At 40.6% G+C, this 144,179-nt stretch overlaps 2 protein-coding genes, 1 non-coding gene and 1 pseudogene across 3 annotated transcripts; 1 reads left to right on the top strand and 3 right to left on the bottom strand.

Moving 5' to 3' along the window:
* The first annotated feature begins 339 nt into the window (after positions 1-339).
* On the top strand, positions 340-77,631 carry GIPC2 (GIPC PDZ domain containing family member 2). The gene is made up of 6 exons (XM_046645747.1): positions 340-1,266; positions 32,690-32,875; positions 44,924-45,104; positions 62,327-62,433; positions 67,611-67,692; positions 73,842-77,631. The coding sequence occupies exons 1-6, from the start codon at positions 1,030-1,032 to the stop codon at positions 73,985-73,987; spliced, it is 939 nt and encodes a 312-aa protein (XP_046501703.1). The 5' UTR covers positions 340-1,029; the 3' UTR covers positions 73,988-77,631.
* On the bottom strand, positions 37,666-37,769 carry LOC124230146 (U6 spliceosomal RNA). Its single transcript, XR_006886086.1, has one exon. It is a non-coding gene; the product is annotated as a U6 spliceosomal RNA (small nuclear RNA).
* Positions 77,632-84,025: 6,394 nt separating the features above from the next.
* LOC124229945 (alpha-(1,6)-fucosyltransferase-like) lies at positions 84,026-86,427 on the bottom strand. The gene has a single exon (XM_046645514.1). It carries the CDS (start codon positions 86,048-86,050, stop codon positions 84,323-84,325), a length of 1,728 nt encoding a protein of 575 aa, XP_046501470.1. The 5' UTR covers positions 86,051-86,427; the 3' UTR covers positions 84,026-84,322.
* Positions 86,428-103,640: 17,213 nt separating this feature from the next.
* LOC124230083 (E3 ubiquitin-protein ligase RNFT1-like) lies at positions 103,641-106,045 on the bottom strand (annotated as a pseudogene).
* Between the last annotated feature and the right edge of the window lie 38,134 nt (positions 106,046-144,179).

The raw sequence follows: 144,179 nt of genomic DNA on the forward strand, positions 1-144,179 counted from the left end.
CTGAGGATCGCGGAGCAATTTCAGTGGAGTGCAGGGGCAAAGGCCGACCACAGCAGTCTAAGAGCAAAGGTGGAAGTGAGGCAGTGCAGCTAATAATTCAAGACTTTGGCTTTGTTGTGAAAATGTAGGCACAGGCGACTGCAGGGCTGGAGGAAAACAATGTAAGAGATCAGTGAGTGGCACCAGGTGGGAGAGGGAGGCCAAGGGTCAACTGGTAGCTTAAAAAATAGAGATCCTTGAGGAGCGAAGAGATCAGAGCAATCAAAAGAAAGATTTCTTCGGAGTTTGGGATCGGGAGGTGGGTGGGGTTATTGGCAGGGGGTGGGGAATAGAGGGAATTCGCACGTCACACCTAATGGCCTCAATTTTCTCCGTAGAATAAAAGGATTCTCTGCAGAGACCGAGAAAGGCGGAGGTCGGGCAAATGACTCGAGGACAATACTGAGTGGGAGAGAAAGCTGCCCAGGAGAAAGCAAAAAGGATTACTGAGGGGTGCTGACGGTGTTTAACTATGAATTTAAGGTGGCACCTTGAGATTGATGTAAAGCACAGAGAAGGCAGATGAAGGCTGACTGCCGCTTAAATCCCTACCCTCGACGGCCCAGACGTGCGGGCACCAAGGCTTGTGGCCCAATAGTGTCTGAGAGCCTACTGCGCCTTCTTGAAAAGCACCAGAACGGCCAGAGTGTCTGTTTTCCGTAGCTTTAGCATCCCAAGGCTTTTACGGAAATCGAGCCATTTTTAAAAGGACGAAGGAGACGCCGGGAGATGAGATGAGGGGCTGTGCCCAGTTTTCCTCCCTCGAGCCATCCAGGGGGAGGACAGGCGGCCGCTCCAGGTCCAAGCACTGCTCCTCCGGGGGGAGGAGGGAGCCCTGACCCGGCGTGGCCAGGCGGAAGCGCCTCTGCCATTGGCCCAGCGGCGCCCTTTACCTGCGCCGAGCCCGGGGGCCGGGGCGCAAAGTCCGCGGCGCCGGGCCAAGGAAGCGGCCGTCGCAGCGCAGGTGAGCCCCGCCATCGGCCAGGCAAGATGCCTCTGGGGCTGCGGCGAAACAAGAAAGCCAAGTCCAGGGAGAGCGCCCGGCTGGTGGAGGGCGAGCCGGCGGGCGCGCGCGGAGGCTTCCCGGACCCCCCGGGTCCCACGCGCAGGTTTGTCTTCCACGCGCAGCTGGCGCACGGCAGCGCCACGGGCCGAGTGGAGGATTTCGCCAGCATCCAGGAGCTCTACGCCAAGATCGCGGGCGTGTTCGAGATCTCGCCGTCCGAGGTAAGGGCCGGGGGCCGGGCTCAGCCCCTCGCTCCCTCCCACGCGCCGCGCCGGCTGAAATTGCTCCCGCTGGTGAGCAGCGCTTCTCTGAGCCCGACGTCGTGTGCAGGGTGGAGCCCGCCCGCAGCGCCCCAGGGAAGGCGAGAAGGCCCTGCAGGGAAGGGAAAGGTGGGTCCCGGGACCGGAGGAAGTCGCATTCCCTGTGCTCGGAGATGGGCTTCTCGGAAACGCGGGATGACCTTGCTTCCTCGCGCGAACAAGTGTGCTTGAGTAGTCCTGGATCCAGCCGTTAGGGCGGGAGCGCCTTCCCAGAGTCCAGATCTGTCTGGGCAAATGAACACCCTCCACTTTGTCGGGAATTTAGTCTCCTGCTTCCTCTGCGGGGGTGAGACGGCCGCGCTGAGCATCTCCCAGATCAAAAGAGGAGGGGGGCCGGGAAAGGAACTGCCTTCCAGGTAGCACCAAACCGAGGCCCACTTTGCTCCTCATATGTCACGTCCAGCATCAACACTTTGGTGTTGCCCAGAAGCTTATTATTGCACGAGTGGATAACTTAGTTATACTTAACTACGTAGGACTAGTTAAAATTTTCGGAGGGGAAATCAGCACTAAATTTTACACCATATCGTTGAAAAGGGACTGAAATTTGCTCTAATTAGATTGCGTATGTTCCTGGAAGTGGAGTTCCGTAGAGGCTCGATTTCGAAAGCACTCGTCTATGCGGATGTTTACGTGATGACTTTATTTATGCTTACCCAAGCGAACTGCAAATATAGGTGCGAGAAGTTAGCCCAAGAAAATATTTTGTCCATACTTCTAGGAAAATCACAACATCTTGTTGCTCTGGAGTCTCGGGAGTGCAAGGAGCTGCCTTTGAGTGACTCCGAGCAGCATGGATTTCTGCTCTTTAAGGTTGCTTATCAGGTCTGTGGAAGGGAAATGGAGGTCAAGGCATAATTCCAAGAGGAGATGAAAGAGAGCTTGAAGCGTAACCTTTTGTTCTTTCAGGGTTCCCAGGCAGTGAGGGGCAAATTACGAACCTATTTGTGAATTATTTATATTGATATAGAATAGTAACGATAATATCTCACGTTTGTCTAGGATGTTTTAATTTAAAGAGCACTTTCACGGCGCGGGGGGCCAGCCCGTGGCCCCGTGGTTAAGTTCGCGCGCTCTGCTTAGGCTGCCTAGGTTTCGCCCATTGGGATCCTGGGCGCTGAAATGGCACCGCTCGTTAGGCCATGATGAGGCAGCGTCCCACACGCCACAACTAGAGTGTACAACTGTGTAGGGGGGGTGGGTTGGGGAGAAGAAGAAAAAAAAGATTGGCAACATGTTAGCTCAGGTGCCAATCCTTGAAAAAAAAAACGCACCTTCATGGGAGTAATGTCCTTTGATTTTTCTCTAGGAGAGGTAGGTGGCAGGTAGTTCGATGGGTAGCTAAGGACAGGATTTGGAGACCGACAAACCTGGGTGTGTATCCAGCTTCTGCCACTTACTAACTGTGTGGGCTTGAGCAAGTTTAACATCCCTCAGTTTTAGCTGTGTATGAAATAGAGACACGAACATCTACATTGAAGGGTTGTTGTACAGACTGGAATTTGTATATAAACCTGTCAGATTGAATGGTATATGGTCTGCGTAGCAAATTGTAACTAATGTTATTAATCCCTAACAGTTAAATGAGGGGGCTGAGGTACAAAATCATTGGGCCTTGGCCAAGGGCACATAGCTGGCAAGAAGAAAGCTGGACTGGTATTTAAACTTGGATCTTCTGGTTTCTAAACTTAGTGAGCTCGTTATCATACTTAACTGACAACTTTAAATGTCTCTCCTGTAACCGGGGACTCCAGATTTAGTTCCTTTGCATTAACAGTCTTCCTCCTCATAATATATGACGTTATTCTGAGCTCCAGATGCATGACTTTCTTTAATCCACTTAATCCCTGAGAAGTGTTATTGTTAGTATCCCTGCTTCACAGAGAGGAAACTGAGGCTTTGAGGTTCAGGAATTTTTCAGAATTACACATAGTAAGTGGCAGAGCCTGGATTTAAACCCAGGGTTTTTTTCTGACTCCAGATTCCACGAAGCTATATTGCTGTGTTGCTTCCCAAGTTTTTCCAGGGTTTCTCAGCAGTAGCTTGGCAGCCGTGTTCAACATTTTCAGTTTCTAACACACTGACTTGCAAGATAAAATTCCAAGATAATATAAACATAAGGTGTTTAGATGTGCTATATCAAAGTTCATAAATTTTTATAACCCAAAATATATATATTAGTATGTTTATGCATACAACTAACGTTAATGCAAGTTTTCCATGTGGATTAAAAAGAGTTAAGTATAAAGTATTTAAGCATTGAAAAGAGTTAAGGATAAGGTATTGGTCATCATAGTACAGTATGTTGTAAGTATCGCAGTAGTTAATTTTGAAACAGAAGTAATTTATTAAAATAAAATGCACTCCAGTGAGATCCCATTTCCCATCCCATTCCCCCAGCAAGAGCAATAGTGGTGTAAACTTTTAGGATGTCAATGGGGACAAAACATTTCTCCCCTTAATAGGTTGAATATGGTTAACTCAGAAGTCTTGCCATTTCTCCAGAGAGGTGGCTATAAGGACATAAACGGCACTGTATGAGGAGCTGTAGTCTCTTGACTGAGGCAGAAAGGGAAGGACTGAGCCTCACCTGACGTCAGGTACGGCAGGTGCAGGCACATTTACTGGGAGTCCATAATGTGCACATGGCTGTGCTAGGCCTGTAAGCCTACAGTCTGGTCCTTCCGTCCTCCCCAGAGCCCTGGGGCAAGGATCCCTCTCATTTTACAGCTGAGCTAAGTGAGGCTCCCAGAGGTCAAGCAGCCTGCCCAGAGTTGCTGGGCTGGTATGAGGCGGAGCCAGGATTTGAATCCAGGTTTCCTGGTTCCACGTCCCGTACGCAGCAACTCGGAGATTCTTGGTAACTGCATTGAAATTCTGAACACAAACCCAGAAAAACTTCCTTTTTAAACAAATGGTCTTTTCTATTAAAGCCTCAGACTCAACCACAACAGTACTTACTGCCTCAAAAAGATGCTGTTGTGAAACTAACAGTTGTGGATTTCACCTATTTCATGATCCCTAGAGGAGGAAGCTAAGGAAACCTATGACTCTCTTGCAGTGTGCAGTCTGTGATCATTACCTTGAAACAGATGGCCAATTATGCAAAAATCCCTTACAGCTGATAGTGTTTTTCTAAACGAAATGAGCAATTCTGTAAAGAGAAGAAAAAGTAAATTAATCCTGAGTAAAAGAACAGTTAACTCATAAATGCAGGGACACTTTTACAATAAATGGAAATCCATCTTTTAAAATATTCAGATTATAAATGAGTTGATCATTAAACTCTTGAGCTGTAGGCATAAAATTTGTCGAAGGGGCATTTTGAATATTTGACCACTGTAATGTTTGGCGAGGAGTTTATAACATGACATGTTTTCTTAATTCTCTGTGTGGAAAGATTGTAGGAAAAGAGAATGAATTTGAAAGAGCTTTTTAAGAAATAAATCAATGTTGTGGGTTAGATACTTTACATGTCCAGAAACTGAAAACTGTTTCTTTATAGATTTCAGAAATTATTTCCTTTCACTTGGTTATGTTAGCTTATGTAAGATATAATACTAACTAGTTGACTGAATGAATGGACCAAGCAAATATAGCCACTTCTCTCTCAATATATAAAGCAGTCAAATAAAGCAGTGTACTGGGGAAGCAGAAAAGGCGAGAATTGTGATTTTAATTTCAACTCTATATTCAGCATACAATCATTCTATTATTTCTCTTAACAAAACAAACCTTCCCTTGTCACCTGCCCCCATTGCTTATGCTGTTACCCCATTTCTCCTTTACAGCAAAACTCAGAGGTTGCCGTCTCCAGTGAGATGCATTCTGTATCTCATCTCTCTGCTCAGAACTCTCAGATAGCTCCTCATCTCACTTAGAGCAAAAGCCAAATCCTGTGGTGGGCTACTGGCCTGTTACCTCTCTAACTTCATTGTTCCTCCTGCTCTAGCCTGTCTGACCTCCTGGCCATTCCTGGAACTCTGGAGCTTAGGTCATTGTCTCTTCCAGAACCTCTTCCTGCAGAATGCTCTTCCTTCTTGAAGTCTGCTCAAATGTTACCTTCTCGGTGAGGCTGGCACTGATCAGCCCATTTAGAATTACCCCTCTTCCCTTCCTCACTTAATTTTCCTCCCTACCATGCTAACCCCCTATGGATATTTAACTTATTTATTGTGTTTATTGTGTTTTTCCTCCCCATGTACTAGAATATTAGTGTCACAAAGGCAAGGATTTGTCTATTTTCTTTATGGATGTAGCGCCAAAGGCCTAGAACTATACTTGAAATGTAATTAGAGCTCAAAAAATATTTGTTGAATAAAACAATTCTCACAACTACAGTACGTAAAATCCTGTAGCTTTGGCATAAAGCTTTAGTACTGGTGACAATACTGAGATCTCAGGTAGGTGTTAATTTTTCTGTGTTGTTATGTAAGGAGAGAGACTAGCCTTTGGCGGGGGGTAGGAGTGAGGAGCATCACTCACGTCTTGACGGGGGAGGGTGAAGCATGGAGACTGGGAATTTCGTAAGAGTTGTTTCTATCAAATGCTTGCATCTCTATAAATTCATAAGAAGTTATGAAGTTGGAGGCTCTGTTTGCAAAAAATCGCTTCCTAGATGAGCTAGAGCATATGAGGAGATGCTGGTGAAGCTTCCCAGAAACTGCTTCCTCTTCTCTATTTGCTGGCACCGGCACTGAGCTCTTGTGAACGTCAATATTCTGTATTTATGCGGCACTTCTGGAGAACATGAACCGTCCTGTAGGCTTTATCATTTCCTGGCAATGCAGATAACTGGCAAGGGGAACTGTGTTTTTTTCTGCTTCAAAAATGGAAAATCCAGGAAGAATAGAGCAAAATGGGGTTCACTGACTTGCATGCAGCCCCCCCCCCCCCCCCGCCTAGGAAAAACAAACAAAAACACAAAAAAAACAAAGGAGCTGGGAGCCGTTGAGCTCTGAGGACTATGAAACAAGCTCAGTGAAATCGAATAGAAAGAGTACGTGAGAGAGAAAAGCAGCCCCTGACCTCTGGAAGCTGGCCTGACCCTCGTAGCTGGGTCTTGGCGTTCTCCTGTTGGACATCAGTGGTTTCAGAGAACATCAACATCAGATAAGACCACTCTGTGACCGTGATGGATCAAGACAACAATAAGACTACTCTGTAATCATGCCTGAGCAGAGACAAAAACATGAGCATTGTCCAAACCACAAAGATGAGCGGGCGTCCCCCTGCCTGACTGATGGAAATGACTGCTGCTCCTTTCCCAATCACAGCTTTAGCTTTGATCTTCCCTCCCACCTATAGGTAGGTTGCTAAGATACTCAGTCACAGAATTGCCCCCACTTCCTGGTGGCACCCAATGCAGAGCAAACCCAAGCTTCCTTGGACCTGCCCCCAAATCACGTAACACCAGCCCAGATCCTTTCTAACACCCTCTTACTCAGCCCTCCCACGGTTCCCCATGGGTGCTGTCTCCTTTGATCCAAAGAACAATAAACTTGAGGTGAGAGTTCCTAGTGCTGCTTGAGTGGACATTGACAGTTGTCCTGCTGGATTATTACAGTGCAGATTCTAAAGAGGCACCCTGAATATGGTATCCCTGATCCCACGCATTCTCTATTTTAGTATTTTGATTCTCTGTTCATACCTATCTCAAAAACCTTCAGGGCTCCCCGTTACTTACTGTCTTATTCCTTATTCCTTTTCCAACTGGGTAGCTTATAAACAACAAGAATTTATTGCTCACAGTTCTGGTGGCTGGGAAATCCAAGATCAAGGTGCCAGCATGGTCACCTTCCGGTGAGGGCCCACTTCCTGGTTCTTAGCTTGCACCTTCTTGCTGTGTCCTCACATAGTGGAGGGGGCTGGTGGTCTCTCTGGAGCCTCTCTGTAAGGCACGAATCCCGTTCACGAGGGCTCTACCCTCAAGATTTAAGCAATTCCCCAAAGCCCTACCTTCTAATAGTATCCCCTTTAGGGATTAGGATTTCAACATTTGAATCTGAGGGGAGGGGACACAAACATTGAGACCATAACACTTAGAAATAACCCACCCCCCCAGCCTCACAGTGTCTCCTATTCCTGCCTGCCTCTTGAATTCTGTGCCTACTGTTCCAATCTCATCTCCTGACAATCCCCTTTTTACATCCCGGAGTGTTTAGCTATTTCATTCCTCTATGCCTTTGCCCATGCTGTTCTCCATTCTTTGTTCTGAAAGCTTCTACTCACCTCTCCAGTCTCAACTGTCACCTCCTCCAAGAAGCCTTCCTTGTGAACCTGCCAGCCTAGATTAGGTATAATCCCCACTATTGCATGATTTTAACATAGCTTTAGCACACTGAACATTGAATTTAGTTACTCTATCTCTTCCTGAGGGCTGGGACTTTTTTCAGATTTTTTCCCCAGAATAGCTGGATGGTTTAGCTGAACCATAAAAGTTTGATAAATAAAAGTAGATGATGGCTACAGTAGGAGATGAAGCTGAAGATGTAGACAGTGAGACTACAAATGTCCTTGAAGCTGTAGGGATTTTATTCTGTAGGTAATGAGCATAACTCAGATGTTTTTCAGCAGAGAAATGATCCCTGACTTGTATTTTCTAAAGTAGAAACACAATCAATCATTGATTGATTGTGTTTTCTTTATACATGTTTGGTTTAAGTAGAATATAATGGTATTTTCTGGAATTGCACAGTACCATCTGAGAAGTTCTAAATATATCGAAATCATTATGTATGCTTACTATCCCTCATGAGCACGAGCCTTGTCTTCATATGAAAAACTCAAGCAAAAAACCCCCAAAAAACAAAAAAAAAAACCCCAACCATGACTCATGTTGAGAAGTGGGAGGATAATCTAGGTTAGCAGCTGCCTTATAGACCTCATTGCTGTTTGGAAGATAAGAAATGGATGACTGTTGCTTTTTATGCGCGAAGTCTCCTGCAGGAGGTGGGTGAACAATCCCGGAATAAAGTTCGGACTCCTGGGCAGGGGCCCACCGCTCCCTGCTTCCTCACAGCCCGATGGCTGGCCCTCCTCCTTCCCCCACCTGCTCCCTCCACTCCAGCATTCCGGGCGGATGTGGAAAGCTCTGGCAGGTTGTGAGAGATGGAGGCACTCTGGCTACCTCGAGCAATTTGTAGATGTGTATTTGTTTATGTCATTAGGATATACAGGGAGGTAAGGAAGCTCAGGATGGCCTCTGCAGCTGTGCAGTCAGGTTCCGTGGACAACTGGAGCATCGTTCATGCTGTCCACGTGAAAGCAGTAGTTCTGGACTTTGGCGAACCAGGAGCAAATCTAGGTGTCCTTCACCGGCCGTCTCAGCCTCTCTCTCTACTTCTTCTTCTGTTCTTGACTGATTCTCTCCTCTCGTCCTTTTAACTTTTCTCCTTTAAGATCCATCTTATCTCATCTCTCTGTGTCTTTCTGTTTCTTTGCCTCTCTACTTTTCTATGCCTGACTCTGTCTCAAATTTAAACTCCCAGGGGCCAGCCCGGTGGCACAGTGGTTAAGTGTGCACGTTCTGCTTCGGCAGCCCAGGGTTCGCCGGCTCAGATCCCAGGTGCGGACATGGCACTGCTTGGCAAGCCATGCTGTGGTAGGTGTCCCCCATATAAAGTGGAGGAGGATGGGCACGTATGTTAGCTCAGGGCCAGTCTTCCTCAGCAAAAAAAAGAGGCGGATTGGCAGCAGATGTTAGCTCAGGGCTAATCTTCCTTAAAAAAAAAAAAAGTAAACTCCCTAAGAGAGAGTCCCTGTGTTGGTGAGTCAGGGTACAGTTAGAGTGGGACAGCACCGTTGGACCTGTGGGGCTCATCTCTGGTCCAGCCTGGGGGGGGAGTGTGGTACAAAGGCAGGTGAACAGTGGATAAGGAGTCCAAGTGGAGAGGGTCCTGGGCATGGCAGGTATTCCGAAGACTGTTTTTCTTTTGGTGAGGAAGATTAGCTCTGAGCTAACATCTGTGCCAATCTTCCTCTGTTTTGTATGTGGGACTCTGCTACTGCTTGGCTTGACGAGCAGTGTGTAGGTCTGCGCCCAGGATCTGAACCTGTGAACCCCTGGCTGCCGAAGCAGAGCATGCAAATTTAACCACTACACCACCGGGCCAGCCCCTCTGAAGATTTCTTAAATTAGGGGAATGGTAGGTATCTCCCATGACCTGTCCAGAATATGAAACTATTTTTAGTTCTCTGTGATTTTTATACGTTGTTCTTCCCTTTACCTGGAGCTCTTTCCCTGTTAACTCTGTTAAAAGATAAACAGGGATATTAAAAATTTCAGGAGTTTATTTGAGCAAAAACCAATTCAGATTGGACAGACCCAAGCCAGAAGTGGTTGGGAGTGCTCCACAGACAGGAGCTGTGGGCAAGGGTTTTACAGAGAGGGCACAAAGCAAAGCAAGGAGATTATTTCGTTGGCGGTAGTTAAGCAGTTGCCTTATTTGGGAAAGCCTAGTTGCTGTTTGTGAGTGGTTGTCCTTAGGTTTTGATTTCTTAACCTTGAGGCATTTCAGGCTTAGGTTTTGGTTTGGTTTGTAGGCTGCTGAGGCATTAGAACCACCTCAGCCTAAAGGCCTCCTTGCTTAATTAATTTAAGAACTTGTACTTGTGCTCAGGAGTCTCTACCCAAAGTCTTCCCCCCACTTCAGGGTTCCATGCCTCTCCTCTGAGCTTCCATAACTCTTCCAGACTGGATGGTAGTTATTGACTTACTGTCTATCTCTTCCATAAGATTGAGAGCTGCTCTGGGCAGGAACTGGCAGTTAATAGACAGTGACTTTTTTTCATTTTAAACGTTTTATTATGGAATATTTAAATACATGCAAAAGCAAAGAGAATAGTATCATTTAACTGCCATGTGCCAGCTTCAACAATTATCAACACTTGCCAACATTTCTTCTTTTCATTCCCTGTTTAAAAACCAGAAAAGTTTTAAGGCCAGCCCCATGGCATAGTGGTTAGGTTTGGTGCACTCTGCTTTGGTGACCCAGGTTCACAGGTTTGGGTCATGGCATGGACCTACACCGCTTGTCAGCCATGCTGTGGTGGTGACCCACATATAAAATAGAGGAAGATTGGCACAGATGTTAACTCAGGGCTAATCTTCCTCAAGCAAAAAAAGAGGAAGATTGGCAACAGATGTTAGCTCAGGGCAAATCTTCCTCAGCAAAAAAAAAAAAAAAAAGAAAAAAAATTTATTAAATATAGCACAACTAGAGGAAAACACATAAAACAAAGATACAACTTAATGGATAAGTTAAACATCCATGTAGCCACATCCATGTCAGAAGACAGTCCTTGCCAGAACCTTCCATATACTCCCATCCTACCTGCCCCCCAAGAGTAACCACTGTCCTGACTTTATGGCAATTAGTACTTTTTAAAAATAGTTTTATAACCTAAGTGTGTTTTCGTAAACAGAATAATTTAGACTACTTTTAAATCTGTAGGTTCCCTTCCATCCTGTTTTTTCCCTTTCTAATGTATTGTTGAAGACGCCGGATCATTTATCCTGTATAGTTTTTCAGTTTGTATTTTGCTGACTGCATTCCTGTAGTGTAGTTTAGTGTCCCCTGTCATTGTATTATCTTGTAAGTTGACAGTTATACCTTAAGGCTTAATCAGATGAGGTTTAATCTATTTTTTTCTACCTGATGAGACAATATAAAAAATCGAGTTAAAGTTTTTACTGATGGAATGAATGAATAAAATCCACAGGGAAAATGGGGTAAGTCTTACCTTTTATAATGGTGTCAATATTCCTGCTGGAATAGATCTAGCTCATTTTGAAAAATCTCTTCTCTGTCCTGTTCCTGTTGCCTGTACAATGAAGCAGCTGTGCCTTTCCACAACCTTTTGAACCTAAGGCTAGAACTCTTTGGGAGCCCTTCACCCCGAATAAACCCTGCCTCCGTACCCTTGACAGAGCCAGGTGGATTCCTTCCTACATCAGGATGCTGGCAGAATTCTAATTCTTCAAAGGAGATCGCTGGAAAGATATTTCTTCCTGCCATGTGTATAAAGAACCAAGTACTGGGGAAAAAAGTGGATGCCCTCTAGTAAGGGGTGTTTATCGTACAGAAATGTGCACTTTTATCGTTTGTACATGTTAGGAATTTGCAACAGGAGAGAGTCATTCTGATTTTTAAATAGAAGGGATTCCTGTTAGGCCTGTTCAATCCTATCCCTCATTAGAAAATTTCTTGATTATTGACTTTGTGCCAGTCACTGCTCTAAATCTCAGGCTCCATCAGTTAGCAAAACCAGACACGGTCCCTGCCCGTGGGGAGCTTGTGTTCTAGACTTCCTGCCCATGAGGCGGATACTTCTGGAGTCATGACCGATATCAGCCAGACTGAGTGCGTTGGGCATTTGTTGGCCTATTCTCTCAGCTCTTACAATGTAGGGCTCCTTTTTACATCCATTTTTCTTGTATTTTAGGAAAAAGGGACCTAGAAGCTTTGCCAGGCAGGAGGAGAACATAAGCGTGTCTATACCTTTTGCTGGACAACCCTCCGTCATTTATATGGTCGCTCTTACCTCCTCTGTGCTATATGCTCTTAAACCTCCCCACTGTCTGGAAGTACTGAATTACAGCAGAGCTCAGTGGTTGAGAGTGCCACTTACTGTCTGTGAGACCTTGGGCAAGTTCCTGGCTGCTCTGTTTCTGTTCCTCATCTGTAAAATGGCATTAATGATAGTAGCCACCATAGAAGATTATTGTGAGGGTTAAATGAAATAATGTATGTAAGCACATAGGTCACTGCTTGGCATAGCGTTGGTATTCATCAAATGTTAGTTGTTATAATTCTGGAGTCAAAAGGGCCTATATTGAATTCCAACCTTTTTTTTTTTTTTTTTTTAAAGATTGGTACCTGAGCCAACAACTGTTGCCAATCTTCCAATATTTTTTTTTTCTGCTTTTTCTCCCCAAATCCCCCAGTACATAGTTGCATATATTTTTAGTTGTGGGTCCCTCTATTTGTGGCATGTGGGATGCTACCTCGACGTGGCCTGATGAGCGCTGCCATGTCCGTGCCCAGGATCTGAACCGGCGAAACCCTGGGCCCCCGAAGAGGAGCACACAAACTTAACCACTCAGCCACGAGGCTGGCCCTGAATTCCAGCCTTTTAACCTGTTTACCTACCAAGTAAACAAGCCAGGCCTGATTACTTTTAACTAATTTTTGCTGAAGGAATCCACTCATCTGAGTGCTTACTATGAGTCCAGAATTGTGCTTGATGTTGGAAACATAAAGGTGACAAATACATAGCTCCTTCCTCTAGTTGCGTTCAGTTCAAAGAGAAGAAACTTAACTAGTTTCTAGTTCAGCTAGAAGAGTTTCCCAAAATGTGTTCCAAGGAATACTAGTCTCTTGAAATATTATAGAGAAATGCCTTCAGTTGTCAAATAACTTTGAAAAATGTATCTTGTAAATTCGTAGTACATATTAAAGGCTCTAAGAAGTCCAGTAAAAATTTCAAAAGCTTGGTGTTTCTCATTTCCCACGTTTATTTGACTATGGAACTCGTCCTTTTTTTCCTCTGCATAACACTCCTTGGACCAGCATTCCAAGGGACATACTTAAAAAAAATGCTTATATATTATTAAAAAAGCTATTCCTTGCCTCTTTTTGGAGAGCTTCCTGGTTGGTGAACACATGGAGGTGCTGGCGCAGGGTGGCGCACGGCGAGAGGGCCAGGAAGCTCTGTGTCCCTTCCCTCATACCTTGTCGCATGCATCTTTTCCATGTAGATGTTCATCTGTATCCTTTATCATATCCTTTAATAAACTGGTAAATGAGGAAGACATTTAAAAGGCAAGACAGCACAGTGTTTTTCCAGGAGGCAGTAATTAGAAATGAATTAGAGCTTCCGACAGAGTGAAAACCAGAAGGCCATGTTTACATCTTATGTTTACTACAGCCCAGGCTTATGACCCTTCATTATCTGAGTCATCTCGCAACCATCTTCTGCAGATGGATGTGATTTGTAACTTTAGCTCAACTGGGATTTGAGATATGTGAGTGAGTTGTTTTGCTTTTTTTGTCTTAAGGACAGTTTTGTTATATCTAAACCAATTTCAGCATCAAAAGAGCAGCAGCTACACACCATGTTCTTCTGCTATCTCTTTTAAAGATGTTTCAGCATTATTCTGAGAACTCAAGCAGACTCACTGAGACTCCAACATAAACCTCTAATTTTGAACAGAACTCACTCCTAGTAGCTTTTTACTCTGGGCCTTTCAGTTCATCATTCATCCAAATGGGAAAAGCGAGTTACAGAAATAAACATGTATATTAAAAGGCTGAGAGAATAAGAGCTCAACCCTCTGGGAGGTCGTCTTCCCTTGCTCATACCTTGAGGGCTTTGGTTTCCACTCCCTCCAATACTTTGGTTTCCACTCCCTCCAAAACATGTATTCGTTTGTAACCAGCTGTCCAGCCAGCCTCAACCACCCGATCCCAAGGGAGCAGCATGAAAAGAGATGGAGAGAGTAAAAGACTAGGAGATATCATAAGCCAACTTGGCTGACCTATAGAAGAAAATGAAAGCCAAGCTCTGGTGGCCCCAATGCTGAAAACTCCAGCAGTGGCAGGAGAAATGAAGGCCATGTGCTGGAGAGAAGAAAAAGAAAGTCAGCCACGTGAAAGAAACAGGGCACAGAAATGGCAGCTTGAGCTGAAGAGAATGATGGTCAGAGAAGAGGGTCAGAGTGTGCGGGGAAGGTAGGGAGATCCATGAGGGAGAAGGGAAACACAAACTGCACCAGCAAGGCAGTTGGGGGACATCCCGAAAGGGCGTATTGCCCACCAAATGTTCCCAGTGGCGCTCATAATTATCATTATTACTTACTAGGGTGTCAGCTCTTTAGCTTATGGTGTGATATGTGTATTTTACTGTTTTTTTCTAAGGTGTAATACATTGTAGAAAGCTTTCCTTCAACAGTTTGGAATAATTTTAAGTGTTCAGTTATCTAGAAAATTCACTTTTGCATCATCTATTATTCCTCAATTAATCTCAATAAGTAATTTTATAATTTCAAAAAAAAAAAGCTATTCCTCAATTGTCGCATTCTGTGATAAAATGATTCCCTGTAAGGGGCCGGCCCGGTGGCACACCGCTGAAGTGCGTGCGTTCTGCTTCTTGGCGGCCCTGGGTTTGCGAGTTCGGATCCCGGGTGTGGACATGGCACCGCTTGGCAAAAGCTATGCTGTAGTGGACGTCCCACATATAAAGTAGAGGAAGATGGGCATGGATGTTAGCTCAGGGCCAGTCTTCCTCAGCAAAAAGAGGAGGATTGGCAGCAGTTAGCTCAGGGCTAATCTTCCTCAAAAAAAAAAAAAATTCCCTGTCTATGATGATAATATTCTATTTACTTAATGCTTATATTTTATTTCATTCTGATGAACTCTGCCAGATAGTTTCCATTTTACCCTTGTCTTCTACTGGTCTTTTTGCTGTTCTCTTCTCTTCACTGTCCAGCTTTGGGTGAGTCTTCCATCTCGTTGGCCTTCAGTTTCTTCATATGTGATATGGGGTGGGTCGTCTAGATCAGTGGTTCCCAAGTGAGTGGTTGTATCTCAGAATCACCTGGTGACCTTTTGAAAAAAACATAGATTTCTGGGCTCCACCTCTACAGATTTGGGCTTGGGCCTGAGAATGTTGTAATTTTTGAAAGTTTCCCTGATCCGCAGGCTGTCAGCCTGTCATCCATCAGTAGAGAGGTGTTCAGGAACCACTAATTAGATGAGGAGAGCCAAGGTACTTTTCAGCTCGAAGATTCCTGCAGGGCTTGTGCACTCAATAATATTTGAGTGTCATCTTTGTGTACAAAGTATTGAAACAGTACGTACAAAAGGTTAGCACCAAGTGCCTGGAGCTTACAATATATAGGAGTGGTGGTGGTAAGAGTAAAACTAAAACTATGCATAATGCTGATATGTATATGGAATATGGAGGATGCTGCCGGAGGTACCAGATATGCTGGTGGGGATATGGTAGGCAGAGATCAAAGAAGGGTGAGATGGAGCCTGGCTGGAAAAATTATGGCAGAGCCCCAAAAGTCTTGAGCCATGTGTACATTTACTTCTCAGTGTATATACGCAACATGTAATTTTGATTCCACAATTGTGAAACTCTAACTATACGGGAAAGTGTGGCAACGAAACTGAGGAAATAAAAAGACTTCAAATCAGAGGCTGTTTTTGACATTACTAAAATGCTAAACAAAACATAGCAAAAGCTCTGTCTGCTTTGCAAGTGGCTGGACTATGGAAATCCTTGAAACTGTAGAGAGCCTGGTGTGTTTGAATGGTCATTTACAGGTCGCTTCTTGTTAGTCAGGTGCAGGACAGAGAGCTTCAGACTGAAGCACCAGTAGTCCTCCCTGTCCAACAGAGATAAATAAAACATGAAGTGTTTTGAGCTCAATAAACATTTTAGAAAATAGAATTCCATTTGTATGATTCAGTAAGGCCCAGTGATATAAACTTGAAATAAAATTTTAGAAGCTAGGGCATATTTTCTGCTTTTCTGACTTCAAATGTATTGCTTGGCAATTTGGGATGGTGATGTCACACAAGTTCTTTTGTAGTTGCCTCAAAACTTTCTGGATATAAGCAGGATAGCTATAATCAATTTGTAAAATCTATTCCTAATCCAGCCTGTCCCGTCTCTTGACCTCCTCCAGCGTTCTTAATTGTACCCTGCCTCTCAGGTCTGCCCCTTCCCATCCACCTGTTGGCTCTTAGGTAATGAGGGTGTCCATAATGTGTCGCCAAAAACCAACAAAGGAAAGTGGTCTCTGTGCTTTTGTGTTTTGTTCATTCCCTGAATCTACTAGAAGAAATTACTCTCTGTGAAGCGGAAGTTCACAGTGGAGGTGCACAGTAACTGATGTTATTTAAAACCAGTTTTTATTTTAATTGAAAAGATGACATATGCACATAATAAAAATTCAAAGAAAGTGGGTCACCCAGAACCACAGTTCCCTAGTCCTCTTCCCCAGAAGCATCTGCTGTGGCCACATTTTTGGCCATCCTTCCAGAAAAATACTCTATGAATTTATAAGTGTGTGTGTACGTGTGAAAGTATGTGCACATCTGTGTAAGTATAGACACCCCTGCCTCCACTTTTCTTTTAATGCAACTAGGAGCGCACTATATACCTATGCTATACAGTTGGTAGTGGCAGAAGGAAAGAGTGGACCTAAGAAAGAGCCCCTGAGGTGTGGGAATGGCAGAGTCGCTAGGGTCCTTGCAGTGTCCCAGGGGGCCACAGAGCATCCTTCATGCCAGGAGAGCTGATATTGTGTCTTTAATGATGATGAGCCACTTGTCAATAATTCCTAAGAAGTCTGCATGTCTTCTGAAAAGCTTCTTGTGTTTCTGTGTGTCTCCTTATGATAAAATCCCCATCACCTGAGGTAACCAAAGGTGTTCCTTGAAACTATTCAGACACAAGGAACTAATTAACAAATACCTTTGGGCTAAATATTTGGGATAGACAAAGGAAAGAGGAAGCCAATTAGGGATGGATGGCTGTCACTGGATTGGGTTCTAAAAAAACTGGCAGTCCTCACTCATCTGAGAAACTCTAGCCCTGCTATTTGCTGTGCTGAGTTCTTGGAGATTCAAATATCGAGTAGGAAGTTGAAGCTTAGACATGACTAATACCAGGGAGGTCCTGTGGCTTCTGTGGATAAGTGAAAGGCAAGAAGGTACTTTAGACCTCGTCAGTGATAGTATATTAGCTTTTCAGAAACATATCTGACCCTTAGTAAGTAGTGGCTAAGAGGCTCAAGAACTAGAGTATTTAGAAAGTATATATGCTATTATATAAAAAGTCTCCCTGGAGATAAAGCACATGTAGAGAAATGGGCTCAGCTTTTTTTTTTTAATGGCTAAAATCCAGGGTCTACATCTCGGTCTGTGAACGTCACAGGTTCTTAAGTTACAGCGTTAGTTATAAGTGACCTTAGAGGGATACACAGTAACAAGGTGGAAGATGTGATAATTCTGTATCCATTCTTGGAACAATTTACATATCTGTATGTTGCATTAATGTAGTAGTGGTTGTGTGATTGGCATTAACACTATGTCCTTCGTGATCCAGGGCCAGAACCTTAATTTAACCTCCTGAACCTTCTTACATTTGATACCAGCAGTGTGTTCTGGGTTTCGTTAGGTATTAGGTGCTGGTCATCACTCCTCTTACTCCCTTTCTCCTTCTGTATTCTTTATACTGCCCCCTTCCTATCTTAATTTTCTGGCTTTTATGGAAAGGTGAGTGGGGGAAGGGAAGCACATCATGAGTGTTAAGGAGGAAGGAATTATTGTTGACTACCTGCTATCACCATTTAACCCATGCTATCTTACCTGAAATAATTCTTCTTACCAGAACCCCTGGAAATTACTGTCAGCAACTTTTCTGAAATGATGAACAATTCTTGGTAAGGTTCTGCACAAAGAAATCAGTCTTCCCTTGATTCACACGGTAATTGCAGTCCAGGAAAATTCATAACAAAACATACTTTATCTGTAACACAGGGTCTGAGCTTAAGTAACTATATATTTTCTCTTCCCACCATGAGTAACTAGTAAGACATCTGAAAATCATGCAGAATGTCACCCAGCTCTTCACTGAGCTGGGCCTCTCTGAACCTTAGAGTTCATATAGTATTCCTACCTCATCCCTGTCTCTCCTGAGTGCCAGTGGTGTGACAATCATTGTAACAACCAAAAAAGCTCTACAAAATTTCAGTCTTTTTCCTTAGAGGCCAACATCACCACCCTCCCCCTGCAACACTGCGGTTATGCTGGGTTGCTTGACGTTCAGTACTTGCTCTACACTGTGAAATTAGGAGACAAGGGGGACAAAATGGGAAAGCAACAAGAAGGGAAAACCAGTGGGAAGACCTCCTGTGGGTTTTATACTTTTAGGGTCAGTCTTTTAGGATTGTAATTATACAGAGTGGAACAGGTGGTGGGTTTGTTAAATTTGGGGTTTCAGGCTTTTGTAGACTCTCAAAGCTCCACATGTTGCTTGGCTATTTTGCAGGCTTATGGGGTCCTAGGAAAGATGGAGAGTCAGGCGGCTGATAGGAAAGCTCTGGGGTCAGTCTGATGGGGAGGTGAATTTCAGTGTAGGGTGGCATGCCTTGGGTTTGATGCCTGGAGATGCCATCTTTTGGCCTCAGTTTTCTCACTGGGAAAATGTACAAATAATATCTACCTTATAGGATTGTTTGAGAATGGAATGAAATAGCTTATTGGGTATCTAGAGCAATTGTTTAATAAATGTTAGTTCTCTTTCCCTCAAAAAAGATGCTTTCTCTGGCCATTTTTTGATACTTTTTTTTTTTTTTGCAAATTTTCCTCGTGATTTGTCTATTCTAGACCTGTAAAATTTTCATTCTCCTACACTTTGCCTAATCTGAGAAAATAAGGAAAACAAATTTAAAAGTATATCTGTATACATGACCCTCAAACTAAGTTATCTCAGCGTAGAAATCTACATTGTAGTGACTAATCTGGACTCTTCTGATGAGAACTTCCTCAATAAAGTTTAGTATAAACCTAATAAACTATTTCAGTCCACAAAGTCGAAGATCTCAGAGTAGTAAATATACCAGTTTATTCAGAATTGTTTTGCATTGTCTTTGTCAATGCTTGTTTCTCCTGAGCCAAAAATAACTCTTTAGTAATGCTGATGTTTCTTTGTGTCATATTTCTAGGCATAGAGAATATCTGTGACAAAATGTGTCTCAGCGTATAATTCTATTCTTCTCCCTTCCACCACTGAACATTTAGAGTCATTCTCAATTCTCCTCACACTCATTGAGTCTCCTAGAATCTTAATTATGCTCAAGTCATGGACACTGATATTTGTTCCCAAGAAGCTTCTGGGGAAGATTGCTTAGATGCTAAGGGGTAAAGGAAGAACTCTATCACTGCCTTTCCTCAAAATCCAAATCACATGTTTTTCCTTTTGTCCTGTACTATCTTAGTCTTACCATCCTGAAATGGGAACATACTTATTTGGTCAACTTAACAGAAGATGCATTATAAATAGGTGGCCATATAATTTATATTCTAAACCCAGACACTTGAGAGAATGAAAGGGATGGTATTAATAATTACTTTGGGACAACAGGGGTAAGCTGGGACCTGGGGTCATCCCAGTTATAACCAAATTGCCTACGAGAAGAGGAAAAAGAAGAATATGATGTGAGAAAGTTTATCAAACATTTGCTAATTAAGCACCAACAGTATACAAGCCAGTTTGCTGGGCAGTAAGGAAGGTTTTGAATTAGAGGCATTTGGGGAGAGGATGGGAGAGAAGAGTGTGGGCATAAAAATAGAAGCAGGTAGTGAGGGCGCAGTGTCAGCACGAAGCCTGGAGCCAGGAGACTCTGGTACTCCTCGTCCTGGCCCTGGCTTGGTGACACATTCCTGGGAGTTGAGGGTGGAACCCCGTGATAGCCGCCAGCTTCTTCGGGAAGCCTCCTGACCCTGCTGGGTCCTCCTCCCCTCTTCTGACTGCTCGCCTGCCCCAGTCCCAGGAGCAGGACAGGCAGGAATGGCAGTAATGTTGGCAAGCAGGGGGAGGGAAGAAGCTGCTTGTGAGAGTGGGGAGCAGGAGCTGGTAATAAACAGCTCGAGCAGAGGCAAGAGTCTTTCAGCCAGGGCTGTGTCTAAGTGTCTCCGTTCTGTGACAGAATTCTCTTCTTGGCAGCTGCTCTCCACCTCTTCCCAGCCTCTGTTCTTGGGGCTCTCTATCCCTGGGGTGGGAAATGATTCAAAATGGCGCAAGCCCAAGCCTAGGAGAATCTTCACACACGCTCCCCAGATTCAGGGCTAACCTCACTTGTGTCACACCAGCTCTTCCCATAGGTGAATTTTTGTATGCTTCTCAAACTTTCTAATGAATAATTTAAGTGTCTAAGGCGATCAATGAGTTTGTCTCCACCCCCTCCCCCCAACCCTTTGTCACCCTCATCTAGGGAACCCTGTAGTACATTTTCCTTTGTCACCTCTAACCCAGTCACTCTGTAGTACATTTTCCTGATGTCTTTCAGGTGTCCTAGTTTAGAATAAAAATCAATTTCAGTCTTTCTCTCTCTCTCAAGATGTTTCTCGCATGGCCCCTTTTTTTCATAAAGTGCTCATCTCTGTCAGAATTTCTGTTCTAGGGAGTAGTAAGGAATAGACCAGCCTCCCCCATCTTGACACCTGACGGGCTCACCATGCTTGCTTTCCAATTTTCCATGATTCATTTGGGTGGTTTTTAAATATCACGTCCTTTGTACACATTTCGTCATAAGTCTGTGTCCTGGGCTAATAATGCTGTGGAAACACAAATCTTAAAATTTTGATTAAGGACCCTTTTGTGATCTAATAGCCATCTTTTATAAACTGTATTTGTATATTCATTTGGCGAACTGCAAAGTTTAACCATACATCTCTACTAATAATTCTAGTTTATAATATTAATTATGTTTCACAAGCCGCACTTCTTCACTGGTCTCAGATGTAAATTGTCCCCTTTGTTATAGACTCTCTTTGCCCTCTTAGGCTGTCTTCCATCTTAAATGTCAAACGAGAGGACAGATTTAAGAAGATAAGTGGTTTAGAAAGCTGGAAAATTTGAGACAGTACTTGACAAGGGGAATGACAGTGATTTATGATCTTTAAAATTGGCATGTAACTCGCAGTGTTATGAGACTAGGATAAAGCTCAGGTCTCTCCTCTGACTGGAGGAATATTGTGGAACAGGATGATATATATAGCTACACACATTTGATTTCTTTTCCTCGTTGGTTTAGTGTCTGTGTAACGTTCACAAAGGCAAGACTAAAACCTGTCCCTATCCTTTTAGCCTTTTGTGTTTCAAGGATTTCTTTGAGATTTTGATTTTCTTTGATACATAGTTGCTTTGATTAGCTTTCATTTTAGCAAAAGACAATGTTCTTTTGGTTGCTCTGGGAAGTCATTCGGTAGACTAACAAATATAAATTTGATTTTCTTTCCTTTTTTTGGATAAAATTATTTTTGTCATATTATTTTACTTACTAAAAACGCTGGAAAAAAGTAGTTGTACCGAAGAAGGAAGAGTACAAAGGATGATTCACCTTTTATTTAAGACTCTGCTGCTGACCCAGGGCGGCTAATTTAGAAGTGAATCATTTATAGAAAGTTCTACCCAGTTCGAGGCAGGGCTTTGAACAATATCCTTATGAAGGTCTAAATAGAGCTGACAGTATCAGGTTTCTAAATATCTGTCTTGTTGCCAATTTTGTCTTTTCCAAACTGTGAAACTTGTTTCTTGATGACTGTGGCCATTGACAAGGTGAGGGCAAAGGCACTGTGTATATAACATAATGTATATTTAAAAAAAAACTTAGAAATTTACTACACATATTATACTGGGAAAATAGTAGGCTTGAGGTTTTAAGCGACTGTGTTTATAATACAAAGAAATGAGTGTAACTAGTCAGTTTTAAAATCATTTAACTGGAAGAAATAATTTAAAAGTTAAAGTAAATCAAATTAAACAATAATGTCATTAATTTTTTGATATTTATTAATCATCTAATATGTCTGACTTTTAAAGTCCAATTACAAATAGTTCCTTTTTGTAAGCTGTTTTAAATCCTTTTAGGAAGTGAGTGGTTTATTGGATAAACATAGTGTATTTGGCTCCATATAGAGCAAAAACTGTGCTGTCTCGGCCTTCTAGTTTTAAATTCAAAGCTGAGTTTATATTTACATCATGGCTACAGTATCATGGCTTAGAAAAAGCCCAAAGTCTGAATTCCAGTTTTGACTCTGTCATTCACTAGCTGTGTGACCTTAGACAAATCGCTTCATGGGTCTGAGCTGGTTTTCTCCTCTGCACGGGGCCCAGTGATGCCTGCCTTCATGACCTGCTTGCAAGGATTAGCTGAGCTGATGCTTTAGGAAGTGGTCAGTAGCTTAGACCTCCCTGTGTAGATATTAGGTGCCAGAGAGGCAACATTGCAGGGAGAAGAGCTGGGGTTGGACAATCGGAGATGGAGTCCCATTTGCACCAATTATGGCCTGTGTGACCCTGCGCACACCTTTCTGTCTCTCTAAGCCATTGTTCCTTCTATGGTTTTATTTTTTTATTGAAGTATAATTGACATAGAACATTACGTCACTTTTTGGTGTGCAATATAATGATTCAAGATTTCTATGTGTTGTGAAATGATCACCACAAGTCTAGTTAACATCCATCACTACATGTAGTTACAATATTTTTTTCTTGTGCCAAGAACTTTTAAGATCTACTCTCCTAGCAACTTGCAAATATACAGTACAGTGTTATTAACTACAGTCACCATGCTGTACATTACATCCCCAGGACTTATTTATTTTATAACTGGAATTTTGTTTCTTTTGACCCCTTCACGCATTTTGCCCACCCACCACCCCTGCCCCTGGCAACCACCAGTCTGTTCTCTGTATCTATGAGCTTGTTTGTTTTCAATTCCACATGTAAGTGAGATCACGTGGTATTTGTCTTTCTCTGTCTGACGTATTTCACTTAGCATAATGCCTGCAAGGTCCGTCCACGTTGTCACAAATGGCAAGATTTCTAAACCTTTATTTTCTAATCTGTAAAAAATGGGTATATAATAATACCTCTCATATAGAATTGTTGTGAGGATTAAATGAGGTAATATGTGAAAGTACCTGGTGCTCTTGGGTAATCAAGTAATGTTTTTTTGGACCCTAAAGTTTGACTTTATTTTTCTATTCTTCCAGGCCTCTGTCTCCCCGGTTCCTTCACTTTCAAGTACTTTACTGGAAGTGGGAGCAGTATCCAAACCGGGTACAGCTAAGAGGGATGAGCAGTCTGTGACTAACTGAAGAATTGTTTGAGTTCTAGAAGTTCCTTGGTACAACACATTTACCAAATATTTTGAGGGAACTATGTAGCATAAGACATCCAGCTTTTTGGAAAGGTTTTGAGTAACATAATTCTGTCCCTGGCTTGGCTAGAGCAAGCCCCTGCTGTTCAAGCACTCAGGGTAAATAGGTAGTGTTTTTCCCCTCCAATAATTATTCTGTTCTTAGTTTCAGGTGATTTTTAATTCCTGTTACCATAAGGGCAATTAACCAGATGTAGGTTAAATCATCTTTTCTTTTCCTCTTTTTGAGAAAAAGTCTTTGAGACTTAGACAATAAGAAAAAAACCAGGGGCTGGCCCTGTGGCCGAGTGGTTAAGTTCACGTGCTCCGCGTTGGTGGCTCAGGGTTTTGCCAGTTCGGATCCTGGGCGCAGACATGGTGCCGTTCGTCAGGCCATGCTGAGGCGGCGTCCCACATGGCACAACCAGAAGGACCCACAACTAAAATATACAACTATGTACTGCGGGGATTTGGGGAGAAAAAGCGAAAAAAAAAAAAAAAAAGATTGGCAACAGATGTTAGCTCAGGTGCCAATCTTTAAAAAAAAAAAGAAAAAAACCAGATAAACCTTAGTCATTAAGAAACATAATCCAAGTGGTTTTCTAGTTTATTAACTCCTGATGAAAGTGTGGTTTAGTTAATTACTAGGTTTATTATTGTATACTTTCTGTATTTTCTATAATGACATTGACTGTAATTTCTATAATGCTTCTTTTAGAAAACATGTAAAAAGTTAGCAAGATTCTTGGGATAGATTGAAATGGAGGAAAGTAATTGTGTTAAAATATTTAATAATAGAGTAATGTGTTGCTTAACGAAGGACAAAGGTTGTACAAGTTCTTCCAGAGGAACGAGGAATGGGGCAAAACGAAGGCCACACTCTGCCTCAGGAGTCACAAATCCTTCATGAGAATGACAGGACGGAAGTATTAGGGGTTGCTACTATTGTGTAATAAAAGCACGTGTGTTCCCCACTCTTGCCAGCTCATGGAGTACCGTCCTCTGAATCAGCAGAGTGACTGATCCTGTGTCCAAGAGTTAAGAGAAAACTGATCTCACGTACCCCAGCATGTCTCCATATTATCAGAAAAACAAAAAAAAATTGTGAAAGATTAACCTGGGAAGTTTGGGCATTTTTAATTTTTAAATTACTATACAGTCATGAATCGCTTAACAATGGGGACACATTTTGAGAAATGTGTCTTTGGGTGATTTCATCATTGTGTGAACATCATAGAGTGTACTTGCACAAACCTGGATGGTATAGCCTCCGACATACCTAGGTCATGTGATACAAATCTCATGGGACCACTGTCATATATGTGGTCCATCATTGACCAAAACTTCCTTACACAGTATGTGACTGGACTGCTACTTTAGATAAGCACAAAAGGTCACTGTTCCAGTTGAGTATATTTAAAATCACATCCATGAATAATGGAATGCCAGCTACACAAGCCCATAACTTCTTCCAGGGACCTTTGGAACATGTGGAATCTTTGGCCAACTGAGTTCCTGTGTAAGAAAAGCATTAAATAAAAGAAAGTTGGAAATGGACTTACTGGGGTTTTAAAAATGAATTTGTGTTTTTGGACAGATTTGTAACCTGTTTGTGGGCCAGAATATCTTTTGAAGCACTAATGACAAATGATTTATTTAACCCTATTCACAAAGCACATTTGTGGAATCTATAATGGAGAGAAAAAGCAGTATTGATTTACATTAATGGCTCTGTACAGTGGTTCAGACTTTTATCATCCTAGCCACATTGAGTTTCAAGGGTGAGTAATTATAACTATGTGATAAGAATTGGAAAATAGCAATTGAAATATAAATTCATGGTAATACTGTCCACGAGTTATCCTTCAACAATAAAAAAGTTGAAGGATAATGTAATTTATGGGGAAAAATGAAATCCATTCTGGTTATGACATTAAAAAGGAGCAAAATCTGATTTCTTCAGGAAAAGTCTTGCAATTTAAGAAGCTAACAAGCATGGGTGTAAATATTATTGTACAAGAAGTACCTGTATTCCAGGAATAATAATAACCTTTATAAAGAATTTTTACTTAAAAAATACTTTTATATATACTCTCTTATGGACTTTTTGTGACAACCCTGTGATACAGACCAAGCTTTACTAACGCCATGATGTCCATGAGGACCCTTGACTGAGCTCACTGGGAGGACAGAATTGGAACTAGAGCCAAGTCTCTTACCTTTGAATCTCTCGTTTTCTTCTCTTTCCTCTCCTTTTATCTTTTCTTTTTTTTCTTTTTAACAACCCTTACAAGGATGATATAGCTCCTCTTAGAGGTCTATTTATTTTGCTGATATTGGAAGTAAGGGGAAGGCACTTATTTGTGCCTGATGTTTTCGATAGAGAATAGGATATGAAATTAGGATATAGATGCATAATACATCAGTGCTTAAAAGAAACAAAATTCACCATGTACCTCACTGAGTTGTTTTTTAAGGATAAAATGAGATAGTAGGTAGAAAGAGAGGCAGAGAGGGAGATCCACCTTTCCAGTAGCTTCTGTGGAAAAGAGAAGAGGATTCTTTCCCCAGAAACCCCAACAAATTCTTTCTTGGATCTTGTTGGCCTAAAGTGGATTATGTATGAATTAGTTATTAACTGATTTAAGCCTAATTATGATTCATTCCTCGTGGAACTGAGGATGGGGTCATTCCTACTCAAGTTACCATATGGCTTAAAATGGAGAAGGAGAAGTTTCCAAAGGAAAATCAGGGGGAGGGGAATGGATACCACAGATATTGATGTCTGGCACAATAACAACGCAAGGCCTTCCGTCATCCGGCTCCTTGAATTAATCCATGTCTCCCTTTAGATAAGGCACAGTGATAGACACATGATAAGACAAATAAGACGATAAAATAAATCCCTACCTACTAAAAGTTTACAAAGAAGCATATGGTGAGCCCTACAAAGGATGTATAAAATTTAATTGGTATATAGAAAATGAAGAAATAACGTTAGTCTAGTGTGATAATAGAAAATGTAGTAGTTTGGTTAGGCTTTGTCGGGTGGGGAAGATTTTGACAGGGTCTAAAGACTGGGTTTAGAAGTTGGGTTTAAGCTATGGCATTTCTGGCCAAGGGAATGACGTGCAGTATATGGAGGTGGGAAAAATACAAAGTATAAAACTGATAAAGACATGAGATTCTACGCCTGAGCTGCCCAACATGGTAGCTGCAAGCCAAGTATAGATACTGAGCACTTTAAAAATGGCTGGTCCAAACTGAGTAAGATCTTAAAAACTTAATAAAAAATGTAAACTATCTCAATTTTATACTGATTATATGTTGAAATGATAATCTTCTAGATATATGGGATTGTATAATTGAGTAAATTAAACTAATTTCGCCTGTTTCTTTTTATGTTTTTTAATGTGACTATTAGAAAATTTTATCCCACAACTAGAAGGACCTGCGACTAAGATATACAACTGTGTACAGGGGGGTTTGGGGAGATAAAGCAGAAAGAAAAAAAAAAAGATTGGCAACAGTTGTTAGCCCAGGTGCCAATCTTTAAAAAAAAAAAAAAAAGACATTTAAAAAAAAGAAAATTTTCTGTGGCTTGTGTTACATTTCTGTTGGAGAGTGCTGCTCTAGAAAATGGAGTAGCCGTGAGTACTCCATCTCTCTGATGAAAATGGGCAATGATGGTGGTAAAGCACCAAATATGGATGCCCCAGAAGATGCTAAGGATTTTGTTTTACAATGACACACATCAGAAATATTGTATCTAATGGATGGATCGTTTTCCTTGTACTTGCCATGAGTTTATTTATTTTTGTTTGTGAGGAAGATTGGCCCTGGGCTAACATCTCTTGCTAATCTTCCTCTTTTTGCTTGAAGAAGATTGTTGCTGAGCGAACATCTATGCCAATCTTCCTCTACTCTATGTGAGATGCCGTCACGGCATGGCTTGATGATCGGTGCTAGGTCCACACCCAGGGTCTGAATCCTCGAACCCCAGGGAGCCAAAGCAGAGCTCGTGAACTTAACCACTACACCACCGGGCTGGCCCCAAGTTTATTTCCTTTTGATTTAGTTTAGTTTGTTCACCAGAGTACAGAAAAGCCCAGTGTTAAATACTATATCTTACTACCCTTCATCCAGTGTACTTAACTCCGGAAGCAAATATTTCTTGGAGGAACGTTGATAACATGACCACTTCACTGTTTCTTTTCTTGTTTTTGTCTGTCATGTTTTCTTTTAACATTAAACATTTATTAGCTGTGTTATTTGGATAAAGACATAATTTTCTCATCTACAAAATGAGGATAATAAAACCTAGTAGACAGGAATGTTGTGTTAAATGAGGTAAGCGCATGTAAATGCCATTCTGATGTAAACTGGGCAGGGCACAGTGTTAGACATTGTAGCAGAGAGAAAGATGACTAAGATCTCGTCTCTCTGAGAGGGACAAATATGTATGTTAAACCAATTGGACTTCCAGGCAGGGTGACTCACACGCTCGAATGAGGTATTAGATTTAATGATGTGAGCAAAGAAAGAGTGATTGATTCCACCTGGGAGGTCATATCTGAGCAGAGTCTCAATAGACAAGGACAGAGGGGCGGAGTGGCTGGGCAGGCGTTTCAGATTTTGAGTTGAAGGAAATGTATGAATGAAGGTAGGAAAGTTCGTGATGCATTTGAGGTTCCTTTTGGTTTGAATACTAATGATTTTTAGTATAGTACAGTTGGTTCTGTGCTGCCTCACTGTACCTCAGCGGAGTGGCTACCAGCCGGGGACTTCCTTGTGTATGGGGACTGTCGTATTTATCTCTGTACATCCAGCGTGCTGCACAGAACCTGCAAAGAGCAGGTGTCCAGTCAATAATTGATGAGTGGGCGAATGAGCACGAACTCTGTAGCATTTAGAAAGTGGTGTATATGGGGACGGCCCTGTGGCCGAGCGGTTAAGTTCGTGCGCTCTGCTTCGGTGGCCCAGGGTTTCGCTGGTTCGGATCCTGGGCACGAACATGGCACCACTCGTCAAGCCATGCTAAGGAGGCATCCCACATGCCACAACTAGAAGGACCCACAACTAAAAATATACGACTATGTACCGGGGAGCTTTGGGGAGAAAAAGCAAAAATAAAATCTTTAAAAAAACCCAAACAAACAAACAAAAAAGAAAGTGGTGTATCACTTTCTTGTTTTTCAGTTCGAAATACAGTATCTATGAGGATGTGTTTGCATTTCTAGCCCTTTATTGTGTACTTACAGATATATTTGCTGGTAGTTGTGCATTGCGATTGTGTGTTAGGTTTTTATTCTCGCATGAAGAGCTGACCTGAAGTGGCGGAGCTTTAGTGACCTGCTGCTGCAGAGGGCTCTTCCTCCGCCTCCCAGTGACCATTACATCCCTGAAGGTTTTCACCACAACTTCCTGTGCAGCTCCATCCGTGAAGGATATAGCTGGCTCCACTACCTTCAGAAAAAAAAGTGCAGTATCTTGCCTGCCAACATTTGGCTGCCTGGCTTGGAACGTTATTCTCTAGGGGAGGGAGCACAATGGAAGGGGTTATACTTACAGGAAGTCTCGTATTTGCTCTGCAGCGAGCATGTGAAAAATTGAAAGAAAGGAAGTGGCTTAGTGACTAGAAGTTCACTTTGTGTGGGATTTCCTTTTCTGGGCTTTTTCCGTACCTTGTTATATCACCGTTATATTTCAATGTTTTATTTCCTATCTAATTGGTAAGTTGCTTTTATATTAGTGGTGGTTGGGATCCCCTCTGAATACCATGAACAGATTCACTGAAAAAAGAACAAGGAGAAAACTGCTTATTTATTTATTTATTTTAAAGATTTTATTTTTCCTTTTTCTCCCCAAAGCCCCCTGGTACATAGTTGTATATTTTAGTTGTGGGTCCTTCTGGTTGTGGCATGTGGGATGCCGCCTCAGCATGGCTTGATGAGCGGTGCCATGTCCACGCCCAGGATTCGAACCGACGCAACCCTGGGCCGCCTTAAGCACAGCATGCGAACTTAATCACTTGGCCAGGGGCCTTCCCCTGAACTGTTTATTTCTTCTACTCACTTGCCATCATTTTGAGAAGGGAGTCAGAGAGTCAGGGGTGTACGCATACTCCTTTCCCTCCTCTAAACTTTATTCATGATTTTTGTTAGTGGACTAATTATACCATTGATCTCACAATTAGAATACGAAATAGGAGCCATTCTTGGTTTAAATGTGTTTTTTTTCCCCCTCTGTGAATAATACATTTTTTACCCTGGAGAATATTTGCAAAAACTTACTAACTGCAAAGCCAAATATATGATGTCCTCCCGGGGAACACGAGGGTTAAATTAAAGGCCCACCAGTTAACACAGGTCCCCACAGACCTGGTGGGAAGAAGGAAGGGCAGGGGCAGTAGTTTCTCCCTGGAGACATTCATTCTTTTGTATCCTGTGGCCTCTCCCTTGTCCTTGTCACTAGCTGCTTTCCTCCACCTTTGGGATTGGTCAGAGTTTGCTGCACCTTTAACTGCGTAACAGGGAGAGCTCTTCCAATTCGCGTTTTGATGTGGCTTAAAAAGCCGTTTAATAAGTAGTAATTGCACCGCATCTGAGGGTGAGACTTAAGGATGTGTTAAGGCTCAAGGTTCCAGTGGGAATCCGGAATGCTGTGAAACTTGGGGACACAGGGAAAGGGCTGAAAGTGGGGGCTGAAGCAAGGCTCAGGGATGGAGGAAGGGTTAATATCTGTGGCAAACATTACTTGATAATCAAATTAAAAAATTTTTCATTTAGCTGTTTCGCTATAAAACAGCTGTGTTAAAATATCCTTCTTTGGTTTGATACACAGAAGATACTCAATAAATGTTTGTTGAACATAATTTTTAAACCAATGACATGTTCTCAGTCCTTCTTCTCCTCTTCCATAATTTTGTATTTGGGCCCCACAAATTACCCAAATTATGGTTCACAAACTTAAGAGTAGCACAGCAGAGTTTAGCAAAATGAATCATATTTTTGAAGGAAGATGAGGTCAAATAAAGACTTGGTAAACATAAGAAGTCCCTTTAAAATCTCCACATGACTTTCCACAGTTCCAGTTTTTTGTTCTGTTTCTACCAGGATGTGAATTTGACCAAGTTGCATTAACCTCTCCAGACCTCAGTTCCCTCTTTTTGAAAATTAGGGGATTGCCTATCAAAGTTCCAACAACAGTTTTCACAGAAATAGAACAAAGAATCCTAAAATTTATATGCAACAACAAAAGACCCTGAATAGCCAAAGGAACCCTGAGGAAAAAGAACAAAGCTGGAGATATCACACTCCCTGGTTTCAAAATGTACTACAAAGCCATAGTAACCAAAACAGCAGGGTACTGACACAAAAAGAGACACACAGATCAAGGGAACAGAATCGAGAGCCTAGAAATAAGCCCACACATCTGTGGACAGCTAATTTTCGACAAGGGAGCCAAGAACATACAATGGAGAAGGGAAAGTCTCTTCAATAAATGGTGTTGGGAAAACTGGACAGCCATGTGGAAAAGAATGAAAGTAGACCATTATCTTACACCATACACAAAAATTAACTCAAAATGGATTAAAGACTTGAATGTAAGACCTGGAACCATTAAACTTCTATAAGAACACATAGGCAGTACACTCTTTAATATCAGTCTTAGCATATTTTCAAGTACCATGTCTGACCCAGCGAGAAACAACAGAAAAAATAAACCAATGGGACTACATCAAACTAAAAAGCTTCTGCACAGCAAAGGAAACCATCAACAAAACGAAAAGACAACCTAACAATTGGGAGAAGATATTTGCAAACCATGTATCAGATAAGGGGTTAATATCCAAAATATATAAAGAACTCATACATCTCAACAACAGAAAACTAACAACCCAATTAAAAATTTGTGCAAAAGATCTAGACAGACATTTCTCCAAAGAAGATTTACAGATGGCCAACAGGCAAAGGAAAAGATGTTCAACATCATTAACTATCAGGGAAATGCAAATCAAAAGTACAATGAGATATCACCTCACTCCCATCAGAATGGCTATAATTAACAAGACAGGAAACAACAGTGTTGGAGAGGATGTGGAGAGAAGGGAACTCTCATACACTGCTAGTGGGACGCAAACTGGTACAGCCACTTTGGAAAATAGTACGGAGATTCCTCAAAAAATTAGGAATAGAACTACCATACAATCCAGCTATTCCACTGCTGGGTATTTATCCAAAGAACATGAAAACACAAATGTGTGAAGATACATGCACCCCTATGTTTATTGCAGCATTATTCACGATAGCCAAGACTTGGAAGCAACATAGGTGCCCATCAATGGATGAATGGATAAAGAAGACGTGGTATATATACACAATGGAATACTACTCAGCCATAAGAAATGATGAAATCCGGCCATTTGTGACAACGTGGATGGACCTTGAGGGTATTATGCTGAGTGAAATAAGTCAGAGGGAGAGTCAAATACTGTATGATCTCACTCATAAATAGAAGATGAAAACAACAACAAACAATCACATAGAGAGAGATTAGATTGGTGGTTACCTAAGGGGAAGCGGGGGAGGACAAGGGGTTATTAGGCACATGTGTGTATGGTGATGGATTATAATTAGTCTTGGGTGGTGAACGTGATGTAATCTACACAGGAATTGAAATGTAATGGTATACACCTGAAATTTATATGATGCTATAAACCAATGTTTCTGCAGTTAAAAAAATTAAAAATTCCAAAAAAAAAAATTAAGGGATTGGCTTAATTAGTCTTTAAGTTCCATTTTAGCCAGGTTTTAGACCTTTTTATTTTTAGCACCTCATTCACTAATTAAATTACTCTTCTCAAGCATTATAATGCAAGATAAAGTTTGCCTTATTTAAAAAAAAAATTCGCCACTTTTCGAAAGTAGTCTTACCTATATTTTCATGGTAGCATACAGATCACAACCTTCCCTTTGGGAACACAGCCTTCGATTTCGGCATTCTAAATGGCGGGTAACATAGGAGTTTAAACCACTTGGAAGTTGGTAAGCCCTAAACTTGAATCTTGGCTCTGACAAGTGCTGGGTTTGTGATCTTAGGCAAGTTACTTACTCTCACTCAGCCTCGATTTCCTCATCTGTAATATGGAGATGGTAATGTATTTATAAAGTGATTGTGGGGATTAAATGAGATAATGGATGTAAATTGCTTAGCACAGAGCCTGCCCTATGGGAAACACTCAATACGTATGACCTAAAAGTAATGATGTAACCTTCTGCATCATAAGTTCTGGACTATTTCACTCAAATATTTATTAAACTAATGACTAGAACGGTATCCTGATGGAAACTGACCTAAAATATTTCTTTCTTCTTGCAGATCTTGTATTGCACTTTAAACACCCCTAAAGTTGACATGGAAAAACTCTTAGGAGGACAGCTAGGTCTTGAAGATTTCATATTTGCCCACGTGAAAGGGATCAGAAAAGAAGTGGATGTCTATAAGTCTGAGGATTCCCTTGGTCTCACCATTACGGATAATGGTGTTGGCTATGCTTTTATAAAGGTAAGTCTGAAAAAATAACTGTGTGACCAACCTAACTGAGGGTAACATTTAAGAGAATTTACCAGGTCAAAGAAACTTGAAAATGATCTTCAGAGTGAGAGCTGGCTCAGCAGAGATGGATGGATTGGTAATGTTTCCTTTAAAAAAGTTTCAAAGGCATCATTTTTTGTTTACCCTTTTCTTGAATTTCTTTCCCTTTAAACTTCCTCTGGAATTTAGAACTTCCTGGAAAGGAAAGCCTGGCCCTGGTGTCTACTCATTATCCAGATGAGCTCTTGTGGATCTGTAGTCCATTAACATCTGATGGCTTCCATGCTGATTTCCATTGATGTAGTGTTATTTCCAAGTGCCTGTATTTTTCTTTTCTTTTTTTTTTTTTTGAGGAAGACTAGCCCTGAGCTAACTGCTGTCAATCCTCTTCTTTTTGCTGAGGAAGACTGGCCCTGAGCTAACATTGTGCCCATCCTCCTCCACTTTATATGTGGGACGCCTACCACAGCATGGCATGCCAACTGGTGCCATGTCCGTACCTGGGATCCAAACCAGTGAACCCCCAGCCGCTGAAGTGGAACGTGTGCGCTTAACTGCTGTGCCACCGAGCCGTCCCCTTTCTTTTGTTTTTTCAGGAAGATTAGCCCTGAGCTAGCATCTGCTGCCAATCCTCTTCTTTTTGCTGAGGAAGACTGGCCATGGGCTAACATCCATGCCCATCTTCTGCTACTTTATATGTGGGATGCCTGCCACAGCGTGGCTTGACAAGCAGTGCGTAGGTCCGCACCCAGGAACCAAACTGGAGTACCCTGGGCCACGGAAGTGGAACGTGTGAACTTAACCACTGTGCTGCTGGGCTGGCCCCCAAGTGCCTGTATTTTTGGCTACCTTATTTACTTTTTAAAAAAATGTTCTTCAAAATGTTCTAAACTATATAATTGCTTTATTTAAATACAAGGAGAACAATATAAAGCTGCAAAAGCAAGAGAAGGAAGTTTGAAATGGTATGAAAAACTGTAAGAACAGAGGGGTGGTAAAAAGAAAAGTAGACTCATCTCAAAAATAATAATTCTATTATTAAGCACGTGTAATAACAGCTGACTTTATATAGAATGCTTATCATGTACTGGGCACTGTGCGTACATTTTCTCATTTAATCCTCACAACAATTCTATTTGGTTGCTACTGTGGTTTTTTTCTTTTTCTTTACATTTTTGTTGAGATGTAACACATTTTTTTTTTTTTAAAGATTTTATTTTTTTCCTTTTTCTCCCCGAAGGCCCCCGGTACATAGTTGTATATTCTTAGTTGTGGGTCCTTCTAGTTGTGGCATGTGGGATGCCGCCTCAGCGTGTCTCGATGAGCAGTGCCATGTCCGTGCCCAGGGCTCGAACTGACGAAACACTGGGCCGCCTGCAGTGGAGCGCGCAAACTTAACCGCTGGGCCACAGGGCTAGGCCCCAAGATGTAACAAATTTTTAATGTATAGCTTAATGGATGTTTACATATACCTGTGTAACCACCCCCCAGCTCAAGGGAAACGTTTCCACCTCCTGGAAGGCTCCCGTGTGCCCCTTCCCAGTCAGTACTCTTCCATCACAAAGGTGGCCACTATTCTGACCTCTGTTCCATAGTTTTGCTTGTTCTTGCACTTCACCTAAGTGGAGGGGTATATTACGTACTCTGTTTTTTCTGGCTTCTCTGTTCAACATGATGGCTGTGAGATCTGTCCGTGGGTAGGCACTATTATCAACCTCTATTTGAAAGCCATGGAAACAGGATCAGGAAAGTTAAGGAGCTTGCCCAGAGTTATGCATCTGGACAAATTCAGGATTTGAATCCAAGAGCTCTGACTCCAGAGCTGGCATTCCTATCCACTGAGCTAAGAATTAGTGATAAACTTCATGCAACAGAGCACTTTTCGTGCCTTTATTTTGTCCAGAACCTTGATTTGCTGATACGTTGTCATCATTAAAAAAATAGTCTTAGGGAAGTTATCTTCTTCACTGTAAATAGTACTTTATTTAACTTCCCACTTGATAGAATGGCTATTTTTAGCTCTGCAAGAGATATGACTGTGCTGAAGGTTGAGTGGGTGACCAAATGGAAAATCCGTGAGTTGGGAAAGTCATGTGGGATTATCCGGGGGAAGCTCAGGACATGAGACACATGCAGCAATGCCTTTCTAATGTCAGCAGGGGAGGACTTGGAAGTTTTGCAAACATGTGTGGACTTTTTAGATCTTAGCATCTGATGTTCAGAGCTTGTGTTCCTATTTTTTTTAACGCCTCATTGAATACGTGCCTGCCTCAGAGTACTAGTCACTAGTCCTCTGGAGGCAGAGAACATAGTGGCAAAGAGAAAGTGGAGTGTAAGCCAAACTGCCAACTCACAGGTCCACGTAGAAGAGAGATGAATGTCATACTGTGTACATGGTTAATATGATTTTAAAAAAAATTGTGCGTGCGGGGTAATTTCAAACTTACTGAAAGATTGTAATAATAATACGGAGAACTTCCATAATACCCTTTACCCAAATCTCCAATTTTTTCCATTTGCCACATTTGCTGTATTGTTATACCCATAAATAAAAATATATGTAATCCTTCCTGAGCCATTTGAAAAATTGGATTGCATCTATCATGCCCCTTTACCCATTGATACTTCAGAATGTAGTTACTAAGAACAAGGATATTGTCTTATATATAACTGCAGTGCAATTAGGAAATTCAGAAAATCTAACATTGATCCAATACTTTCAGTCTAATGTCCATATTGCAGTTTCATCAGTTGTCCTAATGTTCTCTGTAGCATTTTTTTGCTCTAGTATAGGTCCAATCCAGGACCATGCATTTCATTTAGTTGTCATGTCTTTTTAGTTGTCTTTATTCTACAACAATTCCTCAGATTTTTAGAGGATGTCCCTCAATTTCGGCTTTTCTGATGTTTCTTCATGTTGAGAAACAGTGTATGTATTTTTGGCAGGAAAAGTAGGTAAGTGATGTCATGTCTTTCTCAGTGCACCACATCAGAAAGTGCATTATGTTAGTTTGTCTGTTTATGACGTTAATTTTTGTCGCTTCTCTAAGATAGTGTCTGCCAGTCTTATTCACTGCCAAGTTATCGTATTTTCCTTTGTAATTAAGAATTGGTGGGGAGGTATTTTGAGATTATGAAAATACCCTGTTCTCTTGCACCCCACAGATTTAGCATCTGTTGATGAGTTTTGCCTGAATCAGTTTTTACTATAATGGTTTCAAAATGGTGATTTTTCTAATTCCATCATTTCTCATATATTTCTTTAAAACATTCTATTGTAAAAAGGCATTCCACTTATTTATTTACTTATCTATTTATCAGTACGGACACATGATTTCTTGTTTTTTTTTTTTTAAAGATTTTATTTTTTTTCCTTTTTCTCCCCAAAGCCCCCCGGTACATAGTTGTATATTCTTCGTTGTGGGTCCTTCTAGTTGTGGCATGTGGGACGCTGCCTCAGCGTGGTCTGATGAGCAGTGCCATGTCCGCGCCCAGGATTCGAACCAACAAAACACTGGGCCGCCTACAGCGGAGCGCACGAACTTAACCGCTCGGCCACGGGGCCAGCCCTGATTTCTTGTTTTATTCAGTGGGTTATAGTCCATTATCATCACTTATTTCGATGCTCAAATTTTTTAAGATTTGACCTGCAGGAGTCCCCTTCAGCTGGCTCCTGAGTCTTTTTGACATGGCCCCCAGCATCTTATTGTGAAGTTCCTTCCTTTTTGGCACAAGATATTCTACGTTCCTCTTTTATCTTTTCCCCGGGCCTGGAATCAACCATTTCTTCAAGGAGCTTTGGTTTTTTTAGTCAGGACTAGTATTTCGAAATAAAGCTTTGGATGCTGGTTGCACTCATTTATTGCTGCTGGAGTGTCATTGTTACTACGACCTTTCAGTGCCAGGGCTGGAAAAATGTATTTTAGAAGTTATGAATTTATAATTATGCCTCCATTTTTAATCCCGCCTCACAGTGTTCTTCCTTGGCTTCCACATTAAAATATTTACTTTTTAAAATCGTTATAATATTTACTCATTTGCTTAGACATACAATATATGCAAAATAGTTTCAGAATTGCTATATCCATATTACTATGAAGAATAAACCTATTAAGAAGAGTTCAAGATTTATATGCATTTTTTGTCTTTAAATATATGTATAAAATCAAAGTATTCTATTCAGAAGTTACTTGGAATAGGGTTGTTTTTTTTTTTTAGGAAGATTAGCCCTGAGCTAACTACTGCCAGTCCTCCTCTTTTTGCTGAGGAAGACTGGCCCTGAGCTAACATCCATGCCCATCTTCCTCTACTTTATATGTGGGATGCCTGCCACAGCATGGCGTGCCAAGTGGTGCCATGTCCGCACCCGGGATCCGATCCGGCGAACCCCAGGTCATCGAGAAGCAGGATGTGTGAGCTTAACCGTTGTGCCACTGGGCCGGCCCCCTGGAATAGCTTCTTTCCTGCCCCTTTCCTCCTGGTGATTATGCTATTCATTTGAAATACTGTTGAATCTAATTGCTTCTCTTTGAATTGAGTTTGTATTTCTCCCCTCATCCTTGTTTTGATTTTATTTTCTGACTACATAAAATACTAACGTGATTCAAAAGCCAAAACTGTATGAAAAGATATATTCAGAGATGGGTCACTCTTCCCCATCCCTTCTATCCCGTTACTCATTTCTCCCTCTCCTGGGAAGTAATCAATTTCATTAATTTCTGGCTTACCCTTCCAGAGTTTCTTTTCATCAAGATAAGCAGAAAAAGATGGAATGTTCCAGTTTGCGTGTCATCCTTGTGCAGGGAGCCTGCTCATCTTTTCTGTGTGTTTCCAATTTTTGTGTATATGCCGCTGAAGTGAGTACTTGATATGCTTCCAGCAGTGGCTGAAAGTCAGAGTAGGACAGTGTAGTATGGATTCAGGTAAGGGTAAGGAGGAAGGATTCTGTGCTTAGGGAGGCGGTGCAGTGTGATGCATAGGAGCATGGGCTTTAGAAGCCCTCAGGCCTGCTTTTAGTCTTGGCCCAACCATTATTTACTTGCTGTGTGATCTTGGACAAGTTGTTAAACTTCTCTGAGCCTTCTTTCGAAGGGAGTACTAGCACATACTGTGTAGGGTTATTTGAGTATAAAGTAATGACACACATAAAATGTTTGACAATACTCATAATTGATAATTTAATAATAGCAATAGTAATGCATTACATAATTATGAGATAAGATCAATGGCAGAGAAATGCATTTAATATGTTGCATGGTTCTGCATTTAGGGGATGCAACAAAAACAGTTCTAAGAGGAAGTTCACGGTGATATAGGCTTACCTCAAGAAATAAGAAAAGTTGCAAACACCCTAACTTTATGCTTCAAGGAACTAGAAAAAGAACAAATGAAGCCCAAAATTAGTAGAGGGAAGGAAATAAAGATAAGAGCAGAAATAAAGGAAAGAGAGACTAAAAAGACAATAGAAAAGATCCATGAGGGGCTGGCCCGGTGGCACAGTGGTTAAGTTCGCATGTTCTGCTTCTCAGTGGCCTGGGGTTTGCCGGTTCAGATCCCGAGTGCGGACATGGCACCACTTGGCACGCCATGCTGTGGCAGGCATCCCACATATAAAGTAGAGGAAGATGGGCATGGATGTTAGCTCAGGGCCAGGCTTCCTCAGCAAAGAAAAGGAGGACTGGCAGTAGTTAACTCAGGGCTAATCTTCCTCAAAAAAAAAAAAAAAAGAAAAGATCAGTGAAACTAAGACCTGGTTCTTTGAAAAGGTAAACAAAACTGACAAACCTTTAGCTAGACTCACCAAGAAAAAAGACTCAAATAAAATTAGAAATGAAAGAAGAGAGTTACAACTGATATGACAGAATACAAAGGATTATAAGAGACTACTATGAACAATTATATGCTAACAAGTTGGACAACCTAGAAGAAATAGATAAATTCCTAGAAACATACAACCTACCAAGACTGAATCATGTTGAAATAGAAAATCTGAACAGACTGATTACTAGTAAGGAGATTGAATCAGTAAGCAAAAACCTCTCAACAAAAAAAGTCTAGGACCAGATGGATTCACTGGTAAATTCTACCAAACATTCAACGAAGAATTAATACCTATCCTCCTCAAATTCTTCCAAAAAAATAGAAGTGAAGGGAACTCTTTGAAACTCATTTTACGAGGCCAGCATTACCCTGATACCAAAACCAGATAAGGATGCCACAAGAAAAGAAAATTGCAGGCCAATATCCCTGATGAACATAGATGCAAAAATCTTCCATAAAATATTAGCAAATCAAATACAACAATACATTAAAAAGATGATCAATTGGGAATTATTCCAGGGATGCAAGGTTGGTTCAGTATCCACAAATCAATGAATGTGATAAACCACATTAACAAAATGAAGGATAAATGATCATCTGAATAGATGCAGAAAAAGCATCTGACAAAATTCAACATCCGCTTATGATAAAAACTCTCAACCAAGTGGGTATAGAGGGACTATACCTCAATATAATAAAGGCCATATATGACAAGCCCACAGCTAATATTATACTCGATGAAAAGCTGAAAGCTTTTCCTCTAAAATCAGGTACAGACAAGGATGCCCGTTCTTGCCACTTTTATTCAACATAGTATTGGAAGTCTTGGGCAGAGCAATTAGGCAAGAAAAAGAAAGAAAAGGCACCCAAATTGGAAAAGAAGAAGTAAGACTTTCACTATTTGCATATGACATGATATTATATGTAGAAAACCCTAAAGGCTTCATCAGAAAACTGTTAGAACTAATAAATGAATTCAGTAAAGTTGCAGGATACAAAATCAATACGCAAAAGTTGGCTGTGTTTCTATACACTAATAATGACTATCAGAAAGAGAAATTAAGAAAATAATCCCATTTACAATTGCATCAAAAAGAATGAAATACCCAGGAATAAACTTAACCAAGGAGGTGAAAGACCTATATATTGCAAAATATAAGACACTGATGAAAGAAATTTAAGAAGAAACAAATAAATGGAAAGATATCTCATGCTTGTGGATGGGAAGAATTAATATTGTTAAAATGTCCATACTACCCAAAACAATCTTCAGATTCAATGCAATCCCTATCAAAATTCCAACGGCGTTTTTCACAGAAATAGAACAAACAGTCCTAAAATTTGTGTGGAACCATAAAAGACCCTAAATAGCCAAAGCAATCCTGAGAAAGAAGAACAAAGCTGGAGGCATCACTCTCCCTGATTTCAAATTATATTACAAAGCTATAGTAATTAAAGCTATAGTATTCCCTATTGGCATAAAAACAGACACTAGGTCAATGGAACAGAATAGAGAGCCCAGAAATAAACCCACACAAAAGTGGTCAATTAATTTATGACAAGGGAGCCAAGGATATACAATGGGGAAAGGACAGTCTCTATATAAGGATGGCCTCAATAAAAGGTGTTGGGAAAATTGGACAGCGAGTTGCAAAAGAATGAAACTGGCCACTATCTTACATCATACACAACAATTAACTCAGAATGGATTTAAAGACTTGAGTGTAAGACCTGAAGCTAAAAGACTCCTAGAAGCAAACGTAGGTGGTAAGCTTCTTGACATAGGTCTTAGTGATGATTTTTGAATTTAACGCCAAAAGCAAAGGCAACAGAAGCAAAAATAAACAAGTGGGACTATATCAAACTAAAAAGCTGCACAGCAAAGGAAATCATCAACAGAATAAAAAGGCAACCTACTGAATGGGAGAAAATATTTGCAAATCATATATCTGATAAGGGGTTAATATCCAAAGTATGTAAAGACTCATACAACTCCATAGCCAAAAAACCCCAATTTGATTAAAAAATGGGCAGAAGATCTGAACAGTTATTTTTCCAAAGAAGACATACAAGTGACTGCCAGGTACATGAAAATGTGCTCAACATCACTAATCATCAAGGAGATGCAAATCAAAACCACAATGAGATATTACCTCTCACACCTGTTAGAATGGCTGTTATCAAAAACAGTAGAAATAAAAAGTGTTGGCGAGGATATGCAGAAAAGGGAATCCTTGTGTACTGTTGGTAGGAATGTAAATTTGTGTAGCCACTCTGGGAAAAAGTATGGAGATTCCTTAAAAGATTAAAGAGAGAACCACCATATGATCAATTCCACTTCTGAGTATTTATCTGAAGAAAATGAAAACACTAATTTGGAAAGATATATGCACCCCTATGTTCATTGCAGCATTATTTACAATATCCAAGATATAGAAACAACTTAAATGTCCACTGATGGATTAATGGATAAAGAAATTGTGGTTTATATATAAATAATGGTGTATTTTTCAGCCATAAAAAAGAATGAAATCTTGCCGTTTGTGACAACATGGATGAACCTTGAGGGCATTATGCTAAATTAAATAAGTCAGACAGGGAAAGACACATAGTGTACGATCTGTCGCATGTGTGGAATTAAAATAAAAATGTCTAAAAGCAGCTAAGCTCAAGGATACAGGGAACAGATTGGTGGTTGCCAGAGGTGGGATGTGGAGGGTGAGAGGAATGAGTGAATTATTTTTGTTTTTGTTTTTAGTTTAAATAAATTAAATAAAAATAGTACATGATGAAATATTTCAGGTGAAAAGATAACAGATTAAACATTCATGATTTTAGTACCTAAGTCTCTAAGTTTCTCAGAACAAGACTATGTAGGTAATTTAATCAGAAAATTCAGAGTGTACTTATAACAAAACCCATACATTCCTAGAACAGTTCAAGACTGGAGTTGGCAAACATCTTTGTAAAGGGCTAGATGGTAAATATTTTGGGCTTCTTCATAATTTAGGGTCCTAGAGTCTGCGGTGGTACCACCTTTGTTTGAAACCCAGTTCTGTTGTCTGTTGTGTTATTTTGGTCAAGCCATGTAATCATTGTACCTTGTTTTGCCCATTCATTACTGGAATGAAGCTTGTTGTGAGGACTAAATGAAATAACTGTTCACATTGTTATATGAATGTTAGTTTATCATTATGAAACAAGGTTTGAGGACAGTGTTGAGAGGTTCAGCAGCACAGATCTCAAAGGTTCAGCCAGCAGAGCTGACTGTGGCAGGAGGGCATGCAGCTCAGACAACCTTGAATCTGACAAACAACCTTGGATCTGATGCCTCAGACTTTGAAGAGGGTGGGATGCTGCCCTAGAGGCCTGCTGATCTCTGTGCTGAGAAGACAGAGTTCTGTAAATATAGGGGATGGAATGATGGACGATACTATAATAATGGTCTGAAATGGTTAGGAACCTCGAAGTTTAGTCATGTTGTAAATCCTATCTCCAAAAAATATTTGTCTTCTCTGCTTTTTGCAGCATTAAGCTCCAAAGCCAGATGGGACAAAGTTCCAAGTGTTATAGAGAATGATATTGTGACTCAGTAAATATAAGTATAGAATTAATGCCTCTCCTTTTTTCTTCCTAGTCCTTTGTTCCCAAGTAGCACTTTTAGCAATGTTATCAATCTCTATCAAGTTATGATGTGATTATCAAAGTATATTAGATTTCGGAATCTTGTCTCAATTGCTACCTTTAGTCTATGCACAGGGAGGCCAAGGCTCGGGTACCACAACATATATAATCAGTGTCTCCCACTTTGCTTCTACGTCTGGTCCACCTTAGGGTTCTCTTCTCCAGATTCTTATGTTGGTTTTCCTGTCTCTTCATCCTAGATCCTTATCCGCTGCCCCTGATGATTACATATGCTCTGACTCTTCTCTTGCCCACCTGGATTCTCGCCTTGCTGCCTGCTCTGACTTCCGGTAACTGCTTTTCCTCCCACCATCTGGGCATTCTGCTGGTGACCTCTGTGGCCATTCATAGGTCCAGGCAAACCTAAATTTCCATTACTCTGACCTTTAATTTATTGGGAAGATTCATACATATCTTTAAAATCTCTCAATTAATTTAATGTAATGCTTATTTTTAATAAAATTATAACAATGTCTTAAAAAACTAAAAATATGTGATGGGACACTGAAATTTGTATAGTGTAGTTGACAAAGGAAAAAAATGTGTTCAGAAGGTATCAAGAGATAAATTAGAATTAAAAATTAAGAAAGCCAAAGTTAAAGATTTTCACGTTCTCTAATGGCTTAAGGGTGGTCAGGTGACAGAATATTTAATAGAGATTTTTTCTTTGTTTTTTAGACTCTAGTCTTTTGTTTAATCTTGCTTATTTTTCTGTGACAGTTTAGAGACTCCAGTTGTACTGAGTGGTGTGTTGTGGTTACTTTTGTTTCTGTTAGCTTATAATGCTAATATGGACTTATAATAAAACAACGTCAGTCAGATTATGAAGTTTCTGGTTTCTTTGCTTTATAATTCACTATTTGTAATTATAAATAATGAGCTCTGTTTGAGTTGGCATTATTGTTTCATTTGCACAAAACCTATTAACAGTTATTATTACAATGAACGTAGCAGTGTGCTTAAAATTTTGAGGTGAAAAAGAAACCTCTTCTGAGTTTTGGTATTCAGTCATGCACCACATAATGACGTTTCAGTCAACAACGGACTGCGTATACAGTGGTGGTCCCATGAGATGAGTACCATGTAGCCTAGGTGTGTAGCAGGATATACCATCTAGGTGCGAGTAAGACACTCTGTGATGTTCGAACAGCGACAAAATCACCTAAGGATGCATTTCTCAGAATGCGTCCTCGTTGTTAAATGACTCATGACTGTATAGTAATAAAATTTAAAAATTAAAACTGCCTAACCTTCCTAGGTTAGCCTTTCACAATTTTTTTTTCCTGATAATATGGAGACATGCTGGGGTACGTGAAGTCAGTTTTTCTCTTAACTCTTGGACACAGGATCAGTCACCCTGCTGATTCAGAGGACGGTACTCCTTCAGCTGGCAAGAGTGGGGAACACACGTGCTTTTATTACACCATAGTAGCAACCCCTAATACTTCTGTCCTGTCATTCCCGTGAAGGATTTGTGACTCCTGAGGCAGAGTGTGGCCTTCGTTTTGCCCCATCCCTCACTCCCTTGGTAGAATTTGTACAACTTTTGTAGGGCTGTTACCTGTGTGGAGATTTCTGGAGCTCTTGTCCCTAAAATCCTTTCAGAAATTCTTGGTGCCGTCTGTCTTAGGGAGTCTTAGGCCTCATTTTGAGACTCTGCACTATAGATTTATTGTATAGAAGTAAGATAGATTTTAAAAAGATCAATTTGAAGTTTTCCCATGGATCCTAAGTTCTCCTCACCTGAAATATATAAATGAAAAATGATAGTCTAAAATCACTCTTACTGGCTCTCCAAATGGTAACCACACCTGTCCCTTACCAGTTACCAGTGTTCTTAGCTAAAGTTGTCCCAGTTCTTGAATCACTGCATTTGTAACTAAGGTTTAAAAAACGTACTCAGTAGAAGAAGCTCAGTCTCTGTTCTCATGCAATGGGCCTCATGTTGAAATGCTTCAGCAGTCACTCATGGAGGGACTTTGCTGGGCAGGCATTGTCTAGGCACAGGGCATACAGTGGTGAATAAGACCATCTTTGTCCCCAAGGATATCACAGTTCAGTAATGGAGGATGAGCTATAATGAACAATCACACTAGGGTGTGTTGAACTTGGCAAATTCCTTGATCTTCCTAACCCTCAATTTTCCAGATCTATGACATGAGAATCTCATAAAGGTTGTTAGAATTAAATGAGATGACGAATGTTAAGTGCTTAGCTTAGAGCTCAGCATATGTAGCAAAAATTGCTGTAGAGGTATGAGAGTGGCACCTTCCCCAGTCTTGGGGGAAGTAGTCTGGGGGATGTCGGGAAAAGCTTTTCAGAGGAGGCGGTGGCTGATGGAGCTGAATTCTGAATGAGGTAAGATGGTTGTCCTTTGTTGCCTTGGCCTTCCGTCTTTAACTGAACATTAAACTGCACTGCTAATATGTCAATATATTGTATATAATGTCTCAAGAGAATGAAAACTAATGTTACACAATTGTATTTTATGTGTTATCTTTAATTTTCTTTCAGAGAATTAAAGATGGTAGCACAATTGACTCAGTTAAAACAATCTGTGTGGGCGATCATATCGAATGCATAAATGGAGAAAATATCGTTGGATGGCGTCATTATGATGTTGCTAAGAAGTTAAAGGAATTAAAAAAAGAGGAGCTCTTTACATTGAAGTTAATAGAACCTAAGAAAGCATTTGGTAAGTTGGTTGTGTGTGTGTGTGTGAAATGCTCCCTTCCTTGGCTTATCTTTCCAAGGGAAATGAGAACGGAGATCTGGTGCCATGTACTTTTAGTCTGTTGGTTGAGAACATAGAAAATGATGGACGGCACTATAAGGGAAACAACTCTTGAAGGAGAAAAATATTGCTAGAGGGACGTTTTGTAGAGGACATTTGGAGTTACAAAGTCTAATAATGTCCAGTGACTTTGACTTTGGGGCTGTTCCAAACTCTAAGAGAGCACGTTGTATTTCATTCATCTTGCTGAGCAGTCGGACATTTGATTGAGCTCTCTAAACTTAATAACTGCCGTTCATAGACCTCAACAGCAAAAACTTTAGTTACACACAGAATTGGTATTTAAAACAGTTATCTAGTCTATTTTAAAGACTTCCTTCAATACTTTTCCTCCATTGGCATTTTGAATTTGGCAGCAGGGGATGATATGAGATTACTTCCACTTTGGTGTGGCATCTGTACTTGCTTGGTTTTAGCCATGGCAGCTGTGTTCCAACTGTTGTTCAAACCCCCAGGGCTACCTCATCTACAGGAAAATGTGCCAGCTTCTCTCTCACTACCCAGCACTATTTTAATAAGCTAAATGATGGCCTACTGTTCATCACTGTTAAAATATCTTCAGAATAATCATTCTAGGCCTGCCCTTACTCATCCATGACCCCACCCACCTTATGTTCTTTCCTTTGCTTATAGAATGTAAGTATTCCTTATAGTTTGTCTCTAATGGCTGTTTTTCTCAGGGCACTTAATGGAAATGGTGGGAGAATCCGGGGGGTCTGGGGAATTACATTTCCCCTCCCTTGGTGAGTAAGTGACAGATCCTAGCCATATGGAAGTGGAAATTTTTCTCTGCTTCTAAGTGATTCTGTGCCATTTAATAGAAATACAGTGTAGGTGATATTACTTGTGGGAGACAGAGTTCCACAGATGATGTAAGAAAAGGATGCCTCATGCTGGTGCTGCTCCCAGAGAGACCATTCCAGGAACCAATGCTATAGACACTGATTCTGCCTGGCGCGTTGCAGCATCTGAGCTCCCTTCCCCCAGAAGAAGTGGGCAGCACCCAGCTTTCTACCCAGCAGCTCCTTTAGAAATGGCTTTGTTTGCTCACCAACTCCCCAGGTATCATAGCATATAAACTGATAGGATGTAGGCAGCATGAGATAAATATTCTTATTTGATTTAGACTCTTTGTAACTCAAAGTCATTCTCTTACCACAACTCAAGGAATATAATGTCTTTCTACAATTATCTCTAACATATAATCTATTTTCCAGAGTTAATCTTTTCCCATTTTCTTTCCTATCGTCTGCGTCTAAATCTTGTGGTTCCTGTATCTTTGTAGAAAGTTGCTGATACACCTTAACTTGGATGCTAGGTTGGTATTAGTCTTGGACTTTATGGAGGCTATTGTATTTAGTTATTATTGCTTTGTGATTAGATTTTTTCCTTCAATATCTGAGACACATGTAGCTGGTTGGCGTACTGCACTGCCTTATGTGCCTGGCTATTATTGAACCTGCTTTCTGTTGCCTCATATGAATTCCGTGGACACATTTGAGAAGGAACTGGGTAGGATTTTCCTGATGTGGGTATATTATTTCAGCATCCCAAATTCTGGTGGTGCTGTGGGTTAGGATATGTGGAAATTGATTTTGGAGCAGTGGTAGTTTTTTATGTTCCAAGGTTTCTATGGCAGCTTAGCTCAGCTCAACCCAACTTAAATCTACTGGTCAATGTGCATTTGCCACTCTGGCTTGGTTCTTGACTCTGGGCCCTAGCCTAGGGACTTTCCTCTTAGAAGTAGGCCTTGCTGCTCTGCCCATCCTTCAGCCCTTAATTTTGCTACTTATCTTTTTGCCTTTATCTTTTTGCCTCTGGGGTAAAGGCAACACTAGTTTGTTCCTCATCCTCTGACTTCCTCCCAGGACTTGGCTCTTTTGGGGAGGGGAGATAAATTGGGAGGTACTTGGAGGATCAGGCCTCCCCAAATATTCTTGGTGTGAATCCTATCTTTTGCTGTTTCCTTCTTTCCTGTGTTTTCTAGCATTATCATTGATGCGTTGGTTCAAATTTCATAGTCCTTTGTGACTATCTGACTCTCTACTATCTTGGATTCCTACCCAGAGAAGAGGGCCAGTCTAGATGGGGCAGAATTTTTTCTTCTCCACATTCACATAGGCCATCTTGTCTGAAGCTGAGTCATTTCTAGGATTTTACCAAGAGCTGTTAGAAATGGCCATACACTCCAGTATTTTGACACTTTTCTACTAACTTCTCAAAAGATTTAGCCTGTGGAGGCATGTGGACTGTCCCCCAAAATCCGGGATGGAGTAGTATAGTTGGCTGCTTTGCAGTGGCATAACAAGGATGATGAGCACATGAATATCTCAGCCATGGATGGGAGAATCTTTACTGCCTGCTCCCATTTCCATATTTTACATCCACCCCTAGCCACATTCCACTCAAGGGACCATTATATGTGCCAAGATTCTTTAATTGAGAGCTACAAAATAAACACTTCCTAATTTAATGAAATTTTTGAGAAGACTATCAGGTAGGTCTCAGAAACAGAGACAGTGTCGATCAAGCCTTGGGAGGGTCAGGAACTAAGGCTGTTTCAGGGATGTGTGAACCAGGAATATTTCATGGCACTGGCGTAATTGATTCCCTCCAATTTTTTCTTATCTTCATTTTACTCCACTCAGGATTCAAATTCCTGTGAGGGGGGTACTGATTAGGTCACATGCCCATCTTGATAGTGGGGAAGGTAGGCTACATGATTGATTGGCCCACCCAAATCACACAGAACAGTGAGGGAGAAGTTTCCTTTTGGGTAGGAAAAAAGTAGCAGATGTCCATTTTACCATTTCTCCTAAGCTGTTACACCTTGTTCTTTGGGCAGAGCAGTGTTGGTTTTCTCTTGACTTCAAATGCGCCTCTAGCCATACATGTTACTTTCAATCTAAGTGTATCAGAATGGATCTGGAGGGAGGAGGGTATTGTCAATTGGCTTTGGGTGTGTGGTCTTAAGGATTTTATTTTTCTGCTCACTGTTGGGTGCCGTATAAATGGCTGTTTGGCAATGGACTAGCTAGTGACCATGATAGCATCAAGCTTTCTTTCAGAGAAAGAGTAAAGCCACATTCTTGGTGCTGGCCACCAGATTTGGAAGGGAGCACAATCCAGATTTGGACTATAGTTTGGGAAGGTCCTTTATTTGTGTATCCCACAAGTAATTCATTAAGAATCTGCTGTGTTCCAGGTACTCCACTAGCACAGCTGATACTAAGAAGACTAAGCTATATCTCCTGTCTTTTGAGGAGCTCACAGTCTAGTAGAAGGCTGTTATGGACTGAATTGTGTCCCCCTAAAATTAATATGTTGAAGTCCTAATCTCTAATACTTCAGAATATGACTGTATTTGGAGAAAGGGTCTTTGAAGAAGTGATTAAGTTAAAATGAGGTCATTAGGGTAGGCCCTGATCCAGCATGACTGGTGTACTTGTAAGGAGAGGAGATTTGGATACAGGCACACATAGAGGAGAATGACTTGTGAACATGAAGATAGCCATCTACAAGCCAAGGAGAGAGGCCTCAAAAGAAAGCAACCTTGGTATAAGCTTGATCTCAGACTTCTAGCCTGCAGAACTGTGAGAAAATAAATTTCTTTTGTTTAAGCCGGATGGTCCTTTCTTATGGCAGCCCTAGGAAGCTGACACAGAGGCTGATAGGCCAAAAAAAATTACAGTGCAATTCTTTGACTATGGCAGTAGAGCTTGGGCTTCCTAACAATCTAGAAGGTACAGGCTGAGTATCTCAGCAGTCCTCTGGCCTTGGGCAGATGGCAAGAACATACTGATATTTTCATTCAATAAATATTTGAGCAATTGGTGTATTCTGGTCTTAGGGTGCTAATTGCCAGGATAGTAATAGTCACTGTTTCTTGAGAGTCTGCTGTACTCTATCACCATACTACCTGCTAGGTATGAATAAGATCCAGTTCTTGCCTTCAAGAACCTCATGTCTAGTGGGTGGAGATGGATATGAAAGAAACTCAATAAAGAGTGTTAGAGGTGCTAAAATGTACTGGAGATATACAAGTGGGAGACATCAAGTCTACCTGAGGAGTTCAGGAAAACTTCCTGGAGAGGGGATTTGAGCTGACTCTTAAGAGGCATGTTCAGTGAACAAATTGGGGAAGGTTCTCCTAGGGAACAGGAATAGAATAAGCAAAGGTGCGGAGGTGTGGAGCAGTATCGTATGTTTGGGAACACCATATATGTCAGGGTGGTTAGAGTAGAGGTTATAGATGGTTGCATGATAAGAGATGAAGCTCAAGAATCAGTAGGGATCAAATAATCAAGGGCCTTATATATGAAGATAAAGAGCAGGCAATGGAGAACCAATGGAGGGGTTTAGGCAGAGGAGTAACATGATGAGGCTTGGATTGTGGAAAGAGATTTTGGAGACCATGTCAGATGGAGGGGTGGGTTATGAGATAGAGGTCAGGAAATCCATAGATTCCATTGTGTAGGTGGAGGAGAGAGAAGATGAAATCCTGAATTAAGGCAATACCAGTAGGCATGGAGATAAGAACTAGTTCTGAAGAATAGGCAGTGGTGTGCTGGAGCCGTTTGTGCACATCTCTTCACAGCTCCGTGTTCAGTAACATCAAGTTGGTTGCTTGAAATTGGCTATGGTGGGATATTTACATCACAGACATAGGCAAGTGCTGCAAGTGAGGGCGTTTTTAGCCTGGAGAGTTGATTTAAGTTAGCTATTTACCTACATACCACTGGATAGTAAGAAGGTAGGATTGGTAACCCATTGGAGGAAGAGGTAAAGGAAAGAGATTGCAAAGAACGACCCACAGATTTGTGGCTTGGGTTGAGGGATTGAGTGTGGTGCCATTCCTTGAGATGAGGAAAAGGAATCGATTTGGGTGGGGAGATAGAGAAGAGAGATTGTTCCTTCAATACGTTTTTGAACCTGATGAGTTTGAAATCTGTGGGAGAATTCAGTTGGAAACGTGTAAGAGGTAGATGGATGTTGAGGATTGGGGCCTAGGGAATGGGATTTATAGGTAGTTTGAAGCCATGGAAATCTGGTAACTCAGAGTAATAAGTGAAAAAGACTAAAGCAGAGCTGTGGGGGGTACTCCAGCATTTAAGAGGTAGAAGGAGGAAGAGCCAGCACAGTGAGGAATGGCCAGACGTGGAGGAGACAGCTAGCTTCTGGGTGGCCTTTACCCAAGCACCCAAGAACAAGTCACTTGTCCCAAGAGCAGGTGCTCCACTGCAGCTTTCCAAAGGTGGCTCTCGGGCTCTGAGGGAGAAATAAAAGCCATTACAAAACACACCCTCACAATCTCCTGTGCTGGTCAGAGGTTAAGTCACTGTTTTCATCATCCAGTGGATCTCAACCAGAGTTTAGAACACAAAGTAGGATAGACTTGAAAACTTCATAGTGCTTTGTGCCTAGTAAGGGTAAATACTGTTTCAGTTACATTATGTTTGTTTCAGTTATATATATATATATTTGTGTGTATTTATGGGTCCTGATATGTATATATTTCTCACTGTGGGTCACAGCACAAAAACATTTGAAAGCCACTGGTTTAAATGACTCCCTTGCTAAAAATTTGTAGTTTATAGGGGAAGCTTTCCCATACCTAACGTGATTTCTCCTGGTCAGCTGCTTTCTGATCCAAATTTTCCTTCTTCTAGCCATGAGTTGATGGCAGCCTTCCCAGTCCTTATCAAGTATCGGCTGGAATGTGTCTAGTGATATTTTTTTAGGGCATGGCTCACTTCCTTTCCCCTTTTGCCAATGAAAAGGAACATGTCTCTACAATGAGCTCAACCCTGCAGAGTTTGCCCTGTAAACCTAGATTTTCTCAAGACTATAAAAATCTGTTCTTCCATTTAACTGGCTCGAGGACCAGTTCAACTGGTTTGTTTCCTATGAGGCCTCTTAACTGCAGAAAAATAACTATTAAATCTGTGAGGCTTCAGTTCAGTTTTACTTAGATGAGAGTCTCTCCTCGATTTGTCCTGGAGAATTTCTTTAATTTGTGATTATTGCCCTTTATGAAAAGAGGTTTGTGGAAGGAGACCTGAAATGTTTCTGTAAAGTGTTTTCAAAATCAGAAAGGGAGTTGAAAGAAAAAGTTTACCTCCTAAAGCATTAATAATCTTTGTTTTGGGGTTAGGTTTGGCCCCAGATCTCTGGGCTGTCTTCTTTTAGAGGTTTCATTTCTGTGCTGTGTGTCCATCAGAATAGGATGTTCAGTATGTGAAGGACTTCTGAGTCCTTTGAGTCATTCACAGCTGGAAAACTCGGACCTCATCTTCATGATTCAGCTTCACTGGTGTGCTCATTTTCAAAGACTAAGACTATTTCATATTTAGAAACTTTGGCTTTTAACTTTTATATGACTTTTTAGATAGACATTTCAAACATCTGAGAAGTACTTTCTATTTTTCATGCTATTTCTAGTAAAAAATTTTCAACCAGCAAACACTTTTGGTACCTTTTCATATATACTGAGTTCTACAAAATATCCTGGGGAGTATGAAAAAAGTTACAAAAGACAAACAAGGGGCAGGTAGTTAAGTATGTCACCTCTGTCACATATGGGCATATGTGATAATGTGACATTGGATGAATTACTTAAACTTTCTATGCTTTGGTTTCTTTATACAAAAAGTGAAGATGGTAATAGTATTGCCACATTGGGCCATTGTGAGGATTAAACGATCAAACATATGAAAAAAATCATAGCACAGTCTCCGGAGCATAGTAAGTCTTCAATAAAAATTAGTATTATGAAGGTGTAGCCTTTTCTTGAAGGAGTAATTTTGGAAACAAGATAAACCCACGTGAAACAGGAAAAACAGTGTAGGTGAGCTAGTGATTGTCAAGTATTTGTAGAAGACTCTGGCACTGTTCCAGATCCTGGAAGACAGGATGGTCTCATATCAAGTAATGCAATGTATCAGTATCTCATTGCAGTAGCTGCTATTCACTTTTCTAAGTACTTTCTAAATAGGAAATCGCTTAATCCTTATAACCATACAAATCTGTGCTTTGTCCAAGGTTTTAGAGCTAGCTAGTGAGAGGTGGGGGCAGGCTTCTAACCCACGAAGTGAGCCCCCAGAGCCAGCGCTCTAGCAAGAGTTACAGATGAGTCAGTATGTTGGCTGTCCTCAGGGAGCTTACAGTTTACATAAAGAGGCAGGTACTTTGAGAATCAATTCTATTAATGGCAGTAATAGCCACCATTTATTGCACGCTTATTAGAAGCAATAGAATGCAGTGGTTAAGAGCATAGACTCTGAGCCGAGCTGCTTGGGTTTAACTCATATCTCTGCTGCTTATTCCCATGTGAGTTTGGACTAGGTCCTGACCCGCTCTGTGCTGTTTACTTATCCATAAAGTGTTGTGAGGATCAAATGAGTTATCATATGTGAAGCGCTTAAAATAGTGCTTGGTGCATAGTGCTATGTAAACGGAAGTCATTACTCCCAGGACTATTGCTGTTACTGCCAGATTTTGTCCTCATGCCATTCCTGCGGGGTTTTCAGATAAGTAAACTGAGACTTTGGACAGTTAAATACCGAGGGAAGGTCCCTCAGTGGCGGGTGGGAAGGGCAAGGATAGTATTCCAGTCCTGTTTGCTCCCAAGGCCTGTGTTCTGAGCATTGTTACTGCCTCTTTAGAGTATACTGCAAAGTTTGGTGTGTGCTGAAATGCAGATTTAAACAAAGTGCTGTTCAGCTGAGAGTTGACTTGTCCATGATTGGGAGGGGTTCTAGGCTTAGAGAGTGATGGGGGCTGGGAGAAATGGTAACATTGGGAAGGAACTTCCCCAAAGAGAAAGCCTGGGATGAGTGGTTTATTGTAGGTCCCACCAGTGTCCTGTTCCCATGGAACTCCTCGTGAGAGGTGACAGGATGCCGAATAGAGTTGCATAGAGATATGAGAGCTTCAGAAGCTGTGGCCTTGCAATCTGGGGTGAAAGGCCCTCTGTGCTCTGGGCTCAGCCTGCAAGCGGACAGGCTGACTTAGCCAGAGAGCTTCAGGGTAGAGTCCATGTGGGCCTGAGCACAGCATTAGGCCTCTATATCTCAAGAGGGGCAGAGAGACTTCCAAAGCAAAAGCCAGACTCAATTTCTCACCAAACCTGTGGAGTGGGGGCCTCCAAGTCAGATTCAATCTGACGTTTGTTATCTTCAGAATTGTGGAGTAAAATTTTAAGTTCACTATAGAAGTTTATTTATTTATTTATTTATTCAGGAAGATTAGCCCTGAGCTAACATCTGCTGCCAATCCTCCTCTTTTTGCTGAGGAAGACTGGCCCTGAGCTAACATCCATACCCATCTTCCTCTACTTTATATGTGGGACGCCTACCACAGCATGGAGTGCCAAGCGCTGCCATGTCTTCGGCCCAGGATCCGAACCAGCGAACCCCGGGCCGCCGAAGCAGAACGTGTGCACTTAACCGCTGCGCCACCGGGCCAGCCCCAACACTATAGAAATTTAAATTGGTGTTCAGAGAAGGGAAAGATATGAATAGGCTGGACTAAGTGAGAAAGATTTCTAGAGAAGATTGCACTTGAAGTTGGCCTTGGCAGATGGGAAGGAAAATGTAGACAAGGGGGGTTTCCTGTGGGAAGTGTTCAGGGCGGTGAAGAGCCTACTCTTGTAGGGACTGCTGCAAATCAGGCTGCAAAAGCAGCTCCAGGCCTTATTAAGAAGAGCTCTGAAAACGAGGTGGGGAACCTGAGCTTGTTGTAGAGGATAATAGGGGATCATTTAGATATCAGAACTGAAGAATGCCATGATGAAGTAGATTTGGGGGCATTAAGCCCAGAGGAGCAATGTGGCTATATTTGACTAGAGGAGAAGCCCTGTCTGAGGCCACTGCAACAGTCAGGAGTAAATGATAAGGGCTGGGGTTAGGGTAGGAGTGGGAATTTGAGAGAAAGAAAAAAGCCTGAGTAATATTGCGAAGGCAGAAATGGGGTAGGAGGTGGGTTGATGCTGCTCAGCTAAAGGAGAGAGGAGGAAAGGTTCAGAAGAAGCAAATGTTGCTCCCTAGGTTGCTATCCGAGGAGCCTGTGAGGAGAGTGATCATTGGGAATGAGGCAGTTGGGATGCAGAAATAGTTTGGGGGAAAGTCTGGGAGAGAAGTTCAGTTTTAAATGTACTACATTTTATCTGACCGTGGTACTCTCGTGTATTTTTTGGCAAAAGTTTAAAGTGCTCATAGTGACAAATTTTCGGGGGGTAGAACATACCACTTAATCATCTTTTTATGCAGTACAGTTTGTTCTGCCCTTCTTATATCTAGCTGGATGTTGGCTTGACATTTACCACAAAGATGCCATGGGAGAAGATAAATGAAGAGCCAGTTCCCTTTTGTGGGCGTGGCACATGTGTTAGATGAATATTGAGTGTAAGTGATAAATGTGTTTTTAATGAAAAGAACCAGCTGGAAAAAGACTCAGGTTAAATATGTTCTCTTTTCTACTCTAGCTGTAAACACTCATTAAAATTTTTTTTTATTAGGGGGCCGGCCCCGTGCCTGAGTGGTTAAGTTTGCACGCTCAGCTTGGTTGGCCCAGAGTTTGCCAGTTTGGATCCCGGGCACGGACCTAGCACAGCTCATCAGGCCGTGCTGTGGTGATGTCCCATACAGCAGAACTAGAATGACTTGCAGCTAGGATATACAGCTATGTACTGGGGTTTTGGGGAGAAAAAAGGTTTTTTTTTTATTAAGTGCTCATGTTTTTAATCTGAGAAAAGTGAAATTATTATAATCTACTAAAAACTTTGTTATCTGAATTTCCCAAGATGTTTACCCTAAACAGTGATTGATTTCTTAGAACTATAATGTTTTTTAAGGAGTATTTGGAATTAATAACAACCATGAATAGAAGGTAAATTATAGTTTTCAGCTGTTTTTTTTTTTTTTTTTTGAGGAAGATTAGCTCTGAGCTAACTACTGCCAATCCTCCTCTTTTTTCTGAGGAAGACTGGCCCTGAGCTGACATCCATGCCCATCTTCCTCTACTTTATATGTGTGACACCTACCACAGCATGGCTTTTTTTGCCAGGTGGTACCACGTCCATACCCGGGATCCAAACTGGCAAACCCCGGGCTACAGAGAAGCGGAACGTGTGCACTTAACCGCTGCGCCACTGGGCTGGCCCCATTTTCAGCTGTTTTTAAACTTACTAGTTAAAATAGCAATATAGGATGAAGGGATCAAAAATGCTAATGTGTAAAGTGGCTCCTTTGATATAGCTGAATAGTATGTATATAATGTAACTTATTAGAAAAACAGCAATTATACCAGTAATACTTATTCTGCCAGAGAGTATTTGTACAATGAAGGTTGTCATTTAACCATAGGAAAACAGATCTAACAAATTATACTCAAAATTGTGGTCAGAGTATGTTTTCAGAAAAATCTAAGTAGATAAGCAATTCCCTTTATATATGGAAAAATGTTTGATTTATTCAGTGAAAAGGCAGATTACAAAAGAATGTACAGTAATATCCCATTTTTGTAAAAACTATCTTTAAATGTGGAAGAAAAGTGAGTCTCAGTGTAAGTGTATGAAAAGGTTAACAGTTGTTATCTTTAGATGGTGAGTTTATGAATGACATTTCTTTCTTTAGGCTTTTTCTTTTTCACATTTTAAATATAAAAGGAACATATTCATTTTCATAACCTGAAAACAATTATTTTAAAAGAAGAAGTCTCGTATTCCTAGGCTGGGAAGTAGAGAAACTAGATCATTCTCACTGTTAGTCACTTTATAGTTTTTAAGCATATGATTATTCTCATTTTAAGCAGTTTTCTTTAAGATTATTATAAATGGTTTCATGTGAGAAATGTGGTAGAATATTGTTTTGACTCTTTAAATTGGTTTTGGTAACTACTTAACTTTTTAAAGGCTAGGGGAAAAATATATGCAATAAACCAGTAATAAAAGTGAACAATAGTGTTTAGTTTTTTTGAATCCCCATGGTGAAATCGTACTGGAATATGATAAGTAAAAGGGTAAAAATAAAATATTTTAGCTATCACCCTTTTTAAAAAACTTCCTCAAATTGGAGTCTAGAGGTTTGTAATCTTTTTTGTAATGTGGACCCTCTGGATTAAAGCTCTGTGGAACCTTCTTCCTGGAGATGCATATTAAGTTTTGCCCATGATTTCAGGGAGTTATAAAAACAGGGCTGGGTTTTTCTCAAATGATACCTTAACTAAAGAACAAGATTTTGGGCACAGTTATTCCACTTTTGACACTTGTCATGCACTGTTCAGTCTCATCAAAGGAATAGTTAAGGGCAACTTTGTGTTTTTTTGTAGGGTTGGTTGAGGTGTTGGCAGCCCTTTTGGTTCAACAGGCAACAACGACGCCTTGCGCACGTGGCGTCTGGGACTTGCCTCCTTTTCCTTGCTTTTTATCTGCCCCAGCACCCTACCAGCTGAATTAAAACAAATGAAAAACCCCCGACTACTCTAAAGTCTGAGAAATGTCGGAGAGAGAAAGGACACATGAAAAAAAGGGACTGTGCAGTTAAAATCTTAGATTCTGGGACACAAACTAGATTTGATGTCAACTATTCTGAGAAATGTGTGTGTTGGGGTGGAAGTAGGGCGGGAAGGACACGAGCTGTTTATGGACCGTGCCCTTGTGTACGTCCAGACGTTTTTGGAAGAGTTGCTTTGCTGCTTAGACAGAATTCTGTGTCTGTGAAGTGTCTTCCCGTTGGAGATGGTGGAAAACCCTAGCGAACTGCCTTATGCAGAGAAAGGAAGTAAATCAACCGTCCGAGAGTGATGCTGACGTTAGCAAAGCTCTATGTAGGGCCCATACGGGGTGATCGGGACTCAGTTTCTGGCCCTTTCTCTCTGCTCTGCTGCCCAGGCATCAGCTTCATGATTTAGATATCATCTTAAGTTTAGCTCCACGCTGTGTCCCAAGATGATGGTCAGCAACTGCTGGGGCCATCCGCTTCCTTATTCATATAGAACGGGAGAGAAGAGTGTCCTTGCCTCAGAATTTCTAGGAAAAGTCCTTAGATTCATTCTGACTTAACTGACTTTGGTCACATGCCTGCCTTTGACACAGTCACTGAGATGAAGGGCATCAATTGGCTTGGCCCATTCACGTGTCCCATCCCTGAAGCTGGGAGCAATCAGCTTCTCCTGAACCACAGTGACCCTCAAATGACCAATGGGTCCTGAGAAGACAACCAACTAATTAATGTCTGTTTCCAGTGGCAACTCATAATCTTTAATAGAATTAAACTTATCAGTTGGCTATGACCTTGGTGAAATCATTTCACTTCTCCAAGCCTTGGTTTCCTCAACCGTAAAATTACGATAGTAATAACTGTCTCATATTAAATGCTCAGTTAAAAAAAGACATTACCTTTAACTTGACTTTCCCCGGCCGTTCTACTTTATTGTCCCTAGATGACGTTTAGTGTATGTGTGTGTATGTATATTTCTTTGAAATAAGATTGCACTCGAAGAATAATAGTAGTATAAGAAACAGCGTATAATGCTTGATAGCCACTTGTAGAGAGAAATTACACTTGAGAGGTTGTCTGAAAATGCGAGCCGAGAACTGCGGGCTCTAGGTAAAGGTGTGGACCCTACCTATTATTGCTTTGTAGCAATGTGTCAGTCTTCAAGAGAAACTTAAAATTTGAATTTTTATGAGAAATCACCCAACTTCTAAAAGTTGGCAACTAATGAAAAAAATCTAAAAATCCCGCATACCCAAGAAACATTTCTGTGGACCACATGTAACACTGAACCTCCTATTTGCAGCCTTGGCCTAAACGTCTGAGAGAATTGTCCTTTACGCCCAAGTCCTTTGCTCTGGTGCCGTCCGTGCACACTCAGCTTCTTAGGGACCCAGTGGGAAGAAAGTTTCCAGTGAATCGTCCCAGGATGCGTAGAGGCCTAGTGAACTGAGATCACCTGGTTGGGAGGGACCCGGAAACATTAACCTTGCACTCCTTGCTTTTGGAATCTTCTTAGCCACTGCCCTACCGATAACAATACAGTTCCTACCAACTATTAGTTTTCTCACAGGGGAAACCATTAGATATCAACAATCAGAATGCAGTTGAGAAAATTACTCCTAGGCTTTACGATACCACATTTGAAAACTGAGTGTGAAGGTAGAGTTGATCAGACCTCAGATCAGACATTTAAAAAGGGCCAGATGTAAAATATGTGTTTGAGAAATCAGAAAAATAAAAGAGGTCTCTACTTTTAGCAGAAATCGAATGAATCATATTAGGATGTTTATCTCGCAGTTTTGAACTCAAAGTGATTGGTTTGTTTCCTTTCTGTCACCAAAATGCTATTGATTTTTTTTCTTCCCATGGTGTCACCCTGTGTCTGTTGGGGAGCTAAGTCAGCCCCCCGTCTTCCCTAGGGCTTGGGGTGGGACTGGACACATCTTTCCGCCTCTCCCATTTCCCCGTCTCTCCCCCCGGCCTTTATGCTGTAGCAGAGACCGGGCGTTGGTCTGTTTATGGAAGATGCCAGTTGAAACGGGGTATCATAAAGAATGATGCAAGTGTATATAAACATTTTAATTTAAAACATATACATTCTTTTACCACTCTTTTCGTGTAAAAGACCCTTTCTTTGAGTAGAGGACACAAATTGGCGTTCTGTGAAGTCGTGCTTACATAGTCACAGCCTTAACGTGTGTCTCTGGGTTCTGTTTCATTTTTAAAACCGAGATATATGAAACGCTGGATGTTTAAAGATATTTTTTCTAACCTCCTAGCGTCATCTTGCCCACACCTAATTTTTTTTTTTTTTTGCGACTCGCCCTGTATGGAGTCTTTCCAAAGCAGTTAACCTAGTTTTTATGGCAGTAATAACTCCTTGTTTCACACCTATTTCATCAGCTCATGGACTTTTAAATTAAATTGTATAATTAGAGTAACAGATAAAATTGCCACGAAAGGGTTTGGGAACAGACATGACTGCGTCTTGGTGACATTCAACTCAACCGTGGGGGCAGCTGTGCGCCCCCAGCTGTGCGTATCCTGTGCCCTAAGCGGCCTGCAGCAGGCAGGTAGTCAGTATGCTTCACAGGAGTGGGGGGCTCTGAGTCTAGTGAATGAGCTGGCTGCAGGCCGGGTACTGGTGTCTGCTGTAGGAACAGCATCCTTCTCGTTATTCAGCCCTGGGAGAGGCCTGGAGCACATCTACTCAGGAGAAGTGGAGTGACTGATTTAGGGCTTGGCCTGGTTGGTTAGACGTGCTTAAACAGGCCTGCACCCCCAAAGTAGGACAGACTGAAAACATTCACAATCTTCTAAGCATTTAAAACCCACAAAACTTGTTTTTTTTTCCCTGTGGGTGAACAGGACCATCCTGCCTGTTTTCATGTGTAAACAGGTTGACTTATGTCCCTGAGTCAGGATCACAGAGAAACATGACTTCTGTTTCCTTAGCGGTGAAAACTGCCTTTCTAGAGGCGATCTAAGCCAGAACTGAAAATTTAACTTTTGCTTTGGTGCCACCAAGTGGTTATTTTTGAGATACCATTCTCGAGGAGAAGATGGGTCGACAAGCAAAGATTTAAAAAAAAAAAAAAAATCTGGGCCGGACAGAATTGCACAGAGGGTTTTTAGGGCAGTAAAACTACTCTCTGTGATACTACAGTGGTGGATACTTGTCTTTATTCATTTGTCCAAACCCACAGAATGTACACCACCAAGAGTGAAGCCTAATGGAAACTATGGGCTTTGAGCACCACTGCGGTGGGGGCTGTTGACACTGGGAGAGGCTGTGCGTGCGTGGGGGCAGGAGGTATGTGGGAAATCTGTCTTCCTGCTCAATTTTGCTCTGAATGGAAAAATGCTTTAAAAATAAAAAATCTCCCATTTGACATACATTTTCCTTTTTAGCTACTGAGGCTGCAGGTAAGAGCAAGGTAAGACAGACATCATCTAGGAAGGCTGGCTGACTTCTCAGGCATGGATGACAATCTCTTCCTGAAGTTCTCACATCCTAGAGTCTGGGTCCTTAGCTTCATAAATCCCAGAAACCTTTTACTTTTTCACTGTATCCAGAATTATTCGATTTTCCAGGTTATATCATACTCACCAAACTTACAAGAGACTTGTTGATAAGCCAGAAGGCCAGTGTACTACTTTACATTTAGAAATGTGTATAGAGTGGTAGGTGAAAGCACATGTTAGCTGAGCAGTTCATTTTCTACCCTGTAGGAAATTTATATGCGAGACAAATTATACTGAGTAGGTTGTTTGGTGAAATCACAGTGGGCTGGGGTGTGTGTGGTGAGAGGAGTGGGGGCATAAGGGTGTGTATCTTGAAGGGGTGTACCATTGAGCTGAGACCGTCTTGACCACTTTAGATCCATACGTGAGTCTCAGCTGAGAATACTCAGTGTTGCTGGGTAGTACAGAATCCTAGACAGTGCTGATGACATACTTACCTCATCTTTTTCTTTGGACACCCTTTTGGAAACTCTCCACTGAGCATCTTGCTGCTGTTAATCCATCCTTTCTTCAGATGAGGTGTAGTGTGACTGGTACGGCCACCGCTGTAGACTTGCTGATGTAGCTCTGGTCTCCTGAGAATCTCTCTGGTCACCATGATTAGCATTAGCATCATCAGCCACCATTTATAGGTTTTTGCTTAGGGGAGCTGGTCTACTTGTGATAATTTTTAATGATTTCATTCTCAGAGGAAAACTTATGTTTTATGTTTTGGTGATTGTGTCCTTGAATGCAGGTTAAAATTAACATGTAAAATCTTCAGTCACTTTGGAGTAGATTCCCAATAGCCAAGGAGTACTTGCTGAAGATGGGAATTATTCTGGGTTCTAAGTCAGTAAGACTGTCTCTTGACGTCTGTGTCTTGAGAGTTTTGTACAGACCCCACTACCTGCTTGCATTTACCAGCCTGTCCTTGATGCCTCACTGGCGCTCAGTTATCTCCAGTTCTTGGTGCAGCATCCCCCCACCGCCCTAGCTCTTGCCCCAGACTGCTGCCACATGGGGTCCTCAGACAATGGGATTTGGGGAGATATTTGCAGAAGTTATAAATCGGTGACCTGTGGTTGGAATCTGATCCACAGATCTTTTTTATTTTTGCCAAAGTGTTATTTTTAAAAGTTTGATTTAGTTGCCAAAGCTTAAAAATTAGGAGATTCGTACAAAATTCTGAATATCCAGTTTCTTTGCAAAAAAGTAGATCTGGCTTTGCAGGGCCTACCTTCCCATGAGAGAGGAAGTTCTTGGAGTGGCAGTGATGGGGCACGCCCCGCCCAGTGATCTCAGTGCCCACCCTCCCCTTTCACCCATTTACACTGCTGCTTGGTATTGGGGGGTGGCTCTTGGTGCATTGGAAAAACAAAAATAAAACACAAAACAAGCATAAGGAAAGGAGTGGCTTCCTGGGGACTTTTGCTCTCTGTCCCCTTGCCTGCCTTCTGAGAGGAATTCCTTCCTTGGAACCTGTTCCTGACCTCTTTAGGAACTGCTTCTCTCAGTACGTCACCTCTGAATTTGTCGCTTGTGCTTCCAGGGGGCGCAGTGTTGGAGTGTGTTGAGGAAAGCATGCAGACTTTGGGATCACAAGACCTGGGTTTGAATCCCAGCTCTGCTTCTTGCTGAGTTCGATTTCCTTTTTTGTAAAATGAGAGCTGTAACTTGCTTGATAGGCGGGTACCCCAAGGTACCCATAGGTTCTCTCCCAAGACATGACTCCCGTTCTTCCTCATGATCTGTTGAAGTCCCGCTGAAGTTCTGCCTCTGCTTTCCTGCCTCGTACACCTCTTTACTCCTACAATAAAGCCAACTGTTTTATTTTTTATTCCTTATAACTTCCAGTGTGTCCCATCTGTACATTTCACGTATTCCTTTTCCTTTTTTGTACCCAGACCTCTGATAGAGACTCCTGTGTGAGAATAATAGGTGGCAGGTGAATTTATCTTGGTTTGGGAAATTCTGTAAGAATTCTATAAGAAGGCCTTTTATCAAATCTCTGCAATAATTGTACACAGTCTTGTGATGGAAACTGCATTAGCTTCTACAGCAGGCTGTTGGAATTCTTTCTGAATATATACACCTTCCCCACCCATTGTATGTTTGTAGAAATTGAGCCAAGGTCCAAAGGTGGAAAGTCGTCGGTGGAAAAAATCGGTACTGCAAAGGGGACACTTCGCCTGAGATCGAAAGGTCCTGCCACTGTGGAAGAAGTGGTACGTTATGTTTGTTTAATTCCCATTCTGCTTGGAAATGTGTGGACGTTCGTGTTTATTAGAGCTGGAAATAAAGGTAAAATCACAAAGTTCAATAAAATACCATAGATTCTACTTAAAGCATGGACTTTAATTCATGGCCTATTGGAACAATATGAAAATTACTGAGGGCATTTAACAAGGAAATAGAGAAACTGAGCACATGAGAAGAGATTGTGATCTGTAGCAGTCCTCAGCTCCAGCAGACAACTTTTTCCAGAGTCTGTAGACATCTGGACTGGCTCAAAAATGTAAAAGGAATCATCTAAAGCTCTGAGAACCAAGGAGAAGTCTCAGAGCCACCTGTGGGAGCAGACATACTTAACATTTTGATAATGAAAGACTCCTCAGGGAAAACATTTTGTAGTCATCTTTGACTCTTCATGTCCCACATCCCTTCCATCAGCAAATCCTAGTGGGTCTACCTCCACAATACGCCAGAATCCAACCACTTCTCACCTCTACCCCCAGCACCCTGACCCAGGGCACCAACATCTTCTCGTGAATATCACAGTCACCTTCTGGTCAGTCTTCCTGTGTTCACCCCACCTTCCCTCCTTTGGTGCTCAGCACAGCAGCCAGAATTATCTTTTAAAAACATAAGTGATGGGGCTAGCCTGGTGGCATAGTGGTTGGGTTTGCTCACTCCACTTTGGGGCCTGGGGTTTGTGGGTTCGGATCCTGGTTGCGGACCTATACACCCCTTGTGGGTCCATGCTGTGGTGGTATCCCACATACAAAATAGAAGAGGACTGGCACAGGTGTTAGCTCAGTAACAATCTTCCTCCAGCAAAAAGAGGAAGATTGGCAACAGATGTTAGCTCAAGGCCGGTCTTCCTCACCAAAAAATAAAATAACTGGCCCCCCCCCCCCCCCAAATGAGAGCATGTTACTTTTCTGTTCAAAACCCTCCAAGGGCTTCCTATGTCCCTCAGAATGAAAGCTAAAGTCCTTAGAGTGACAAACATGCTCTGACTCTCACCTCTTCTCTGACCTTATTTCCCATCACTCCCCTGTTCCCTCTGCTCCAGCCACAGGGCTCTCCTCGCTGTCCCCAGACACTCAGATGTGTCCCACCTCAGGGGCTTTGTACAGCTGTGTCCTCTGTCTGAGGGCGTTGCCCATTTATTGGCACAGCCTGCAGACTTGCTGCCTTCAGGTTTCTGCCCATGTGTCACCTTGACTAGAAGGCCTTTGCTGAGTATCTCATGTAAGTAGCAGTTCCCACCACCCCTCCTGCTGCTCAATCCTCCTCGCTCTTAGTTTCATCGAAGTGCTAAACACGGTAGGACTTATCATATCTTTATTTCCTTTTTGTCTATTGTTAGGTGCTTTGCTCACATGTCTTGTTTCCTTCAGTATCCCCAGCACCTAGTACCTGACACATCAAAGGAGCTCAAGTCTTTGCTGAATTAATGAATTAATAAATAATTCACTTAAGCTTGAGAAGAGTAAGGGTTTTGCTGATTGACTGGGTCAGTATTTGAGTGAAAAACACCAGCAGGAAAAGAGACAAATGGAGGGAAAGGGGTGGAAGAAGAGGCTGGCAGGGGGAAGGGACAGCAGCGGAAAGGATTCCAAGTGTCAAGGGCAGGTCAGGCCCACCCGCAATAGCGAAGATGGTGGTGAGGAAGTCATTGTGCAGGCAGAGGGGAGGGCAGGCGGGCATCTGAGACTCAGGAGCTCCTGCAGCAAGGGGTGCAGATACCAGCCCGTCTGGTTCACCATGTGTGTATTGTCCTAGGGTTCTTCACATGTGTGGAGAGCAAAAGAGTAAGACAGTGAACAGTTAGGAGGCTGTTTTCACAGAGGGGGAGCCCAGAGCTTGTGGGGTGATGACGTCCAGGGGGGTTTGTTGGAGCAGACACTCCAGGAACCCTGAGGCCAAGGTTGTCCTTCTGAATGTTTGAGTCACCCAGGATGTTGTCACTTTTGGGGAACCCAGAGGAAGATTTTGAGTCGGGTGCCCCTGTCCTGGCAAATGGAAATGAAGAGACCTGAGAGAGCCAAAAGCATTTTGAAAATGAGCTACGATGAGGCGTGTGAAAGAGACAGGGCAGAGCCTTCTGGTCACGCTGAGTCGTTACTGTTCCTGTGTCCGGCACACGGCCAGGCATGCGGCTGCAGGCCAGTAACTGTTTATTGAACGAATGCACAAACCCGTGGAAGAAAGAAGCCTGTAAAAGAATAGAGGCACAGTTGGAAGGAGCCAGAAGTGAGGAGCTAGGAGAGTGAGGCTGTGAGGAAAATAGAACAGACCTTGAACCGCAAAGGAGGCGGGGTCAGCAGGAGAAACTCCGCGTCACTTCAGGAGGAGGGTCATCTTCTAATAGCGTAACGAATAATATTTGTTAAGTACCTGTTATGTATAAGGTGCTGGCATGAAAAGGAGTAGCCGAAGATCTATCTGGGGATGTAGGAAAGATTCATTCAAAGATAAACATCTGAAACTCTGTTTTGATTTGCATAGTCTGTCCCATTAACTGGGGCAATTAAAAATAGCTCATAATAAAAGGAAAAAGCTAGTTTGGTGCTAAGATTAAATTTGATACAAATGACTTACAATCTAATTTCAGACATTAAAGGATTTATAGATTTCAAACAAATCATCCCCTTATAACAGAACACAAATTCTGAAAACTGTGAAAGATGCCCCACGTGTGTACCTCATAATTTATTCAATATGTGAGTGTGTGCTGAGACAGGCACAGTCCAGGTGCTGGTGATACGAAGATGAATAAAGACCTTGGTTTTTCACTTTAAAGGGAGAGAGCCATGAAAGGAGGCTATTACAAACCAGGGGCAATAGGGTTAATGTCCCAAAGGAGGGGCTGATCTCCGTTGTCAGGGATGGGGAAAGAGGGGCCATCAGGGAGAGTTTCCCTCCAGGAGAAATGATGGAGTTGGTTTAAGATGAGCAGGAGAGTGTTCTAGGCGTGAAACAATGATGGGCTTGAGGACCTTGTAAGTGTCCATCAAATTGGAGTGTGGAGTGCTGGAGGTACCTGGTGGGGGGTGATGAGGCTGGAAGTATTGACCTGGGTCAGGATGTGAAGGGCCTGTGCATAATGGGGGAGCCATTTAAGAATTGCGAGGGGAGCAACATAATCAATTTTGCATTTTAGAAAAATTCCTTTGTTGGGGTGGAGGGTGGGTTGTTGAGCAGGGTGCATTTGAGAGGGTGAAGGTTGCAGGCAGGGAGGCAAATTAGGAAACCTCTGCACATAAGAGAAGAGGAGGGCTGAACCCAAGCAATCAGAATGTGAATGGAGGAGAGCCGATGAGATCAAGAGCTGTTTAGGAGGTGGAATGGTAAAATATTGATGTCGGATTCAATATGAGAAGTACTGATACTTGTTGCGAAAACTTACAGTATGGCTGCTGGATACAAAGGTAAACATCTGAGTCACTTTGAGAGCCTGTTGCTTTCACCAGACCATTCAAAATACACTGTAGAGAAGGCGAGAGTGGTGTATCATCTGTTATTGTTTCTAAGCCTTAGTTCAGATAAATGGGAATATGAGAATGTTGTAATAATATCCTCAAGGAAATAAAAATTAAATTTTATTTACAATAAGATGCATATTTTAAAATAAGTTTGGAGAATACAAAGTAACATATATTTATAACAATATTAAAAGTATTATGAATTTCTTATAATCTAATCTTAAATTCTACATTTGCAGCTATGGTTTTGCATTCAACTTCTTTGGCTAATTTCTTTTTTAGCTATGAAGCCATTTAAAACCAAGCATTTCAAATAAGCTGAATGTAGAACCAGATTTGAGCAAATATTAAACCAAGATTTTGAAAAAATAATAAAATATATCCAATCATGTTTTTCACTGAAACCTTTAATAATAGATTTAGGAAGAACAAAAACATTTTGTTACCGTTAATGCATAAAACAAGACATTTTTAAAATCTTTCGCCATGACTTCATCCTTATAAAGTTTCTATTTTTACATATTTTAATACTTAGATAATATATTCATATGGTATTGCATGTGTGTAATTTATAAAAACTACACACTATTAAAAATGATTAAAGAAGACAATTGGGTGATAGAAGCCAACAATTTAACACTATATGAAGTGGTTAGTGTCCTTTCGGAGAACTGCAAAATAGGGCAGAATGCAAGAAGCTTTTGTAAGATAAAGAATAAAGACCAAGGAAGAGAAAAATAGGAAATATCTGGTTGGCTGGGGCCACACAGCAAACCTCCTGTGGGCTGAGAGGCCCGGAGTTGGCTTGGCCTGTGGGCAGTGGCTGACTGGATGGACTGCAGTTCTGGTCAAGTGGAGTATTTTCAGGGGCATGAAAGTTGTCTAAGTTTCTCTTTGCTGGCATGGCACCCTGGGCAGGAGTGGCTCTATCTTGGGCCTACAAAGTTATTTCAACAGTACGATAAAATTAAGTAAAAAATAAATAATAAGAGTAGTCTTCAGAAATGTTTTACTCTTGAGGTGAGCCATTAAAAGGTTGGGGGCAGTGGCCTGCACGATAAAGACCAAAACCCTTTTCATGCCCCACGGGACCCCTTAATATCTGGTCATGTCTGGGACTAGGTTCCCCAGTCACTTGGGACCTCTTGCCGTCCCCATAACAGGCTGTGATCTTTTATCAGACTCTGCGACCTCACGTAGACTTTGGTTATCTATCTATTGCCTTCTACTTGAAGTGCCCTCTCCTGCTTATCTGACACTAGTTCATCTTTGAAAAAACAGTTCTCAAGTCACCTTCTTTCTGAAGCTTCCGCTATTCTGAGAGATTTAAATTGACTTCCCTTGTGATGCCTCTGTATCTTTTATATTCTTTAAAAATTGACCTTATTATGGCTACATAGTTATTTACTTTCACATCTGTCTCCCCTTCTAGATTGTTGGCTACTTGGAGACTGTGTTCCTGGCTTTTCTTCTTTGAATCCATGACACTTAGCACAAACACTAAAAATAAGTGTTTACTCTACTGGTTTGTGTTGAGTTGTAGTGCAGGTTCTAGATATATTTCCATTCAAATTAGCTGACGTACACAGCCATGAACTGGCCCCACATCAGATTTTCCCCTGTGGATGCCTCGACATTCAAGAGATTGCACATAGAAATATAATCTCTTATTTCTCTTTTCTTTGATAAAGCCCTCTGAAACCAAAGCAAAGGCAATTGAAAAGATTGATGATCTTCTTGAGTTGTACATGGGAATTCGAGATCCTGATTTAGGTAAGATTATGCTATTTAAAAAAGTCTTATATTTCTTAATTTGATGGAACTTAGTGCTTATTTATGTCTTCCTTGCATTTATAGCCAATTATACTTTTTAAGTTAAAAGGTATTTCTGGATTGATGAAAAGAGTCATGAAAATAAAGATAATAAATAATAATGAAAAGAAGACCTGGTCCTTACCTCTTACTGTCTGTGAGGCCTTAGAGTCAAGTCAAGTTTCCTAAACTTCAGTTTTTAATCTATAAACTATAAATAATAATATTTCCTTCACAGGCTTATTTTATGGATTTAAAAAATATATGTGATGATGGATGTTAACTGGAATTATTGTAGTGATTATTTCACAATATATACATCTATTGGGAAAATATATATGAAAAGAATTTTGTAAATGATAGATATGATAGGTGTTATTATTTGACATGCATTTTATCATATATTGTTTGAGACAGATTTACATTGATTAAATTGTGTATTTATCATGGTATTAAAGTTGTGCACCATATTACTGAAACCTTGTGACCAGTGAATCAGAAATATGAAGGAAGAGGACACACTTGGCATATGACTAATCAGGGCAGTTGAGCAGTTGAATTTCTGTGTATTTCTTATGTCATCATTAGGATGTCAGGGTCTCGGTTTATCAGTTAAGATTCTATCAGTTGCAAATAACAAAACAAATAAAACAATAAAATAAAAGTTGCAACTACAGCAAAACAAAACCCAACAAACCTAACTCTAGCTGGCTTAAGGGAGAAAAGGGGGGAAATGTTTTGGTTCTTATAACTTAAACGTCCAGAGGTAGATCCTGGCTTCAAGAATGCTTAGATCCGGAGTTCTCATGCTATGATCAGGATGTGCTTTCTTTTCTCTCAATTCTAACTTCATTTCAGGTCCCCATGGTATCTCCTGGCAGCTTCAGACCCTCCCTCATGCAGCCAAATGATTGCCATGGCTCCGCCCTCTACATCGTCTTGGTGGCAAGCATGATGGGAGAGAGGGAGAGCCCTTTCCAAATCACTCAAACAAAATGCTTGGGATTGTCTCTGATTGGTCTGATTGGCTCACTTGAGCCAGTCACTGAAGCTAGGAGGGTGGTTAGGTCTGAGTCAAATGCTCTACCTCTGGAGCTGAGAGTGACTCTGAAATACAAGGGCTGAGACTGTGAGAGGCCTGGCCCCTCCCATGCGGAAGCAAGATCAGTGTTCTCTTAAGAAGGGCAGGTGGATGCTGGGTGGGGAAAGAGAGAGTGTGCCCTCTAATGGTGGGGTTTGTGCTGCATGCGTCCATGCGTGTGTGTGCATGGCAGTGCATTTGTCAGGTACTTAACAAATTTTTTAAAATCAAAGACTTGGACTATTTTCTTTACCTTCTACCAGATAAGTATTTTACTCTACCTCAGCTAGAGGTATTTAAAGCTCATTCTTCCTTTTCTACTTCCACTCATCCTACTTTATTCTTATTTTTTTCTTGCCTGTCTGAACTTATAAAATAAAATTTCTATGGGGGATGTACAGATGATGTCTGTAATTGAAAAAAATTGGCGCTCTGTTTTTTAGCTCCTTAGAGAGAAATAGAAAATTTGCATATAATGGATCCTTGCTCCACACAGACAGAAGTTAAGAAGTTAAAGCTGAGATGATCCTACAGAAAGCCAGTGTCTTAAAACATTTGTCCCCAACCCTTTTACATTTGGGAAAATATAGAGATTTGCATAAATGATGTGGGCCTGTGACAGTTATGCAAATGAACATGCAAATGAGGGCACAGGGGATTTAGAGATGGCAGTGCTACTGAACTCAGATTAGGGAGTATTTGTTGGAAAAATAATATGATGGGTCTCTATCCAGGTGAGAAGTTTTCAAATCGTCTAAGTGTGTGAATATTATAAGGTTCAGGAACTAGCGTATCAGTTGCTGGGTCTGGATGAACTTTAGGAGAATCACACTTTTCAAAGGTGAGAACTTGAAAGAGTCCTTAACTTTAGAACTTACGGGTCTTATAGTTACTTAAGTGTAAACTGGGAGTAAATAAATTAGTTTTGCTCTTTTGTTGTTAAAAGTATGCAAGTGCTTTGGACAATGGTACAAGTAATTATAAATGAATTAAGAAACAGTTCTTTAAGAATCAATTTTCTTTCACTCTGACAAATTTAGAGCACTAAACATTCCTCACAAATTCCTTGTAAATTAGCTAGTAATCCCTTTGTAAAGTTATTAATCATCTGTAGCAAATTCCTCCAATGACATGAAAAGTCATTATCATTATACATGATTAGCAATGTGGTCACTGAGGGAGGCAAAGTTTAAGGAAAGTAAGTATTTGACGAATGTCAGCCATTGTTAAATTAGGAATTTCTCTCATTATTCAGATCTGATTAGCAGGAAATATAAATCACGAATGTAACACTGATTCAACAGACGAATATATTTACTTGTTTGTATTCCCATGTTTCTTAGCTTTCAGAAATATTAAATCTTAAGACAAATTACAATGACATCAAATTATTTTGGAGTTGTTAATGTGTTTATATTAAAAATTTTAAAAAGAATTGTGGCAGTAAAATGACCAAACCCAAAACACTATCCTCAGAAAAGCTTTGGGATGTATTTACCATTTGAAAATGGAAAATAACTCAAATGAGTTTATATGGGAAGTAACCGTGAAGGTGACAGTGTTTCATTTGGTTGTAAAGTTACATTGTGAACTATGACTTTTCAATCCACCCATTGCCAACATGGGTTGCCTTGGAATGTTATCTATGGGGGGAGAGTGGTTTCTGGGAGATTTTGAGTCCTATAAGACTTTGTCTGGGATTGACCTAACTTAATGGAAAGTTGTATCATATATGTTTCATCATGAATATTTAACGCGACTGTGTAAATTATATATAGAACTACAATATTTTCTGATGATATCAATTTAGGAGTTTGCTGATTATCCTGGCAATTTCAGAATTTTAGGATTTCTAATTTATTAAGAGATCCAGAAATGTGTGGAAAGGAAATCTTCACTATAAGATCTTTTATAGCTCTTTTAAAAGTATATGATAATTTTAATAGAGATAATTACATTTCTTCCTAGGATGGTTTTCTTTTTTCAGTGAATTCAAAACAATGAACGCTAAAGAAAGTCATCCTTCTCAGATAAAGCCAATGAAGTTTTGGAAATAGATTTCACTTAAAAAACATTCTATATTGGCTGAGCTTTTGGTGTTGGGCTCATATGTGAGTTGCTTGAAATGTGTTGATATTTATGAAAAGTCTTAGAGAAAGTCAGTGTCAAAGACCTTCCATAGAAAGAGATACGGTTTCAGATTTCATGATTAAACTAACAATAATGACAAATCTTTATCTAAACCCCGCTGTGTGCCATTTTAGAAATTTGAAAACAGATTCAGAGAAGTTTGGTAACTTGCCCTAAGTTGGCTAACAAGTTAAGAGCTGAGAGTGAATTCTGGGCCTTTGATACCAAGATTTTTCACCTGCAGTAATACCTTATGTCTAAAAATTTTGTTTAAGTATTTAAAAGCTTAGTGGAAAATGTAGATTGACCTATGTCGCCAAAATAAGTTTGTCATTTGTATTGTAAAAGTTGTTCAGTAGTCGTAATGATATAAAGATATTCTCAACCTGGCCACGAGAGGTCAGCACTTAGCTGCTATATTGGTATCACAATTCTACTCTTTTTGTGGAATTTTTTTTGCTGGATTGTATTTAGGTGTTAAATATTATTGCAGTATATTGCAGATATATTATAGTTAGCAGATTATAAGCATTTTAGTAGCTGTCATTATGTTAATGTGATAGAACTTTCTAAAAAGTATTTCATTTGGCTAAAATTTCTTTTGTTTTTCTCTTAGAGATATAATCTTAATCAAAAAGGATAAAATTATGCCAGTTTATTTCTCCTGTAAGGGTGTATGTTTGTGCTTTATACATTAACAAAAATTCGTAACATGTTCAGTGCATGCTCCAGTCTTAAATTCTTTTAAAATACATGTACAAATCACTGATTTGTAAAAGATTTATGGAGCGCTATATTAAATACAGTATTTCCAACACAGTTATGAAGCTGCCTGATTGGGGTTTTTGTTGGTTCTACAAGACCAGGAGTTCCCTGAGGGCAGATACCTTGCTCGGTTTTGAGGAAGATTAGCCCTGAGTTAACATCTGCTGCCAATCCTCCTCTTTTTGCTGAAGAAGACTGGCCCTGAGCTAACATTAATGCCCATCTTCCTCTACTTTGTATGTGGGATGCCTACCACAGCATGGCTTGATGAGTGGTGCCATGTCCACACCCGGGATCCGAACCAGCAAGCCCCGGGCTGCCGAAGCGGAATGTGCGAACTTAACTGCTGTGCTGCCGGGCCAGCCCCCTTACTCCATTTTTAATCCCAGCTCCTACCACAGTACTTCCCCAGAGTAAATACCTAGTGAATGTTGACCTAATGTCTATTGAGAGGCACAAAAATAGTGAATTCACAGGGAGTGTGAGTCCTAAGTTCATTAGTTTGAAGCTTTAGCCCTTGGGCAAATTACTAAACTTTGAACCTTAATTTCCACATCTGTAAAAGGGGTATGATAAAAACCACCTTACAGAGGTGCCAAGGCATCAAATTAAATCATATGTATAAGGTTCTTGTCACGTCATGAAGAATACGTGTAGCTGTTATCCTTCTCAGCAGCGATCCCTAATAGCTCTTACCCGTAATAGTGGTCGTGGTAGCAGAGGTGGAGCATGTCGGCGGTGGGACTGGAGGCCTGGCCAATTCTGGGACTGTATTTAGTGCAGGCGTTTTTCTTCACTTTTCTGCTGTGCCAGCCTGAATGCGTGAGTGAGATTGTACAGTTTGGACTGTGAAGTTATAGTCCGGGCATCTTAAATCATGATTTTTCTCATTTCTGACTAAGGAAACCAAACCAGAGGTTGCGAGGCATTGCAGGCCAGGTCCAGGAAATATTGTTCCTGGGCTCCCGTCTCTCATCCCTGTGGCTGCTGTCCTCCCCTCCCCCATGGCCTTCTTACCTCGCTGGAACTCTCCCACCCCGCACCAGGCTGTCCGGCCACGTGGAAGCCCTCCTGCCTGACTAGGGCTTTGATCCCTGCACCGGGTCCCCCCCACCGCATCCGCTTCTGTTCTGATCGTGCTGCTCTTCCATGGGTCGTATCTCCTCTCTTCCCCAAGCCTGCTGGTGTTAGTACTGGCTCGTTTGAGAAGAGGAGCAGTTCTTGAAGACTCTGAAAAGCCCTGGTGGATTTGAGCTGAAAGACCAGACCTCTGGGCTCATTCAGAGAAATCATACAAGCTTTGATTCATTCCACCTTAACCTGGGAGGAAAGGAGAGGCTGGAGCTTTTCTCTTGGCCTTGGCGTTTCACTTCTACCCTGCTTCTTCACCCAAGTCCCAAGTCACATTCCCACTGTCTCCTTCTGGTTGCTGGTACTTACAGGGGACTGAGGAAGAACCAGCTGAGCCTCATGGGCTCCCAGCCAGTGGGGGCAGGCTTTATGGGAGTGTGTACTCCCGAAGATGCTGGTTCCCCAGCCATAGAATACGGGGCCCAGGCAACTTACTAGAAAAACAGAGCAAAGGCCTCACCTTCACTTTCTATCCGAAACTGGAGAGGGCTCAGAAGAAGTAGACAGATATCTTCCACCCCTTCTTCCAAGCCTGATTGCCCCGTTGCAGATTGTTATTTTCTGCTTTCTTTTTTTGGCAAGGGAGGACTAGATGCCATCATAGTTGGGGGTGGGGGACTAGTGGAAGGGGCAGAGAGAGCTAGGGACTATGGGGAGGTGGGGGAAGGGTTACTCTGAGTTTCCTGCTGGGGTTAGCCACGGGGTTTTCTTTCAGGAGCTCTTGCTCCACCCACAGGTATGCCAGAGGTTCCCAACTGAGGGGCTCCGAGGTGAAGGAGGGGGCCGAGGTGGCAGCTGCACAGCTGGGTGCAGTGGGCAGGTTGTTTGAAAATATCTTTGCTACCTCCGTATGTGGTAGAGAGTATCTTGTTATTGTAATTTGCACTAGAAATCTATGATAGATATGCATGTTACTTTTAGAAAGTAATTTTCCTGGTGCCGTTTTTCTCAGTCTTCTGTTGCTGTCTCGTGTATCATTAATTTTTAAAATTATTTTTGATAGCTACCACAATGTTTGAAGCTGGAAAGGACAAAGGTAATCCAGATGAATTTGCCGTGGCCCTTGACGAAGCTCTTGGAGACTTTGCGTTCCCAGATGAATTTGTCTTTGATGTTTGGGGAGCCATCGGTGACGCCAAACGAGGATGATTGTGGTGTGGATGATCCGTCTCTGGAGAAATGAACCATTGTTCCTTTTTTTAAAAAAACGATTAGATCTGTTTTTAGACACTGTTACGGACTCTGGTTTGTTTTATGTGTGTAGAGTACATTCTTTGAAGTATAATTTTGATTTCTGGGTATTTTTTAATGTAGTTGTATATGTAGTGTGCTTAAGATAAATTACCTTAAAATGTCAATTTTACTTTTCATTCAAAAGGTTTTTAAAAGTGAGTTTTAGGGAGTGTTTCTAGATAACTGATTTTGCTCCCCATTAACACCCATGCTTTGTTTCCCACATGTGAGTAGTTGATTGCAATAGCTTTGCAGTTCTTTTGCAGAATCTTAATGCAGTGAAAATTAGAATTAGAATATGATTTGCCTTGTAGCATCTTCATTTTGTTTAAGGGCTTGATCAGGATATGTTCAGGAAAGGAAACGTGAATTACGCTTACTAGAGGTCTGGAAGCATCGTTGTTTTTGACCCACTGCGTAAGGGGAGAAAGATTCCTATAGCCTGTCGAAGTCTATGGCCTATTTTCTCTCTTTGTAAAACAAGGATTGATTGATTTTTCTTTTTTGCTTCTTTGTAATTCTTTCTTAACACTTACTGAAATCTAGTGTGCTGTCTGTGTGTTTTCATGTGTGAAAGGAGGGTGAAAAAGAGGTAGATAGGGTAGAAACAATTCATGTTTGATCTTTTTAAAAGTGGTTCCTAAAACATTATTTCTTTTTCCGCCCACACCTACTTTTATGTCACCCTTTATAAACCCTCCAGGGGAGGTTTTCATAGTCTTTGCAGAACTTTTCTTTTGAAAGATATTTACTCGGAAAATAACTATGTTTGAGAACTTTTTTTTCCGTTAAAGAGCAATGCTTTTCAGCCTCCTAAACTTTAAAGGAGATCCTATCAGAAATAGATTTTCCCCTAGTGGAAATACGAGAGAAGGGAAAATTGAGAAAATATATTAGCCTATTATTTTAGAGTTCTAACACTTTCTCTCTAAAACCTTACATTATTGAGAAAATTGAGGGTAAATGGCTGTCTTATCACTCTTATTTGACATTTTACAGATGTAAGAGAAATGGAAATGAATGGTTCCAACATAGATCATTTAATAAGGCAGAGCATGGTGTGACCAAGCATTCTTCTAAAGTGCTGGATCGAAAATGCTGTGTGCTGTCTTGGTAATCAGAAATAATAACCTGGGAGGGATGGATTCTAGGAAATCAGAAGTAGCTCCATTTTCACGCTGGGTTAATGCTCAGGTGACTCTTGTTTTTCCGTGCGACTTCACTGTTCCTGCCGTCCACTCCCCTTTCGCCTAAGTTTAATGCTGCGAAGCTGCTGTTCTCTGTCTTATTACTCTGAACCCTGCACAGAAACTGTTAGTTATTAATGTGTAACAAAAGTAGTTTATAGAATGTGGATTGTCTTATTGCCCTTGCCCATCATTTGAAAACAGGATCCAGCTCAGGCAGTAATTTGTTGTTACTTGTTTAGTGGGTTTCTTTTGGGCGTCCCCAAACACCTGTTAATTCTTAATACCACTTCTCTTAGAAGGACACACAAAAAAAGAATTGATATTTTTAGGGATGGGGAAGTTATTGGATAACTCAGGAGGCCCAGAGAAACATTTTAGTTTAAACAAAAAAATAAATTTCTTGGCCCTAGATGTTAGATTTGAAATGACAAATCGTTGCTTGTTATTGATGGGTATCCGTTTCCCCTCCCTTTTTGGATGTGCATGAAGACTGACACTCGGTGTGGATTCCTGGTGATTTATGGAATCTCATATTCACAAAGTGGGCGTGCTCACCGTGATCTCTGTGGAATTTTGCTGTCTACGGGGCTGATGTCCATGTCCAGCTGTAACTTGCTTGACAGCATTAGCTGGGCAGTCATCCTTATTAAGGGCTCCAGCACAGGTGCTTTAATACTAAGAAGTTTTTCCTTGAAATGTGTTTGTCTCTCACCTCTATTGCTAGACTGATAACAAGGTCAGTTTCTTTATGTCATTTTGTTCCCTTACTTGAAAATATATCTATCTGTGAACTTTGTGCCTTTTTGTAACTCTCAGCGCACAAAAAAGTAGCAGAATCTATTTTTAGTTGCCACGTTCTGCAAGCGTGGGCTGCCCTTCTGCTGCTACAATGAGACAAATCATGTTTTTTTCTTTTTTAACTTTCCATTTTGTTGGCACCACTAAACATTTTCTGAAAGACTCGGTCATTTTCTCTTGTTCTGTAGGAGTTTTTTCCCAATGGAGGATGATCATTTTATTCTTGATTTCCTTCCCTGCAAAACAGCATCGCTCAGTGGCCACTAAAAGCACGTGATTGAATGATGGGCTCAATGGGGCCTTGGACATAGCTTGGTCCTGATCAAATGTGCACATTCTGATGATGACAAATAGGTACATTTTGGGTTTCTGTGATGTTTTAAAAATACAATTATATCATTATATAATGTGAAACTCTTTAAGAATTCAATTATAAAAGCAGTAATCTGTTAACCTCTGTGGCTGCTATATCCAATAATATAATGTGACAGATAATTAACTAAATAGAGAGAACTCAATTTTTCCAGTGATGTTTAATTTGCAACATTTCCCCCTGTAACTTTAACAAGTAGACGTTTTCCAGGTAAAGCGCACTTTATTTAGGTTCATATTATTGCTGGACCTTCATTCATCAAGTCAGGAGACAGCCTTCCTGGTATCCTTCGGTTCTCATCGCCTACCTAGCACAGTAGCAAAATGAATTTCTTCTGCCAAGGTTCTTCTAAATAGAGTGCAGTTATCCACTAAAGATGTAAAAGATTGATCATATAATGACCCTTTCACTCTCTGGTACATCTTAAAATATATGGATACCAACAGCATTCTTGTTATTCTGGTGGAAGTACTAGGTTAGAAGGATGGTTAAGTGATTTACTCAAGCTGTGACTGAATGAAGAGAGAGGAGATGCTATTCAACTCCACAGTCCCAGGTATTAGTGCTCTGTGTAAAAAGCACATGTATTATCTTCTTGACACAGATTGAAAGAGATAGCAGAGTAATTATGAGTCCTTACATATCTCACGGTTATAAAATGTTTCTAAGATTGTGAAGTGTACAACTGGCACAGCCCGTCCCTACCGATTACCTGAAAACCTAGTTCTAAGAAATGACTCATGGTTCTATCTGCTAGGAGGGTGAAAGCTGAATATGATATCTTTATTTCAGTTGGAGACATTAAGTCTCTGTAAGACTTAAATATAACTTTAGATATTTTTCAAGTATTAACAAAAAGCAGAAATTAAAAAAAACTTCTGAAAGATAATTTTAAGTAAACATTTTATATTTTAAACTGTTTGTGCCATGTAATAATATTGACTAGATACAGGTAAAATGTTCTTTTCTGAGAGACAAAAAAAAAGGTTTTCTCTTTTATAATAATCATAGCATATACTTTAAAATATTTTTTGAGATTGAATTTTGGAAATCTATTCATCTATATGTAGAATTGTAAATTATATTTTGATATTGTTTAAAAATGTATTATTTGCTATATTTCTACTTATATTGATCAAAAAGTGAATTATTTGTAAAGCTATAATAATTTTATAATATTTCTTATATTTAAAATATGACTCCTTAAAATAAAAACCTTTTCATGAAAAAAGTGATGACTGTTTTTATCATTAAAAAATCAAGATTTGGGGTTTTAGATGTTGGACTTTTTAGTTTTGTTTAAATAAATCGTGGGAATAATACATTTGATTAGTCGGGCCTTTATGTTCTTAACATATCTTTGGTATATTTTTTCTCAGTGTATTTTGTACAGATTATAATCTCTAAGGTCTTTTAGTTTTAAAATCCCCAAATTATTTGCTTTGGTTGAGGGAAAATACATGAGATATATACTGTCACAATCCTCTAAGATGAAATAGTTATAAGCTGTCTCTGTTATAAGATGGAGGTTTACCCAGGGTGACAACTTCTCCTTTATTCCACCAATTTTATGGCAGTGGTTTCCAAACAATGGCTGGAGTAAGTAGAAGAAACGTCAGCCCAGAGCTCTTAGGTAGTTATGCCTTTGGATTCATTATCTCCTTCATACAGTTTGAAAGCCCTAACACAGCTGTTAGAAATCCTTACAAATATCATGCTAATTCTATATGTTTGGGGATGGGGTCCAGGAAACTGCATTTTGACACATCCTCCAGATGTTTCCAATGGAGGTGAATCTTGGACCCTTACATTGAGGTCTCTGAAGGTCCTGACCGTACACTAGGAAGGAACAATGGGTGTGGCTTCAAGAACTCAGGATCCATCAAGGTAAACAGAGATGTGAAAGAGATCGCTAGTACAATTAGGTAAGTGCTAAAATGGATATGGGTAGTGTGGGAAAAAGTGATAGATGACAGCAGGATTTCCTTTTTTTTTTTTTTTTGAGGAAGATTAGCCCTGAGCTAACTACTGCCAATCCTCCTCTTTTTGCTGAGGAAGACTGGCCCTGAGCTAATGCCCATCTTCCTCTACTTTATATGTGGGATGCCTACCACAGCATGGCGTGCCAAGCAGTGCCATGTCTGCACCCGGGATCCAAACAGGCGAACCCCGGGCTGCTGAAGCGGAACGTGTGCACTTAACCGCTGTGCCACTGGGCTGGCCCCAGGATTTCTTTTAATTACACTAATGTGGGCAATTTTCTAAACATAACTTGGTATGCTAGAAGAATTTATCATCATAGAGAAATAGACTTCCCACGTGGCACATTATGGATTAGCCCAGGTGATGGTTTTGCCTCATGCAAACCATGCAGTTTATATTGCAGTATTTGAGGCTTACCCTTGATGCAAATAAATATTGCCTATTTATCTTACCATGATTAGGTATTTTCTCCTTTTCTAGTTTTGCAGGTGAGGATCCTCTGAAACTATGGTTTTAAAGAACATTTTTGCTTTTAGTAGAATGGAATGGACGTGCATGATAAGAAGTTACTCTCAATGGGAGTAACTTCAGTGCGTGCTGTGGTTTTGATTATGGAAAAGCTAAGCTTAGAAAAATGCTACTTGAATTCTCATCTAGATTTCTCTTTTAGCAAGTTCCTTTCATGTAGGGGGTAGAGCGTAGAACATGATTCATGCTTCATTATTTTATTTTATGTCATGTAAAAATATGTGGGAAATAATGTTTATGATTTTGAAAAATTATAGATCTGGGACTGGCCCCATGGCCTAGTGGTTAAGTTTGGTGCAGGTTTGGTTCCCGGGTGCAGACCTACACCACTCATCGTTGGCTGTGCTGTGGTGGCATCCCACACACAAAATAGAGGAAGACTGGCACAGATGTTAGCTCAGGATGACTCTTCCTCAGCAGGAAGAAAAAAAATTATAGATCTAATGAATTAGTTTAGCTTTGAAAAACTAGTTTCTCTAAAAGTTAGAATTTCTACCCTCTTGTGGTTCAGATAGTTTATTATAAAAAGAATTTTGTTTTGATTTTATTTTAACAGCTTTCCAGTGAAAAGTAAACAAATATAAAAATGAAACGAAGACTTACTTCCCCATAAAACAAAACACTTCCTCTACTGCAGTGGCACTGGAGAAAAATGAGGAAATAAAATCCTGCAGATTTAAGGAGTGGTCGAAGAAACGTGAGACACGTTAGCTTTGGGAGAAGGATAATGAGAACATTGTGGCCGTCTTCCTGCAATGTTCTTCCCTCCTCTCCACTCCTTCCTCTCCTGGCTCGCTCTTCTCTACTCAGCCTCAATCCATGGGGGATCCTCAGGCCTCGGATTGGGCGCCTATCCCCTACTCTACCCTCTTAGATGACTCCTTTTTTCTCGTGGCTTTACACATCTTGATATTGACAACTCCCACATTTGTATGTCCAGTTTGGACCTCTCTTCTGAGCTCTATACTCAGATATTCAACTGCTTCCTTGACATCTCCATTTAGTGTCTCAAAAACTTAACACATCTAGGATGCAACTTTAGATTTTTCTTAAAAGTCTTACTTCCTCAATTTTCTCTGACAGGAAGCAGCTTAAATTCAACTCACTGCTCCTTCACCTACTGTGTCTAATTCAGTAGCAACTCCCCTTCATTGTATCTCCAAAAATAGCTCCCGAATATGTCCACTCTGTCCAGCTTCACTGTCACCTGTTTCATCCACGCCTCATTTCTCCCCTGGGCTGTGGCCACAGGCTCTGCCGCTTTCCCTTCTTCCCCTCCTGCCCTGCTCCGATTTGTGTTTTACACAGTAATGAGAGGGCTCTGAAAATGTTTACTGTAGGACAGGAGTGCTCAGCTTTCATTAAATGGAAATGTCAACATCTCATTTCTTTTCTTCTCTGGAAGGGTTTGACATTGTTTTTTCTGTCTTTGAGGAAAGGGACACTGGGTTTTGGATGATTCACCTTCTGCTAAAGGGCCCGCAGTCTACTGTGAAAGAGCTAGGAGGAAGGAGGTGGCAAGAGGGAGAAGTTTCACAGGTGTAGACTAACGGCTATGAGAGAGAGAGAGAGAGAGAGAGAGAGAGAGGGAGAGTGTGTGTGTGTTGGGGAAGGAGGAGAGAAAGAAAGATGTCTTTGGAGGCCCAAACAGAGGAGGATTGTGTCTTGTTTTCCTGCAGGCACATTATGGGTAGATGGAATGTATAGACCGATGGGAACAAAAGCCTTCAGAACTGTCCTGGTCTCATCATGGCGCATATGCAGTAAGACCCACAGTGAGGGGTGGTGTTTGAGCACCCGAGACCCTTGTGGAAGCTTGAGTCATTGACTAGAGACCACCAGCCTTCATGGAACCAGCGCTTCCATCCCCTGTTTGTTTCTATCATCAGAGTTGGTGAGAATTTTGTCAGCAATCTTGCCTGTTGTTGTCCAGCAGGAGTGTCACCCCATCAGCCTGAACCTCTGGCTTATTCTTGGGGGTGCCTTACTCCCAGGCTCTTTTTGGCAATGACATGACCCACACGAATGAGCCTTAGAAAAGAGAGGTGGGCTCTTGGACGCCTGGGGGATGGTGGGGGGCATCCTTGCTTCTGTAGTTGCTGACCTGAACCAGTACAAGACCTTGGCTGGGACATGGGCAAATGACCCCTTCTGCTCCATGTTAGTGGGATCACGTCATTCGCCTTCAACCTCTTTCCAGTAGCATCCAGAGCCCTGCCCACCTCACTGCCATGCTGCCCCAGCTCTGTGCTCTGGTTTTGTGGAATGTTCCGTTCACTTCCAAGCTCTTACGTTTCTTAAAGCTTTTTCTCTGTTTTGATCACCCTTCCTCCTATTTGCACGGCCAGGTCCTTGCCATCCTTCAGTTATTAGGTTAAATGCCACTTCTCTGGAGAAGCATTTTTTTTTTTAAGAAGATTTTATTTTTTATTTTTTATTTTTTTTTATTTTTTCCTTTTTCTCCCCAAAGCCCCCCAGTACATAGTTGTATATTCTTCGTTGTGGGTCCTTCTAGTTGTAGCACGTGGGATGCTGCCTCAGCGTGGTCTGACGAGCAGTGCCATGTCCGTGCCCAGGATTCGAACCAACGAAATCACTGGGCCGCCTGCAGCGGAGCGCGCGAACTTAACCACTCGGCCACGGGGCCAGCCCCTGGAGAAGCATTTTTTGACCTTCTTCCTCCCCTTGTTCTCTGTATTCTTGATTTCAGATCCATCATGACACATCGTCATTTGTAATTATTTTGTGAGTGTGTTTTTATTCTATATTCTCCACTTGAATATCAGCTTCTTGGGGATGAGATTGCTCCTGTCTTTCTCCCTCTTGTATCCCCAACATTTAGCATGGAGGCTGGGATGTATTTAGCACTAAAAAAATAATTATTGATGAGGAACTTAAGCAAATTTGTGTTGAGTGACTACTGTGTGCTCAGTCGCAGGAAATGGATTGCCTCACCCAATCCTCAGCAAGCCCCCGAGGCAGGTCATGATTATCTCCATTTTAAAGATGAAGAAACAAGTCCAGAGAAATCAAATATCTTGCTGTAAGGCACATATTTGGTTAGTGGCAAAGAGAGGATTTGAATCCAGTTTTAAGTCCTAAGCTCTCTCCAAAATTGATCCTGTTAATACTTTACCAGAGCAATGTTCTGAGTCACTCAGCTGAAGAAAGTTGTGGAGGGGATTAAAGCCCAGAGAACAAGGTTATGGATTCAGTGAACTGCTCTCATCAGCCTGAGAAAGGGAACAGCAACTCAGAGGTCAGACCAAGAAGTAAATCCACACGGCAAGGAGATGGATTTTAGGTTAGAAACCATACGCTGCAGGATATTAGTGGTTCTTTAGGTTAAAAAGATTATAATTGGTAAGAAGTCTAGAGTTTTAAAAATAAACAACTGAAATTTACTTCTAGAGGCTGGAGTTCTAAGATCAGGTTGCCAGCATGGTTGGGGTGGTGAGAGCCGTCTTCCAGATTGTAGACGGCAATCTCCTCCTGTCTCGTTTCTATCCTCACATCACAGAGGGGGTCAAGTCTGGATTTTTAAAAAACATTGTAGTCACTAGCATAAGTTCTTGCTGGTTTGACTGAGAAAAAAATTAAGAAGAGAAAGGTCCTGACCATTTCTTGGAGAATGAGGACTGGCCTTAGAAATCCTTCAAAATTTCTTCTGGTTAAAGTGATTTCGTGGTTTAATTGTTTTGACCTGGGCAGTGGGTATTTGTTTCTGGAGTCATTATTGTTTAGTTCATGTTTCAGAAAACTGTAAAGGGGTGATTGCTGTGTTCTTTAGGCTTTTCTTTTTTAAACAGTATGAAACAGAAATTAAAAAAAGTAGCAGCTTGTTATCAAATGCTCTGTGTACCATTTATTGTTTGAAAATGTCATGAGCATTTGAGGTTTCATGGAGCATGGAATCTCATCATTAACCATTTTTAAGACTCTGAGATACTTGGGTCCTGAGAAATAAATTGGCAAGTTTGATTGCTTCACAAGTTGCATTTCTGGACTAGAACTCTAATTCATATGCCAAAAGGTGAGTTTATGGAGATGATTACACATTCCCTGAGTAGATTCCCTACGTGATTCTTTTCTGTACGTAAGAGTGGTAAGTTTCAACATATTAACTTATGAGTTGATGGATAGGGAATATTTGTGAGGCTTCTGTCAATATTAAACCAAAGTAAGACTATTTGTAACTGTGGTGATTTAAAAAATGAAATCAATCATGTTCCTTCCCAGAGGATCAAATATTCGTTTGTAATCGGGACATGTTCATTGAATTCCTCTTTAAATGGGGTCCAAGGAAGTTCTGATGTAGGAAGGTACACTGACTGAAATAGAGACGGGTGACATTTTCAAGAGTGATCATTCTAAAATTCTGTGGAGTATGGGGCTCTCCTTTTTGACTTTCTTGATATACATTATTAATGACCTTGGTTTAATCTTTTAAAATAAGTTAATTAGCTTCCAGAAAGATTCCTCCAGGTGATTTAATATGTGTTTCACTGGTTAGAAGGAGACCTCCCAACCCTCCACATCCCCAAGTTGCCCAGTATGGCAGAAGTGAAGTCACTGGACACTTTTTTTATTTACCTTGGCTGACCAGTAGGTGGCACGGCCTGCCCTGCTGCTACCTCAAGTCTATCTTCCTCTTCCCTGAACCTGAATAGCAAGTCAAAAAGTATTTGTTGTATTTTTTTTTTTTCTCTGTTTAAAATTTATTTTTTGTTATCAAAGAGAAATGTCCAGAAACACTGAGTACTAAAGAACCTGTTCATGGCATTGTTTTACAAAAGTTCCTAATGGAGTGTGAATATTTTATTTTTTGATGTATCCTTCACTTATTAATAATGAGGTGGATGAACTGATGCAATTACTTAAAAAAAAAAACCAGACAAAAACATCCATTCTCATTCTGAATCTGTTGATTGGAGTGAATTCAGCGGTTACAATACCACCACTGGCTAAGAATCAACCTCCCCACAGCAGGGAGCTATGCGGGTCTTCTCGTTAGGTCACATAGGTCTCTCGGATATAGGCACCATGTTTGAAGTCTCACACAAAATGTCTGTGTCACTTAAATTACACAATGTGGCAGTGTTTATTTCATGGGGACATAATCTTGAAAGAAGGGGCAAAGTAGAAAATCTGTTTGCATGTTATATGTGAGTACATTATTGGACTGTGCATGGGTTTGAGGGCATTGCAGCCCTTGTTAAAGAGGAATTCCACCAATGAGGCATCTGTCAGTTCCTAGTTGCTCCTGGTGCTGAGGGTGTCTACTCATTTAAGCATGTGTTAGGTCAGGGCCTTCTTCTTCTATTGTTTGGCTCAAATGGTTTGAACTGAGTTTGGTTGTTCTTTTCTTCCATCTAAGCTTTATTTCTCAGCCTCAGGATATGTGAGGTACTTGACCGTTTCTATCTTCTCTTGGACTTTGTAGGAGGGATACAGCCCCGTCCTTCCCAGTTTTCTGTTGACACCTTTAGAATAGCCATCCCAATGATTTCCAGCCACACCAATGATATCTCCAGGTTCCATGGGGCTTTCATCTGCAGTTCGAGGTTGGTGAGGATAAATGGCAATCTGGTTGTGGGCATTTTGGCCCCCAAAATAGTAGATGTCATCCAAAGAATGGAAGTTTGCAGAGGCATCAGGATGCAGTGTTTGCATGATTTCATAAGCAACTCGACAGACCTGGGATGAAAAAGTACACACTAGGAAGTCTGCCTGGGAGAGAAAGTGTATATCCAGGATCACATCCCGAAGTGAAGTTTCTGTATATCGGTTCTGTAGTCCAGCTGACCAAGAGATAGAGTTATCACTAATAAATTCATAACTGGGGTACTTTGTTTTTGCCACCTTTAATAAAGAAGGGTCATCCGTGGCCAGATACACTCTTTTTTTATCCACTTGCATTCTGCGAGCAAGAAGCTGAAAATGTTCTTCAACGTGCACCATGTATTCCTCAATGGGATGGAAGGCTGCTTCGGTTCCCACTTTGTCTGTGCGTCTGACATGGACTCCAATAACTGGATGTTTGAAGCCAAGCTTCTTGGTGGCCTCTTCTATTTCCTTTTCCAACCAAGGTTGTGGGCGGATCAAGTATTTGACAAATTGGGACACCCACCACACTGCAGGATCACCATGGACTCGCACAAGTCGATCTGCAAGGTCTTCTGGTACAGCCAGAGGTAAATATGGAGGACGAGGATGAAGACTGTCTACAATGGGGAGCTCAACCACCTGAACGTTTTTGTCCTTTACTTCACCTGACCAGTGTCCAGTGGAGACACCAGATCTGTCTGTGCAGGTCTCACTTACAGGTCTAAACACAGTTTCCCAGCCACCAGTAGCATAGCGCCAATTCTGAGATTCCAAGATGAGCGTTCGCTGGGTGCCATATGCAATCATGAAGCAGTAGACCACATGATGGAGTTGACAGCCATAGCCACAGCCTTTGTTGATATTACACACTAGCTTCTTGGCTTTGCTGCAGTCCTTGGGATTCTGAAGATACGTTATTCTCCGCTGAACCAGCTCTGTCAGATCTTTGGCCTCTTTTTCCCGCCAGTCACCTGCTCCATCTGTTTGACTGAGGTAGTATAGATCTGTCATTACAGACCTTTCATGATGTCCCAAATCTGACAGAAATTCATCTGCATGTCTTTGGAGTTCATCTCCTTCTAAATTCTTTAATTTCTTCAATTCACTTTGCAGGAAAAACCAGAGCTCTTTAACTCCATTTTCAATCCTCCTCCTTAGGATTTCATGATCCTTCCCCAGACCATTTCTAGTTTGTTTCTTATAATTTTCAATCTGTTCTTTGGCCTTCACAAGCTGTTCTTCTAAAGCACGAACCCTTCCTGAAGCTGGACCCTGATCAATAGGGCCTTCTGGTATCCGTAAAGATTCAGCCATTCGCCTCAAGTCTTCATTTTGTTGTTTTAAGCGTTCTAGTTTTGCCAGAATCTTGGACAGTTCTCGGCTAGAGTGATCAGGGTGGTCATTATCTCGTACCAAGTGACCACCTATATAAAACAGCAAGGTCCCCCAGGCAAAAAGAATGAGCATAATCCAACGCCAAGAACCACTCCATGGCCGCATTTTCAGATTTTCAACTCACTCCCCTGGCTTCCTGGAGCTCAAAGAACGTAAAACATTGTAACTGTTTCTAGCTACTGCAAAGGTAGTAGCCTTCTGTTGTTTCAACACATGATGCTTCAGACAAATTAGTCTCTCTGGTAGTCCTGTGGTGACTCTTTCCAAGTGATCCTCCTGGTGGTATGAGCAGGAAGCTTTATTGTTCTGTGCTTCATGGAGTCTACATGCTGAATTGGTTCAGTTAATCAATAAAGGCAATCGAGTACTTTATTTTGAATGAAAATACCATCAGAGTCATGGGTGCTCTCTTAGCAAAAGCAGCAACCCGCTCGGACTCGGGAAATTCCTGGCGCCCGCGGTGCAGAGTAGTGGGCCGAAGAGCTAGCTTGGACCAGCCCGGACGGCGAGCTGAGCCGGAGGCTGTTGTATTCTTCTATGTATTCTGGCTTGTCTAGTCTGATTTTTGAGCTCATCTGTGATTCCACTAAAGATAGTCCCTTGACAGCTAAAGTGTCTTGGATACCCAGATAGCTTCTCGGAATCTTGGGGATTATATCGTGTGGCCTCGGAGAGTATTCAGAGCGAATGACTAATTCTACAAAACCAACCAAGCTTCCTCCAGACCTGAGAGGCAGAGAAATGACTGAGCACCGAAGTCCTGCAGAGGTGATTGTGGTTAATATCCTGTGAAAATTTTAGACGGCTTCCTACCAAGCATAAAATTAAATAGGTACATTAAAAACTCTAAGACCTCATTCACGACTTCAAAACCCTTAAATAAGGTTTGAGCAAACAGTTAATTGTGAATTTGTTCTTTGTCTGAATAAATAAAGTAAGTGGAGCTTCTTTGCGTTTAGTAATTAATGTTACGTGGATGATTCACATCCTGAGAAGACCTTGTTTTCATTGAGATAGAATTCTGGCCAGACATTGATTCGAATATTACTGTTTCAACAGCTGTCATTGAACTGACTTTTTCTTCTTTCTGATGTTTTTCACATTTAAGTAATTTACCAACACTTTTGAGCTACATTACTTTGTACTTATCATGGGATATTTTCCCCTTATTTATTGTGTATTAGCTCTATTATCACCCAGTGTTACTTGGGAGACTCATTAACTATAGTTGAATAATATTTATTAGAAATAAGAGTTTTTAAAATTGGTATTGTAATAGTTTCCTATAATTATAACATAGTACCGCTTCCTCATAGACCATACTTGTCAATTCAAGTCCAGGGTCTATATGAATGAATTCCTGCTGCTGGATGAGGTAGAGTTGACCCTGAGAGAAGCAGCTGAATCACAAATCAATATCCTTAATTCTTAATGTTTTCTCTGGGCTTTATAACTGGTCATGGTACAATAGAGGCTTATAGGGACGAGCAGAGATGTAAAAGCAGAAGGGAAGTTGAAAGGAATCAACTGGCTTCTGGAGAATGTCCCTTTACTAAAGCTACTGAAAGCCCTGTTGTAAACATTGATCTTATTTTAAACATCCAAATTCTTCATGTTGCTTTGATAATAAGAATTTCATAATCTATGGAGCTTAGTAATTGATTCCAGGAATAGCATGAACAACAAAGTGGTGAATGTTCAACATTAAACTATTATTAGATTCCTTAACATTGCTGACTTGTGGCTCATTTCTGCACCACCATGTCTCTGTCCACAGTGGTTTATTAGGTATGGCATGTTCCTCCTAATTGGAACCAAATATTCCAACCAAATGTTGGCTTGGATTTCAGTAGCCTGTGACAGACCATGTTCTCCTGACTGACAGTTACAAGAATCTATCTATGTGCTTCATTTTCCGTGGATCTGGAGGATTATGGCTCATCTTTTCGAGGGCACAAACAATTTCCACTTTGAGCATCAGTTTCAATTGCCCTGGAGAGAGTGTTCCTCCCTGATGGATGTTCTTGGATCTCTCATTGTCCCAGGACCCTTCTAAGGTAAATTTTATATCAATCATCCTATTAGTCAGGATTCAGTTACAGAGAACAGAATTTGTGGTAGCTATTTTAAGCAGAAGGGGATGTCTTATGGGTTATTAAATAGGGCCCCAAATTGTTGGAAGGATTCAAAAGAAGACTCTAAGCTGAGGAGGTAGACCCTAGAATGAATTTCCAAAGCCTTGCTGCCCAACTGTGTTACTAAAGGAGCTGCTGCCATGGTCAGGAAGCTGCTTCTGCTAAATTGGTACCAACTTGGGGCCATACCCCTTCTGCTCTATCGGCACCAGGGCAAATGATGCCACATGTCCTGCCACTCTCACAATTAACCTGGTTCTGAATTCAAGTCTTGAGTGCATGTGATTGGCATCATTTAAGTCATATCCAGAAGACATAGCTGCAAGGGAACTCGGGGGAGAAAAGCTTTTTGGGCCCTATGGTGTCAGAAGGATACTACAATGAGCTTGGAATTGCTGTTGAGCATAGTAATCTACAGTATTTGCCGCTGTCAATAATCTAGATTTGAGTCAGACCAGCCAAAACTTACTCCCCTAGTTGGTAAAAATCCATCCAGCTTTTTTTTGACATGTTAGCAAGCAGATGGCCAGAACATATAGATTGGTAAACTATTTTTCCTTTATGCTGTCATGCTTCTACTTTTAAATAAAATCAGTGATTTAATGAATAAGAAATAACTAACGTCTTTTGTTGAGGCCTATGCGAAAGCTGGTGAAACATTGGACGTGAGATAAAACAATACCACCCAAGCAGACCCTATTGCCTTAAGACAAAATCCAGCTACATTAGAGGATTTTATTCTCGAAGACATGAAGTCAAAGTGGGCTTCATAGATTAATTGTTGAGTTGTGCGGCATGAGGCAACTTGTTGGCATGCTCCTTTCTCTGCATTTCTTCTTGGTAATATGGCGTATATTGAGTTGCTTTAGTTGGGGACTCAGTGAGGGAGCAACCATCCACTGTGTTTACTTCCCTTACTGGGTGATTGAAATGTTCCAGTTTTCTTACTTTTCCTTTAAAAAATTCATTTGTTCCTATACACATGGTGGTTCACTTCAAACAATTTTGTTAGGCTTACTTCATTATTATAGAGTATCTCAGTGCAAAGGATGTAGACAAATCATGTTAAAGAACTAATAGGGTGTTAATTGGTCTAAATGAGCAAATGGCTTTTTCGCCTCCCTCTTGTCCATGCTAAAGCATTTTCCCAATGCATTACATATTTACTTTCCAAATTGGATTTTACAAGCAATGCTAAACGGTAGTGGTATTTTCCTTTATTTGTGCTGAGAACTGGTCTAAGTGAGTGCTTATTCTCCTTTAATTATTTTAGTCCTTGACTCTAAATTACTATAATTCCATCCCTGATTGCTCGTTGAGGCACTAGTTCAGCCATTCTCATAATAGTTATTTTCACTTTTGTTTTTTTAATTTTTAAATTTTTTATCATGTTCATTTTAAAAATTGTAGGTAATTAATGTTTTAAATATTCCATATGCTGAGACATTCATGCTTCAGCAAATCTCTTGGCTCTAAGATATAAAGGTGAGTGGAAATATCATTGCTGTGTCATTCAATGTACCACAGAAGAAGCTTGCACTTACAATGTCATTTAGGCAAGAAGATGTTGTAGAATGTATAACATTTTCAGTTTTTGGAAATGTCTTGGATTTTCAAAGCCTATTCCTCTTGCAACATGGTGATAAAAGTCTCTTGTATCTAAAAGCATCAGATTCCTTTTTCTTCTTTTTCCAAGTTCAGATTCTTTCATCATCTGAGAGAAATAGTTAATGCATGTAAACATATCTAATTAAGTAATACATTGAAGAACAGTAGAGAAAAATGGCTCATAATGGGAGACAATATTGCTTAGTTGGTAAAGAAATGGGTTGGAGTCATACAGACTTGGGTGCTAGACTAGTTCCACCACCTACAGGTTGGAGAAATTACTTAATTTCTTCAATATCCCATTTCTTCATCTCTTAAATGGGAATAATAATATCTACTTGTTGTGAGGTCCTTGTAAGGGTTACATTAGATAATATACCTAAAGCACTTAGCATGTGATCTGGAGCATAGTGAATATTTAACAAACTTTTTATCATTGTTGTTCCAGGCAGACATTGAGCTTTCACAAGCTGGTGGAGAGGTTTCTGAATATCACAGTAACTAGTTAGAAACACCTGATTTCTCTTCTCCCACCTTCTCATTTAAATAATCTTGAAGAATATGGAAAACGAGAACATTCAGCAACAATCTGCTCTACTTGAGAAGGACTTGCACAAGAGATAACATAAATTTTCCGGAAAAAGTAACCTAAATTGATTCCATGTGAGTAGAAAACCTGAATAGTTCAGTAACCATGGAGGAATTCCCCTTACCTCCCAAATGACTCTACATGCAGATAGTAAGAAAAGGTGAGTTTTTCAAGTTTTGGGAAAAGAGAAATTCTATTTATAGAAATGGTTGCAGAGCATTGAGACATCAGGCTAAAAATTTTGTCAATTAATTTACAAATGTAGTATAATGCTCACATAAAAGTTGATGAAATATTTCGAATACTTGAACAGAGATTTGGGTACAAAGATGATCACCATGATGGAATATCATTAAAATACTGTATTCAAAAGACATTTAATGTCATGAGTAAATGTATAATGTTTAGTGAAAAGGGAACACACAGCTTTATACTCAGCAGGATCAATTTTTTTAGTAAAAAATATAAAAGAGAGGTAATAATGTAAATATTAACGATAGTAAAATCTGGGTGGTACAATTGTGGGTGACTTATGTGTTCTTCCTTGTGCCTTTGTCTACTTTACAAATTCTCTACAATGATTATATGTTATTTCTATATTCTGAAAAGGAACAGTATTCAAAAAGAAGGAAGTGGCTATATCAAAATGTAGGCATGAAGGATATAATTAAATTAACAATGTTTATGAATAAAAGACTGGTTAGACAATTTCACCTGGCTAACTTGTCCTCAGAAAGCTTTGGGAAGTTCTTCCCCTAATTTTCTGTTCTTCGTTTTCTATTTAGCCCCTTAAAAAATTAACAAAATTATTTTATTGAGGTCATATTGGCTTATAACATTGTGTAAATTTCAGGTGTACATTATTATAAATCAGTTTCTGTATAGACTGCATTGTGTTCACCACCAATAGTCTAGTTGTTTTTAAATTTTTATTCATTTATTTATATATTTATTTATTGAGGTCATACTGGTTTATAACACCGTGTAATTTCAGGTGTACATTATTATATATCAGTGTCTATATAGACTGCATTGTGTTCACCACCAATAGTCTAGTCTTTATCCATCACCATACATATGTGCCCTTTTACCCCTTTCACCCTTTCCCCATCCCCTTACCCTCTAGTAAGCACTAATCTATTCTCCTTATCTATGTATTTGTTTATCTTCCACATATGAGTGAAATCACACGGTGTTTATCTTTCTCTGTCTGGCTTATTTTGCTTAGCATAATACCCTCAAGGTCTATCTATGTTGTCTCAAATGGAACGATTTTGTCTTTTTTATGACTGAGTAGTATTCCATTGTATACATACACCACATCTTCTTTATCCATTCATGAGTTGCTGGGCACTTGGGTTGCTTCCACGTCTTGGCTACTGTGATGAACATAGGGACGCGTAAGTCTGTTTGTATTTTTGATTTCATGTTCTTTGGATAAATACCCCCATGAAAAAAATTTTTTTCCACAAATGAATTGCATTTGCTAGATGCTGTGGAGGAAACTAATTTGGAATATAGCACTGTTCTCAAGGTGATGTTTTAATGTTGATGGGCTTTCTGTTTTAATTTTTTTGTCTGCTTCCCATAATGTGACAGAAATGGAAGAAGGCTGGTTTACTGAAAATTCAATAGCAACTAACTTCCGTCAAAAGTTTAAGGTAGTACACAAAAATTCAATAAATTAATTAGAAAATACTATTAGACATTTGAAAAATGATTTAATACAGGAAACAGAAAAATTTTATGTGCTAAGTTGGATTTTATGTTCCAAACTAACAAATTGAATTTGAGCTTTGAAGGTATCTCTCTGCACATAACAGACACTCAAATAGTATGTGAAAAAAATAAATGAATTTGTTTGAAAATTTTATTAATTTATACTCCACTCATCTCATGCTCCCAAGAGATTTCATCTAGAAGGATTCTAGAGTACTCATTTTCCCTTTTGTTCTTAGTGGTAACAGATAATATTCTCATCACTGTGTAAGATCATTGTAACTTTCTCAATATTTTATATTGTTTAAAATTCATTTATATTACTTGAATTTCAAAATTGTTTGGTTGTATAAGGATTATTCAGAGACTCTATTAGGAATTTGTGGATAATATTGGTCGCAAGTATTAATTAAATATTAGTAATAAATATATTAATTTTAGATGTTGCTTCATTGAGAGGAAAGAAGAAAATGCTATTTATTATTTATAAATAATAAACATAATATTTAATAAATAATAATTTATTAGTAATATATTAATAAAATATTTAGATTCTGAAAGCATTGTTAAGGGAAAAAAATCACTTGAGACTTTAATACCCAAAGATAAAAACTGTTACTATTTTGGAGGGCACACTTCCAATAATATTCCTATTTGTTTACTTGTGTATTTCAACAAGTTGTGATTGTACTCTAGATATTGATTTAGATCTGGATGTTTTCATTTAACAATAGAGAAGATGTTTCTGATGTCATAAATGTTCTTCTACAAGATGATTTTAATGATTAAATATTATTCCCTCTGATGACTGTGTCATAATTTATATTCACTGAAAATTAAGGTTTTTAAAGTAGTTTGCTAGTGTTATAAATAATATAGTGGTAGAGTTTTTCTTTTTCCCTTTAAAGGAATTCAAAATCCCTTAAAGATAGTCACATACAAAAAAAAATCCATCAATTTATCATCAGAAAAATATGATTTTTAAATTACTTATTTTACCTAAAAAAGTTAAACTGTAAAACAGAAAACCTGATTTGTATTATATTTATTTTTTAAATTTATAGACGGCTAAGGAAGAGACTTGAGGGAGGTAAAAGAGAACCGATTCTAAGGTATATCAGCAATTACAGAAAGGCCAATCGGAAAGAAGGATATGGTAGGCAGTCTTGTAAGTTGATTCCCAGTGATCCCCACCCGTTGGTGTTCGTGCCCTCGTGTGCCCATCTTCTCCTCTCGAGTGTGGGCTGGGCTTGATGACTTAGTTCTAGACAATAGACTATGGCAAAGGTGACAGTCGGTCACTTCTGTGATTGAGTTATAAAATATTGTGACTTCCATCTTGCTAGCAGATCCTTTCTGTTGTCTTCTTGGCTTGTATGCTTTGATGAATGAAGCAAGCTGCCATGTGGGAGAGACACACGTGGCAGGAAAGTGAGAGAAACCTCTGGCCAACAGCCAGCAAAAACTGAGGTCTTTAATTCAACAGCCTGTAAGGAACTTAATGCTGCTAACAACCAATGAGCGAGCTTTGGAAGTCCATCTTCCCCCAGCTGAAACTTCAGATGAGACTGCAAATCCTGGGCCAACCCTTGACTGAGAGCCCATGAAGCAGAGGATCCAGATAAGTTGTGCCCAGACTCACAACCCCCGGAAATTGTGAGATAATAAATGTGCATTGTTTTAAGCTGCTAAGTTTTGTGGTAAATTGTTATGCAGCAATAGAATGTAATACAGATTTGGCTAGAAAGAAGGGGCAAGAATGAATTTAAAGACCATGCAAAAGATGCTTATACTGAAGCTCAGAGGAAACATTGCAGCTTTGACTTTTTCAGATATCTTTTGCTGAATGGATGACAGTGACTGTATTTTCTCTCTGCAATTATTTTTAATCTATTTAATAAATAACACTTTCTATAGAAAACTTAGCAAATATGGAAAAATTCAAAGAAAAAATAAAAATTACACATAGTTTTACCACCGAAATATAACTAAAATTATCATTTTGGTGTCTATTTTTCAGTCCTCTCCCTGTCTGTACAAAATCAGGATTGTACTATAAGAGTGTTCTACACCCTGGCTTCTAACCTAAATGCATTTTCTATTTTCCATTTCATGTTCTTCCACACATCTTTTAAATGGCTATACAGTTGCCCATTGTATGGTATATTACAATTTATTTAACCAAAACTCTATTATTTGACACAATGCTATATTTTAATCCATGAAATTTGGACTGTTGTAGAAAATTAAGGTTATGTGGACGATATTTGTGTTTTGTTCCATGCTTTGCTTTATCTCCGAGACATAAGTGATAAATTTTCAGAGCTAACGGAGGACACAATTTTTAAAGGCAGCTCTCCCAGGCAAACAGCACATTACTGTCCAGAAAATCTCATCAGGGCCATTTCTGTTCAGTGTTAGAGGAAAGGGCTTAGATAATTGAACCAAGTGACTGACTAGTGGAAATAAGTTTGGGGAGAGTTAAGCAATAACCATCTCCTCGTTCAGGCAAAGTCTTAGACTCCAGGGAAAAAGTAAGTCATCTTTTGAAATGTAGGTGATGTAAATAAATAGAGAAATGTTGTAGTAGAATTCTTGCCTCTGTTGGCTTAGGAGAGCTCGAGATCTCAAGCAGCCGACCTATGTCAGTGGGACAGACGTCCCATCGTGGGCACTAGAACCAGCAGGGCTACATGTTGTGGTTTTCACATTTGGTAAAGAAGTGGTGTACATGTGATCTTTTTGAGACTTCTTCCTTCTGACTGCTAATCTTTTTCCCTCTGTTGTCTAAAACCAGTCTCAAAACATGTGCCGCAACATTTAAAAAACACATTAGAATTTTCCACATAACTGTCTTCCTAAATGTTCCATACTGTACTTGACTGGTTTTTGGTAAGTTGCTTTTGTTTTTTTTATTCAAGCTGGAAGTCAAATTGCCAGTAACTTAAAAAATGCTAAGTTCAGGCTTTTTAAATCAGTTGTCTCCAAATGCATTTCAATAAGCATAAAAAATGAATTAAAATATGGATAGTCATGTGGCTGATGCAGTGTTATCCTCGAGAATCTAGACGACATGTTAACACCTCCTCTAATCCTAAGATTCTATTTTATAATTTCATTAGTAATAGCGGTTAGAAAAATTCCTGGGTGACTTCTAAGCCTGGGCTTAATGATTGTCGTTCTTCTCTGACCACACCTCGATTCTAATGAAATCTCTCCTAGCGAGCTGACTCTGTGTCCACACTATTGACTAAGCTTATTCTTTCAGACGAAATTTGGAGTCTGAAGGGTCTCAAGGTACTTTTCTCAGATGTAAAGGTCTGGACCCTGTATCCTAGGCCAGAGGTTCTGCACTTGTTCTGAAAGCTTTGACATGACAGCTTTGTTTAATTGGTGCCTTATGTATATAGAGTATGAAACTTTTGGGTTTCTTCCCAGGAAATGTACTATATGAAGTGAAATGGTGTTTGGACTCCTATCTTTATCTCTGTCTATATCTGTGTGAGAATTCTTGTGGCTTTGAAGCAGTATCTGACCTCTGATTGCATCAGAATTCCCATAGTGCTGCATGCACATAAAGTGAAGCTGACCTTGTATTTCTAATCGGACTGAGATCGACATAAATCCTAGTGTGTGTGTGTGTGAGTGTGTGGGTGTGTTTCAAAAAAGGTTGTTCAAGCCAAAAACAAAGCCTAAATATTTGAAGGTGGTAGAAAGCTTAGAAAAGGAGAATTAGAAATGAACATTCTTTCTCCCTAATTAATCTAGAAAAAGTTATTAGCTTTTTAGGAAAAAGAAAAAAGCCAGGTGGGTGGGGGATGTGGTGGGAGTTCTTAAATATCTAATTTTTGATCCGTTCTATTGACACAGGGAAGATGTAAATATTTCTTGAACTAAACAAGGGTATTAGGCCTTGGGAACTTGTCTGCACGTAAAGCCTACTCCTTTGATAACCCAGAGGTTTTGAAGTCTCAGCCTCTGTCCCGAATAAACCGGTAACCAAGACACAGCACAGGCCTGGACGTCACAGGCCTCTCTTTTTCCTTCTATTCCCTCGGCAAAACTACTTTTCTAGGAATATCTACTCTTCTCTTAAATATATATATATTTTGGTGAGGAAGATTGGCCCTGAGCTAACATCTGTTGCCAATCTTCCCCCTTTTTTTTTTGTCTTCTCCCCAAAGCCCCAGTACATAGCTGTATATCCTGGTTGTAGGTCATACTATTTCTTCTGTGTGGGATGCCATCACAACGTGGCTTCATGAGCTGTGTGTAGGTCTGTGCCCAGGATCCAAACCAGCAAACCCTGGGTCGCCAAAGCAGAGCCCATGAACTTAACCACTTGGCCATGGGGTTGGCCCCTTAAATATTTTTTTTATTAAGATATAACTGACACATAACATTATATTAGGTGCACAACATAATGATTTGATATTTGTATATATTGCTAAATGATCATCACAATAAGTCTAGTTGATTCTTGTTTAACTTCAAATAATTTATTGAACGACTGTTGTGTAAGGCCTGTATTATACCACATGTCGGGGACATGAAGGTGTGATTCTGCCCTCAGGGAACCCTAACACTGAGACCTAGTCCTGACTCTAACACTAACCCTTAGCTTAGGATGCGATGGTAGGTCCTCATGGTTGGTGCTAGAAGTTATTCTCTAGCTCTGAAGTTTGCTTTCTTTTTTACCAGGCATTGTATTCACTGCTGTTTATAATTTTGTTAGTATTTCTCCTGATTAATCACGTGATTAATTAATTAATTTCTGCTGATTAAATCACCATCTGGTTTAGGTAGTCCTTTCTGCCTCCTCAGTACTCATTTCCCTGACTCAGACATTTTTTTTCTTGTCTTTAACTATATGGTAAAAGTGAAAAATGATAAACTTTACTTAGGTAAGAGTTTTACAGAAAGGAGCTTAACTCTGAAAGCACTAATTTCAAATTTATGTCTTAGTAAGTTTAGGAGTTCCCTGAGGACCTAGTAATTGAAAGCCTACGTTTAAAATCTAATTTAAAGTTTAAAAATGAGAGATACAAATGTAAATGATATCCCTAATTGCTCTCAAGGGAATTGTGGGTTCTTAAGTATTTGAGACCAAAAAGTACTTCTATTAAATTTCAGACTAGTAAAGTACATAAATTAAAAGTTACCATAAGGATAGAAAAGATTGAGAGAAGGGTTCATTTTAAATGTAATTGTGAGGGTTAATTTTTTTTCTTAAAGAGTGGCTCTGAGCTAACATCTGTTGCCAATCTTATTTTTTTTTTCCTTCTTCTTTTCCCCAAAGCCCCCCAGAACATAGTTCTATATTCTAGTTGTAGATCCTTCTGGTTGTGCTATGTGGGACGCCGCCTCGGCATGGCCTGATGAGTGGTGCCATGTCCGCACCCAGAATCTGACCAGCAAAACCCTGGGCTGCTGAAGTGGAGCCGCGAACTTAACTGCTCGGTTACAGGCCAGCCCCTGTGATGGTTAATTTTATGTGTCAACTTGACTTGGCCACAAGATGCCCAGATATTTGGTCAAACATTATTCTGGGTGTTTTTGGATGAGGTTAACATTTTAATGGGTAGAGTAAGGCAGACTGCCATCTATAATGTGGGTGGGCCTCATCCAATCAGTTGAAGGCCTAAATAGAACAAAAAGACAGATCCTCCCGTAAGTAAGAGAAAAATTCCCCAACTGACTGCCTTTAGAATTTGTCTATACCATCAACTTTCCTCGACCTGTGCCTGCTGGCCTTTGGAACTGGACTCACGGGTCTCCAGCCTGCCATCTACACTGAGGATTCTGACTTGTCAGTCTCCATAACTGCAGGAGCCAATTCCTAGAATAAATCTCTTTCTCTCCCTCTGTACCATCCTATTGGTTCTGTTTCTTTGGGGAATGCTGCCTAACACAGTAATGTCTGTGCCATTAGCTAATTTTATGCTTATTTTAGTGCTTTGCACGGTGTGGATGCTCAATAGGTAGCTGAGTAATTTATTAATCATCGTGCTCTTCGGCTTCACAGCCAAGTAGACAGTTTTGGATTCTAGCTCTGCCACTTACTAGCTGTTGAGACCTTGGTCAATTCTGTGCCTCAATTTCTTCACCTTTAATATCGGGAAGATAATATTAATTTCCATAGAGGGTTGTTGTGAGTATTAAATGAGGTCGAGGGAGGAAAGGAAAGTAGAAACTGTGATGAAAGCTCTGACCATTTACACCCTTGCTGGGCCTTCCTTGTGACCAGTCTTCCTTTTATCCAACAGCACACGGGCCGGAATGTGGTCTGTGGTTGCTCTCAGAGAGGACACGGGCCTACGTGGCGGGTCACAGTTTTGCAGTGGACCCAGCTCAGCCTTCCCTCTCTGGGGAAGCTTGACACCCATCACAACAGGCCAGTGCTCCGAAAAGAGTGGTTCTGAACTCGTGTAGTGTGAAGGTTGATTTTTTAATGTAAAACTTCTTTTTTGCATTATTCTATCAACTGAGGAAACACACAAGGACAAAAAGCTTCTAAGGATTCAGGAAGACTTTTTTTTTTTTTTTGTAAAGATTTTACTTTCTTTTCCTTTCCCCCCCCAAAACCTCCCAGTACATAATTGCATATTTTTAGTTGTGGGTGCCTCCAGTTTCGGCATGTGGGATGCCGCCTCAGCATGGCCCAACCAGCGGTGCCATGTCTGCGCCCAGGACCCGAACCAGGGAAACTCCGGGCCCCGAAGCAGAGCGCGAGAACTTAACCACTCGGCCACGGGGCCAGCCCCTCAGGAAGACTTCTAAGTGAATTTATATGAGGAACTCAGGTACTTCCCAACATCCCCAAGTCCCTCAAGATCTGATGAAGCGAAGCCCGGACTCCACTTCCAGGGCCTATAACAGGTGAAGGGCTGCTCATGTTTCTTGCTCTTTAGTTCCTCATGCTTCCCTTTATTCCCACTTTTTTGCTGTTTGGGATGAGCCCTGGGACAAATCCAGAAGCTCAGCCCCTTAACCATTTACCATAAAAAATTTAAGCATACCCAGAATTTTCTGAATGTGGTAGTTTTCCTGAAGATCTGAGAGGTTCCATCACTCACGACATAGCCTCGCCCTATCTTGCTGCCTGTACTCCTCGCTTTTCTGCTCAAAGCCCGTGCTCCTGCCAAGAATCCTCCCATTGATCACGTGTCCCCTGACCAGGAGAGAGTCCTCTTCCTCTCTCTGATAGCTCTTCCCTTGTGAGCGTGTCCCTACCGGATCAGTCTGCCTGGCTCCCCCAACCCGTCTGACGTTCCATTACTCACTGGTAAAGCGTCCATTTTTGTGTTGTGTATGGTGGTACGTATGTGTTAGACATGTCATTTATACAATCCACAGACAAGGCCTGCTGTGTGTATGTATTTAGGTCTCCTTTAATAATTACAGTGGTCGAGGGGTCCCAGAACCCAACTAGAGGACCACTTCCATAAGAATGTCTCTACTATCAATAAACTATGGAGATATTATTATTATTGATTTACTTATATTTTCATTCTTGTCTACTCTTGTCTCTTAACAAAAACCTAAAGTTTACTCCATTTAAAAAATACTTGTGTCTATTTCTGTATACCCTAAATTTTTCCCCTCTTAAACTTTAAGCATATATTTGTCTTATTATATTCCAGAGACTAGTCAACAAATTCAGTATACTTCAATATTTTATAGGCATTGATCTTTCCCACTTTTGGTTTTGACCATTCCATCCTGAATAATGCTGATTTGTCCCCATGTTTTAGCTCCCAGCTCTCTTACTGCACCAGCGTGGGAACATTATTGATAGTCAATATTTCCTACCCACCCACTTGCCCTGATGTCAATACCATTTGCTAATGGTATTAATATTAGAAAAGGAGGCAACTGTCCATTTTCTTCTCACTGGATTGTTTAAGAGAAAATGCTGATATGACATTTTAACAGTTTATAGAGTTTCTTCTATAAAAGACTGTTTTGCAGTAAAGAAAACGTGGAAAAATTGGATTTCAATTCTTCTAATCAGTAAGCCAAGATATTGGCTCATTGGACAGTCTTAGTTTCTGTAATACAGCTAGGCACTATTTGGAACCAGGGGTGTAGCATTATTTTTACTTTCCCTATTGACTATCACTGATTCCTCTTGCAAAATCGCCCCCTTCCATGAGAAAACATCATCTGTCACCCAACTGTTAAGCTCTGGACCATGGAGTGCAGTGACTACTGGTGTGTGCATAGTCAGCGTCTTCAGGGAGGAGGTTTTGGGTTTAAAATTCTAATATTCAGAAAATACTTATTGAACATCCACTATGTACATACAAGGTGCTATACCTGGTACTGGGAATATAAAAAAGGAACAGAAATGCTCTGATCATCAGGGGGCTTATAGTTCAGAGCGAAGACCAGGAAGTCAGAAAATAATGATGACACAAAGCAGAGAGTGCTAACCTCCTGAGAGACAGAGCGAGCTGATGGCACTGCAGAGAAGGGAGAGAATGCACCCACTGGAACCAGAGAAGACGTCATTAGTGGAATCTTAGTGGCACCTGAAACAGTAGTCAGTAATGGGTCAGGGAGAGAGTGTGAGACAGAAGGCAAGGCTCGGAGGTGGAAAAATGGAGGAAGGTACGAGAGCAAGTAATTGTGTGAAGGAAAGTAGTGAAATTTCAGCCTGCAAAGGTAGGTTGGGTCCTACCAAGAAGGATCTTCAGTATCAGGCTAAGGAAGTTCAGTTACCACTGATTCCCTCCAAGCTCTGTAATTCTAGTGGGTCCTATTATTTTTGGTGAGGAAGATTGGCCCTGAGCTAACATCTGCTGCCAATCTTCCTCTTTTTGCTTGAGGAACATTGTCGCTGAGGTAACATCTGTGGCAATCTTCCTCAATTTTTTTGTATGTGGGACGCTGCCAGAGCATGGCTTGATGATTGGTGCATAGGTCCACACCCAGGATCTGAACCTGTGAATCTTGGGCTGCCAAAGCGAAGCCCACAAAGTCAGCCACTACGCCACGGGGCTCGCCCCTAGTGGGTCCTATTTTTATAATATCGTGTGACCTGACACATCCTGGTTAATCTGTTTATGTGCCTACTGATTGTATTAGTTTGTGAGCCATTCAAAGTCCTGATAAGTCATTTATTTATATTCCCGTCATAGACACCCAGTAGGATACCTGCCATATGGAAGGAGCTTGAAATGTGGCATTAACTGAAGCCCATCTCAAGTTTCATTTTGTTGCATGAATATCATTCATTACTTGAAAATCACACATGCTATAGTTTCATAAAGAGGCAGCTTTTAAAAGTTGGCTTTTTCTCTGAGGGTTACTGATTCTCGATTTTCTTACTGAATTTGGCAGGATCCATTTTGAGATGAGTTGCAGCTTCAACGGACTGCAACAGCTGTTGTCAGCTGGGTGATTATATTTCATATCCTCAATTTTGGAGAGCAACAGTGTGTGGATGATTTGGATTCTCAATTGCCTCGGAAAAGGCAGGTAATAGTCAGCATTTACTACAGCAGTTTTAAATGGAAGATATAAAAATAAAAAACTTTTGATGGTCCTCATTTTCTATAACATAAAGTTCAAATTTTTGCATAGCTTTCAAAACTTATAGCAATTTGCCCAAAGGAACCTTTTTAACTCGTCTTCTGCTGCTCTCCCCCTTACGTTACGTTTCAGCCAGAGATAAGTCCTCACCCTCTCTGGTTATGTCATCTATTCCATACTCCTGTCTTTGCCTGTGCTATTCCCTCTGCCTGTGGTACACTAGGGTAAGCTAGAAATTGTAACAGATAAACTCCCAAATCTCAGGGGCTTCGTATGATTAAAGTACGTTTATTTTTTGCTCATATCGTAGTCGAATACAATCACTCTTTGAGGGTGGCCTTTTCCCACATGTTTTCAGGGGCCCACTTTTCTTCTAAGCTGTGGCTCCCCCATCTTCACAGCATGACTCCCAAGGTTGTCCTAGTCTTCTCCAGTCTCTCCTGGTGGAAGGGAAAGAGCATGGAGGGTCGTGAGTCAGAGGCTAAATGGCCCAGGCCTGGAAGAAACAGAGGTCACTTCTGCCCACATTTCATTGGTCAGAACTCAGACACAGGGCTGTGTCTAGCCACAGGGGAGCCTGGGAAGCATAATCTAACAGTGTGCCCAGGAGAAAAAGGAAATAGTTCTTGTTGACTTGCTAACCAATGTCCTCCACAGTCTGTCATTCTGGTCACAAATTGTCTGTTCCTTTCTTCCTCTCTTTTATGGAACATACTCTTTCTCCATCAGAGGCAACCCAAAGACCGATGACGTCAGTGCGGAAGCACAAAGTTTGGGATCTTCAGGTGAAGTGCTATCTTCTCCATGGTGTCTGGATGGGGCTTCTTGTGGTGATCTGTAAATAAAAAGATAAGCTATTCGTCTTTTCTTTCTCTCAGTGTATAATGGTGGATCAGGGACAGGATACCTACAATAAAAACTCTCTTTTGGAAAACAGAAGAATGGAAGACATCAGCAATTACTGATTGCTGGTGTGTATGAAACCTTACTGAGCAGGCGTTCTGATGGTCTCCCGCCCTGTGGTTGGGAAGTTCCTTGATTAGATTCTGATTCTGCTCTCTCGGTGGAACTCCCTTGTCCACGGCCTTTGGTCCATCCTCTGGGAGGATCTTCCATTATTCTTCATGGCCACACTTGAAAAGGACATTTGGGAGTGTGTCCTTCCTGAGGGATATACAGTGTTCACAGTGTGCTTCCTGCTTGTGCAATTGTGAGGTCGTAAGTTTTGCTTTAATGCTCAGATAGTCAAAGATTTTTTCAGGTTTCCATCGTGTTTATTTGGCAGTGCAATTCACTCAGAAACTTAGAAGGTTTCTGATCTGTTAGCTTCTAGTCAGTTCCACCTGCCAGTAAATGCATCCAAAGTTTGCATAGATGTCATTCTCAAGTCTCATTTATTTATTTGCTTCCTTGCCCCCATGCCCTTCTTTCTCAATTAAGGTGGCTACCTTGAGGCCAATCGGTTTGGGTGGAGGCCACAAATCTTTGCAACAAGACTGAGGTTTTTAAAAAAATTTAAATGAGTAATTCTCATTGATTGTTGATCATATTACAAAGAGTAATACAATATTAAAATATATCATCCTCAGTAAATTAACATTCACTTCGAAAATCGTATTGTTACAGGTAAAATAAAACATACAGAACTTTCATTTAAAAATACAAATTTTATGCAAATGTTTTAGATTTTGGATAAGATATATCTTAAAATATTATGAAAAATATTCTTTATTCTGAAACAATGTGAGAAAAGAATACCCAAATCCCTCTAAAACCTCTAGTTCTAGTTAGTTATCCGTTGCTGTTTGTGGTAACATTACAAGAAAACACATTTTATGCTGCAATCATCTGTTGAGTAATTAGAATAAAACAATGTTGACATACACATTAGGTTGAACATTACTTAAATATTTTTAAAAACGGTGTTCTTTCATTTATTTAATTAAAAAAATTTAAATACACACAAATTTTATTCTAATATTCCAGAAAGGTTTGGAAACATTTTTCTTAATTTTTAGCACTGAAATCTATCCTAATGCCTTTAGCGATAGCCCTTGTAACGAAGTGAAATCAACATTTTGTGGTCTTAGTTGTTTATAGGTTTTAGTTATGTTTGTGAGAGTGATGAAGTAGCCCCATCTTTCCATTTTTCTGTATGTCTGAAATCACAGTTCTGCACAGCGGACACGTTTTCTCTCTATAAAACCATAAGGTGATGCTCTCTTCGGAAAATATATGGTGACTGGTGGGAAGAATAATCTTCTGAAATTCAGCTTATTGAACAAATATCCACAACAACAAGACACTCAGTAACTTGGTCCTGTAAAAAATATTCACAAAATATCTGTCTGAAAGTTCTCAGATATCCAAAGAAATCCAAAAGCATTAAAATGAAGTAGAATAAAACCAGTAATATCCTAAGAATCTAACTAGTTGTATTACCAAACTCCCCATAGCCAATAAGGTAACGAAACCAAACTGGGATGAGAACAAAATTCAGTAATACTGATGCAATTCTTCTAAGAGCACATACCAGTAACCCTTGGATTTGAAAGGTACAATGAAAGAAGGCACCAATAAACTCAGGCATTTCGAGCCTATGAAAAGGAATTTCAGAATGAAGTCTGTAATTCCAATAATCCAAAGAACTTCCCAGAAGCTCGGATGATCCAAAATAGGGTTTAAAAGGATTAAGCTGTAATAAAGTTACTGAGAATGAAAGAGAACAGAAGATCCTTCTAAGAATACCGGTAACCAAGCATCCGAATCTTGGAGCACCTTTCTCCCAGAAAAGCCTGATTTACAACGCTTTTATTTGCACACATAAAGGTTGTTAGAAGCCCAGTTACAAGAGAAAGTCTGTATATTTCTGGAACTTAGATTTTCAGCACATCCTTTAGGCATGGAGTTTATCTGGATACGAACATCTCCAGGATGAAGCCAGGACCTTCTCTGGTCCATCCTGTCTCGTGGGCACTTTGGGAGGCTGAGGCAGCCTCGCTGCTCGTAGTTCCTGGAGGACCGGCGTGGCCCTTGAATACTTTTTCTCTGACCTAAATTTCTTTGTGTGAGGGCTGTGTTTCCTCCCATGACAGCGAGTAGACAGAGGCCTCATAGTGGTGGCAGGAACAGCAGGAGACGCTGTCTCAACCCCTTCAGTCAGGACTGTCACCCTCAAACCCCACCATGACCAACTGTGGTTGGCCCAGTGGCAGCAGCAGAGCTGGGTTTTTATGGGCTTTTCTGTTCAAATTTTCTCCAAAATTGTCTTTTAAAATTTGGGGTTTAATAGCTTTTGTACAGCTTTCCTAGTCAGGCCCTCAATTTCTGAATCCTCAATTTCTGCTTGCAAACCGGCCAGGTATTTCCTGAGCTCATTTCTTGTAATACTTTGCCTGAGACACAAAGTAAAAGCAAGCCCACAGTTATTCCCTTGCTAACCCCTTCCACCAAACCCATGGTCCCAGGAGGCATGTGGCCTGCTGTCCAAGCTGTCCTGGGCAACAATTGAACCAAATGTTGTGCCGCTGTATAATCTGGGCATCCGTCTTTACAGCACTGTTACAGACTCCTTTTTAACAAGTCTTGAACTCAAATGGTGCAAGTCCTCCAACTTTGTTCTTTTTCAAAGCTGTTTTGCCTATTAGAGGACCTTTGTGGTTCTGTATGAATTTTAGACTCATCTGCTCAATATCTACAAAAAAAGCATGCCAGGATCAGGAACTGAAGTGGGGAAGCAGGGGTCCACGAGGAGAGCTGGCACTTCAGGGAAGTCACTAAGTAGCCCTCCTGAAGACCTGGTGTGGTGGACAAGGCAGAGCTTGAGGGAAATCTGCTGAGAGGGACCGCGAAGGGAGCTGCTTGTTGGAGGTGGTCATGGAGAGGACATGACCTCTGGCTGACTCTTGAGCTGGACCCGGGCAACTGGACGCTCCTCACCTCTCCCCTGTCCTTGGCCTGTATGCTCTGCCTACCATTCCTACAGTGCGAGCTGTTCAAAGGACACAGCCTTGAGATAGTAATGTGGTTTTGAGACCATGTGGTCAGCATGCATGACTGGACCCAGTTAAAGCCCCTATATACACTTCTAAGATTTGGTGGGTGGGCGCAGAGATCTGCTTATCTTGCTGCCTCCCGAGACAAGCCTTGTAAGTCAGTTCCCTTTCTTATTAAACTTGCCACCTCCCAGTCTGGGGTGAGCTGCCTCTTCCTTCTGTCTCTCCCTGCCCTCCATGTATGGGGCTGGTTTCAGACTATACCTGGGAAGGTCCTGAGGTTGTGCACTGACACTGGTGTAGAGGTCTGTGGAAGTCTGTGACCTGGGCCTAGCCATTGCCTCTGTGAATTTGCAGTCAGGCATGTGGTCATGGGATGCTGTTGGTCAGCGGGGCAGGCAGATGGGAAGACCAGCTGGATCTGAAGGCAGAAGCGGGTGCAGAGTAGGAAAGAAGAGTGAGGACAGACGGGCACCTGTTGGCATCTCTTAGTCTCTCTCTCCTCACCTCTAACCATGACGGCCTTCAGAGTGTAATGGCTGTGGCTTCACTTCTCTTTCCAAATCTTTTGCAAGTTTCTCTTTTGGCCCAATTTAACCTGTAACCAAACAGGAAAGGGGATTCTAAAATGTAGTCCCAACTTAGGCAGACTGACACAAAATAAAACCACTTTCACTTTCCTCTCTCTGCATCACCGTCTTCATCCAACCAGCCATCACTTCCTGTTGATTCCAAATCATTAATATCTCTGCATTATGACCCCTTCTCTTCTCTGCCATTGCCCTTCTTTAGTTCAACCCTTCACATTTTTTATGTCTGGATTACTGTAATAGCCTCCTAACTTGCGGTTACATTAAGTATGGCCATGTAGGTTGTGCACTGCGCAACTCTGGGGACGCCATTCACAGACCACATTTATTTCCCCTCCCCAGAGTTTGTGCAGTGTACAATACGCAGAACCGTCCAGAGTAATTCCACCTCATGTCTAGCCCCACTTCCTCCCCCAAGTGACTTTGGTCCTCCTTTCAAAAGGCGAAACTGATCACACCATTCTGCCTAAAATCCTTCCAGGCCTCCCATGGCCTTCAAGGTGAAGTTCAGACTCCATGGCACAGCATAAAATCCATCCATGATTAGTAGATGAGCCTAGTCTCTGAATTGGAATTTCTAAATTGGATTTTTATCTTAGCCGCTTGTAAAATATATGACCTTGGGCAGGACACTTAAACTCACTGGGCTTCTGTGTCTTTAACTGTGAAATGGGGGAGGAGGGTAAGAATGGACCTTTCCTCGTCAATTTTTCTCAGCATTCATTGGGCTGTAAAGACGTAATATTCCTTCTATAGTGCGATCTCTCCCCATGATCTGTCGCCACCCCAGCTCTCTGCATCAGCTAAACGGAACTCCGTGCAGTAGTTCTCTACTTTCCGACCCATCCTGCCTCTGTGCCTTTATACGTGACCGATTTAGATTTTTTTTCCCCCTGGCTAGAACCTGCTCATTCTCCAGGATTCAGTGACTCATCCTCTTCTTCCTGGAAGCCTCCTCTGATTCCCTCACCCTCAGTTAGTGGCTGCTCCCTTGGGCTGTCTTAGTGGTCACTGTTTGATTATACCAAAATGAACTCTATTTTCCTGTTCCTTGCCAATTTCCCCCACTATGTCAGCCATAGACTGTCTCTCCTGCTAGATCTTAGACTCTAGACTGTGTTTTCCCTGAGGTGGGAACTGTTTTACTTATCTTCGTAGCCTTAGCTCCTAATGTAGCACTGACTAAGTTCTTAAGAATGTCTTTTAGCAGGTTCTTAAAAATGTTTGTTGGATTAACGAGTGGTGATGAATGATGAGGGCTCTAACAGGCATTGTTATACTTTATGGAAAAATATAAAGACAATAGAGGGAAGACTTTGGGACAATGCGTAATAGTAAGAATTCTAGAGCTCTCAAATTTTGTGATTTGGTAGATTTCGAAGCGTATATGTTTCTGTTAAGAATGGAAGTTCTCTTAATAGAAAGAAAGACTAAGGACATTTTTGTCAAGGCCTTGTTTACTAGCAGTTGTTCAATATCCATTACTTTAAGACCTCTTACAAAAGTATTATTCAATAATCCATAAACAGTTCTTTAAAGAGTATTCTGTTTGTCAGTCAGTGGTCAATTGTAATACCTAAAAATATGAAGTGACTATCCTTGGCAAATTCTGGCTGTTAATTTTATAATGTCTGTATGAGTTCAATCATTTAAAGAGCACATCTTGCCTTAGTTAGTAGTTTATACCTGGAGTTTCTCATGGCAATCTTTTAATAAAGAAAACAAGTAATTACTCTGAGTTTTTTTTTCTCCAATATTTCAGATTTCCACGTATTGAATATGCTTGAAATAAAGTACACTTGTAAGGCTTCTTTTTCGTATTAAAAAATTTCTAGATCAATAATAATTAAGTTTCTTAAAATTTGGAATAAAAATGTCAGTGCATAAACTTCATATCAGAAAATAATAAGTCTAAGCACTTCTGTGGGCTCTAGATATTGACCTTTTCCAAAAACCTGTTTCTTCTTCAAGTAGGTTCTTGCTTTGGTGTAAGTGCAAGTTTTAATAAATATGATATGATCACTCTCAATATCAGTGCCATGCTTTGTTAGGCTTACAATTCTGACTGCCACTCAATGCATCACAATTCTAAGATTAAGAAGAGTGACTTGCTTAAATATTTTTGCATCTTACTAATGAATAAGAATATGATGAAAATCTCTCTAGAGAAATAGGCAAAAGGCATATCAAAGGAGTCAGAAAAGAGGAAATTAAAATGGCCAATAAATATATGGAAATATTTTAACCTCACTAGTGAAGAAATGCAAACTAAAACAATAATGAGACACCCCTTCAACCTATCACAACAACAAAGGGTGTGAAGAAGTGGGCACTTCCACCCAGTGCTGTTGGGAGTGGAAATCTGCACAGTCTTTCCCTGCAATTTGAGAGTGCGTATGAAAAGGTTTAGAAATGCTTTTAGCTTTGACTTAGGAATCCCTCTTCTAGAAATTGGTTCTAAGAAAACAATAGGACAAACACAGAAAGTTGTAAATTTAAGCATATTCACAGCAGCCTTGCTTATAAAATGGCATTGGGTGGGTAAGCTGCCTTTGCCTGGTTTCTGTGTGGAGGGGCAGCCGCTTCTGTAATACTACTGGTCCTTCTCCCGCCACACACTTCTCTCCGGGGGAAAGTAGTAACCTGTTTAGTTGGGGAGTCAGCGCTCTGCTCCTCCACTCTTGCGCTTTGGGATCTGTCTGCCTGCAGAGAGCATGTGCTCTCCTGGGCTTCCTGCCAAGTGGAGCTCCTGTGGGGAAGGCCTGCCTGCACTTGGGGCATGGTTTCTCCAGCTCTGCCTGGGCCTGTCTGGGGAACTCTGTTTAATCCAGGTACCGTGTGAGGAGTCTCGTTGGGCTGCACACCTGATCCGTGACCTCATCCGACTTTTATCAAAAATAATTCTGATAGTTTGATTTCAATCGGTCTGATTCCTCTCTATTGCTCACTTAGTATTGAACTGGGGCTTCCTGAGGCCCCAAGAAATAACAACAACAACAACAAATAGAATTTGGATATCCAAAAACATGGGATCAATTAAAAAGATATGTCCATAAAATTGGATATGATACAGGAATTTGAAACGACCCCATTGATGTATACATTGATAAATGAAGAAGATTCTAATATAGCATTTTGTATATGAACACACTTAATATGTATTTATACAGTGTGCTCTTTTCCTCTCTCTTTCTTACCTCACCCATATTTTCTCAAGCTTCTGTGACAACGTAAAAACAGGCTAATTACATTTTTGCTTCTGTATAGGCCATATTTATGCCTGTGTTTGTATTGGTAGTGGCTGGCGTGTGCTTTTCCTTATTCTTTTGCCTCTCAGGCAGTTTCCTTGCAGGCGTGAGCAGGGTCGTGGTCACTGGTAGGAGATCTGGAATTGGGTCAGCTTTTCCTAGCTGGACAACTCCTTTTCGTGGACACATCTCACAGGACCAGGCCCCCTGGTGATCGTGACTACTGACTCCACCCCCTACCTTCTCCTCAGAGCTTCACCTGCTCAGAAAGGAGCTCCCCTGTGGGCCCAAATGAGGCAATGGTGATCCTGTTCCTCCACTGCCCCATTTGGTTTCCTTCCCAGGAAGCTGGAGCCACTGTCTGAGGAGAACCAGTGCCTCAGTCCTCCTCGGGCTGTTGAGCGTTGGGAGACTTCTCCCACTGAAGAGAATAAAACCACAGATAACACCAAGCTCACGGCGAGCTGGTGCACAGTCACCTCTAATTCATGGAGATGCCCAAACCATTACCATTTGCAATGGCTCCTGGGAAATGGAATTTTCCACATAAGTGAAGTTTCTAGATAGCTAGCATTTACTACTTTAAGAGCCAATACTATTTTCCTGAGTCATTTTTAATGGAAATCTTATTGAAGGGTTTTCAATTTATTTCGACAAACATTCAGTATCTTCTTGATGACTCAGTCTCATCCTTAGAAAGAACATATTTTACCGTGCTGTAGGATGGTGATGTTCTCTGAGTTCATTATGCCATGTTGTCCTGAAGAGCAGTTGCTGGTTGTACTTTCAAGGTCACGCCTGTGTTTCTATGATTGTTGGCCTCCTTCCCTTGCTGAAAACTGTTTTATCTGACAATCTGTGTGCTCTGGTTCTTCTGAGACCCTGCTATATTAAAGTAGCGTTTGGTTAGGAATGGCTCTGATTAGCATCAAGACTCAGCGTCTTTTGGCAGACACATCTCTGCCGCTGTGAAGCCATTTCCATTTGTTTCTGAATTTGCTGCTGGGTTTTGGCCACTGTGATTATAGCGGTCAGCTATCTGACCTCTGCTTAATGGGCCTTTCTTGCACTTTGCAACAAGATTTGTATTCATCCTTTTGACAATCAAATTAAAATTCACATCTTCCTTTACAAACAGGCTTCCTTATAGATTAATGATCACTTACATTATAATTTTAGGAACTGTGGTTAAAGTAAATGAAATCAATTTTCTAATCTTGTTCACAATGAAATTTTTATGAAGTTCAGGATCTGTTCCTGAGGCTATAAGACTGGAAATCACAAGCTATTTCTAAGAGAATTTCAAGGGGACAATTGAATGGTCATGCATTCATCCATTTTATAACTATATTGAACTTAATTAAGAAATGAATTCTTTTACTGGTTTTCCATCACCTATGGTATAAAGCACAATTGCTTTAATGTTCTGTCAGTCAGTTTGGCTGCCTAAAGAGACACCTAAAACATAGTGGTTTAAAACAAAGAAGTGTCGTGATGTTTTATGATTCTGTGGGTCAGTGGTCAGCTCTCTGATCTGGGTCAGCTTGGCTGGAGTTAGATGGTCTAGGTTGGCCTCACTCACATGTCTGGGATGGCTGGGATGCCTGAGGCCCCTCTCCCTGAGGTCTTTCATCCCTCAGGGGGCTACCCTGGGTGTGTCATATGGTGGCAGAAGGGTTTCCAGCAGCAAATCCCAAAGTGTGCATATTTTTTAAGCCTCTGCCTGTGTCACATTTGCTGATGTCCCATTGGCCAAAGCAAGTCACATTGGCTGAGTGCATGGGTATAGAGACACGTGATTCGTGGGGGCCATTACCGCAATGATCTTCCACAATATGTTCCAAGCTATCATTCTAGCTCTGCAGTTCCCAAACTGCGGCTGAAGTGCCCTGGGACACCACAGTGAATTCACAAGGGGTATTGTAGGATATTTTAAATTTTGAGAGAAAAGTAGTTATACTCAATGACTGTTGGACATTGCACAAACTACTAGCGTGATGTGGGTCACGACGACAACATCATAATGATACATTTCTTTAGATGCTGTCGTGTTTTTGCAAAGCTGGGTTTTTGATGATTGCTGTGATAAAAGGCAAGTACTGTGTGAAAATCAATGTAGAACAGGATGCAAGGATAGTGGTGTCCAATCTAATTTCAAGGTAGCAGAAGTCGTGCTGTGCCCAACAGGCACATATATCCCATTATTAAGTAATTGTGATTATTTAAGAATTGAATAAAATATTATTATTATTATTATTATTTTTAAAGATTTTATTTTGTTCCTTTTTCTCCCCAAAGCCCCCTGGTACATAGTTGTATATTCTTTGTTGTGGGTCCTTTTTTTTTAGTTGTGGCATGTGGGATGCTGCCTCAGCGTGGTTTGATGAGCAGTGCCATGTCGTCGCCCAGGATTCGAACCAACGAAACACTGGGCCGCCTGCAGTGGAGCGCGCGAACTTAACCACTCGGCCACGGGGCCAGCCCCTGAATAAAATATTATTTAAAAAACTTATGTGTATTATTTTTCAAATGTAATTAAGTTGTTAGGACATACTTACAAAGTTGTTTTGACCTAACTACTTAATAAATTTCATTTCTTTGGTCTAGGGGCACTATGAAAAAGCTAACAAGATGCTAAGCATGCCGTGAACCAAGAAAGATTGGGAACTGCTGTTCTAACCTCATTATCTACTGCTAATAAAAGAAGAAAGCCAAGAAGGAAAGCTAGTTTTAGGGACAAGTGAATGGATTCAATTTTAGATATGCCGAGTCTGAGGATTTAGTGGGCCATTCGGGGAAGGATACAGAACTGGAAATCATGTAAGAGGTTTGCAGTGGAGGTATTTCATCCCTGATTTGTCATGTGCAGGCTCTCTTTCTGCTTGCTTTGGATATTGTATGTACTCAAGAATTAATTGTAGAAGAAAAAGATAGGGTTGTTGAAAGGGAAGGAACCTAAAAACCAAAACTCAAAACCAACTATAAAACATTCTTGGCTTAATATTTTTGTAAATGTTAAATAGATGTATTTTAATTTCCCTCTTATGTTGTATTTTATTGCAAAGGGCAAAGCTCTAAGGGGGACCCATGAGGTTTATTGTCCTAGAGAAATAAAATATGAGTTCTTGACCTCTTAGCCAGGTGTTGTAGAATTAGGGCATTTGCCAAATTACTTTATTTCCCATTTCACACATCACTAACTGAGCCCAGAAAACTCAGATCATAGAGGGGTCCCTATTGTAAAGAGAAGACATCCTCATACAGGGTTAAGCCTAACAAGATTGGCATCAAGAAGCAGATAGATATGATTTCAAGAAAATAGACACCTCCCCCCTCCTTTTGGTCAAGGAGATTGTGGAAAGGAATGGGAAGAGAAGATAGTGATTTACGTCTTGTGATTTTTTTCCCATGGCTTGGAAAGAAGAAGTTGTGCTACAAAGATGAGAGTAATAGCAAGGACAAAGAGGGGAAATATTGGCCATTTCCAAGTTGGGGACCCTGAAAATCTCATTTCTTATCCTGTCCACTTGTACCAACTTGGAGGTGTGACCACAACAGCTTGGCCATGCATGATGGCCAGAAGGAGATCTTGTGGTTTTGTCTTCCTATGCTGCTGCTAGTTCCCACATTTTACTGATGGTGTGGCAAGAGCCAGCAGGCCTTCCAAGGCACCCTCTGCCCACTCTGCCCCAACAAGGCAGGGTGGACTGCCGGGTCAGTAGACTGGGTAGGGACAGAGTAATCACTCCATGTCTGCAGACAACATAGCAGGGGTGAGGCTGGATCATGCAGAGGTGTTACTAGGTCCTGACCAAGCAAGAAGCCCTCATTGAATAATGGTCATTGTCCTGGAGACCAGTAGTAACTTCCCAATGCATGCCAATGACCCCCATGAGGCCGGTAGCCCCTTCCCTTGTGCCATGAGGACCCACCAACACCCTTCTCCTTAGATCTCCAGATGTCATCTTAGGGAGAGAAACAGGGGAAGGAGGCAGCTGTCTGAGGGCCAGCATTGTCTACATAGTTTGCTTGGCCCAGTGCAAAATGAAAATTCAAGCTCCTTTTTCAAAAATTAAGAATTTTAAGACTGTAACAGCAGAGCATTACACCAGATGTGGGGCCCTTCTAAGTGCAGGACCCTGCACGGCCTCAGGCCCGTGAGCCAGCCCTGCTGAAAGCCTGAACAATTTTTCCTCTAGAGAGTCTCAACGTTGCCCAAAGGGATTGTTTAAATGGTCAGGTTGGGTTAAATTTAAACTACATCGGACATATAGTTAATTCTTTCCCCATTAACCAGTGAATGTGAGCTTGGGAGAAATGCCAGATTAGTTTATGGACAATGAGGACATTATTGAATTGAATGTGAGTTAAATTTGTGGTTCTGCTGTAAAGACATCATTTCTCCCTTTAGTAGGAGAAGAACTGGTGATCAGAGATTACTCAAGGTCTCCCAGGTGAAATTGAGGTTTAAACCCGGCTATGACTTCAGATGACTCCACTCTGATGCAGATGATACTAAAGTCAAAGCTAAGTCTGAAAAATTGAACTTTAAAGTGAGATTTCTTTTAAAATGTGCTTGGTTTTGTACGCGCACATAAAAATATACCCTGTCACCAACAGGACTGATACTGTCTCCTAGAGGGCATTTTGGAATACTGGGCGCTGTTTTTGATTGTGTCAGTGGATGCTATAGCCATCCTGTGGGCAAAGACTAGGCGTGCTACAAAGTTGCAGTTTGCAGGACAGTGCTACTCGAGGAAGAATTGCTCAATGTTCTGCATAACTTTTGAATGCTTCACCAGTCACTCAAGTGGGTGAAAAACTTGTTTATAATTATGAACCTAATTACATTTTACGTATAAATTCATAATATTTTTTGTATGGTTTTAGAATGGACTGAATTTTCCATGACTACAACTGTGTAAATTGAAGGAAGAGTCTACTTGATTCGTTTGGAACTTGACCAAGAGTTGTTCCTCATTTAGGAAAACCACATCACCTAACAGCCATTCTGCTTTGGCATTCAAATCACCAGTATAGCACACCTAATCAGCCTGTGTTAGGAGGTGTCAAACTGCCATGGATTCCACATGTAGACACATTGACTGCTTCCCTAGTCTTCTGGTATAGTTGTGCCTGAGCCTGTTGGCACACATACTTTGTTATAAATTCCATTCTTTTTCTATCTCCTTTGTGTTATAGTCAGGGCATTATATTGTTTTGTTAAAAAGTATATGTGTAGGTAGGTTACAATTTTGTATGAATTCCCTTTTCGGGCAGTAAAGGGAGCGTTGAAAAATGTTTGCTATAGAAAGAGGAGAGTCTAGCACATTGAGAAGCATTGAGGTCAGAGACAGGAGTATTTGGAATCAGTAAAGAGGAGATTTCTTTTTACAAGAAAATCCCAGAGTTAATGACTTTTCCTGAAGGGCTTCTTGGCTCCAAGGGCAATATTACTGGGCCTGATATGAAAGAGTTATTAAATCTTCCAAGAGGCTCCATTCTGTGCGATGCCTGACCTAATCTACCCAAGGAATCGAAGTTTTCAGGGGACCTCTGTTTTTTTTAAAGTTAATTTTTGTCTTCTTGGCAGGACAAAGCTGTGCTTTTCATTTGAGAAAAGAAGCTTTGCAGAAAAAAGGGAAAAACTCATCTGAATTACGTTTATTTTTTTCCTCTTGGGAAAAATATCCCTTGGAAGGTAAAACAACTGAGAAATTCTCATTGCAACTCAAAAGGCTCCCTGTGACTAAATGTTATGAGGAGGCTGGAATCAGGAGGGCTTTGGGCAAAGTGTCCCAATCTGCTGAGTTTCCTGTGTGACCACGTTCCCTATGTAACTCCAGGACTCTGCTCTTTTTGTGGGAGAGGGTATCCTGTAGCCTATTATCAACAACGTTACTTTTGCCAGTCAGTCATATAAAAATTGTTGAGAAGAAAGTAAAAATATAGTTCTTTGCTTTGGTTTTGAGTCATATCTTCCAACCAGGGGGTTGGTTCAACTCTAGCCTGGCTTCTCTGCTTGATTTGACTGACTTACCCAGCTTTGCCAAGAAGGTGAGTTCTTTGTTCTAGAAACTCGGGGTCACTCTATGTCACCAGATCTACTATGGTCGTTAGGGAAAAACCTTCCTCTCCCTACTTTGGACCCTCTTTCTTCTGGAATCTTATCGCCCATCCCCGCCTTGCTGCAGTTGGAGAATTCTTCTCCAGAGACTTGTCTCTGTCTGCTCAGTCTCTGGCCTGGGTGATTGGTCAATCAGGATAGTGGGAAGAGGGGGATGAGAAAGCGCCTGTGGGTCTTTCAGGCAGGGTGTCTGCATGCCCCTTAGTGTAGGCAGTTTAGTGTAACGTTTAAGAGCCTAGTCTCTGGAACCAGTCAGCCAGGATTTCAACTCTGGCTCTACAATGAATAGTTGCATGACTTAAATTCTCTGTGCCTAAGTTTCCTCATCTATGAAACAGAAATTATAATACCTAATCCTCAGCATTGTTCTGATGATTAAATGTGTTAGTATGTATAAATGGGAAGCAAGGAGGAAAAAAAACCCTTTCTACCATGCTTAGACATTTAAACAGAAGACTGTTTTGTTGGGCTCTGTTTCCTAGTTGGTGTTTTGCAGATTGGTTGAACTTAATTGACTTCTTTAATCTTTTGGATGGTAGGACTAGGTGAAGCACTGGATAAATGCAAAGTAGAAGGCATCATCAGCCTGGACTTCAGATATAGAAGTTGGGCTAGTTGATGTCTGTACCCCACATGGACCCATCTTAACCCAGACAAGTTGGTGACTGATAGGCAATGACTGGGAGTGGCTATTCGTTTTAATATTGAGGACCTGAACCATTCCAAGCACTGTGCTAAGTCCTGTGGATAAACATGAACAAGACAGACAAGATGAGGAGACAGACTGTAAACAGATAAGTAAAAAGTAAACAAGATAACTTCATGTGGGATGAATACTTTGACGACTATAAAACTGAATTACTGCTTTACTTAGACAGCTCTGAGAAAGCGGATCACCCTTGAGCTGAGTGGAGAATATAAAGATCTGGCGGAAAACATTGCAGGTACACTGAAGAGCAAATACAGATAAAGTCCAATAGACGGAGGACCAGTCAGGTTACCTGTTTTCTCTTGAGTGAGCTTTGCCAGTGTGACTTTCAAGGAATTTGTCTGTTTTATTTACAGGTGTAGAGTTTTTCCTAATATTCTTTTATTCTCATTTACTATCTGTAGGGTCTATAATGATATCTTCTCTTTCATTCCTGATATTTTGTTATTTGTTTCTTCTCTCTTCTTTTCTTGATCAGTCTGGCTAAGTGTTTACGAATGTTATTGACCTTTTCTAAGAAGCAGCTTTTTTTTTTTATTGAGTTTTCCCTAGTGTTTTTCTTTTCTCAATTTTATTGATTTCTGCTTGCTTTGGGTTTACTTTGCTCATTATTATTATTATTTTTAGTTTCTTAAGGCAGAAACTTAGTTAATTAGTTTGAAAATTTTCTTATTTTCTCACATAAGCATTTAATGCTCCAAATTTCCTTCTAAATACTGTCTTAACTGCATCCCACAAAGTTTGATATGCTATATTCATTTCTGTTCAATTCAAAATTTTTGATTGAAAGCCAGATATCTGGAAATGAGCATACTTACTCCCTTGCTGGGCTGTTATTGTGGGGCTTGAGTTAACTGCAGGCTCCCACATTCTCCCCCAATCTTTCTGTCAGGGAGATAAGGAGAAGGATCTAGGCGAGGCTTCATGCCTTTTCCATTTCACTAGTGTTTCTTCTCAATCTCCCTTGGTGTTCCTTCTTTTCTCCCTGACTTCTTTAGGTTGGCAATCTCTCTTAGTCCTCAATTCTTTTCTCTTCTGAATCTACAATCACCCATGGAGATCTCATCCAGTTATGTGGTTTAAAATACCACCTACATGGCAATGACTCCCACGATTATATCTCCAGCCCAGATCTCTCACCCAATTTATGTCTAAAAGTGAACTCCTTGTGTTCCTTCATAAATCTGCTCTACTTTCAGCCTTCTTCTTGGTTGATGGTTACTTCATTCGAGTTTGTCAGGCTAAAAACTTTGGAGGCAACCTTAACTTCTCTCTTTCATACTCTGCATCCAACCCATGAGCAAATCCTGTTGGCTCTACCTCCAAAATATACGTAGAATCTGCTTCTACTAACCACTTCCACTGCTACCGTTCTGGTACAAAACACCATCACCTTTCCTTTGGGTCACTGTGATAGCCTCCAACTGGTCTTTCTGTGTCTATACTACCCACTTTACAGTCTATTCTCAACACAGTATTCAGAGTGATCCTTTCAAAATTGAAGTTATATATGGCACTCCTCTGTTCAAACCTCATTGAAGGGTCCTCGTTCCACTGAGTAAAAACCAAAGACTTCACAATGCCTACAAGGTCCTGCCTCATCTGGACCCTGTGGCTTCTCCGATCTCATCATCAACTGCTTTCCCCTTTGCTCCACTCCTGCCATACTGGCCTTCTTGCTGTACCTCTGACATACTAAGTATGTTCCTACCTTAGGGTCCTTGCTCTAGCTGTACCCCATGTCTAGGATGCTTTTTTCTTTGACATCAACACGGCTCACTCTTGCATCCCTTTCAAGAGTTTGCTCAAATCTCACCTTTTCAGTGAGGCCTATTCCCAACTACCTTTGTTAATATTGCAACCTGCTCCTTGCCTCCCCCACTGGCAATTCCATTCCCTTTACTCTGCTCTACTTTTTCCTTATAATGCCATTGTTCTTCTAATAAATCATATAATTTACTTGTGTATTAGATTTATTGTCTTTCTCTACTAGAATGGAAACTTTGAAGGGACAGGAGATTGTCTGCTTTTTCACTTGTATCCTTAGAGTCTTGAGTGCTTGGCACAGAGGAGGTACTCAGTAAGCACTTAGGGAATGAATGTATGATTTGTCCAGTGAGGCTGAGCAAGTTGCTGATCTAATCAAAGTAGGGTTCTCTTAAGAGGAAGAAGGGAGAATAGCAATTGAGTGGGCAGTTAACAATATCTGACATGGATTCTAAGACGCCAAGCTACACATTGGGGAAAATTGGATTAATGACTGACTGAGAAGTTATTTGAGCCTTTTCCCAAATCTTGTATATAAATTACAGAGGGGCTACATTTTATTTCTTGAGCTTATTTTACTTTCAACAAGAAGAAAGGTAGCACATCTTTATGAATTGCAAGAAAGAGTGGTAGCACTGAAATGGTTTTAGTCTTGCAGAGGCGCCATGTTATCAGGGACGGAGGACGCAGAGAATATGTATAAAGACACATGGTTCCAGGAAAATAGGGAACACTCAGTAAATGTCTGCTGACATTTATCCAGGGCTATTCTTACTTGTAAAAGTAATCAGAGGAATATGTAATAGAATATATTGAATATATCATAGAGTCTTACTTTTGGAAAGGATGGATGTACATTCCCTTCAGCGATCTTCACAGATGAGTAAAAATGAGTTGAGGACAAAAATGAGCACAGATAAGCTATAATCTGCTTTCCCTTAAATTTCATTTTTTGATACTCCAGAACAAGTCGACTCACTTTTATATACGAGATCCTCTCAAATACGTGAAGCAGCCATTGTGCCTTCTCTTCTGCAAGGTAAACATCCTCAGTTTCTTTTTGTCTATGTTAGTTTTGAGAATCTTCACCATCCTGGTCACCCTGTTTTGGAGGAAATGCAACTTCTCAATGTGGTTTAAAAAAGTTATGGCCAAAGCGGTTCGCAGTCGAGTGGCTCACAGCGCTCCTAGTCGAGTCTGACAAAATGAAGTGCAGAGGGATTGCTTTTAACGAGGCATTGTGCTGAATGTTTGTGTGGGTAAAGCCTCTTGGTCACGAGTTACGAAACATCCAGCTCAAATCAGTTTACTAAAATGAATAAATATATGAGTGATTAAATAAATAAAGTAAGTAAGTTAGGGGAGAGGGGGTGGTGACTAATGACTGAAGTCAGAGGTATGTCGCCCTCTAGGTAGAGCTGGAGATCCAGGGAAGCAGATCTCATGGGAACTCTGCCCGTCCTCACTGCTTGGCCCTGTTTTCCTTGGTGTTTTCTTCACTCCCAGGCGGGCTCTCCCCTCATATTTCTTCTTAGAAGGTCCCGGTTTACATCTTACCAAATTAGGAACTCCGCTCAGTGCTGAGGACAGAATTCTGGAGAAAAACCAACACTTAATGGAAGAGACAAACACTTTGCTGATCTTCCAGAATGTAAATTCTGTCATAAAGGAAATGATTTCAGAGTAGTATGACTTGCTATAACTGGCTCCAGGCTGGCTTTTAGTGACAGCTGCTTTCTTCTGAATGTACTCACATGCTTCTTTATTTTGTGTCTTCCAGAATTCTTCCTGGAATTGACGTCAAACTCATGATTTGAAAGTTGTAGAATCTATCCTTTTCAAATTTGGGAAATTAAGACATCCTTTCTCTATCTTCTATCTTTTGATCCCTTTCTAGTTCATGCTGATTCTTCAGAGATCTGTAATAGTTCCATAAACATTTGTTGAATGCCACATCACGGTACTTTCCTCGTTCATGTTTGCAAGTTCTTGGCTTCTGAGACAAGAATTCATTTAGCTTAGAAACTTGAATTCCTTTAAATCAACCATTTAAATCATACCTCCCGCCTTGACTTTCTAGTTCCACGTCAAAGACCTTTTTGTTTGGATGTTGGGTTTTGAGAAACAGAGAGTCAATCAGGTTAACCCTAGATGATGGAGAAAGCTTTATGGAAGGTTACATGTAGCAGTGAGGAAGAAATGGAGCTAATAAGAACAGAGAAGTGCATTTCATGGCAGCTGGTGTCTGGGAGTAGGTCCTAGGCAGCAGGAATTTCTGAGTCCTCCACCTCACATCAGATCAATTTTTGACTCAGTCAATTGTGACTGTGATCTGCGACTCACTGTTTTTCTTGGTGTGTCTTTTTTTTTTTTTAAAAACAGCTTTATTGAAATATAACTGGCATACAATAAACTATACATATTTGAAGTATACAATTTAATAACTTTTGGCATATTGCCCCTGTGAAACCATGATCACAATCAAGACAATAAACACATTTATCATCCCCCAAAGTTTCCTCACATCCTTTTATAATACTTCCTTCCTCCTCCTCTTTGCATCTCCCCCCTCACCCTTATCCCCATCCGTTCTCTGTCACGGTAGATTGGTTTGCATTTTCTAGACTTTTATATAAATAGAATCATAGTATGTACTTTTATTTTTTGACGGACTCATTACTCAGGATAATCATTTTGAGATTCATCCACGTTATCGTGTCTATCAACAGTTAATTCTTCTCACTGCTGAGTAGTCTTCTGTGGCCTGGTTACTCCACATTTTGTTTATCTGTTCACGTCTTAGATGTTTGGGTTAAGATTTTGGCCATTACAAACAAAGGTATTATGAACATTTTTGCACAAGTCTTTGTATATAGACAAGGGTCTTATTTCTCTTGGGTAAATAACTAGGAGTGGAATGGCTAGGTCACATGATTGATGTATGCTTAAATTTTTAGGAAACTACTAAACTGTTTCCAAAGTGGTTCTACCATTTAACATCCTCACCAGCAGTGTAAGAGTTCCACTTACTTCACATCTTCACCATCTCTTGGTGTGTCAGTCTTTTCATTTTTAACTATTCTAGTGTAGTGGTATTTCATTGTCATTTTAATCTGAATTTTTCTAGTGACTAATGATGTTGAATATCTTTTCTTGTGCTTACTTGCTATTTATATGTCTTCTTTGTTGAAATGTCTATTAAAATCTTTTCCCCCAAGTTTTACTGAAACAGAATTGACATATAACATTATATAAATTTCAGGCGTACAGCGTAAAGATTTGATAAATGTATATATTGTGAAATGATTACCACAATAAGTTTAGCTAACATCCATCACCACATGTGGTTACAGAGTTTTTTTCTTGTGATGAGAACTTTTAAGATTTACTCTCTGAGCAACTTTCAAACATAAAATACACCATTGTTAACTGTAGTGATCATGCTGTACATTACACCCCCAGGACTTATTTGTCTTATAACTGGAAGTTTGTACCATTTGGCCACCTTCACTCATTTCCCCCACCTCCCACCCCCCGCCTCTGGCAACCATCAGTCTGTTCTCTGTTTCTATGAGTTTGGTTTTTCCATATTCCACATGTAAGTGATACCATACGGTATTTGTCTTTCTCTGTCTGACATTTCACTTAGCACAATGCCCTCAAGGTCCATCCACGTTGTCACAAATGGCAAGATTTCCTTATTTTCTATGGCCAAGTAGTATATATATATAGCTCACATTTTCTTTATTCATTCATCTGTCGTTGGACACTTAGGTTGTTTCCATGTTTTGGCTATTGTAAATAATGATGCAATGAACATGGAGGGGTGAAGATATCTCTTCAAGATAGTGATTTTGTTTACTTTGGATACATACTCAGAAGTGGATTTACTGGATCATATGGTAATTCTATTTTTAATTTTTTCAGGAAACTCCATACTGTCTTCCATAGTGGCTATACCAATTTACATTTCCACTAACAGTGCACAAGAGTTCCCTTTTCTCCACATCCTTGCCAACATTTGTTATCTCTTGTCTTTGTGATAGTAGTTGTTCTAACAGGTGTGAGGTGATAGCTCATTTTGGTTTTGATTTACATTTCCCTGATGATTAGTGACTTTGAGCACCTTTTCATGTACCTGTTGGACATTTGAATATCTTTTTTGGAAAAATATCTATTGAGGTCCTTTGCCAATGTTTTAATTGGATGATTTGTATTTTTGCTATTGAGTGTGTACGTTCCTTATATATTTTAGATATTAAGTGTAGGGAGGAAGACATTTCCTCCACCTAAAGTGGGTTCGTCTGGCTGGAGAATGAATTAAATTCACATGAGACAGAACAGCAGGAGAAAATTAAACAAAGCTTTATAGCATGTATACATGGGAGAGGTCAGGCAAGCTGAGCAACTCGCCAAGATGGCTGAAACCACCACTTAAATATCTAAAGACAAAGGAGGATGTTGGGGGTGGAGAGGGAGTCGATCATGGGAGGTTACCACAGAAGTACAGTAAACAAAATGCAGATTTAAGTCCTTGCCTTTGGCATTGATTAAGAGTTTCTAGAGAGAAGGTCATCCCCTTTCTTCTTCCTGGTACAGAGAAGGAGGCACCTTTACAGATAGAGATTTCCTTTACAATGTAAACGTCTCCTAACAAAGGGCAAGCAAGTTCTACTTTTCAGTTGCTTTCCTGTCTGGAAAGAAACCAGTCTCAAATAATCATGCCAAAGAGACATATCTTGGGGTGGCCAAATCCAGGTACCCACATATGCCTTTATCAGATATGTGGTTGGCAAATATTTTCTCCCATTCAGTAGATAACCTTTCCACTTTTTTTGATGTATTAAAATCTTTTGCCATATTTTCTCGGACTATGTATTTTCTTATTATTGAGCTTTGAGAGTTCTTTATATGTTCTACATAAAAGACCTCTATCAGCTATATGATTTGCAAATATTTTATCTCATTCTTCTTTGATCTGTGAGTTATTTGAAAGTGTGTTACTTGGTTTTCAAATATTTGGAGATTTTCTGACTATCTTTCTGTTATTGATTTATAATTTATTTCCTTTGGGATCAGAGAACATATTTTATATGACTTGAATACTTTTACATTTATTGAGGCTTGTTTTGCGGTCCAGAATATGACCCATATCTTGACATCTTGTACTTGAAAAGAAAATGTTTTCTGCTGTTGGGTGGAGTGTTCTATAAATGTCAATTAGAACAAATTGGGTGACTGTTGGACTAGTTTCCTAGGGCTATTGTACCAAAATGCCACAAACTGGGTGGCTTAAACCAAAAGAAATTTATTCTCTCTGTTCTCAAGGCTAGAAATAAAAAATCAAGATGTCAGCAGGGCCGTGCGCTCTCTGAAGTCTCTAGGAGGAGGTCTTTCCTTGCCTCTCCCTAGCATCTGGGGTTGCTGGCAATCCTTGGTGTTCTTTGGCTTGAAGATGTATCACTCCACTGTCTGCTGCCATCATCACATGGTGTTCTCCTTGTCTATGTTCAAATTTCCTTCTTCCTGAGGAGACACCAGTCATTGGATTAGAACACACTTCCCCCCCATCTGGTACAAGCTCTTCTTAACTTGACTACATCTGCAAAGACCCTATTTCTCAAGAGGATAACATTCAGGGGTACTGGAGGGTAGAACTTGAACATATCTTTTTGGGGGACACAATTCAACCCACAACAATAATGTTCTTCCATATTGTTATTCTGTGTACTTGTCTTATCAAGTATGGAGAGAGAGAGATATTGAAACCTCTGACTACAATTTGTGGATTTGTTGATTTTTCCTTGCAGTTCTATTGGTTTTGTTTCATGGATTGTGCTCTGTTTTAGGTGCATAAACACGTAACATTTTCTGATTATGTCTTTTGAATGAACTGCCCCATTTATCATTATGAAATGACTCTCTTTGTCCTTGATAATATTCCTTGCTCTAAATTCTACTTTGTTTATGTTAATACAGCCACTGAACCTTTCTTTTGATTAGTGTTAACATTGCATATTTTACTATTAATCTATTTATGCCTTTATATTTAAAGTGAGTTTCTAGTAGGCAGTGTATAATTGGATCTTACTTTTTTATCCAATTTTTAAGTTTACTTATCTTTTCTTCTAGAATGTCTCATTTGCTATTAATCTTATGCAGTGTATTTTTCTTCTCAGACACTGTAGCTTTCATCTCTAGAGTTCAATTTACATCTTTTAAAACATACAAATCTTGGGCCTTTGGGCCTTTTTAAAGTCTCTTGAACATTTTTAAATATAGACAAATTCTGGCTATAAAATATATATATATATATCTTTCATATCTCTACTTTATATGTTCAGTCTTTCCTCTAAGTTTTCCAACATGTGGAATACAGTTATAAGGACTTTTAAAATGTATTTGTCTACTATTTATATCGTGTCAGTTCTGTATCAGTTTTGATTGATTGATTTTTCTCCTTCTTATAGGTTATATTTTCCTACTTTATTTTTCATGCCAGGTGATTGTTGATTGGATTCCGGACATTGTGAGTTTTACCATCTTGGGTGCTGGATATTGTTGTATTCCTATAAATATTCTTGAATTTCATTCCAGGATACAGTTAAGTTACTTGGAAGCACTGTGATCCTTATGGGTCTTGCTTGTGATCTTGTTAATAGGACCAGAGTAGAGTTCTGTCTAGGGCTAAATTTTTCCCACTGCTGAGGCAAGACCCCTCTGAGTACTCTACCTGATGCCCTAGACTGAAAAAAAAAAGTGTTTTTTTTCAGTCTGGCTGATAGAAATAGGCACTATTCCTGGACAGGTGTGAGCACCAGATATTGTTATTGTGATGGTTAAATTTGTGTCAACCTGGCTGGGCCATGGTCTCCAGCTATTTGGTCAAAGATTATTCTGGATGTTTCTTTGAAGGCGTTTTTGGATGAGATTAGCATTTAAATTGGTAGACTTTGAGTAAAGCAGTTGCCCTCCATAATGTGGATGGGCCTCACGCAATCAGTTGAAGGCCTGAGTAGAACAAAGACTGTCTTCTCCTGGAACAAGAAGGGATTCTGCCAGCAGACGTCCTTGGGACTTGAATTGCAACTCTTTCCTGGGTCTTCAGCCTACTGACCTGCCCTGCAGATTTTGGATTTACCAAGCTTCCACATTTCCATGAGCCAATTCCTTAAAATAATCTCTCATTCTCTATATATTCATGTTCTGTTGGTTCTGTTTCTCAGGAGAACCCTGACTGACACAGCTATCTCTAATAATTTCTAGTGGCTCTTTCCTCAGCTTCAGGTAGCTTCCTCACACACATGCTCTGATGGTTACTTAGCTGGATACTTGAGGAGAACCCTCTTTAGATGTCCAGAGTTACCAATCTGTGTAGTCTCTTTTCTCTGCTACTGTATTTTGTGAGCTCTTGCTGACTTGGCCTGCCTACACTCCAGCTCGGTCTCGTCGACGCAGGGAGTCTGCCAGGCTCCACCTGCATTCCCCATCCCTGAGCGCCTGGAAACTCTTTTGACACAGGAAGCTGGAGCGATTATTGAGCTCACCCTGTATGTTTCTCGTCTTTCAGGAATCAGTGTCCCTCACTGCCCAATATCTGGTATCTTGAAAACCAGTGTTTAATATATTTATCTGGGTTTTTAGTTGTTTCAGATGGGAGGTAAATCTGGTCCTTATTACTCCATCATGACCAGAAGTTAAAGTTCTCACATGTGTCTTCTTGATCTTCTTCTCTTACCAATCTGGCTTCCTCCCTTTCTGTGCTAGATTTATATTTACTCGTTGCTTTTGCTCACTCATTGTTCAGTTTCCTTGAAACTATGACTTTCTTATTGCTCCTTTTGTCTTCCTGTATGCATCTTTTCAGCTTCAGTTTTTGCAGACGTTCTACCGATGGGCTGCCCTTATGTTAAATGTCCTCTGGCTGAGCTACCTGGACGTTGTGGAACAGGTTCTGTGACACAAAACAAGACTGAATGTACTTGCTCCATCCTCAACCAGGTGCTGGACAGTGTTTCCTGGAAGAGCTCTTGGACAAACAGGCCCTAGGCAGAACAAAGCCCATTTTTATTTTATAGAAACAAAATAGTAGATGAAAAATTCAATTTACCTTTGTCTATCTTATGCCCGTCTACCATACTAGGGTGTAAGCTCCTTGATAGCAGAGGCAGCATCTAATTTATCACTGCACTCTCACCATCTAATATAATGCCTGGGACTTAATATCAATTCTCGTATCTGTGGGACGAATGAATGTATACCCTCTGCCCCTCAGATGGTCCAATCACTGTGTTTCCTGCCATGAACAAAGCTCAACAAAGACCTTCTGGCTATCCTCAGCCTTTCCTAGGTTTCTTATAATTATATGCCATTCTTGTTTTTCATGGCTGTTTACACTGTAAATTTCACCTTAGGAGATGGTTATTTTGGGACTGCTCCTCCACCGAGAAGAAACTAAGGGTTAGGGCCTTTAGAGGGAGATTTTTGAGATGACTTTAGCCCTGATGCACTTATCCAAAGTGTGCTGGACTATGTCTTTGTCAAATTGCTGTGGTGCTAAAATCTTTTTGCGCTGATTGTAGTCTCTAAGCAACATTGTTAGGCTCATGGGTTTCCAAGTCCACTTAACAAATGGTGAGATGACCTGTGGGATAAACCCTAGCCTAAATTTGCTCTTAGTAGATGTGAGTGGCCTCTGATTCCAAACACCTCGGGCATAGCCTACAAGAAAGTTAAAATAATGTTTCGACAAATAAGAACTGTGGGCATTGAGGAATGTTATCCATTTAAATATTTCCTTAATTTTAATAATCTTGACTCTGACTAACTCAGATTATTTGTAGAGCACCTAGCACGCCCTCTGGCACAGAATGAGTGTTCAGTAAATGTTAGCTGTTATTATTGTTGTTGTTAACAAAGTATTTTCCTTTGCATCTTTTTCTCTAGGTCTGTCTGTATTATGATTCCTTGATACCACATTATATGCAAATGTATGTTACTGAAAAGACCTGTGAAAGAACAATTGACTTTTGTTTTTTATTTCATGCCTTAAATTCCCATTTGGTCTGTCTTCTAGTGTGAAGACTGTGTCACTACTGCTGTGGTGAGTGTTGCAACCAGAATCCCTTTACACACCTTGTGCCATCTCCATTCAGAACCAGCTCTGTCTCTTGTTTGTCTCAACACAGTCAGTCAGTTGCTGTAGCTTCCTCAGGTGCCTACAGCCCAAACCTCTCTGTTTAACTAGGGCATCACAAGCAACAGTCACAATAATAACAGCCAAAATTTTTTGACTGCTGTCTCTGGGCCAGACTGTGTAGCACTTAACATCTATTATGTCATTTAATTAGCACCATGTATTTATGTAGTAGAAGTCAGTTTGTGAGCTAATGTGTTCTGTTAAGGTGATGTTATTGTCATCTCCCACATTTTTGTCAAGTCTTGTTTAGGTGTTCTATCCATGTCCTAGCTTTGCTACCGGATATCAACACGCAGATAAACCATGCGTGTGGTTAAAAGGGGGCAGGACGTCATCTCCCAGAGGCCAGAGTGGAGTGCATGACAATGAACAAGAACACAGAGAAAAGTGTATTAGTTTTCTGTTGCCTCTGTAACAAATTACCACCAATGTAGTGGCTTAATACAACACAAATTTATTATCTTACAGTTCTTTAGGTTAGAAGTCTGATGTGGGTCTCACTGGGCTAAAATCAAGGTGCCAACAGGACTGTCTTCCTTTCTGGAGGGTCTAGGGGAGAATCAGAATGTACATGTACAGAAATTGCGGAATAATTTTTAGCTAATATAGTATACCAAAGATAAGGAAGAAGCATCTCATTCTGAAAAGCAGAAATTTAATAAAAATTAAAATGATCAAATTAAAAAAAACCTGATCCAAGCTTAAAAGAAACAAATGGAAATATTTAGGTGCAAGAAATGTTGAGGAAACTCAAAACTAGCGTGGCAAGGGGGAAGTGAAGCTGAAGTCGATCTTGGGGATGGTGGATCAAGGTAGAGTCCTTTTTGGCTGGGGTCTGGAACTTTAACACTCACATAAAGACAGGGGATGAGGTCTCAGGACTGTACTAGGTAGGGAAGTGGAACTGAGACCACTACACAGAGCCAAAAGCCTTATAGGATTGCCCAATCCAGTCCTCCAAGGACTAGGGACTAGAAAATGTGGCTCAGCAGCCCAGGAAAGCTGGGAGTAGCATCCCGATTTATCTTTCTTGTGGGTTGCCAAATTAATATATATACACTGATCCAGAAACTGAATTCCAGCAGAGACAAATGAGAACTTGTTCTCTAAAGATGACCAGAGATCATATATGGGACTCCCACAAGAACAACCCTGATAAAAGTAAAAAAATTGCAAATCACACAAGGAAAGGAACCACCATAGGGGGAGTCAACAGATACAGCTAATAAGAGAATTAACACCACAAGAACTGGAGATAATCGAACTATCTAAAACAGACTTTATACTTAGTATATTTAATATTTTTAAGGAGAAGAAATAAGGAACAAAGCCCATAGAAGAACAGGAGAGTATGAAAAATGAACCAGGAGATTAGAAAAAGAACTAAGTAAAACTTTTGGAAATAAAAGATACATTGGAATGAAAACTCAATAGTTAGGTTAAACAGTAGATTAGACACAGTTGGCTATAACATTAGTAAATTGAAAGACAGATTTGAGAAAATCACTCAATACAGTATACAGAAAAGTGATGGAAAATGTGTGAGAGATTGGACTGAAAAATTTCTATACATATGTAGTAGGATAAAAAAGAACAGAATATAGAATATGGAGAAGAGGCAATATCTGAATAGAAATGGCTGATAATTTTTGGAACTGAAAAAAAGACATAAATCTTCAGATTAAAGGAAACTATCAGTTGAGGTCAAGATAAATAAAGCCAAATTTATATTTAGAAACATTGTGGAGAATCTGCAGATCAAATACAAAGAAAAATCTTAAAGGCTTCCAGAGAGAAGAAGGAGTATTTATTAAGGACAACTAGACTGATAGTGACTTCTCATCAGCTTTAATAGAGGCCAGAAGGAAATGGAATGTCATCTTTAAAATGCTGAGGGGAAGATAATAGATGCTGACCTCGAATTTTATGTATTCAGCTAAATTATAATTTAACAAGTTGCTCGGGAATGCCTGTCTCAAAAACTTGATCCACAAATTAAATTGAAAAATTTTAATTTCATAATTTCATCCAGATGTTTGTTTAACTAAGGAGTACCAACAAAGGGTAGATGACTTTTTAACTTTTTAACAGCTTTCGTTTCTTAGGTGTTTCCTTTTCATTGGTAAGCCCCAGGACAGAGGATGAAAGTAAGAAGATGAACAGGAGGAAATTCGCACAATAATGCAAGTTACTGTCTCTATGTGGGCAGAAGAAGTGAAGATTATATACATTGGGAAGAACATTGGTCTTCTTTTGTCTGGATTTGGTCTATATTGACTGTGAGGCTTAATATTTGTCATTGGGAGGTGAATGTGTGTGTGTTTGAGCCAATGGTTAACCAGTGGATGATCAGAAACTACAAGGAGGCACATTGCCTCTCACAGTGGTGGTGAGACCAATAAGCCAGGCATGGGACTGCCATGCCTACCTTGAACTACCTTAAAGTGGTCCCCAGTGATGATAGTCTAGTTTGAATAACTCAGATTAGGGCAATATTCTGCTGAGTGACTACTGCATCCTACAGAGCTAGGGTGGGTGGAGAATTGGAGGATGTACTCTAGAATAAGACCAACTCTCAATGGGTAGAGGGTGAGATTATCCAAAAGGGGGATGGAGAATCCCATTCTGGAGGCTTGATGAAGACAAGGGAGCAAGATTAGAAACTGGGATGTGACCAACAGGACAGCACCATGAAGAGTTTTAACTTTTTTATGGTTTTCCCTTGGATTTTAATGGCAGTCTTATATACCTTATGGTTAAACACATTTACCCTCCGCATTATAATTTCCTTTAGCGGTACCTAACCTGTTAGTAGAGTCTGATCTATGAGTACAGTGGAGAATCAAGGGATGAGGCAGTGACAGGATGTGTGGCCTGCCTCACAGTCATCTCTGTTTGGAGACCCATTGGAAGGAGCAGCATCCTATCTGGGGGGCCTGTGATCCTGCAGTGGCCCACAGTGGACTTAGAGCAGAAGGGAGGAGCACTTTCTGTGCAGCAGGAGTGGCTGCTAAGTGGATGGCCTGGCTCATGAGTGGACCTGAGACAAACTCCTACTTTCCTCAATGGAGGAAATTGGCTCTGAAGGCCCATTTAACTCTTAGAATGATAAATGGTTTTTTTTTTTTTTTTAAAGTAAAAAAAGAAATCTTGTAATCTTACCACCTTAACATAACTTTTCTTGTATTTGGGTATTATCTTCCAGCTCTGGACCACTTGCATGTGTATTCCTACTAAAGATGTAATCATATTGCCCATGCTGTTTTGCCTTTCGTGTGACCTGGGTTTGAATTTTTAGCTCAATTGCTTAGGAGCAGCGTAGCACTGGACATATTATATAACCTCTTTGAGCATCTGTTTCGTTTTTTGTAAAATAAAGTAAGAAAGATGGGAATAATAAGAGCTTGCACAAAAATATTTTATTGAGGGGCTAAGTGCTGGGGATAGGAAGGTAAACGAATGCAGATATGGTCCCTGTCTCATGGGCTTATAGCCTAGTTGGGGGGTAGAGACAATAAGTTAACTGTGCAATTGCAGTGAGTGCTGTGGAATAGAGGTTCATGGTCCTCTGCAAGTCTGAAACACAGGGCCTTGGCTGAGTTAGTTGATCGGGGAACCTTCCCTGAGGTAGTGAAACTGGAGCTGAAATCTGAAGCATAAGGAGGAATTAGACAAAGAGGTGAGAAAGAATGTACTGGCCCAGGGAACAGCACGTGTAAAGGACCTGTGGTGGGAGGGAGCACGCAGTGTTTGGGTGGCTCTGAGGCCAGTATGGTTGGACAGAAAGGGGAGCATCTGTGAGAAGCAGATTGGCATGACACAGTGGGACCCAAACGAGCAGAGCCTTGAAAGAACTTTCTGGCTGCAGAGAGAAGATTGAGGGGGCCAGGGTGGGTACCTACACCCACCTTGTAGTAGTAGATGAGCTAGAAGCTATTGCAGTGCTCTCCAGCCAGAAGAGGATGGTGCCATGGTGAAAATGGTAGCGATGGAGAGGAGTGAATAGATGCAAGAGATACTTAGGAAGTAAAATCTTAGGAGTTGGTGAAGGATTGGATAGAGGAGATGAGGGCACCAGTTTCTTGAGAGTGAATCAGATGGTTCTAAAACAGCAAACAATGTAATGAAAAGTGGCAGACATGGTTGTACAACCTAAACTAAACCATAAAGAAATTTTCCTTTGAAGAAGGTGGCTTTGGAAAAGAATGAATTGAACATGTATAGACATCGTTTTGTGCTATATTTGCAAAATTAATTTTAAAGACACATCAACCTTTAGCTTCAGAGTATGTAAAGCACCAGTTAAAAAAGTCATACGTGGATTCAAGTCAGTTACTATTATCTGAATTATTAAGATTTTATCAAATAAGATAGTTTATATTGTGAGAAAAATGAATTGGAGACTTCTGAAAATATTTGATTTAAATAAAATTCACCTTAGTTGAAACTCACTGTGCAGGACTAGAAAGGGATGGTTTGTTTTAATAGCCAAGACATGGAAGCAATCCAAGTGCCCATCACCAAATGAATGATAAAGAAGATGTGGTGTATATATACAGTGGAATACTAATCAGCCATAAAAAGACAAAATCGTGATGTTTGCGACAACATGGATGGAGCTTGAGGGTATTATGTTAAGCAAAATAAGTCAGACAGAGAAACCCAAACATCGTATGATTTCACTGATATGTGGAAGATAAACACACATGGACAAAGAGAACAGATTAGTGGTTACCAGGGGAAGCGGGTGGGAAGAGGGGGAAAGGGGTAAAGGGACACATATGTATGGTGACAGATAAAAACTAGACTACTGGTGGCGGGCATAATGCAGTCTATACAGAAACTGAAATATAATACTCTACACTTGAAATTACACAACGTTAGAAGCCAATATGATACCAATAATAAAAAAAAAAAGGAGTGGCTTGTTTAGAGCCAGTCATGACGTAACAGAAAAGGTGTGTTTGGGGGGTAGTGTTTTTTTGATAGAGGACTTACTTGGCAAAAGACAAAGGGATATTATATATTTTGATTCACTTAGCAAATATATATATTTTCTGATTTAGGTAGGACTTTATTCATTTGATACAACTGCGCTTGACGTGAAGTAATTCTAACACAGGACCAAGAGATTTCCTCAAAAGATAGAACATAGTGTAATTGTCTTTATACAATGATTCACCACAGCCTTGAAAGTACGAAGTTTTCCAACTGCCTTTAAAACAGGCAATTTACAAAAACAAATATTTTACACACATTTCAGGAACATTTCTGTAACACAGCCTCAGGGTTTTGGATACCATCAATATGCTAGTAACTCCTAAATTCAAATCTCCTGCTCAAATGACTCCCCTTCATTTGACACTTGTATATCCACTACTTAGCAAATATTTTGGAGCTCCTACTAACTGCTGGACACAAGGTTAGACTCCTAGATCAACAGAGATGAACAAAAGAGCTGGGTTCTTATCCTCATGGGCTTAGTGTGGGAGAGAGTCAAGTAAGTACACTCACACAGAAAGGTATCTTTCTAAAGAGTCTCAGTGCATTGATGGAAAAGAGGTGGGTGCAGCAAGAGACCAGAGCATGGGAGACAGTTTCGCATTTAGTGGCCACGAAAGGCCTCTCTAAGGAAGGTAACTCTCTTAGTCTGGGACCTGAAGGATGAGGAGGCAGCTGAGCAAGGAATGCGTTGGGGAGACTGAAGCATGTGGAGTGATGGCTTTGACATGGGAATGAGCTGGCCTGTGTGAAAAAAAGCCAATTTGAAAGGAAGTCAGTGTGGCTGGAATGTTTGAGTAAGTGGATTTTTTTTTAATGCTGGCTATAAATCAAGGCAGTCAGATCGTTGGGGAGGGGCGTTGGGGAGAGGAGGTGGATCAGAGGTGACTCGGAGCTAGATTAAGGAGCCCAGATTTACGTATTAAAACTCTGACTCTTTCTAAAACACCGTTTATTCCCCTCATGTAAACTTTGTACTATTATCTGTTATTTGATCAAGGAAATAGTTAAATACTTTCTCTAAGTAAGTATTGGAAGATTATCTGGAAGTGGAAATGCTTTCTCCGATTAATCTCGCTCAGTCATCTGATTGTATGAGAACATTCTGTGTTGCACAGTTTTTTGCATGCTAGTCACTCTGGCCTGGGTTATTTAATATTCACAGCAACTAACGAAACAGTTTGTGTGCTTGGAAAAGCAGAGGGGGAAAAGCTATTACAATTTTATAATTAACTCTCGGTTCTTGTGTAAAGTTCTCTGTTCAAATAGTGTTATGTTTAAAAAAAATCAGAGATTCTTGTTTGTGAAAGCCAATCTAATTTTCCTAATTATTTTAAACGTACTATGATTCATTAACATGTTGCACTATCATTAATCCAATTCATCGAGAGTTACAACATTTTGCATTACTACGTCTATCTTAACTGTCATCAAATTCCTTTGACCAATGGATTTTTTCCCCCGTATTTACCAAGCCTTACCTTTTACTTAGTCTTAGTGTTTTCTATTTTGAAGATATGTTTTTCATTGTTTCAGGAGTATTAGGTATACTTGGAAGAGCCCAATTTTTAAGACTTATTGTAGTATGACTTAGTGGAAAACAGCCTTGGCGTTGGCGTTGAAGCTGGATAGAGCTGGATGTGAAGCTCAATCCCACTGTTTACTTAGCTATGCCATCTTCGGTTAGTTACATAAATTTTTGGACCGTACTTTTCTCATCTGGAGAATGGAGAAAATAATGTCTTCATTATAGAGTTGACAGGATTAAACGAGATGATGTGTGTAAAGCATAACGTGGTGCCTATAACTTAGGAGGTGCTCAGCTGTGTACGTGGTCTTTGGCAGATTACATAGCACTACCTAGAATCATATTTCAAATAGTGGAGACAGATTTGCACTGGTTCTTCTACTTAGTCCCTTTGTGTCCAAGGACACGTTTATTTCTCACTTGGGATAGAGGAAAGGGTTACTGGTGGCACAGCCTGGCTGTGGACAGGAGGGAGCCGCAGAATGTCACACTACCTTCATCCAAAGCCTCTGCAGCGGGGGTGGGCTGTGAAGGCAAGTCCAGGCCAGTGTTTAAGTAAAAGGTCTCAACCGTGGAGAAGAAAGTGTGGTTGGAAGCTCAATTCAAAAGCGCAATCCACGGCTATAGCCAAGAAGCCAGGATACTCACGCAGGAAATATTGATTGAGACACCGCCATGTGTCAGGCCTTAGGCTAAGTACTGAGTTCACTAAAGTGAACAAAGCACGGTGTCCCAGGGGACCTATGATGCAGAAGAGCAGCCCCACAACCATATTACGGTGCGGTAAGTGCTGTCATGGTGGTGCAAGGCAGGGACAGGGTGCAGGGATCTGAAAGTTTGAAGGAGAGAGGACCAGTTTATATTTCCAGGAGAAGGCTGGGAGACAGAGGGTTTAAGAAACCCACACCGGAGGCAAGAATGAAATCAATAGTTTAACAATCAGTAACAAGGCTAGGAAGGTAAGTTGTGGGCCTAGTGAAGAATAGGTTCTGAGTTGCTGTGTTTCTAGTCCCTAAAGGGGCCACCCAAGGAGTGAAGCAAGCCAGGTAATGAGGTTGGTTCTGATGGTACCTGTGGGATGATCTCTGGAGGGTCTAACACAGCTCAAAGGACAGAGAGATGCTCCCTCACCCACTAGGGGACTGAAACCTTGACCTTGCTTTCATCAACTTGAAGCAGAAATGATTTAAATGGCTCTAGTGACCTGAAATAGTTCACATGTAATTTCTATTGGATGTAGCCCAGAGCAGGATAAGATTTACCTACAGAGTAATCAAAATTTCTGCTGATTTTATGGGGTGGGAGAAATGGCAGTGAACTATTTCTTACCCTGGAAATTCTAGTGGACTGCTGTGTTTGGAAACACTTTTGAAACTTGGCTAAGTATTCTAAATCTTAACTGGAAATCTCACCAAAGTATTCTTTTGTTGGTTGGAGGGGCTCAGAGAGTGTATAAATTGGCTTATTCTGTTCACCTCATCTGACTCTGTCTGGCTGCACAGATGTAGCATGAGTGTGCCTCCAGATGCTGATATATGAGTGTACATGGCTCATCTGCGGGCGCCGGGATATCAGTCATTTGTTCAGTTCTGGTTATCGTCATTCTATCCGTCTCCTTTTCTTTAAGATGCACTCTCAGGAGACCCATCTCTGTGATTGTCTGGGGGAAGATGCAGCTGAGTGAGTAATGCTGGAGAGACTGGAGGTATTTACCATCTTTCTCTGCAGCCAAGGTTTGTTAGGTTGACTTCCTAGGAAGGATACACTGGAGGATAAGCAGCAACACTAACTTGCGTTTACATTATGATTTCAGAGTAACTGGTCCAATATTTTCTCAAGTATGGTAATTCTGGGAAAGTGAGGATTTATATAGAAAATACTTGATCTACTTCTTATTACAGTTTATTCCTGTAGTTCCTACGGTTGCCCATTTCTACAGTTCAGAGACATAACTATTTAAGTCAGTCAAAATCTGGAAATTTTGCAGAGTGAGGCAGAAGGTACTCCCTGTTTGAATTATTAAAATCTGTGAATGTAATTTAAAAATCATCAGGGGATTTAAAAATCAGCGCTTGTGTCTCTCTCTCCTTTCTGATTGTTGCAAAGAGAACTCTGCTATCTGGCTCGTTACTTTAAGCCACCCTGTTCTGGGGTGATTTATCATGCAGCAATAGATAACTGAAACAGCGGATCAAAGAGTGCCTGGCTCACGACGGGCGGCTGGGGTTTAGTCTCAGCTCGGCCCAGTAGCAAGCTAGGAGCTGTTGCTTAAGAGATGAGTAGTTATCAGCAGAGGAAGACCCTAAGGGTCTTTGCTGTGATTTTTTAAATTAGGGCTTCTAGAGACTCCATATTCCATCTTTATTTACCATGGACACTTGGAGTTCCCCCGGATTTACTGGTCATGAGCAGTGAGGGGAAGAGTGGAGTGCATCAAAGCTTGGCCCTCCTGCAGAGACGTCTTATTTTTTTTTCCTTTTTAACTACAGTCACCATACTATACATTACAGCCCCAGGACTTATTTATCTTATTACTGGCAGTTTGTACCTTTTGACCCACTTCCCCTATTTCCCCCACCCCAACCCCCTGCCTCTGGCTACCACTAATCTGTTCTTTGTATCGACGAATTTGTTTTAGATTCCACATATAAGTGAGACCATATGGTATTTGTCTTTCTTTGTGTGACTTATTTCAGTTAGCATAACGCCCTCAACGTCCATCCGTGCTGTTGAAAATGGCAGCGTTTTCTTTTTATGGCTGAATAGTATTCCATTGCATTTATCTACCACATTATCATTATCCATTCACCCATTGATGGATACTTAGGTTGCTTCCACGTCTTGGCTATCGTAGATAATACTACAGTGAATATGGGGTGTATATGTCTTTTTGAGTTAGTGTTTTCATTTTCTTTGGATAAATACATAGAAGTGGAATAACTAGATATATGGTAGTTCTGTTTTTGATTTTTTGAGGAACCTCCATACTGTTTTCCATAGTGGCTGCTGCAGAGACTTCTTTAGCTCTGGGCCCCACTCAAAACCGGTATCCTTAGGGCTCTTTGGTAAAAGTGTCAGAGCAGCATGCCCAAAGTGTAGTATCAGTTCCTCCAACCCAAAACAATGCTGAATGGCTTTCCAGGGATTATAATTTATACCCCCCGGCAGTTTATGAGAACCCCCATTCTTTCACATCCTTACCCACGCTCATTCCTGCCATGCCTTTTAATGTTTACCCATTTGTTCGGTGTAAGATAAAATTCTATCGTGGTGTTAATGCATTTTGTTGATTACTAAGGAGGTTGAATATCTTTTTATATATTTATACATATTTTTATATATTTATAATTTTTGTTTCCTTTCTTTTGATACATTAGTTTGTGAATTTTACCCATCTTTCTATTGGATTGTTGGTTTCTTAGAGCTTTTTTGAAGTTATTGATATATCTGGGAAGAATCCTCATTTGCTTGCTCTCTTTTGGGTAGAAAGAATGAAATGGTGAGTTTATCGTGAAGAACATTCTCTCTTCAAGGGATCTCCTGGATGTTCCCTGGCTGTTACTTTCCCTCTCCGTTTACTTCTTGCCTCATTGAGGAAATTAGTGAACTTTTCCCAGGACTTTGTCACCTCACCTTTTCTCCCATGGATTTCTTAAGGAGTGGGGGTGGGTTATTGGTGAGGGTGAGAGAGAGTGCAGGGGGAGGAAACATACTTGTTTCCTAGAATCTTCTATTTCTCTTTGTCTAGTTACTATTTCAAATGGTGACTTGAAGTTGTGTCTCTTTCTTTGAGGGCTGCTAGTTTTTAACATTCATCTGCTATTTATTTTGTTAGGCTTGGAGTAGGCAAGGGTCTGAATTCTGGCTTTTTTTTTTCCAAAGAAAGATAACGTGACTATGCAAAACTGAACAAGAGTGAACATACAAGTTTGTTCAAATTTGTTCAGATCACCCACTGGGAGGATTTGATGTGACTGAAATATCATTAGTGGAATTTTGATGAAGTCTTTGTTGTTTTTCTTTGTTTTTATTTTCCTGCTTGTGAATATACATAATTTTCATGGAAGAATCTTGATTCAATTTTCTTAATTAGAGATCTGATATAATCTATGCCTGACAATTATTTTTTTTAATTGCAGTAACATTGGATTATAATATTATATAAATTTCAGGTGTACATCATAATATATTTCGAATTCTGTGTAGATTGCGGTATTTGACTTTCTCCCTCTGACTTATTTCACTGAACATAATACCCTCAAGGTCCATCCATGTTGTCACAGATGGCCGGATTTCATCATTTCTTATGGCGAGTGGAATTCCATTGTGTATAAATACCACATTTTCTTTATCCATTCGTCCCTTGATGGGCACCTAGGTTGCTTACAAGTCTTGGCTATTGTGAATAATGCTGCAATGAACATAGAGGTGCATGTATCTTTATGGCTTTGCGTTTTCAAGTTCTTTGGATAAATACCCAGCAGTGGAATAGCTGGATCATATGGTAGATCTATTCGTAATTTTCTGAGGATACTCCATACTGCTTTCCCTAGTGGCTGCACCAGTTTGCACTCCCACTAGCAGTGTACAAGGGTTCCCATCTTTCCACATCCTCTCCAACATTTGTTGTTTCCTGTCTTGTTAATTATAGCCATTCTGACTGGAGTGAGGTGATACCTCATTGTAGTTTTGATTTGCATTTCCCTGATAGCTAATGATGTTGAGCATCTTTTCATATGCCTGTTGGCCATCCGTATATCTTCTTTGGAGAAGTCTCTGTTCAGGTCTTTTGCCAATTTTTTAATTAGGTTGTTGGTTTTTTTGTTGTTGAGCTGTATGAGTTCTTTGTATATTTTGGATATTAACCCCTTATCTGATGTATGGTTTGCAAATACCTTCTCCCAATTGTTAGGTTGTTTTTCATTTTGTTGATGGTTTCCTTTGCTGTGCAGAAGCTTTTTAGTTTGATGTAGTCCCATTTGTTCATTTTTTCTTTTGTTTCCCTTGCCCGGTCAGACATAATACTTGAAAATACACTGCTAAGACGGATGTCAAAGAGCGTACTGCCTATGTTTTCTTCTAGAAGTTTCATGGTTTCAGGTCTTACATCCAAGTCTTTAATCCATTTTGAGTTGATTTTTGTGCATGGTGTAAGGGAATGGGCTACTTTCATTCTTTTGCATGCAGCTGTCCAGTTTTCCCAACACCATTTATTGAAGAGACTCTCCTTTCTCCATTGTATGCTCTTGGCTGCCTTGTCGAATATTAGCTGTCCATAAATGTGTGGGTTTATTTCCGAGCTCTCAATTCTGTTCCATTGATCTGTGTGTCTGTTTTTGTGTCAGTACCATGCTGTTTTGGTTACTATGGCTTTGTAGTATAATTTGAAATCAGGGAGTGTGATACCTCCAGCTTTGTTCTTTTTTCTCAGGAATCCTTTGGCTCTTTGGGGTCTTTTGTTGTTCCATTGAATTCTGGTTTTATTCTGCCATTTTACCCTAGAAGTCTCTGAGACAACTTTTTAAGGCTGCTCTCGATGTTCATTTTAAACTGATTTCCTCAGGGTAACAATGTTGGAGAAAAGAGATTATTTCTACCCTTGACTCTGTGTTTCTCTATGATGGTCCTGCCCGTTGAGGCAAAACTCCACCAGGAAATGGTGGGGTGGAAATGAATATCACTTGCCAAAAACTGAACTGTGTGAAAATGAAACCTCTCCCTCCCCCTAATAACTGAAGATTTCTAGCCTAAACCTGTATTCTGTCTGAGACAGAAATCTTAATCCAACCACTTAGAAATAAACTCAGGCACTTCTGACGTTTTTCTTACACATTTCAAGTTTACACTCAATCAAATTTAGGATTTTCAACACCCCTGTCCACAACTTCCTTGTCTCTGGAGTTGCTGCTAAGCTTGGCTTGGGGAGAGACGCAAATGCCACCCCAAACTGGTAGGAGATTTCTCTGTCTCAGATAAACGAGTCTAGGTAGTTGTTGCTGTCCCCTGAGAAAGGGCTTGTCTTGTTGAGCCTTCAGTGTTCCCTTCCAGGCCGGCATCCAGAGAGTTGTTACCCTTTTCCCACCTAGTCCTTAGCCTCATGGTCCACTCCTGCATCTTCTCATTCCTGGCAGTGTGAATTAGTTTTCTACTGCTGCATAACAAATGACCACAAACCCAGTGGTGTGAAACAACAGCCGTATGTTATCTCACAACTTCCTATGGGTCAGAAGTCTGGGCACAGACTTCTGGGCCCACTGCTCAGTGTCTTACAAGGCTGAAATCAAAGGGTCAGCCAGGCTGTATTCTCACCAGCAGGTTCTGGGGAAGCATCTGCTTCTAAACTCACTCAGGCTGTTGGCAGAATTCATTTCCCTGCAGTTGTATGACTGAGGTGTTCATTTCCTTGCTAGCTGCCAGCCAGGGACCACTCTCACCTTCTAGAACCACCCTCAGGTCCTTACCATGTGTCCCCTCACAGGCCCTCCTCACAACATAGCTATTTGCTTCTTCAAGGCCAATAGCAGAATGTCTTTCACTTCCAATCTCTTCCTACAGGGAAGGCCTTCTAAAGGGCTCACCTGATTAGGCCAGCTCACCCAGGATAATCTCCTTCTTGATCAACTTAAAGCCAACTGATTAGGCACCTTAATTACATCTTCAAATTCCCTTCACCTTTGCCATATAAGATAACAATCACAGTTGTAAAACTTGTCATATTCACAAATGCTACCCACACTCCAGGGCAGGGGAGTATACAGGGCAGACACAAGGGAGTGCGAATTTTCGGATTATCTCAGAATTCTCCCAACTACGCAGTGGGACCCTCAGGGCTATAGTTCTCTCTGTCTGCTAACCTTGTGTCTCGCTTGGAGTCTGGGGCATGGGAATTGCAGATGCAGGGACTACAAGGAAACTCAGGGCTCTTTCCAGCCCTGCCACACAGTCTCCCATTCCTCTCTGTGGTCGAGGGCCTGTAGGGCTGAGGGCTTCTCACTGAGGTCTGTCTCAGATCCTTAGGCTGAAAGGGAGAACCACCTCTCTTTCATCCCACAAGTCCCTTGGTGGGGTGGGCGTGGAACAGGATTCTCATATCATTTCTAGTTCTTGTGCTTTTTCTCCAAACTCTTGCCACCCCCTCCAATCCACAAAGGTTTTATTTGCTCTCCCCATGGGGGCTGGGGGAGGGGTGGAAGAGACGGCTGGGTAAACAGTCTTCCAAATCCACTGCTTATTGCAGGACTTCAGCTCTGTAAGCTTAGAAGCTAAAAATTAACTTTTGTTCCTGTTTGCATTTCAACTACAGTCTAGCTCTTCTGGAGGCAGCAGAGGCCGGGATTAGTTTAAAGAGGCAATGGGAGCTACAGGGTAAACAAAGGGATTGCCAGGCTGTCTCGCAGCTCCCCTTCCCTCGTTATATATGGATTAATACTTCATATACAACCTGCCACAAGAGTTTCCAAAACAATCTAGGTTTTCTGAATCATCCTGAGAACTGGATTTGTTCCATGTTAATCTTTATGCCTCATCTGCTGTATTCTTTATCTATGAACATTTCCACCCTTCCCTGAGCAGGTGGAAACCCCAGAGAAGGGCAAATTGAAACAGTGCTAGAAATTAACAAAATGTTAATTAAGTTTCCCCTTGCTGACGGGAAAGCTGAACTTGGCAGTGCTTCAGAGAAAATAAAGGACTTGTGCTTACACTAATTAAGAGTGTTACTCAAGTAAAATAATTGGAAGTCAATATAAACCCTAAAGCTTAGTAAATATGAAGAGTGGCGCTGGGATGGAATAAAAGTAAATGAGTAAAAGGATGTGTCCAAAAAGCAGTTGGTATTTCTCACCAGAATAGTTATGTTAGGATAATTTTACACTCAGCTACTAACCACCGTTTCCCTCCATCCCCAACCTTCAATACCCGGGCTTGATTGTCACGTAAACAATCTGCTAATCTTGTGGCGTTAATGCAACTCATGGAAAAATCTCAAAGGAGAACACAGTGACCTTGCTTTGCCTGCTTCCCCAAAGCCAGATGGGGACATTGTCAGGCAGCTAATTCAGCAGGCAGAGCTTCTGGGGTATTGCTCTTCTCTCCTTCCCGTCGTTGGTCTCCGTGACCACCTCTTCACGTTCTTTCATCCCATTTCCAAACGTACAGGTTTATCCCAGGCAAAGTCTATCTCATTTCCACACAACTCACTTCAGAATTCTCATTGCCTCCTGATTTTTAAACTAATTTTTTCTTTTGAATTTATCTTTGCTTTACCTGGATAGTATTATCTTGGTGAAGAGCAGATTTTTATCTTTGTATCCTCAGCATCCAACGTGAACACCTGGAACATAGTGGCTGCTCATATTGTTGATAATATGAACATATCAATGAAATATTTCCCTACTTACCTGTCTATCTCCCCACTGGACAGTGACCACTTTGAAGTTAAGAACCTGTTTTATCCATTGTGGGATCCCTAGTACCCAACACACTGTCTAGCATGTAGTAGATTCTTAAACAAAGTTAACTGAATAAATGAAAAATAACCAGGGCTTTACTGATGGACCTCAGCATACTGCAAATGAATGATAAGCTCTGATGTCATAGTTTTGCAATATACTACCACAGAAGTAGGTAAGGAAAGGTTGCCAAGTTGGTCTTTGAACAATTACTGGGAAATTGGACAGAAGATGCAATGAGGAATAATTTTGAAGAGACTACAGCTGAGTGTTTTCTCTATGCAATCTTTACGAAGTCAAGCACATTTCTGATTCAAAGCAGAGAACAAATGCATCTTCTCTTTCATTGAGATGAAATACAAACTTTTAATGGTCTCTTGAAAATCATTATGAAATCCTTTCAACCAAATGGCTGCAGGGCGTTGAAATCTGAGTTGATGTCTGAGTCAGACGGTTGGAATAATTTCCCTAAGTGGTGCTACGTGTGGCTCTGCCGATTGGGTAACCACCTCAGAGGACATCCCGTTTAGTCCCAGAGTAGATGACCTTAATTTGCTTCAGCCAAAAGTGAACAAAGAAATGATGAAGAACAGAGCCTATTTCTTTCTCAGTGATGTGCTCAGATTTGAGAATAGGATGACATGATGATTTTCTTTTTTTGTGTTTCCCTCAAAATTTTCCAAGCTCTCTACTCTTTTCTCTGCCTTTGCCCATAGTTCCCTATACATTTTAACTATCTGGGTGTAGTCATTTTTCCTGCCATGTTCACCTTATAGAGTCTAATTTTCTGCGATATTTCTAGACTAACTAAGATGGTAATTAGTTTGATTCCACAGGGGCTGTGTTTTTCTTCTTGTCAATCCAGACTTCTAAATCAATAACAACATATCCAAATTTGAACAGTATCTCAGTTTCTTTGAGGTAGTTGTGTGTATTGAAAAGAACAGAGGGTTTAGAATCAGACATATCTGTTTGAGTCTTACTTTGCCAACTACTCCAAGGTGTGTGACCTGGAGTATATGTCTTAATATCTCCTGTTTGGCAAAATGTAGAAAAAAACAACTACATCATAGGAATTTCTTGACGTTTAAATAAGTTAAAAGGCCTCCTTAATAAATGACAATTATTTTTTTCCCCAAGCAAACACTTTAACTAACACTGAAGTTTAATATTGATTCTCTAATCCTACTTTTAAAGAGCCTGCTTAACGACTAGTCTTAGCATCCATAAATGCAGGCAGACTTAGCAATAAAGATTAACCTTTTGTGATATTTAAAATTATTATTTTGGTGATATAACTCTATCATCTGCAAATTACTTTAAGAGTAGTTGATAAGAAAGTCACAATCCATATTTAATACAATATTTTATTTTACTGATGAGGAAGGTGTAATTGAATGAGGAGTTGATTGACCAGGTAAAGATCACACAAACAGCTAAGTCTAGTTAGATTCATGGATTTCCAGTTGAGGGCTAATACTCTGCACCCAGTGGTTTCTCACCTCTGTCCTCCTCTTTCACTTGTACAGTCTCCATCCTCCTTCAGAACCTTACTAATTCTCACTAGGACCAGATCAAGAGCATCCTACCTGGCACCTCTGTCTCCAAGTCACCTTTCTCTCTGACCCACCTTCCTCGGTGTGGTCAGATTAATCATGTTGTTGCATTCTCCTGCTCAGATACCTCTACTGGCTCCCCACTGTCTACTGAGTCAATTCCAAACTCATTAGCCTGGCACTCAGTGTCTTGCAATATAGCGCCAGGCTCATACATTTATTTAATGAGTATTATTGAGTGCCTACTATATGCCAGGTCTAGCTGCTGGGAATACAACTGTGAACTAAACATAATCTCTGCCCTTGCTGAGTTTATATTCTAGTTTAGTGGTTCTCAAAGTGTTGTCAGGGGACCCTGAGGGGCTCTGAGACCCTCTCAGGGTGTCTGCAAAGTAAAAATTATTTTCATAATGATACTAAGATGCTATTTGTCATTTTCACTCTCAGTTTCTTTTCTTATATGTGTAAGTGAAGTT

Source organism: Equus quagga, chromosome 18 (assembly GCF_021613505.1).
Source record: "Equus quagga isolate Etosha38 chromosome 18, UCLA_HA_Equagga_1.0, whole genome shotgun sequence".
NCBI lineage: Eukaryota > Metazoa > Chordata > Mammalia > Perissodactyla > Equidae > Equus > Equus quagga.

What these genes read in the sequence shown, in the direction of transcription:
- GIPC2 (XM_046645747.1), top strand. Translation starts at nt 1,030, where the DNA reads ATGCCTCTGGGGCTGCGGCGAAACAAGAAAGCCAAGTCCAGGGAGAGC. An exon ending in CTGCCACTGTGGAAGAAGTG is followed by an intron (nt 62,434 to 67,610) that starts GTACGTTATGTT and finishes TCTTTGATAAAG; the next exon opens with CCCTCTGAAACCAAAGCAAA. An exon ending in AATTCGAGATCCTGATTTAG is followed by an intron (nt 67,693 to 73,841) that starts GTAAGATTATGC and finishes TATTTTTGATAG; the next exon opens with CTACCACAATGTTTGAAGCT.
- LOC124229945 (XM_046645514.1), bottom strand. Translation starts at nt 86,050, where the DNA reads ATGCGGCCATGGAGTGGTTCTTGGCGTTGGATTATGCTCATTCTTTTT.